The 144,179-nt window shown below is 42.3% G+C and overlaps 6 protein-coding genes and 1 long non-coding RNA gene across 13 annotated transcripts; 4 read left to right on the top strand and 3 right to left on the bottom strand.

The window, feature by feature from the left end:
• Positions 1-6,671: 6,671 nt before the first annotated feature.
• Positions 6,672-30,010, bottom strand: LOC110514006 (NLR family CARD domain-containing protein 3). Of its 3 annotated transcripts, XM_090197442.1 has the most exons (13): positions 29,883-30,010; positions 20,799-20,897; positions 18,943-19,059; positions 18,129-18,536; positions 15,667-15,783; positions 15,341-15,425; positions 14,983-15,211; positions 12,794-14,591; positions 12,363-12,536; positions 11,238-11,411; positions 8,785-8,958; positions 8,560-8,606; positions 6,672-8,119 (listed from the first exon to the last, which is right to left on the bottom strand). In XM_090197442.1, the coding sequence occupies exons 2-13, from the start codon at positions 20,879-20,881 to the stop codon at positions 7,563-7,565; spliced, it is 3,963 nt and encodes a 1,320-aa protein (XP_090053568.1). In that variant the 5' UTR covers positions 20,882-20,897; positions 29,883-30,010; the 3' UTR covers positions 6,672-7,562. The 3 variants fall into 3 exon arrangements, with proteins under 3 accessions (XP_090053568.1, XP_090053569.1, XP_090053570.1); XM_090197443.1 differs by lacking the exon at positions 8,560-8,606 and having other exon boundaries at positions 7,493-8,119; XM_090197444.1 differs by lacking the exons at positions 6,672-8,119; positions 8,560-8,606; positions 8,785-8,958 and adding an exon at positions 9,580-10,183.
• A 22,414-nt stretch (positions 30,011-52,424) lies between these two features.
• On the top strand, positions 52,425-57,509 carry LOC149978995 (ribonuclease inhibitor-like). Its single transcript, XM_090197502.1, has 2 exons — positions 52,425-52,598; positions 57,185-57,509. The coding sequence occupies exons 1-2, from the start codon at positions 52,480-52,482 to the stop codon at positions 57,417-57,419; spliced, it is 354 nt and encodes a 117-aa protein (XP_090053628.1). The 5' UTR covers positions 52,425-52,479; the 3' UTR covers positions 57,420-57,509.
• Positions 53,754-55,372, top strand: LOC149978996 (uncharacterized). The gene is made up of 3 exons (XM_090194541.1): positions 53,754-53,798; positions 54,094-55,111; positions 55,185-55,372. Exons 1-3 carry the CDS (start codon positions 53,754-53,756, stop codon positions 55,370-55,372), a joined length of 1,251 nt encoding a protein of 416 aa, XP_090050667.1.
• A 1,438-nt stretch (positions 57,510-58,947) lies between the features above and the next one.
• Positions 58,948-60,636, top strand: LOC149978994 (stonustoxin subunit beta-like). The gene is made up of 2 exons (XM_090197525.1): positions 58,948-58,994; positions 59,849-60,636. Exons 1-2 carry the CDS (start codon positions 58,973-58,975, stop codon positions 60,400-60,402), a joined length of 576 nt encoding a protein of 191 aa, XP_090053651.1. The 5' UTR covers positions 58,948-58,972; the 3' UTR covers positions 60,403-60,636.
• A 6,829-nt stretch (positions 60,637-67,465) lies between these two features.
• On the bottom strand, positions 67,466-92,958 carry eps8l1a (EPS8 signaling adaptor L1a). The gene is made up of 15 exons (XM_036941901.2): positions 92,754-92,958; positions 88,129-88,234; positions 87,865-87,923; positions 87,269-87,401; positions 86,224-86,312; positions 85,105-85,179; positions 83,693-83,841; positions 82,953-83,097; positions 81,845-81,900; positions 77,984-78,092; positions 77,480-77,620; positions 76,721-76,853; positions 72,830-72,995; positions 72,204-72,336; positions 67,466-67,968 (listed from the first exon to the last, which is right to left on the bottom strand). Exons 2-15 carry the CDS (start codon positions 88,232-88,234, stop codon positions 67,882-67,884), a joined length of 1,581 nt encoding a protein of 526 aa, XP_036797796.2. The 5' UTR covers positions 92,754-92,958; the 3' UTR covers positions 67,466-67,881.
• Positions 92,959-98,802: 5,844 nt separating this feature from the next.
• slc6a16a (solute carrier family 6 member 16a) lies at positions 98,803-142,770 on the top strand. 5 transcript variants are annotated; one of them, XM_090197487.1, is made up of 12 exons: positions 98,803-99,114; positions 111,394-111,634; positions 117,219-117,376; positions 129,973-130,099; positions 130,402-130,577; positions 131,134-131,244; positions 131,640-131,881; positions 132,606-132,786; positions 134,515-134,716; positions 135,444-135,603; positions 139,440-139,602; positions 141,209-142,770. In XM_090197487.1, the coding sequence occupies exons 1-12, from the start codon at positions 99,112-99,114 to the stop codon at positions 141,542-141,544; spliced, it is 2,100 nt and encodes a 699-aa protein (XP_090053613.1). In that variant the 5' UTR covers positions 98,803-99,111; the 3' UTR covers positions 141,545-142,770. The 5 variants fall into 5 exon arrangements, with proteins under 5 accessions (XP_090053613.1, XP_090053615.1, XP_090053614.1 ...); XM_090197489.1 differs by having other exon boundaries at positions 98,867-99,114; positions 117,219-117,772; XM_090197488.1 differs by having other exon boundaries at positions 98,867-99,114; positions 117,219-117,816.
• Positions 126,275-128,798, bottom strand: LOC149978993 (uncharacterized). Its single transcript, XR_016486091.1, has 2 exons — positions 127,165-128,798; positions 126,275-127,095 (listed from the first exon to the last, which is right to left on the bottom strand). It is a non-coding gene; the product is annotated as an uncharacterized LOC149978993 (long non-coding RNA).
• Positions 142,771-144,179: the final 1,409 nt, after the last annotated feature.

Raw genomic sequence — 144,179 nt, 5'->3', positions numbered from 1 at the left:
TTCAATGAGGAGACTCAGTTAGATAGCAAATGTTCAGTTTTTCCAAAAATATTATTTGTGTAGGAGAAATTGCTCCGTTTTGTTCATCACGTTTGGCTAAGAAAAAAACCCGAAAATTCAGTCATTACAACGCCAAACTTTTTTCCAAATTAACTCCATAATATCGACAGAAACATGGCAAACGTTGTTTAGAATCAATCCTCAAGGTGTTTTTCACATATCTATTCGATGATAAATCATTCGTGGCAGTTTGGTTTCTCCTCTGAACCAAATGGAAAAATGCACGCAGCTGGAGATTACGCAATAATTTTGACGGAGGACACCCAGCGGGCACCTGGTAAATGTAGTCTCTTATGGTCAATCTTCCAATGATATGCCTACAAATACGTCACAATGCTGCAGACACCTTGCGGAAACGACAAAGTGTAGGCTCATTCCTGGCGCATTCACAGCCATATAAGGAGACAATGGAACACAGCGCATTCAAAATCTGGGGCACTTCCTGTATGAAATTTCATCTTGGTTTCGCCTGTAGCATTAGTTCTGTGGCACTCACAGACAATATCTTTGCAGTTTTGGAAACGTCAGAGTGTTTTCTTTCCAAGGCTGTCAATTATATGCATAGTCGAGCATCTTTTCGTGACAAAATATCTTGTTTAAAACGGGAACGTTTTTTTATCCAAAAATTAAAGAGCGCCCCCTAATGCATAACTGGTTAATGCAGCAGCAAACATTGGCACAGTCTATTTTGTGTAGCTTCACTCCATAGCCACAGAGCTCACACCCAGTAGCTCCAGGACCAGATTCAGAGAACACCTGACTCGCTGTTGATAGTCTAACCCCTGGAAGGACATGGAATTCACTAGAATTCTACTGTCAATAGTCTAACACCTGGAAGGACCGCAGTGGAAAAGGTGGAAAGCTTCAAGTTCCTCGGCATACACATCACTGACAAACTGAAATGGTCCATCCACACAGACAGTGTGGTGGAGAAGGCGCAACAGCACCTCTTCAACCTCCGGAGGCTGAAGAAATTTAGCTTGGCACCTAAAACCCTCACAAATTTTTACAGATGCACAATTGAGAGCATCCTTCTGGGCTGTATCACCTCCTATTGAGGATATTAATATTACGTCTGTTCTAATGCCTACAGTATTGTTGGACTGTGTTTTAAATTGTAATAATTTCTTCTCTTAACTGCCTGTATAAACGTGAATTTTTTTTCATAATCCATTACACACTGGTGTGACTGAAAATATTATTATTATTGATATCATTATTGGTGTTATTGATGGAATCTGTGAGTTGGGGTGGGCATTCTATGTTTTGTGTTTCTAAGATTTTCTATTTCTAGGTTTTCTAGGTTTTGGCCAGGTATGGTTCTCAATCAGGGAAAGCTGTCTATCGTTGTCTCTGATTGGAAACCATACTTAGGTACCCTTTTTCCCCACCTGTGTTTGTGGGAGTTAACATTGTTTGATGGCACTTAGCCTTAAGCTTCACGGTTTGTTTTGTTTATTGATTGTCAGTCATTTCAAATAAAAGAGAAAATATACTGAATACCAGTTCATTCAACAGCCATGACAGAACTTCCCACCACCATCAGACCAAGCGGCGTGGTAAGGAGGACTCCTGGACATGGGAGGCAATCCTGGATGGTAAGGGACCCTGGAGGCAAGCTGGGGAGTTTTGCCGTCCACGGGAGGAACTGGGGGCAGCTAAGGCGAAGCTTTAAAGGCGACACCTAAGTGGGCCAAGCCAGAGGTGAAGCGGTGTTTACGTCCTGCACCAGAGCCGCCACTGCGGATAGATGCCCACCCAGACCCTCCCCTATATGTGTCAGGTTTTGCAGCCAGAGTCCGCACCTTTGGGAGGGGGGAGGGTACTGTCACGCCCTGACCTTAGATCCTTTTTATGTATCTATTTTGGTTTGGTCAGGGCGTGAGTTGGGGCGGGCATTCTGTTTTGTGTTTCTATGATTTTCAATTTCTAGGTTTAGGTTTTGGCCAGGTATGGTTCTCAATCAAGGACAGCAATATATTGTTGTCTCTGATTGGAATCCATACTTAGGTACCCTTTTCCCACCTGTGTTTGTGGGAAGTTAATATTGTTTGATGGCACTTAAATCAACTAATCAACCCAACACATCCCTGACCTGGCCTCCATATTCAGTGTATGTGGTCCTGTTATGTACATTTGTTTTTGTTACCTCAAGTTTATTTTATTTTATCCCCCCTTTATTTAACCAGGTTGCCTAGTTGAGAACAAGTTCTCATTTACAACTGCAACCTGGCCAAGATAAAGCAAAGCAGTGTGACACAAACAACACAGAGTTACACATGGGATAAACAAACATACAGTCATAAACACAGTAGAAAAAATCTATATGCAGTGTGTGCAAATGTAGTGAGATTAGGGAGGTAAGGCAATAAATAGGCCATAGTGCAGAAATAATTACAATTTAGCAATTAACACTGGAGTGATACATGTGCAGAAGATGAATGTGCAAGTAGAGATACTGGGGTGCAAAGGTCCATAAAAAATAACATGGGGATAAGGTAGTTGGGTGGGCTATTTACAGATGGGCTGTGTACAGATGCAATGATCGGTAAGCTGCTCTGACAGCTGATGCTGAAAAACTGTTTTGAACAAGGTGGGGGGAACGGAAAAGGAGACATGCGGCAGTCACCCAAGTAAGTATCATGTAAGAAAGTAATTTATGATAATGAAATCATTTGGAAACTAGAGTATGTTCTAACTTTAACTTAAATAGTGTTCTGATTTTTACAGAGTCAAATATATCTGAGGATCAAGCCTTTGCCAAGAAGTGCCCTGAGGGTGTTGGTTTAGTGTCCATGGTAAATCTTCACAAAGTCACCACATTTGGGGCGGCAGGGTAGCCTAGTGGTTAGAGCGTTGGACTAGTAACCGGAAGGTTGCGAGTTTAAACCCCCGAGCTGACAAGGTACAAATCTGTCGTTCTGCCCCTGAACAGGCAGTTAACCCACTGTTCCCAGGCCGTCATTGAAAATAAGAATTTGTTCTTAACTGACTTGCCTGGCTAAATAAAGGTTAAAAAAAAAATGTAGGAGCATACACAACACAATCTCTCCCTCTCGTTATCCCTCTCTCTATCTCTTTATCTTTCTCTCTCTCTCACCATTACATAACGACAATGTTGTTTCATTAATGCGTTATCATTGTTTGTTCCATGCTGTCTGTGTTGATGATGTTTCTCTCCCAAAAGACACCTGTCCTCTGTTTAAGGGTAGGTCTACACATGACTTCGAATCATTTTAAGAATTATTGTAATTACAAACAAGTATGCATTACCCATTGGTAATAGTAACAACCCTGACAATACACTGAATATGCTATTGGCCCTTCAGATGCCACAATGTGTCTTGGAGGAGATCTGTCTGGAGGTCATCCTCTCAGAGGAGATCTGTCTGGAGGTCATCCTCTCAGAGGAGATCTGTCTGGAGATCATCCTCTCAGAGGAGATCTGTCTGGAGATCATCCTCTCAGAGGAGATCTGTCTGGTTCATCCTCTCAGAGGAGATCTGTCTGGAGTTCATCCTCTCAGAGGAGATCTGTCTGGAGTTCATCCTCTCAGAGGAGATCTGTCTGGAGTTCATCCTCTCAGAGGAGATCTGTCTGGAGGTCATCCTCTCAGAGGAGATCTGTCTGCAGGTCATCCTCTCAGAGGAGATCTGTCTGCAGGTCATCCTCTCAGAGGAGATCTGTCTGCAGGTCATCCTCTCAGAAGGGGGATGTTGCCTACCTGACTCTCTCCTTGAAATGGAAGGGATTAAGGGATGTTGTGAACAGTGGAGAATTTTGTGGTGCTATTTTATTAAGTATATTTCAATGTTAGACAATTTCAATAATGATAGTAAGAAAATTGAGAACAGAAACAACTTCTGTTTACGAAACCTTTACTTGTGTTTCAGGAAGCAGTGCAACAGTGGCATGAAAATGTTACAACACAGTAGATTGATTCAAGAATAGAATTTTCCATCAACTCTTAGTTGTTTCACCATTTCATGTCTCATGTCATCTTGCGCATTATTCTAATTATAAGCCAGTTTTAATAACGTTACGTTCTCCCTGATTCTCCCTCTGTTCCTCGATACAAGTATGGTGAACATGGAGAGCATGCCACAGACGTTAAGTTTTGATGTTCAATGACTACTTCAAAGACTGTGTGGGGTACACAGCAACGGGGGAAAGTGGAGTTCTGTGGGGGTATTTTTTATTTTTAGGTATTGGGGAAGGAGAGAACTATGACACAGGGGTAGAAAAGAAGGAGAGAGAGGGTTGGCGCCCCCCCCCCCCCCCCCCTTGGGTTGTGCCGTGGCGGAGGTCTTTGTGGGCTATACTCAGCCTTGTCTCAGGATGGTAAGTTGGTGGTTGAAGATATCCCTCTAGTGGTGTGGGGGCTGTGCTTTGGCGAAGTGGGTGGGGTTATATCCTTCCTGTTTGGCCCTGTCCGGGGGTGTCCTCAGAGTGGGCCACAGTGTCTCCTGACCCCTCCTGTCTCAGCCTCCAGTATTTATGCTGCAGTAGTTTATGTGTCGGGGGGCTGGGGTCAGTTTGTTATATCTGGAGTACTTCTCCTGTCCTATTCGGTGTCCTGTGTGAATCTAAGTGTGCGTTCTCTAATTCTCTCGTTCTCTCTTTCTCTCTCTCGGAGGACCTGAGCCCTAGGACCATGCCCCAGGACTACCTGACATGATGACTCCTTGCTGTCCCCAGTCCACCTGGCTGTGCTGCTGCTCCAGTTTCAACTGTTCTGCCTTATTATTATTCGACCATGCTGGTCATTTATGAACATTTGAACATCTTGGCCATGTTCTGTTATAATCCCCACCCGGCACAGCCAGAAGAGGACTGGCCATCCCACATATGCTCTCTCTAATTATCTCTTTCTTTCTCTCTCTCGGAGGACCTGAGCCCTAGGACCATGTCCCAGGAATACCTGACATGATGACTCCTTGCTGTCCCCAGTCCACCTGACTGTGCTGCTGCTCCAGTTTCAACTATTCTGCCTTATTATTATTCGACCATGCTGGTCATTTATGAACATTTGAACATCTTGACCATGTTTTGTTATAATCTCCACCCGGCACAGCCAGAAGAGGACTGGCCACCCCACATAGCCTGGTTCCTCTCTAGGTTTCTTCCTAGGTTTTGGCCTTTCTAGGGAGTTTTTCCTAGCCACCGTGCTTCTACACCTGCATTGCTTGCTGTTTGGGGTTTTAGGCTGGGTTTCTGTACAGCACTTTGAGATATCAGCTGATGTACGAAGGGCTATATAAATAAATTTGATTTGATTTTGATTTGATTTAGAGGGATATACAGTGCCTTGCGAAAGTATTCGGCCCCCTTGAACTTTGCGAACTTTTGCCACATTTCAGGCTTCAAACATAAAGATATAAAACTGTATTTTTTTGTGAAGAATCAACAACAAGTGGGACACAATCATGAAGTGGAACAACATTTATTGGATATTTCAAACTTTTTTAACAAATCAAAAACTGAAAAATTGGGGCGTGCAAAATTATTCAGCCCCCTTAAGTTAATACTTTGTAGCGCCAACTTTTGCTGCGATTACAGCTGTAAGTCGCTTGGGGTATGTCTCTATCAGTTTTGCACATCGAGAGACTGACATTTTTTCCCATTCCTCCTTGCAAAACAACTCGAGCTCAGTGCGGTTGGATGGAGAACATTTGTGAACAGCAGTTTTCAGTTCTTTCCACAGATTCTCGATTGGATTCAGGTCTGGACTTTGACTTGGCCATTCTAACACCTGGATATGTTTATTTTTGAACCATTCCATTGTAGATTTTGCTTTATGTTTTGGATCATTGTCTTGTTGGAAGACAAATCTCCGTCCCAGTCTCAGGTCTTTTGCAGACTCCATCAGGTTTTCTTCCAGAATGGTCCTGTATTTGGCTCCATCCATCTTCCCATCAATTTTAACCATCTTCCCTGTCCCTTCTGAAGAGAAGCAGGCCCAAACCATGATGCTGCCACCACCATGTTTGACAGTGGGGATGGTGTGTTCAGGGTGATGAGCTGTGTTGCTTTTACGCCAAACATAACGTCTTGCATTGTTGCCAAAAAGTTCAATTTTGGTTTCATCTGACCAGAGCACCTTCTTCCACATGTTTGGTGTGTCTCCCAGGTGGCTTGTGGCAAACTTTAAACGACACTTTTTATGGGATATCTTTAAGAAATGGCTTTCTTCTTGCCACTCTTCCATAAAGGCCAGATTTGTGCAATATACGACTGATTGTTGTCCTATGGACAGAGTCTCCCACCTCAGCTGTAGATCTCTGCAGTTCATCCAGAGTGATCATGGGCCTCTTGGCTGCATCTCTGATCAGTCTTCTCCTTGTATGAGCTGAAAGTTTAGAGGGACGGCCAGGTCTTGGTAGATTTGCAGTGGTCTGATACTCCTTCCATTTCAATATTATCGCTTGCACAGTGCTCCTTGGGATGTTTAAAGCTTGGGAAATATTTTTATATCCAAATCCGGCTTTAGACTTCTTCACAACAGTATCTCGGGCCTGCCTGGTGTGTTCCTTGTTCTTCTTGATGCTCTCTGCGCTTTTAACGGACCTCTGAGACTATCACAGTGCAGGTGCATTTATACGGAGACTTGATTAAATCAAATCAAATCAAATTTATTTATATAGCCCTTCGTACATCAGCTGATATCTCAAAGTGCTGTACAGAAACCCAGCCTAAAACCCCAAACAGCAAGCAATGCACGCGTAGAAGCAGGTGTAGATTACACACAGGTGGATTGTATTTATCATCATTAGTCATTTAGGTCAACATTGGATCATTCAGAGATCCTCACTGAACTTCTGGAGAGAGTTTGCTGCACTGAAAGTAAAGGGGCTGAATAATTTTGCACGCCCAATTTTTCAGTTTTTGATTTGTTAAAAAAGTTTGAAATATCCAATAAATGTTGTTCCACTTCATGATTTTGTCCCACTTGTTGTTGATTCTTCACAAAAAAATACAGTTTTATATCTTTATGTTTGAAGCCTGAAATGTGGCAAAAGGTCGCAAAGTTCAAGGGGGCCGAATACTTTCGCAAGGCACTGTATCTGTTACGTATATGTGATGGAGGGGGGGCAAAGTGGGTGCTGTGGAGGAGAGGCAGGGTGGATACTGTAGAGGAGAGGCAGGGTGGACACTGTGGAGGAGTTGCAGGGTGGATACTGTGGAAGAGAGGCAGGGTGGATACTGTAGAGGAGAGGCAGGGTGGATACTGTAGAGGAGAGGCAGGGTGGATACTGTAGAGGAGAGGCAGGGTGGATACTGTGGAGGAGAGGCAGGGTGGATACTGTAGAGGAGAGGCAGGGTGGATACTGTAGAGGAGAGGCAGGGTGGATACTGTAGAGGAGAGGCAGGGTGGATACTGTAGAGGAGAGGCAGGGTGGATACTGTAGAGGAGAGGCAGGGTGGTGTTTACACACTAGAGAGCTATTCTACATGTTTCTCAAGTGTGTCTTACTGAACATGACCAGGATTAGAGTGAAACATCATGTTGTGTTTGACACATCAACCACCTGACACAGGGACACTGAGGAGTCTTCAAACCAAACCCTAAACCCTGGATAGAGGGGCTCAGTGAATGTGGTGTGGAATGTGTGCAGGTGGGTCAATGAGTCAGAGGAGACTCTGTAGAAGGACAGAGTGCCGGCTGGCCAGTCCAGATACACTCCTACTCTGTGGGGGCTGGAGGGGGGGACGTCTATGGTAGTGGGATTATTATTGTGATAGGCTTTGTAACAGTTGTAAGAGCAGAACAGACTCCAGGACTTGTCATTCCATCCAATCAGACAGTCCATACCCCCTCCTCTCCTGCTGATTCCTTTATATGTCACTCCTATAATTGCCACACTCCCACTCCACTCTACCTCCCAGTAACAGCGCCCAGTGAGACCCTCTCTACAGAGCACCTGTCCACAGTCCTCAAATCTCTCTAGGTGATCAGGATACGGCTGCTTCTCTCTCCTCCATGTCACCTTCGTGTTTTCCTCAGACAGAGAGAGGTGTATGTTTACTGTGTTTCGGTCCAGTGTGAGATCACAGGCATCTGATGGATGAAACCAGATATATTATTAGAAATCATCATCATTCACATTAGAATGTTAACTCACTTTTCACTAATTAATTTAATGTAGATGTTTCTAGGTATCAAAAGGAGAAGGTAGGGAAACTTGAGACTTGTTGAAGGATCATATGTGATACTGTATGGTACTATAAAACACACTTATTCCCATTAATTACACACAAACACCTGTATGAACACACACACACACTTCTTATGTCGCACAAATACGCCACACATATACACAGACACACACACTGTCAATGCAACTCATTCTAAACTTTGGTGTCCCCGATTTCTGATTCTGTAGAACTACAGCTTAAATTTAATATGACCAAGGAAGTAATGATGGTGGTCTTTGACTTTGTCTTAACTTGAATTAAGACTTATTCTTAGTTATATTCTTCACAGCAGTCAACACTCACAATTTCTAAGCCCAGGTTTCATTGTGTACTCTCCACCATATTCCACACTGTATAGAGAGAGGTAAGCAGAACAGACATTCATTGAGTGGTAAATGTGAACACACACAGACACACAGAGAGAGTCAGCATAGAACTTTGTCCAAATGGTAGTAAGAATGTTTGTCTAAACTGGCCTGATAACTCAAACATGTCGGATATGAACATTGACATAAACCCTCTACATACTTGAGTTTCTCCAGTCTGCAGTGTGAATCCTCCAGGCCAGCAGAGAGCAGTCTGACTCCTGAGTCTCCTGGGTGATTGTAGCTCAGGTCCAGCTCTCTCAGGTGTGAGGGGTTTGACCTCAGAGCTGAGACCAGAGAAGCACAGCCTTCCTCTGTGATTAGACAGAATGACAGCCTGCAAAGAGTATCATCATTTTAAAAGCACACTGCTATTATTTTTCAACATATTCAGATACATCAGTGTCCTGAAACCTGCCATATGTATTCAGAAATGACAAATTATCAAATTGTTGCTTGTAGCGACACAATGTAAAGTACACATTTTTTACTAGACAGTTTGTTTTGACTGTGTTTTGGGTTATGTTTTGCCCAATAATAACTGAATGGTGGATGAGGACTTGATTAATCTTCTTACTAAGTGAGTAGATAACATGTTTCTAAACACTACTGAAATCACCCCGATGATTCCATGATTAAGAAAAATCATTAATCAATCATGAAAAATTATGAGTGAAAAGTTACAGAGAATACAACAAAACAGTTAATCTCTCAACATTACCAATAACAGAGGATACAACAAAACAGATAACCTCTCAACATTACCAATAACAGAGGATACAACAAAACATTACCAATAACAGAGGGGGCATGATATTTGTTCCTCTGTAACTTGCTCATTCATCACGATTAATTCATTATTCATAATCATGGAAGTTTCCACATGAATGTAGAAGTGTTCGGACACATCTTCAATTCTTACTTACAATACAAGTGAAGTGACTCCAAAATGACAGGACATTATTCACCATTTAGTTTCTATTGAGAAAAACATCATCCAAAACACAACCAAAACAAACTGCATATGCATTCAACAAGTTGGTAGAGTCACAAGCTTGATGTAATCACTGCAGGCAAAGAATATTTGACCAAATGCTTAACTTTTGAATACTTTAAAAACTTGTTGAGGATAGGGGGCAGTATTTTCACTTTGGATGAATTGCGTGCCCATAGTGAACTGCATCCTACTCTGTCCTAGATTGCTAATATATGCATATTATTATTACTATTGGATAGTAAACACTCTGAAGTTTCTAAAACTGTTTGAATTATGTCTGTGAGTACAACAGAACTCATAGGGCAGGCAATCTTCCAAACAAGAAGTGAAATTCTGAATGTGGGTCAACTTTGACGTCATCGTCCCTTCCTTTCCCAACAAAATATGGATCTGGTAGCACTTCCTACGCCTTCCACTAGATGTCCTCATTCAGTAGAAAGTGGAATGGAGCTTTTGCTGTGAAGTTTGACCGAATGGGAGGGGAAATAGTCAGTGTCCCGACAGAATGCCATTTTCCTGTGGCGCATTTCTCTGTGGGTGCCACCGCCGTTCCATTTGGCTGCAGCTGAAAACGTATGATCCGGTTGGAACGTTATTGGATATATATGAAAATAACATCCTGAAGATTGATTCTCTACTTAGTTTGACCAGTTTATTCGACCTGGAATATATATTTTTGAAGTTTTCGTGCGAGTTGTCCTGGACCGGTTTCAGCTTTTTCACGTGAGCTGAAAGTGGTAGCAAATGCAGCTAATTGCACACTAGTATTGGACATTATGGAACAAAACAACGATTTATTGTGGAACTAGGATTCCTTGCACTGCATTCTGATGAAAGATCATCAAAGGTAAGGGAATATTTATGATGTAATTTTATATTTCTGTTGACTCCAAATACTTGTAAGTCTGAGCGCTGTCTCAGCTTATTGCATGGTAGGCTTTTTCCGTAACGTTTAAAAAAAAATCTGACACAGCGGTTGCATGAAGAACCAGTGTATCTTTAATTATATGTAGAACATGTATCTTTAGTCAAAGTTTATGATGAGTATTTCTGTTATCTGGCGTAGCTTTCTATAATTCCTCCGGATATTTTGGAGTATTTTCTGAACATGGCGTCAATGTAAACCGATATTTGTGGATATAAATATGCATATTATCGAACAAAACATAAATGTATTGTGTAACATGTCATATGATGAAGATTTTCAAAAGGTTAGTGATTCATTTTATCTCTAATCCTGCTTTTGTGACTCTATCTTTGTCTGGAAAAAATGGCTGCGTTTTACCTTTGACTTGGTGGTGGTCTAACGTAAATATATGTTGTGTTTTCACTGTAAAACATTTTAAAAATCGGACATGATGGGTAGATGAACAAGATATGTATATTTCATTTGAGGTATTGGACTTGTTAATGTGTGAAAGTTAAATATTTCTAAAGAATATTTTTGAATTCCCTGCGCCACCTTTTCAGCTGAATGGGGGGGTGGAGTTCCCCTCAGGGAATTAAAAACTGTAAGCTTCACTTTCCAAACACATATGGTGTGGACTATGTGTGCCTGGTAAACACAGGTGGATCTGGTGAACAGTTACCACTTGTTGACCAACTACAGGAATACTGACCTCAGAGTCTCCAGTTTACAGTGAGGATTCTCCAGTCCAGCAGAGAGCAGCTTCACTCCTGAATCCTTCAGGTCATTGTTACTCAGATCCATCTCTCTCAGGTGTGAGGGGTTTGACATCAGAGCTGAGACCAGAGAAGCACAGCCTTCCTCTGTGACTCCACAGCCTGACAGCCTGCAAAGAGTCAAATCAATTAAAAATCACACTTCTATTATTTGGTGGTGAAGATGGAGTGGCAGTATATTTTTACAACATTTTAAATGGATGTATCATTATGAAAAATAATAAGTCCTGCTTGTAGAGAGAAATATAAAACACAAATATGTGAGTAGACTGACCAGACCAGTTTACAAAGCAGTATCAGTCAAAATACAGAAAGTGAGGTATCAGATTTAGATTGTACTGAGTATACAGTCCACACCATATCGAGTTTGACAGTGAAACTAACATTTTACATGTAGCTCTATACTAAGAATTTTGGATTGGAGATCAAATGTTTCATATGAGGTGACAGTATGTAATGTCAAATTTTATTTGAGGGTATTTTCATATCTGTTTCACCATTTAGAAATTACAGCACTTTATGTATCTAGCCCCCCCATTTCAAGAAGTCATAAGTATTCTGACCAATTCATTTATAGTGTATTAAAGTAGTCAAAAGTTTAGTATTTGGTCCCAAACTCGTGGGTTGCATTTGCAGTTTGTTGTGGTTGTGTTTTGGGTTGTGTTTTGCCCAATAGTAATGGAATTGTGGATGATGACTGGATTAATCATCTGTCTAAGTGAGTAGATAACATGTTTCTGAACACTACTAAAATAATTTGATGATGCCATGATTAAGAAAATCATGTATGAATCATGAATAATAATGAGTGAGAGCTTTACAGAGACTACAACAAAACATGCTAACCTCTCACCTTTACCCTGAAATAAAAGGTAACACACTGTACTGTCGCCTAATATGAAACATTCTATATCAAATCCAAAATGCTGGAGCATAGCGACAAATTTAAAACAGTAAGCTTCACTTTCCAAACACATATGGTGTGGACTATGTGTGCCTGGTAAACACATGTGGATCTGGTGAACAGTTATCACTTGTTGACCAACTACAGGAATACTGACCTCAGAGTCTCCAGTTTACAATGGGGATTCCCCAGTCCAGCAGAGAGCAGCTTCACTCCTGAATCCTTCAGGTCATTGTTACTCAGATCCAGCTCTCTCAGGTGTGAGGGGTTTGACTTCAGAGCTGAGACCAGAGAAGCACAGCCTTCCTCATTGACCCCACAGCCTGTCAGCCTGACAGAGAGATCATCATGACTTCACAAACACACTGTTCATTTAACACCAGTAGTGTAGAAGGACAACGGTTTATTCTCTCAAACAACACATAGATTAATCTTCCGTCTACCAAAAATGTATGGTCATATTGTTATACATATGTGAACATCAATGCATTAATTCAATATGTTTTCAATGTAGTTTTTCAATATCAGTTCTCTAAAAGGAATATTTCTTCCTGATGATTAGTACTTCAATGTCATGTTTGTACTCACAGAGCAACTCTGGAGGCTTTGATCACTGGCAGCAGCCTCAGAAGACCTTCCTCTGATCTGGAGTATTTCTTCAGGTCAAACACATCCACCTCCTTTTCTGAAGTCAGCAACACAAAGACCAGAGCTGACCACTGTGCAGGTGACAGTTTGGCTTTTGAGACACTTCCTGATCTCAGGTAGCTTTGGATCTCCTCCACTAGAGAATGGTCGTTCAGTTCATTCAGACAGTGGAACAAATTGATGCACCTCTCTGGAGAGGGATTCTCCCTGATCTTCTCCTTGATGTACTTGACTGTTTCTTCATGGCTCTGTGAGATGCCTCTTGTTGTTGTCAGTAGACCTCGTAAGTGCTTATGATTGGACTCCATTGAGAGGCCCAGAAGGAAGCGGAGGAAAAGGTCCAGGTTTCCCGTCTCACTTTGTAAGGCTTTATCCACAGCACTCTTGTAGAAAGTAACTTCAGGCTTGTCTCTTAACAGCGCAGTTAAGTTACTGGAAATTGATTGCGGTTTGGCCATTAGATTCTCATTGTTGTTGATGAATGAGAGGAACACATATAGAGCAGCCAGAAACTCCTGAATGCTCAGATGCACAAAGCAGTACACCTTGTGCTGGTACAGCCCACATTCCTCTTTAAAGAGCTGCGTGCACAATCCTGAGTACACTGAGGCTTCATTGACATCAATGCCAGCCTCTTTCAGGTCTTCTTCATAGAAAATCAGATTGTGATTCAGAAGCTGTTGAAAATCCAGTTTTCCCAGTGATAGAATGCTCTCTTTATTCCAGTGTGGACCTGTCTCTTCTTTCCCAAGATACTTCTCATTCTTCTGTTTGGTATGAAACACCACAAGGTGTGTGTACATGTCAGTCAGAGTCTTGGGCATCTCTTCTCTCTTATGTTTCAGCATGTGTTCAAGGACTATTGCAGAAATCCAACAGAAGACTGGAATGTGGCACATGATGTGGAGGCTCCTTGATGTCTTTATGTGTGAGATGATACTGCTGGCCAGGACCTTATCACTGAATCTCTTCCTGAAGTACTCCTCCTTCTGTGGGTCATTGAACCCTCGTACCTCTGTCACCTGGTCAACACACCCTGAAGGGATCTTATTGGCTGCTGCAGGTCGGGTAGTTATCCAGAGGAGAGCAGAGGGAAGCAGATTTCCCTTGATGAGATTTGTCAGCAGAACATCCACTGAGGTTGACTTTGTGACGTCACAACAGATCTTGTTCTTCTGGAAGTCTAGGGGCAGTTGGCACTCATCCAGACCATCAAAGATGAACAGAACGTTGTACTTGTCGTAGTTGGAGATTCTTGATTCTTTGGTTTCCATTGAAAAGTGATTGAGAAGTTCAATCAAAGTGTGTTTTTCCCCTTTCATCAAATTCAGCTCCCGAAAAGGGAATGAAAATACAAATTGAACATCCTGATTTGCTTTTCCTTCAGCCCAGTCCAGAATGAACTTCTGCACAGAAACTGTTTTTCCAATGCCAGCGACTCCCTTTGTCAGAACAGTTCTGATCAGTTTGTCTTGTCCAGTTAAGGGTTTGAAGATGTCGTTACATTTGATTGCAGTCTCTGGTCTTGCTTGTTTCCTGGTTGTTGTCTCAATCTGTCTCAGCTCATGTTCATTATTGACCTCTCCTGTTCCACCCTCTGTAATGTAGAGTTCTGTGTAGATCTTATTGAGAAGTGTTGGGTTTCCTTGTTTAGCGATCCCCTCAAATATACATTGAAACTTCTTCTTTAGATTAGATTTGAGTTCACGTTGGCAAATCACATCAAGCTCTACTGAATCTAAAAATAACACAGAGGATGTTAATATGACGTCTGTTTTAATGCCTACATTATTATAGGACGGTGTTATAGTGTTGTACATTATAATAGTGTATTCTCTTAACTGTCTGTATGAATGTGTAAATGTTTTCATAATGCATTACACACTGGAGTAATTGATTATATTATGATTGGTATTATTGATGGTATTATTAATAATGTTGTCTCTCTCTCTCCTCTGTCTAAATTAATCAACGCAACACATTCCGCTGCTACTTGATGATGTCACTAAGTGTTGTGTTAAGGCTGTTACAATATTATTGAGTTACACAGCTACTTTAGCTGTACTTTATCTACAGTTTTTAAATGTTTGTTATCAAACAGCATTTAACGTGAGGCAGACAACTCTTACTTTTCTCCAGTGTGTCAGCAAGCTCCTTCTGGTTCATTTTCCTCAGGACGTGCAGTGTGATCTTCAGAGCCCCCTCTCTGGGACTGCTCTCCTGCTTCTCATCTTCAGCATCCACCACTTCCTCATCCTGCATCTGACTCTCAAAGCCTTGTGGGAGTTCTGGACTAAGAATCCTCTTGAACCGCTTCAGCTCGTTCTTCACAAATGTCATAATTTTTTCTTCAAGCAACTGAGATAAATAAAGTCATTAAGTTAAGCAAGAAAATAAATGCTTTCGCATTAACATATTAATGGATGATTTACAGATCAACTTTACTTGACTTAAACAAAAACAAATGTACATAACAGGACCACATACACTGAATATGGAGGTCAGGTCTATATGTTGACTCTGGGAAGACTGACCACTGAGCATCTCTAACTCTGATCTCTCCTGTTGGTAACTGTGGACAAAACAGTTACACACACACACACACACACACGCACACGCACACGCGCACGCACACACACACAGGAAGGGAATATTGTTTTTGTTTAATATTGTTTTATGACTATGAAAATGCGAAAAAGGATTAGAATATGGATTATGAAAACAACCAAAATAAAATGGGAAAATGGGAGAAGAGAATTTACTAGAGACAGTGTTGTTTAACTCACTGACCATGACCCATGAGTTCTTCTTACCTTTGTTCAGTAGAAAAGTCTCCCTCTCTAAACCGTGTAGGTAAATTCATAGACCAGTCACTCTTCATGGACACACAGCTGGGTACAGGGGAGGCTGGTCTCTTGCGCTTGATTGGGCTTCAACACAACAGAGACAAACATTCCTTATCTCATTTACTTGGAACCCAGATTGAGAAAATAAGAAGAGTTTAATTCCATTTTCAGAAATCTTGGTACATTTGCTTTTATTGCTTACAGAAATTATGAAAGATATTGTTGTGTTTTTTCACTAGCTAATTATGACATTCAATGACAGACATGTCTTTGTTTATAATCTGTCACTTGATGGTTTCATTTCAGAGAGACAAATAGTCATGTTTTTATGCTATTAAATGCTATATATCCGCCTCACTTTCAGAGTAATAAGTAGTACTGCTAGGTTTTACACAGTCAAATGTAGAATGAAGAACTGGACAAATCATACACTAGTGACATCAGTATAACTGTTTTATTTCTTATAATTCAATACAGTAATATGACTACAAACACTGACTACAAATACAAAGTTGCAAATGTCTTTGCAATTGATACAAACAAGCAAAATATAAAATTATGCTTGAAATGAAAACCGAGATGACTGCATTAAAATTTAACCAGTTGGCTACAGGCCTATTTAAATTATATTAAAATGCATTTCATGGTCAATCAACTGAGTTATGTATTGGTCACATACACATGGTTAGTAGATGTTATTGCGAGTGTAGTGAAATGCTTGAGCTTCTAGCTCCGACAGTGCAGCAGTATCTAACAGTGCAGTAATATCTAACAATTCCATGTCGACCACGGAGAAGGAGAGCCCACAGTCCATGGTAGCTGGCCGCGTCGGTGGGACTGTGTTATCCTCAAAATGGGCAAAGAAGGTGTTTAGCTTGTCCGGCAGCAAGACGTCGGTGTCCGATACACGGCTGGTTTTCCTTGTGTAGTCCGTGACTGTCTGTAAATCCTGTGACACACGTCTCGTGTCTGAGCCGTTGAATCACAACTACACTTTGTCTCGATATTGACGTTTTCCCTGTTTGATTGCCTCGCGGAGGGAACGACTACTCTGTTTGTATTCTGTCATATTCCCTGTCACCTTGCCATGGTTAAATGCGGTGCTTTCTGCTTTCAGTTTTGCGTGAATGCTGCCATCAATCCACAGTTTCTGGTTAGGATAGGTTTTAATAGTCACAATGGGTACAACATCTCCTATACACTTCTTGATGAAATCAGTAACCATCTCAGTGTACACGTCAGTACTGTTCTCGGAAGCTACCCGGAACATATCCCAGTCCACGTGATCAAAACAATCTTGAAGCGTGGATTCCGATTGGTCAGACCAGCACTGAATAGTCCTTAGCACGGGTGCTTCCTGTTTGAGTTTCTGACTTTAGGAAGGGAGGAGCAAAATGGAGTCGTGGTCAGATTTGCCGAAAGGAGGGCGGGGGAGGGTTCAGTGTTTTTCCAGCCCGAGTGCTATAGTCAATATGCTGATATCATTTAGGCATCCTTTACCTACATTTGCTTTGTTAAAAACCCCAGCTACAATAAATGCAGCCTCGGGATATGTGGTTTTCAGTTTGTATAAAGTACAGTGAAGTTCCTTGAGGGCCGCTGTGACATCGGCTTGAGACGACTGTGACAATAACCGAAGAGAATTCTCTTGGGAAATAATACGTTCGGCATTTGATGGTGAGGAATTCTAGATTGGGTGAACAAAAGGACTTGAGTTCCTGTATGTTGTTATAATTGTAATAACACACACGTTTTTCTGGGCTAACAAAGTAAGAAATATTATATAAAAAACAAAATACTGCAAAGTGTCCTAAGGACTAGAAGCAAGGCAGCCCTCTCTGTGGGCAGCATCGTTTTCTTTCTGTTGGTCTGTAATTTGTCTCAATATATTTCATGATGTGTAGCCTAACATGTGTGCAATGATGTGCCAAATCTGTGATGTAGTGCATTTTCGTTGTGTAAGTGTTAGAATAAGCCGCCTCAATATTTGCAGCTGTAGGTGGTAATATCTCTCTAGACGCTGATCCGTCGTCAGTATATTTAACTAATTATAATGTTAAGGAAAGATTTGAATGTACAAAGCTGATCTGAGAGCAGCGTTCCCTTTCTTTCAATCCTATCAGTATCGACACATGCTCCAAAGAGACACATAGCGACTGTTTACTCTGGATGATGTTTGGGGAAACGTGTGTAACATATTTGGCAGTTGTAGGAAAGATGCATCTTTAAAACACTCGTAACTCTAAATTTCATCACTATCTGGAAACTGGCCCCAGAGAGACTTATAGTACAGTTGCCATATCTTAATTTGATATTCTGTTGTGGCAGAAATATTCCTGCAACGCAGGAAAAAACACAAATGTGAATTAAATTGTGGATATAGCATTTTAGAAAAAAACATAAATTCTTAAACAATATTGTCATCTCACCTCTTAACTTTGATCTCATGTTCCCCAGAGAGATACATTTTAGAGGCAGGGCCCCACTCTCTCTCTCCAGAGAGACTCATTTTAGAGGCAGGGCCTTCCTCCTCTCTCTCTCCAGAGAGACTCATTTTAGAGGCAGGGCCTTCCTCCTCTCTCTCTCCAGAGAGACTCATTTTAGAGGCAGGGCCCTCCTCCTCTCTCTCTCCAGAGAGACTCATTTTAGAGGCAGGGCCCTCCTCCTCTCTCTCTCCAGAGAGACTCATTTTAGAGGCAGGGCCCCACTCTCTCTCTCCAGAGAGACTCATTTTAGAGGCAGGGCCTTCCTCCTCTCTCTCTCCAGAGAGACTCATTTTAGAGGCAGGGCCCTCCTCCTCTCTCTCTCCAGAGAGACTCATTTTAGAGCACTGACCCCTAAACAGAGATACAGCATGTTGGTTGTAGTTAACACAGTGATAACTAATTATTGAATGTCAATTGTTCTCATTTATGAATTATCTATTTGAGAAGTAAAACATTTACCAACAGACATATTGAAACCGTCATGTGATTTAATGCAATCATATGAACATGTAGTAGCTTGATATCTATTCTCCATGGTAACTGTCGTTAAAAATAATAATAATGTGTCACTGTTTGTCACACACACACAGAGGGAATGTTGTGTTTGTTTAATATTGTTTTAGGACTAAGAAAATTGAAAAAAGTGTTTTCCTATAGATTATGATAACATCAAAAATAAATGGGAAAATGGGAGAGGAGAAATGACTAGAGACAGTGTTGTTTAACTCACTGACCATAACCCATGAGTTCTTCTTACCTTTGTTCAGGTGAAAAGTCTCCCTCTCTAAACTCTATAGGTTGACATATAGACCAATCACTCTTCATGGACACACAGCTTGGTACAGGGGAGGCTGGTTTCTTGCGCTTGATTGGGCTTCAACACAACAGAGACAAACAGTACATCTCTCATTTACTCTGAACTCAGATAGGGAAAAATAAGAAGAGTTTCATTCCGAAATGCTATATATCCATTTTCAGAAATGTTGGTAAATTTGCTTTCATTGCTTACAGAAATTATGAAAGATATTGTTGTGTTTTTTCACTAGCTAATTATGACATTCAATGACAGACATGTGTTTGTTAAGAAATCTATCACTTGATGGTTTCATTTCAGGAAGACAAATATTTGCGGGTTTGTTTTCCAAAATGCTATATATCTGCCTCACTCGCAGAGAAATAAGTAGAACAGCTAGGTTTTACAGAGTCAAATGTAACAAATAGCTACATTTATCATAAAGAACTGAACAAATCATACATTAGTGACATCAGCATAAACTTTTTTTTAATATATAATTCAATACAGTGAGATCTGTATGTAAAACATATACTTTTGAATTTAGAAGATGTTTTAATCCATGGCCTGGTATCCCAAAAGCTGGTTAAAGGGTAAGTTCATCATTAGAATCTTTGTAGGGTCATTGTTAAATCTCTGAGCTGTTTCCAAAACCATCATTATTAACGATGCACTTGAAAATGCTCAAAATCTAACGCCTGCCTCAGATCACGAGAAGAACAGCTGATTCGTCAGATGCTTTTTCCCCTCCAGCATCATTTTACACACAGAAGATCTCTGCTAAAAATAGAATCACAATGGTTAATCCATCTCTCGTTGACCGCTGATAATTTCAGAACAAAGTTGACTACAAATACAAAGCTGCAAATGACTTTGCGATTGATACAAACAAGCGACGTATAAAATGATGCTTCAAATGAAAACCGAGAAGATGGGATTAAAATATAAACTTTAGTTTAATCATATTGAAATGTATTTAATGTTCAATCAATGGAGTTATATTTTTCTACTTGTAAACTACGGTCAATAATTTGTTTCAATATATTTCATATTTCAACATTTGCGCAATGATGTGCCAAATCTGTGATTTGGTGCATCTTTATTGGATAAGCATTAGAATAAGCCACCTTAATATTTGCACCCGTAGGTGGTAATATCTTTCTAGGAGCTGATCCGTTGTCAGTATTGTGAACTGATTATAATGTTAAGGAAAGATTTGAATGCAGAAAGCTGATCTGAGAGCAGGGCTCCATTTCTTTCGATCTTCTAAATAACAACATGCTCCAACGACACACTTAACAACTGTTCTCTCTACGTTGTGAGTGGGAAATGTATGTTACATCTTCAGCTGTTGTAGGATAGATGCATCTTAAAACACTGGTAAACCTAAATTCCATCGCTATCGGGAAACTGGGTCCAGGGTGACTTGCAATACAGTTACCATATCAAGCTTTAAAAAGGCTTCTATAGTTTGTAATGTCCACCTAAAAAATGTCCAGCTTGATTTGCTCTAATGAAAAAAGGTACCAACCCCTACAAAACATTTTAATGAATTATAATCCACATAATTTTCCTGCTGTGAGAAACTGGGTCAAATTAAGATATGGAATCTGCATAAGATCTGTAAGTGCATTCATCTTATATACAGGATACAAACTTTCCATTCAATCAAAACAATGGATATATAGCGTTTCAAAAAAAATGTAATATTGAAGGTACCCATAAGCAATCATTTATGATGAAAAAACTAAAGTGAAACAATTGTGGATAGGTATTTTGGAAATAAACTTAATTATTCTATAACAAAATTGTCATCTCACCTCTTAGCTTTGGTGTCATGTTCCCCAGAGAGACTCATTTCAGAGGCAGGGACCCCCTCCTCTCTCTCCCCAGAGAGACTCATTTTAGAGCACTGACCCCTAAACAGAGATCCAGCATGTTGGTTGTGGTTAACACGGTGACAATTAATTATTGAATGTCAATTGTTCTATTTTAGTCATTCTCTCTTTGAAATTAAACATTTATTAACAGACATATTGAAACAGTCAGGTGATTTAATGCAATCACATGTAGTTGTCACATCACTTCTCCATGGTAACTATTAACAATAATAATTATAATAAGTCACTGTTTGTTAAACTTCTTTGGGACTGGGGGGCAGTATTGAGTAGCTTGGATGAATAAGGTGCCCAGAGGTAATAATTAGTAGATTTGGATAGGAAACACTCTGAAGTTTCTAAAACTGTTTGAATGATATCTGTGAGTATAACAGAACTCATATGGCAGGCAAAAACCAGATAGAAAATCCAACCAGGAAGTGGGAAATCTGAGGTTTGTAGCTTTCAAGTCTTAGCCTATCCAATATACAATGTCTTTGGGGTCATATTGCACTTCCTAAGGCTTCCACTAGATGTCAACAGTCTTCAGAACCTTGTTTTGGGCTTCTACTATGAAGGGGGAGCGAATAAGAGCTGTTTTACTAAGAGGTCTGGCAGAATGCCATGAGCTAAGTCAGACAAGCGTCGCCGTGAGAGCGAGCTGCATTACTTTTCATTTCTAAAGACAAAGGAATTGTCCGGTTGAAACATTATTGAAGATTTATGATAAAAACATCCTAAAGATTGATTCCATACATCGTTTGACATGTTTCTACGAACTGTAATATAACTCTTTTGACTTTTCGTCTGAACTAGTTGCTCGCGCATTGTGCATTTGGATTACTGGGCTAAAGGCACAAACAAAAAGGAGGTAATTGGACATAAATTATGGACTTTATCGAACAAAACAAACATTTATTGTGGAACTGCGATTCCTGGGAGTGCATTCCGATGAAGATCATCAAAGGTAAGTTAATATTTATAACACTATTTCTAAGTTTTGTGATACCTCTCCTCGTTTGGAAAATGGCTGTATGTTTTTCTGTGGCTTGGCGCTGACCTAACATAATCTCAAGGCATGCTTTCGCTGTAAAGCCTTTTTGAAATCTGACACAGCGGTTGCATTAAGGAGAAGTTCATCTTTAATGTGTGTTTTAACACTTGTATCTTTTATCAATGTTCATGATGAGTTTTTCTATAATTTGATGTGGCTCTCTGCACTTTCACCGGATGTTTGTTTGAGAAAATGCATTTCTGAACATAACACACCAATTTTAAATTAGGTTTTTGTACATAAAGATTAACTTTATTGAACAAAACACACATTTATTGTCTAACATGGAGTCCTGGGAGTGCCATCCGGTGAAGATCATCAAAGTTCCAGTGAAGGGAAATCGTAACACTACAGCATACAATGACATTGTAGACGATTCTGTGCTTCCAACTTTGTGACAACAGATTGCGGAAGGCCGTTTTCTGTTTCAGCATGAAAATGTCCCGCGCACAAAGTGAGGTCCATACAGAAATGGCTTGTTGAGATCGATGTGGAAGAACTTGACTGGCCTGCACAGAGCCCTGATCTCAACCCCACGAACACCTTAGGGATGAATTGGAACACCGACTGCGACACAGGCCTAATAGCCCAACATCAGTGCCCCACCTCCCTAATGTTCATGACTGAATGGAACAAGTCCCCGCAGCAATGTTCCAATATCTAGTGAAAAGCCTTCCCAAAAGAGTTGAGGCTTTAATAGCAGCAAAGGGGAGACCAACTCCATATTAATGCCCATGATTTTGGAATGAGATGTGATTATTATTTGACCCTGCTGGTCATCTATGAACGTTTGAACATCTTAAAGAACAATCTGGCCTTAATGGCAATGATCTCTTATAAACTCTACCCGGCACAGCCAGAAGAGGACTGGCCACCCCTCAGAGCCTGGTTCCTCTCTAGGTTTCTTACTAGGTTTCTGCCTTTCTAGGGAGTTTTTCCTAGCCACCATGCTTCTACATCTGCATTGCTTGCTGTTTGGGGTTTCAGGCTTGGTTTCTGTTTAGCACTATGTGACATCTGCTGATTTAAAGAGGGCTTTATAAATACATTTGATTTGAGATGTTCGACAATAATGTGTCCATATACTTTTGGTCATGTAGTGTATATAGCCTAATCTATGGCCTAGGCCAGATATTTTTCACAACATTTCCAACGGATACCATCAGGTCAGTCGGCATGATAAGTGATCATTCTGTAACTTAGACCTACTGTGAATATTGAATGTCTGACGACAACCTAATTGTATTATACTTGTAGCCTGCCTACCAAAATCTGCACGTCTTTCTACTTCACTACATTCCTGAAGAAAATAATGTAGTTTTTACTCCATACATTTTCCCTGTCACCCAAAAGTACCCATTACATTTTGACAGGAAAATGGTCCAATTCACACACTTATCAAGAGAACATCACTGGTCATCCCTACTGCCTATGATCTGGCAGACTCCCTAAACACAAATGCTTCATTTGTAAATTATGTCTGAGTATTGGAGTGTGCCCCTGGCTATCCACACATTTAAAAAGGAAAATAAAATGTTTTACTTAATATAAGGAATTTGAAATGATTCATACGTTTACTTTTCTTTTGATACTTAAATATATTTCAAACCAAATACTTTTAGACTTTTCCTCAAGTAGTATTTTACTGGGTGACTTTCACTTTTACCTGAGAAATATTCCACTGCTGCATTCCATTGGTCCTTAAGTGATATTTCCACTCACCCGTAGCACCGGGTAATTCAAAACAAACTGTCCATTTGTGCAGGGTGTCATATAAAAATCTTCCCAGTGTGAAATAGTTCCCAAATCTTCTGATTGTGGCGTCATGCTGTAAAATCTCTCCCACCTGAAATTGTTCCCAGTTCAATAATTGCACGCGCATCTCTTTATGTGGAGGGCTGAGCTCATGCGGATGTTTCTCTTTCACCCTCCCTTGACCTCGAAAAAGTGTTTTGTGGGCACGCAAATTTGTTTCGCACAGCTGCCAATCACTGGTGGCCAGGAGTATTGACTCCGACCAATCAGAAGCTTGTTGAGGCATGGCTCTCAAGAGAAGACAGGCTACACGGTATGTGCACACTGCTCACAAAATGAGGTGGAAACTGATCTGCACTTCCTAACCTCCTGCCAAATGTATGACCATATTAGAGACATATATCTCCCTCAGATTACACAGATCCACAAAGAATTTGAAAACAAACACAATTTTGTTAATCTCCCATATCTACTGGGTAAAATACCACAGTGTGCCATCACTGCAGCAAGATTCATGACCTGTTGCCACAGGGTCGGCAGGGTAGCCTAGTGGTTAGAGCGTTGGACTAGTAACCGGAAGGTTGCAAGTTCAAACCCCCGAGCTGACAAGGTACAAATCTGTCGTTCTGCCCCTGAACAGGCAGTTAACCCACAGGGTCGGCAGGGTAGCCTAGTGGTTAGAGCGTTGGACTAGTAACCGGAAGGTTGCAAGTTAATCTAGGCTGTCATTGAAAATAAGAATTTGTTCTTAACTGACTTGCCTAGTTAAATAAAGGTAAAATAAAACAAGAAAACGGCAACCAGTGAAGAACAAACACCATTGTAAATAAAATCATATTTATGTTTTTTTTTTTTTTTTTGTACCTTCACTATTTGCACATTGTTACAACAATATACATAATATGACATTTGAATTGTGGAACTTTTGTGAGTGTAATGCTTGCTGTTCATTTAATTGTTTATTTCACTTTTGTTTATAATCTACTTCATTTGCTAAGGCAATGTTAACAGATGTTCCCTTTGCCAATAAAGCAATTGAATTGAATCCCAGTCACCATCTTGGCCGTCGGACAAGACAATTAGCCAAACAAGGGAAATTCGCAATGTAAGCCCCTCGCTCCTCGTTTTTGATTATTATGTTATGTGATATTATGTTCACTTCGTGGCCTGAAACGACCCATATTTCACGCTGGGAAGATTTTTACAGGGCACGGAGACCGAGGTAAAGTCAGATTCTGTCACGCCCTGACCATAGAGAGCCCTTGGGGTTCTAGGGGGGACTAGGGGGGTTTCTAGGTGTTATATTTCTATGTTGGTTGGGTGTATGGTTCCCAATTGGAGGCAGCTGATATTCGTTACCTCTAATTGGAGATCATACTTAGTGTGTCCCTTTTCCCACCTGTATTGTGGGATATTGTTTGTTTGTTATGAGTGCCTATGTATGTCATGATTGTTTAAGCTTTGTTGAAGTTTTACCATCATTAAAATGTGGAACTCTACTCACGCTGCGCCTTGGTCAAGTTGTTCGTACGACGGACGTGACAGATTCAGGTTGAATATTCAACAGATATTTGCCTGTAGTTTTCCTTAGGTCCACCAACAGCAGTTAGGGACAGTCAACATAGTGACAAATCAATTTTTTCACATTTCAATAGCTAATTGTTCATGTGACCTACTGGACTCAAAAAAGGTTCAGAATGTCCACTGAGTAGCCATTTTTGTAGCACAACCTTTTGTTTGTCCATTTTCATCTCACACGATTTTACATTAATTGCCTGCTCTGTTCCCGTTACACGCTGACTACACCGCTCGCTTCGTGTGCGCGAGCGTTGCAAAATAAATGTAGAAATTGATTTTATTTGATTATTGCTCCCACACTGCTTGTGTGCGCCAACGAGCATCTGCGTTGCCAAGGGCTAAAATAGTTATATTTGTGACGCAGATCGCGCTCCTCATTGGTTTATGGAAGCAGGTACCCACGTGCCATCTCCTCATTGGTTATACCCACGTGGGTGACTGAAAGACGAACGAGGTCAGTGGCGGTAATGCACCTAATTTATGAAAGTTGCCACTCGCAAAATAAAGTCAAGAGAAGAAAAGGCCTGGAAGGAGGAGAGATGACTAAAAGTGATTCGGTTGACCGTTTTATGTGTGGATTAATTGGCGGGGTAAAGGACCTTGTGCATTTCAGGTAAATAGCAACTCAATGTTTATATCCTTGCCGACTTCCCTTTCATACCTGAAGGGAACATTTTGTCATTTGCTGATTGAGGAAAAAATCCATACTGCAAATGTACGGTCCCTTACTAGACGTCCGCAAATGTTTCTATGGCGGCGGGCCGTGCACCGTGGCCAGATCTTCCGGGAAGTCATCAAATGAAGTCTCTCGGACATTCGGTTTCCGTTTTATAAAATGTTCTAATTTTTTTGTCATTTTTCCGCTGTCCCAGTAAATACCACCAGAGGGCGAATGGAATCATATTGCACAAAACATCACCAATCACAACATGGTCATTTCTCCTAAACGGAAAAGACTTCGAAGACAAAACTTGGTGAGCATAGGTTTGGCATAATGGGCAGTTAGCAAAGACAAAGATGGCATCGAGGCCTCAACACTTTTTGAGTAAGGCCATTTTTTCTGTGATTAAAGGTCAAAAACGAAAATAGAGCGCTAATTTGACCGCTTCACATCAAAGTACATGAACCTACGGTGTCAGGAAAAAAAGAACCAGACATTTATCTATCGTAATTTAAGAGAAATAGTAAAAAATACAATTGGTGATGCTGAAAGAAATGCTTTTTTCCCCAAGAAAGTTACAGATCCAGTTGCAGCATGTTCAGACGAATCCGTTAAGGTGGGTTTCGGAACTCTACGTGATTTCTGTGATTTTCTGAAATAACACTCAATCATTCAACCCTCTGTAAATAAGTCAGTTCTTAAGGTAAAGACTTAAAACTCAAAATTCTATAAAAGCCGATGTCTTTACTTTCAGCTTCCTGTGTTAACCGGAAGTGCCTTAAATTGGGGTCATAGGGGCTGTTTCGAAGGGATAAAAAGGTCAGATCTTTTCAAAACTTCATATGTGTGATTAGACAACCCTCATGAACACAACCACAGGAACTTCAACCACATGAATGTTCATGAGGTCCTCCCGATCTGTGCAAGCCTAACCTTGACTGTGTGGCATTAACCCTTAACAGTGAAAACAGTTTTTTTTCATTTCACAGTTTGCAATGACATCTCTCCCCATAGGAATACATTGCCTTCTCCTCTTAATTCAACCTGAAGCTTATGAACCTGTCTTCGATGACAATTCATCAGGCCACTATGAGGTCTACCTGTGTTGATCCTAAGCTTCTCGGAGAAACCGGATATGTGTTTACTTTTAGCTTCCTGTGCCAACCGGAAGTGCCTTAAAATGGTGTCATAGGGGCTGTTTTGAAGGGTTAAAAAGGTCAGATATTTTCAAAACTTAATATGTGTGATTAGGTAACCCTCATGAACTGTAAATCAGTCATTTCTCCCATCAGATTTCCAAGAAAAGCTCACACACAAACACAGCGAGGACGGAGTGATAGTGTGGGGCTTAAAGACACACAGAGCCTGCAATAGTTACCTTTGTTCGAACTATCAAAGAACCGTCAGGCCTAGAGATCTGAAACTTTATAAACCTGTTCTAGAGCTCAAGTCAATAGTACACAGTGAGTTATGTGGCTCTAGAAGGTTCTCAGACCGAGAAACTGCCTTGCAATAACTTCAACTCTTTTTGACCATCACGAAAATGACAACATTTAGAATAGTCCCAGAGTCGCAAGACTAGGTGCATTGAAACCGCCTCGGCCCATAGATACGGACCCTAACGTTTTTGTCCGATTGCTCATTCAAGTACCCCATTGCAACACTCGGCAAATGTGGATTTTCAGCACCAATTCAGGAAGCTGCTCGGGCTCCAAATGACCTATCAAGCCGAAACTTGGTATTCGGGGTCGCCTCATCTAAGCCTACACATAATGTCAGAACTGGACCCGCAGCTAGAACGTAACTATGTGTTTTAAGTTTGTATTATGGTTTAAACTGAAGGAGCTGTGAATTTTGGGCCTGCTCTGAAATATTTGATAGTTGGGCTTCCAACCGAGTTGGATGGTTGGTTTGGTTTCAGTTTGTATCAGTTTGGTGTCAGAATGATATCTTATTGACTGATGGACGCTGACTTGATGGCTGACTTTTGTCTGTTGGCAATAAGTTTAAACAGTGATAAACCAACACCAAATTGACATGCAAAAGTCAACACCAACAAGCGATGGAGAGGAACCAGAACCATTGCCCGGCCATCCCGAGTTCAATGTGCCAGTCAATTGGGTATTTATGCAGCATATTAGAGCATGTCAAATTTGTAATGGTAAATGCCCATTGTAAGACATTGCAAATGGACAGCCGTGCACCTGTTGAACGAAACAAGTTACCAGGAGCAAATATTTGAAATTGTTTTTAATGCCTTTAGGGGGGTGCAAGGGGTCCATGGCCGGGTAGGGAGCACCCCCCACCCATGCCCATCCAACAGGGGGCGCCAGGGGTCAATTTGGACATTTTTCAAAAAATATTTTAAACTCACTTCTCTCACATCAAACATGACAAATAAACCTTCCAGGTTGATTCAGGGCTTAACATAGCGATATATATCATTTGGTCAGTATAAACGACATTTGGACATTTCTCATGCCATTTGGCCATGGTTCACTGACTTTTGACTTCCTATGATCGCATATTGCAAACGGACAAAACATAGGCCTCATAGACAACTCAATAAAATAAGACAAAAGTACGTTCATACAGTTGTTATATATGTATAACTTACTAAATAAAATGTAAAAAATCGAAAAACAGTCCAGATAGAACTTTTTTAGAAGGTGATGAATTTTGGGGAATTATATCACATTTTCAAAATTGGACCCTTGGGCCTTGACTTGGTGACCATTTGCCATATGAAAATCTACAGTGGAGCGCACTCGCCATCTTTGGGGTATGACAATTTGCATTTGCCATGTTCCAATTGCAATATGGTTTGAATGAATTGCGTCCATTTGAGTGGTATTTGTGATCATGTATATGCCAGAGATTGTTCACCTTGGAGACCTGCTGCAGATATGAGTACGGCCCGACGCGAGATTTACACTCTCTCTCCCGGATTTTCAAGGGCCAGCGAGAGCTCACCGGACGCCACCGGAACCGCAACGCTTTCCAGGGCTTGGGCCCTTCTCTTGGGGTGAACCCATTCCAGGGTGCCCTGCCCTTCACAAAGAAAAGAGAACTCTCCCCAGGGCTCCCGCCAGTTTCTCTGGGATCGGTCGCGTTACCGGAGTGTACGCTTCGCGGCGCCCACAAATGTTTGAAAGTTTGAAAAAATGAATGTAAAAACGTGTGAGATGAAAATGCACAAACTAAAGGGTGTGCAATGTGTAGGCCCACTGATTGAACATTCTGAACCTTGTTTGAAGTCAGTAGGTCACATGACCAAGGAGAGATTGAAATTCAAATGTAAAAAAAGTTTGTACTTTGTTTATGCTCCCTAACTGAATCAGCTAGGAATACAAAATGCTGCTCACATTTCCACATGTTTATTAGCTTTGGAAAGCAATTGAATGTCCAAATCATGAAAATAAGACCTGTGCAATGTTGTACGCAATTTTTCCAACATCATGACACTTATTTGGAGTCTGTGGCTCAAGTGGCTTGAAAGCTATTGAGGTTTGAAAGCGTGAATTGATTGTCCAACTTGAAACTGTCTTTACCTCGGTGGCTCAGAGGCGAGACTTCAGGGAATGCCTCACGGTTTAACTCCTTTATATAACAACAATAATTGTAAGCATGCCTACAAACCAAAAAGGTTTTAATTTGAGAATTTTCATTTGTATGCCTCAAATATTAAACTGTTTTAAATATTTGATGACAAGTTGAATCAGGTGTGTAAATACTGAGCAAGAACAAAAGGCTTCAGAAACCCTAAGATAAACATAAAACCCTATAATTGAAAAGCTCCTCCACCATCTTTACCAGACGTTTGACTGATAACATGTAGGTCTACTGATTAGTTTACACTTGAAAACTGCTGTCTGTCAGCAACTAAGCTCAAGTAGCAGTTCTACTCACTAGCAATATCTAATTCCATGTATTAATTTATCTTACTCTGTCCGTTAGATTATTGTTCAGAAATACTTACTTTATTTTGTACTTCTCTGCATAGGCTTTCGCCTCAAAATGGATCCTGTACAAAATAATAACTTTACTTTCTGTTTCAATCAGCAATCCCCCCACCCTTTAAACAGTGTTGTCTTCATATCTTCCACTAGATGACACTAAACACATGCTGTAACTAGACTTTACAACAGTATGTGTTCTGTTTCTTGGTCCTGGTGACTTCTGGTCCCCTATTAATACAGAGGAGGAGTGCTGATATAGGATCCGGTCACCCCTCTCCATGTAATCTGATGCATTATGATCTAAAATACTAAACTGATCCTAGATCAGCACTCATTAAAAAAAATTATACTGTCACATGTGACTCCTCAAGATGAGGCTCATGATTTACAACTTATATTCTTTAAGAATCAATTAATATCATTAATTGAATTGCTTTGCCATGAACAGTTCTGTGAGGTCTATATAGACATTTCTGAGGATGGTAGCTGACTCTATAGCCACTCCTATCACATCAGCTATCATGGTCATGGTCCAAGCTATCAACTATCATGGTCCAAACACACCAAGACAGTCATGAAGAGAGCACGACAAAGCCTATTCCCCCTCAGGAGACTGAAAAGATTTGGCATGGGTCCTCAGATCCTCAAAAAGATCTACAGCTGCACCATTGAGAGCATGGTTGCATCACCGCCTGGTATAGCAACTGCTCGGTCTCAGACCGCAAGGGGCTACAGAGGGTAATGCGTATGGTACAGTACATCACTGGGACCAAGCTTCCTGCCATCCAGGACCTTTATACCAGGCGATGTCAGAGGAAGGCACTAAAAATTGCCAAAGACTCCAGTCACGCTAATCACAGACTGTTCTCTTTGCTACCGCACGGCAAGCGGTACCGGAGCGCCAAGTCTAGTTCCAAATGGTTTCTGAACAGCTTCTATCCCCAAGTCATAAGCTGAACAGCTAATCAAAACACTGCTGCAACTCTGTGTTTATTGTCTATTATCTATGCATAGTCACTTTACCCCTACCTACATGTACTTTATACCTCAACTGCCCCCGCACATTGACTCGGCACTGGCACCCCCTGTATATAGCCTCCTTATTGTTATTTTATTGTTACTCTTTTACTTGTTACTTTACTGTATTTAGTAAAACAAAATTCTTCTTAACTCTTATTTTTCTTTAAACTGCATTGTTGGTTAAGGGCTTTTAAGTAAGCATTTCACGATAAGGTGTTGTATTGTAACCTGTGTTGTGTTGTAACCTGTGTTGTGTTGTAACCTGTGTTGTATTGTAACCTGTGTTGTATTGTAACCTGTGTTGTGTTGTAACCTGTGTTGTATTGTAACCTGTGTTGTATTGTAACCTGTGTTGTATTGTAACCTGTGTTGTGTTGTAACCTGTGTTGTATTATAACCAGTGTTGTGTTGTAACCTGTGTTGTGTTGTAACCTGTGTTGTGTTGTAACCTGTGTTGTGTTGTAACCTGTGTTGTATTGTAACCTGTGTTGTGTTGTAACCTGTGTTGTGTTGTAACCTGTGTTGTGTTGTAACCTGTGTTGTATTGTAACCTGTGTTGTGTTGTAACCTGTGTTGTGTTGTAACCTGTGTTGTATTGTAACCTGTGTTGTGTTGTAACCTGTGTTGTATTCTAACCTGTGTTGTATTGTAACCTGTGTTGTGTTGTAACCTGTGTTGTGTTGTAATCTGTGTTGTGTTGTAATCTGTGTTGTGTTGTAACCTGTGTTGTGTTGTAACCTGTGTTGTATTGTAACCTGTGTTGTGTTGTAACCTGTGTTGTGTTGTAACCTGTGTTGTATTGTAACCTGTGTTGTGTTGTAACCTGTGTTGTGTTGTAACCTGTGTTGTGTTGTAACCTGTGTTGTGTTGTAACCTGTGTTGTATTGTAACCTGTGTTGTGTTGTAACCTGTGTTGTAACCTGTTGTGTTGTAACCTGTGTTGTGTTGTAACCTGTGTTTCACCTGTGTTGTGTTGTAACCTGTGTTGTGTTGTAACCTGTGTTGTGTTGTAACCTGTGTTGTATTGTAACCTGTGTTGTGTTGTAACCTGTGTTGTAACCTGTTGTGTTGTAACCTGTGTTGTGTTGTAACCTGTGTTGTATTGTAACCTGTGTTGTGTTGTCACCTGTGTTGTGTTGTAACCTGTGTTGTATTGTAACCTGTGTTGTATTGTAACCTGTGTTGTGTTGTAACCTGTGTTGTAACCTGTTGTGTTGTAACCTGTGTTGTGTTGTAACCTGTGTTTCACCTGTGTTGTGTTGTAACCTGTGTTGTGTTGTAACCTGTGTTGTGTTGTAACCTGTGTTGTATTTTAACCTGTGTTGTGTTGTAACCTGTTGTGTTGTAACCTGTGTTGTGTTGTAACCTGTGTTGTATTGTAACCTGTGTTGTGTTGTCACCTGTGTTGTGTTGTAACCTGTGTTGTGTTGTAACCTGTGTTGTGTTGTCACCTGTGTTGTGTTGTAACCTGTGTTGTAACCTGTTGTGTTGTAACCTGTGTTGTGTTGTAACCTGTGTTGTATTGTAACCTGTGTTGTGTTGTAACCTGTGTTGTAACCTGTTGTGTTGTAACCTGTGTTGTGTTGTAACCTGTGTTGTATTGTAACCTGTGTTGTGTTGTAACCTGTGTTGTAACCTGTTGTGTTGTAACCTGTGTTGTGTTGTAACCTGTGTTGTATTGTAACCTGTGTTGTATTGTAACCTGTGTTGTATTGTAACCTGTGTTGTGTTGTAACCTGTGTTGTATTGTAACCTGTGTTGTGTTGTAACCTGTGTTGTGTTGTAACCTGTGTTGTGTTGTAACCTGTGTTGTATTGTAACCTGTGTTGTGTTGTAACCTGTGTTGTATTGTAACCTGTGTTGTGTTGTAACCTGTGTTGTGTTGTAACCTGTGTTGTATTGTAACCTGTGTTGTGTTGTAACCTGTGTTGTGTTGTAACCTGTGTTGTATTGTAACCTGTGTTGTATTGTAACCTGTGTTGTGTTGTAACCTGTGTTGTATTGTAACCTGTGTTGTGTTGTAACCTGTGTTGTGTTGTCACCTGTGTTGTGTTGTAACCTGTTGTATTCGGCTCATGTGACACATACAATTTTATTTTATTTGATCAGACCAACAAATATTTCTACCATCATCCACATAAGAGTCACAGCAAAATATTTTGTATGATCACTATTTTGGCCTAGCTTTTAGAACGTTCTAGCTTTTGGATATAGCCACAATATTGTCATCACTGCATCCGATGGGTCCAGATTGTAACGGTTTTCTTTCTCCTCTTCCTCTGAAGAGGAGGTGTAGCAGGGATCGGACCAAAATGCAGCGTGGTTATTTTGATTCATCTTTAATAAAAGATAAACACGAACAATACAAAACAAGAACGGTGAAAACCTAAACAGCCTTATCTGGTGCAAACAAACACAGAGACAGGAACAATCACCCACCAAACACTCAAAGAATATGGCTGCCTAAATATGGTTCCCAATCAGAGACAACGATAAACACCTGCCTCTGATTGAGAACCACTCCAGGCAGCCATAGATTATTCTAGACAACCCCACTATACCACAATCCCAATACCTACAAAAACCCCAAGACAAAACACACCACATAATTAACCCATGTCACACCCTGGCCTGACCAAAATAATAAATAAAATACTAAGACCAGGGCGTGACACGGATACAGCTTTAGAACAAAGTTTGACGGTATTAGTAAAAATGTGATCGATGCATGTGGATGATCTTGTTCCTGTAATGTTTATAAATATCTTGGTAAATTGATTAATAACCTGAACCATATTACAGGCACTAGTTACAGTGAGAAGCTTTCTCTTGAGTGGACAGCTTGATGAAAACCAGTCAATATGCAGGCCCCCAAGAAAGTAGACGTCTCTGTTGACAACACATACACTATCAAACATTTCACACATATTATTTAGATACTGATTGTTAGCACTTGGTGGCCTACAGCAACACCCCAAAAGAAAAGTCTTTAGATGTGCCAAGTGAACCTGCAACCACAACACTTCAATAACACTTGACATAAGATCTTCTCTAAGCATTACAGGGATATGGCTCTGAATATCTACAGCACACCTCCCCTATAAGCATTTCTGTCTTCTTCTTCTTTCTTCTTTCTGTCTCTTCTCTCAAATGAATTATCTAAGTGATTCTCAGAAGTGGCTAATATATGAACGTTATCTGATGTTAGCAAGTTATTGATTTCATTAACCTTATTTCTAAGGCTCATATATTAATATGGGCTATTTTCAGCCCTTTCCTGGGTAGCTTATCAAAGATAGACATAATAAGGATAAGAGCAAACGTACATTCAGCAGTCCATTAACCTCTCTCTCGCTCTGTGTGTGTGTGTGTGTGTGTGTGTGTGTGTGTGTGTGTGTGTGTGTGTGTGTGTGTGTGTGTGTGTGTGTGTGTGTGTAAGTGTGTGTGTGTGTGTGTGTGTGTGTGTGTGTGCTGCTGCAGGGTTGAAGCTACGAACCCATGGGCTTGGCTCAAACATCCCTTCCAGGCTACTGAGAGGAAGCGTGGAAAATGAACCTGTCATAGCGGATGTAAGCAATGTCCCCACATGCTAAGTTCTTTCTTCTTCTGGCACACATCTTCAGGATAGTCCTCGTTGAGGAAGATATACATTCTTCTGAAGTTCTTGACTCTTTCCAGAACAGCTACATTGCCCTTGAACGTCAAGATCTTGACCACTATCGACCCTGTCACATGGTTTCAAACACAGAACTGATGTCTCAATTAAATGTGTATTTTATTTTATTTAACCTTCATTTAACTGACTTGCCTAGTTAAGAACAAATTCTTATCAATGACCTACAGAATACTTACTTTCCACCATAATTTGCAAATATATTCATTAAAAATCCTACAATGTGATTTTCTGGATTTTTTTAAATATATTTTTTTCTCATTTTGTCTGTCATAGTTGAAGTGTACCTATGATGAAAATTACAGGCCTCTCTCATCTTTTTAAGTGGGAGAACTTGCACAATTGGTGGCTGACTAAATACTTTTTTGCCCCACTCTATATATATATACAGTGCCTTGCGAAAGTATTCGGCCCCCTTGAACTTTGCGACCTTTTGCCACATTTCAGGCTTCAAACATAAAGATATAAAACTGTATTTTTTTGTGAAGAATCAACAACAAGTGGGACACAATCATGAAGTGGAACGACATTTATTGGATATTTCAAACTTTTTTAACAAATCAAAAACTGAAAAATTGGGCGTGCAAAATTATTCAGCCCCTTTACTTTCAGTGCAGCAAACTCTCTCCAGAAGTTCAGTGAGGATCTCTGAATGATCCAATGTTGACCTAAATGACTAATGATGATAAATACAATCCACCTGTGTGTAATCAAGTCTCCGTATAAATGCACCTGCACTGTGATAGTCTCAGAGGTCCGTTAAAAGCGCAGAGAGCATCACGAAGAACAAGGAACACACCAGGCAGGTCCGAGATACTGTTGTGAAGAAGTTTAAAGCCGGATTTGGATACAAAAATATTTCCCAAGCTTTAAACATCCCAAGGAGCACTGTGCAAGCGATAATATTAAAATGGAAGGAGTATCAGACCACTGCAAATCTACCAAGACCTGGCCGTCCCTCTAAACTTTCAGCTCATACAAGGAGAAGACTGATCAGAGATGCAGCCAAGAGGCCCATGATCACTCTGGATGAACTGCAGAGATCTACAGCTGAGGTGGGAGACTCTGTCCATAGGACAACAATCAGTCGTATATTGCACAAATCTGGCCTTTATGGAAGAGTGGCAAGAAGAAAGCCATTTCTTAAAGATATCCATAAAAAGTGTTGTTTAAAGTTTGCCACAAGCCACCTGGGAGACACACCAAACATGTGGAAGAAGGTGCTCTGGTCAGATGAAACCAAAATTGAACTTTTTGGCAACAATGCAAGAAGTTATGTTTGGCGTAAAAGCAACACAGCTGAACACACCATCCCCACTGTCAAACATGGTGGTGGCAGCATCATGGTTTGGGCCTGCTTTTCTTCAGCAGGGACAGGGAAGATGGTTAAAATTGATGGGAAGATGGATGGAGCCAAATACAGGACCATTCTGGAAGAAAACCTGATGGAGTCTGCAAAAGACCTGAGACTGGGACGGAGATTTGTCTTCCAACAAGACAATGATCCAAAACGTAAAGCAAAATCTACAATGGAATGGTTCAAAAATAAACATATCCAGGTGTTAGAATGGCCAAGTCAAAGTCCAGACCTGAATCCAATCGAGAATCTGTGGAAAGAACTGAAAACTGCTGTTCACAAATGCTCTCCATCCAACCTCACTGAGCTCGAGCTGTTTTGCAAGGAGGAAAGGGAAAAAATGTCAGTCTCTCGATGTGCAAAACTGATAGAGACATACCCCAAGCGACTTACAGCTGTAATCGCAGCAAAAGGTGGCGCTACAAAGTATTAACTTAAGGGGGCTGAATAATTTTGCACGCCCAATTTTTCAGTTTTTGATTTGTTAAAAAAGTTTGAAATATCCAATAAATGTCGTTCCACTTCATGATTGTGTCCCACTTGTTGTTGATTCTTCACAAAAAAATACAGTTTTATATCTTTATGTTTGAAGCCTGAAATGTGGCAAAAGGTCGCAAAGTTAGGTAGTGTGGGCCTGTGGCACAATTCGTACCAACAGGGTGGGCTTTCCGAAGACAAAGGTGAACGACATGCCTAAGCGGGCTGAGCGGGGGACCATGCGATGGATCCGTGAAGATGGCCTGCTGTTTGTAAAGTGGATGGATACCAGAGAGGTGGTGATGTGCACAACAATCCACAAGTCCTTCAGTGGGGATCATGTCGTCAGACGTGTGAAGGACAGTGCCGGGGCATGGACCACCAAAAATGTCCCAATTCCAACTGCAGTAAAGGACTACAACAAGAGCATGGGAGGTGTGGACCCATCAGATGCGCTGATAGGCTATTACAATGTTCTCCATAAGACAATGAAATGGTACAAGACCTTCTTCTATCATTTCATCGACATTGCTGTGGTGAATGCATTCATCCTACACAAGGAAATGGCTAAGAGCTGTGGAAAACCCTTCCTTTCACAGAAAGCCTTCAGAGTGCTGCTCATCAAGGAGCTTGCTGGCTACAGCATCACTGCACCATGTTCTACCTACTCTACCTCTGTCCCTTCTGCTCCTGCCACAAGTGTTCATCTGCCCAAATGTATTTGTGCAGGCATGGATGTGCCTAAGGGCCAAAAGGGCACAGCATGGAGGCATCGCTGTGTTGTTTGCAAAATGAAGTCCCCCATCACCTGCACCACATGCTTGGTGACCCTCTGCTTTACAGCAGAAAGAGACTGCTATGGCACCTGGCATCAGCAGCACAATATTGTGTAGAGCTTTGGCAAAGTGGGTGGGGTTATATCATTCCTGTTTGGCCCTGTCCGGGGGTCTCATCGGATGGCCACAGTGTCTCCTGACCCCTCCTGTCTCAGCCTCCAGTATTTATGCTGCTGTAGTTTATGTGTCGGGGGGCTAGGGTCAGTTTGTTATATCTGGAGTACTTCTCCTGTCTTATCTACTGACTCCCTGTTGTATCTACTCTCTACTGACTCCCTTATGTATCTACTCTCTACTGACTCCCTGTTGTATCTACTATCTACTGACTCCCTGTTGTATCTACTATCTACTGACTCCCTGTTGTACCTACTGACTCCCTGTTGGATCTACTGACTCCCTGTTGTATCTACTCTCTACTGACTACCTGTTGTATCTACTCTCTACTGATTCCCTGTTGTATCTACTATCTACTGACTCCCTGTTGTACCTACTGACTCCCTGTTGTACCTACTGACTCCCTGTTGTATCTACTAACTCCCTGTTGTATCTACTGACTCCCTGTTATATCTACTGACTCCCTGTTGTATCTACTGACTCCCTGTTATATCTACTGACTCCCTGTTGTATCTACTCTCTACTGACTCCCTGTTATATCTACTGACTCCCTGTTGTATCTACTGACTCCCTGTTATATCTACTGACTCCCTGTTGTATCTACTTTCTCCCTGTTGTATCTACTGACTCCCTGTTGTATCTACTGACTCCCTGTTATATCTACTGACTACCTGTTGTATCTACTTTCTCCCTGTTGTATCTACTGACTCCCTGTTGGATCTACTGACTCCCTGTTGTATCTACTCTCTACTGACTCCCTTATGTATCTACTCTCTACTGACTCCCTGTTGTACCTACTGACTCCCTGTTGGATCTACTGACTCCCTGTTGTACCTACTGACTCCCTGTTGGATCTACTGACTCCCTGTTATATCTACTGACTCCCTGTTGTATCTACTCTCTACTGACTACCTGTTGTATCTACTCTCTACTGATTCCCTGTTGTATCTACTATCTACTGACTCCCTGTTGTACCTACTGACTCCCTGTTGTATCTACTGACTCCCTGTTGTATCTACTGACTCCCTGTTGTATCTACTGACTCCCTGTTATATCTACTGACTCCCTGTTGTATCTACTGACTCCCTGTTATATCTACTGACTCCCTGTTGTATCTACTCTCTACTGACTCCCTGTTGTATCTGCTGACTCCCTGTTATATCTACTGACTCCCTGTTGTATCTACTGACTCCCTGTTATATCTACTGACTCCCTGTTGCATCTACTGACTCCCTGTTATATCTACTGACTCCCTGTTGTATCTACTGACTCCCTGTTGTATCTACTCTCTACTGACTCCCTGTTATATCTACTGACTCCCTGTTGTATCTACTGACTCCCTGTTATATCTACTGACTCCCTGTTATATCTACTGACTCCCTGTTGTATCTACTGACTCCCTGTTATATCTACTGACTCCCTGTTGTATCTACTCTCTCCCTGTTGTATCTACTTTCTCCCTGTTGTATCAACTCTCTGCTGACTTCCTGTTGTATCTACTCTCTGCTGACTTCCTGTTGTATCTACTCTCTCCCTGTTGTATCTACTCTCTGCTGACTTCCTGTTGTATCTACTCTCTACTGACTCCCTGTTGTATATACTTTCTCCCTGTTGTATCTACTGACTCCCTGTTATATCTACTGACTCCCTGTTATATCTACTGACTCCCTGTTGTATCTACTGACTCCCTGTTATATCTACTGACTCCCTGTTATATCTACTGACTCCCTGTTATATCTACTGACTCCCTGTTGTATCTACTGACTCCCTGTTATATCTACTGACTCCCTGTTGTATCTACTCTCTCCCTGTTGTATCTACTTTCTCCCTGTTGTATCAACTCTCTGCTGACTTCCTGTTGTATCTACTCTCTGCTGACTTCCTGTTGTATCTACTGACTCCCTGTTGTATCTACTCTCTACTGACTCTCTATTGTATCTACTCTCTCCTGAATCCCTGTTGTATCTACTCTCTACTGACTCTCTATTGTATCTACTCTCTCCTGAATCCCTGTTGTATCTACTCTCTACTGAATCCCTGTTGTATCTACTGAATCCCTGTTGTATCTACTGACTCCCTGTTGTATCTACTGACTCCCTGTTGAATCTACTGACCCCCTGTTGTATCTACTGACTCCCTGTTGTGTATTTACTCTCTACTGACTCCCTGTTGTATTTACTCTCTACTGAATCACTTTTGTATCGACTCTCTACTGAATCCCTGTTGTATCTACTATCTACTGAATCCCTGTTATATCTACTGACTCCCTGTTGTATCTACTGACTCCCTGTTGTATCTACTGACTCCCTGTTGTATATACTTTCTCCCTGTTATATCTACCATCTACTGACTCTACTTACACCTTCTCTCTACTCACTCCCTCTCTCTACTCACTCCCTCTCTCTACTCACTCCCTCTTTCTACTCACTCCCTCTTTCTACTCACTCCCTCTTTCTACTCACTCCCTCTCTCTACTCACTCCCTCTCTCTACTCACTCCGTCTCTCTACTCACTCCCTCTCTCTACTCACTCCCTCTCTTCCTTTCTCCTGTCCCATTTTCTCTAACTCTATCTACTCCAGTGTTTAATTGGTATACTGTAATTACTTCTCCACTATGGCCTATTTATTGCCTTTACCTCCGTTATCTTACCTCATTTGCACACACTGTATATATTTTTTTTCTACTGTATCCTTGACTGTAAGTTTGTACATTCCATGTGTAACTCTGTGTTGTTGTTTGTGTTGCACTGCTTTGCTTTATCTTGGCCAGGCCGCAGTTGTAAATGAGAACTTGTTCTCAACTAGCCTACCTGGTTAAATAAAGGTTAAATAAAAAATTATCTGTCATTGTGAGACTGACATTAGCGTCTTTCTGAAGGAAGAGATATCCTTGGTTTTAACATTGGTTAGTTGTAGGTGAGATAAAGACAGATCCTATCTCACAGATCCTAAACTATCCAGTCAGCTTTTCTGTTGCCTCAAACTAGTGACTACACTCTTAGAATAAAAGGAGCTATCTAGAACCTAAAAGGGTTCTTTGGCTCTTCCCGATAGGATAACCCTTTGAAGAAACATTTTTGGTTCCAGGTAGAACCCTTTTGGTTTAAGATAGAACTCTTTTGGGTTCCATGTTGAACCCTTTGCAGGGTTGTTCTACATGGAGTGTTCTACATGGAACCCAAAAAGGGTTTCACCTGCAACCAAAAATGGCTCCCCTATGGGGACAGCCGAAGAATCATTTTGGAAACCTTTTTCTAAGAGTTTAGTGACATCCTCGACTTTAATCAGAAGAGAGACGTTTCCAAGAAACGTGTGTGTGTGCAGGTGTGTGTGTGTGTGTGTGTGTGTGTGTGTGTGTGTGTGTGTGTGTGTGTGTGTGTGTGTGTGTGGGGGTTGTTATGGCTTTCATTGTGGCTATACAGTAGGTCCTCAAACAACAGGATGTGGAACGTCTCTTACCAGAACAAAATCGTTTCCCTGAAACGTGTGGGTGTCAACATGCATTTACGCAGGTGTTAATGTTGCTGTGGAGGCGAAGTATGTGCCAAAACACAAAGAACTTTAAGGAAACATTTCTAACAAAACATTTTAATTGCATATCTGAAGAAGTTCAAGCTATTGTTAATCACTCCCAGGCACTTTCCCCACTGCACTAAAAACTGTGATGGTGAAACGCCTTCTGAAGAAAAGTCATCTAGATACTGTACTTCAGCTCTTAGCAATTTTCGTCCAATCTCCATTCCATTCGTTAACAAAATTCTGGACCACTTGGTTTTCAACAGCTAAATAATTTTTTAAGTGCTAACTCTATTTTTGAAAAATTCCAGTCTGGTTTTCATACCCACCACTGCACAGAGACAGCCTTAGTTAAATTGGTAAATGATCTTAGCCTCTACGGGAACGGTGTCCACCCCCAAGGGACTGTTGCACATACACTGCTTCCATCTAGTGACCAAAATCTAATTGCGCCTATAAACTACATCGTGACGTTTCTCTTGCATTTCAAAGATGATGATTAAAAAAATGCATGTTTTTTTCTTCGTATTATCTTTTACCAGATCTAATGTGTTATATTCTCCTACATTCCTTTCACTTTTCCACAAACTTCAAAGTGTTTCCTATCAAATGGTATCCACTAATATGCACATCCTTGCTTCAGGTCCTGAGCTACAGGCAGTTAGGTATGTCAGGTTAGGTGGAAATGTAAAAATAGCGTCTGATTCTTAAGAGGTTTAATGCGCAGTGCCAAGCAGAGATGAATTGGGTCCCCTTCCAATCTCAGGGCTGATACTAACCCCAAGGCCACTGAGCTGATGCGTTCATTATGCTTTATAAAAACAACCGCTGCAGATTGTCAGCTATTGTAACTCAAAACTGAGGTTTTAGGTTTTGTCCATCAATGATTTCACTTTGAAAAGTGTTGTTTGAGGGCAATTGCTTACCAAAACTGTCTAGCTCACTTTTACTATCTGCAAAAACATGCCTTCTGAGTTGTGAAGGGGTGGCCAGCCACATGATTAGTTTTAAAAGTCTCCCATGACAACAACAACTTTTCCATTGACTATATCCAGTAGTAGTTTCTTATTGTTTTAGTTATGATCTCACAACATTGTTATGCTACCACAATAAAGGCATAAGCCATTATCAAGGGGTATATATCATTTGAAAATGCAAACAAAATTGCTTGAACTTGTCAACTAATAGCACCATTTTGAAAAACACTAAAAAGGTTATGTTGGTGAAGTTGAAAGGTTTTTGTTTACTGTAAGATATTACTTCCCAAAGTCAAACACCCTCAGAAGTCTACTGCGGTAGAGTGAGTACAATCTTGCTCTATGCTGCTAATGGTGAGAATGGGCAATTTCCTGAATAACCATGAATGTGAACTTTGGCCTTCTATGGTGAACATGCACACTCAGTCTCAGTTGAAATTGTCAAAAATCATAATTGAAAAGGTCTTATTATCACACAGTACAATGTGTGGTTCTGAATCACCACTGAAAGAGTCGCGTATCACACAGTACAATGTGTGGTTCTGAATCCCCATTCAAATGTAACGTGTACCACACCCGTGGCGTGTGGAGTACCACATTCACCAAATTAATGGTGAGACTGGTAAGATGATTTGCACTGTTTAATGGGGTGATTGTAGTCTAATTGGGTGACGTGATCGAGTGTTGATAGTGTGGACTGAGGTATAGGGGCGGAGCTTATGATTGACAGACTGCTCCTTCTCCCTTTGTGACCGTGCTCTCCTCAAATGTCTCTTTATGTCATCATTGGTATGGCGCAATACAATCATTGACATTTAGACATTTGAGGTGTGTTTATGTTATTTGTAACTTGACAGAGCACTTTACTTGCACCAAGGTTTCGTTATACAATGTGTGAATTATATTGTTGATATATATTTTTGTTGTAATATGCATTATTCTGTCATTATAATTATGGATGTTTTTTTTTACCTCAATCCACAAAATCTTCACTCAATCTGGTTGACTTTTATCAAGGCGACCAATGAAGGAACAGTATCAAAGATGGTGGATAAATGAAGATGTCTTACTCAGGCCGTTTACCATTGAAGGGGGTCTCCCATAGACACCAATATGATAGCAGCTGGGTCTGGTCTGCTTAGTTCATTGACTGTGTAATAGATACAGTGGGGTCCCAAATTATTGACACACTTGATAAAGATGAACAATAACGGCTGTATAAAATAAATAATTCAAATACTGAGCTATATTGTAGGCAAAAAAAAAAGGGAAATTATTTTAGACTAATACAATTGCTCAGAGAAATACATTTTATTTAAGAAGTAATGTGTTTTTTTCTTCATAAATGTAGGGGTCAAAATTATTCACACCCTTAAAGATTCGTATAAATAAAGTAGTCTGAAGTTTAGTATTCCTAGCACTCAATTATTACATCAAGCTTGTGACTACAAACTTGTTGGATGCATTTGCAGTTCGTTTTGGATGTTTTAGATATTTTTAAATGGTAAATAATGTATTGTGTCATTTTGGAGTCACTTTTATTGTAAATAAGAATAGAATATGTTTCTGAACATGTCTACAGGTTCCAGACCCATCTTGTCCTGCTAACAGGGTATGATTACGGATAATCCTGAATGAATTGTGAATGATGATGAATGAGAAAGTTCATACCCCCAAGACATGCTAACCTCTCACCATTACAATAACAGGGGAGGTTAGCATTTTATATCATACCCCCAAGACATGCTAACCTCTCACCATTACAATAACAGGGGAGGTTAGCATTTTATATCATACCCCCAAGACATGCTAACCTCTCACCATTACAATAACAGGGGAAGTTAGCATTTTATATCATATCCCCAAGACATGCTAACCTCTCACCATTACAATAACAGGTGAGGTTGCTATTTTATATCATGCCATCTTGACTTCATCACTCATCCTTATTCACAATTCATTTAGGATTATCTGCACACACATACACACTACCAGTAGGCCCGATAAGCCCTACAAATCATGTGACATAGCCGACCCTCCCTTAAGGAGAGGAGGGTACATGTTCACTTTCTTCAACTTGATGAGATAGTATAGGCCCACTGTATTTAGGGGCCAGTGAGACAGGGGACTTGCATCCAATGCATGTCCACCATTACATTGGCACCCACATGGGACCGGCCGTCACAACGCCAGTGTTTATTTTTATTTTTTTATTTTACCTTTATTTAACGAGGCAAGTCAGTTAAGAACAAATGACGGCCTAGGAACAGTGGGTTAACTACCTGTTCAGGGGCAGAACGACAGATTTGTACCTTGTCAGTACGGGGGTTTGAACTTGCAACCTTCCGGTTACTAGTCCAACACTCTAACCACTGATGAAGAACAGGGAAGAATCTGTCCATGACGAGGATATATCAGCATATAGCACAGTATCTAGCATAGCCCAGCCCCATATTGGCCTGTTAACAGGGTCTATAGGTTCCAGCCACATCTTGGCCTGTTAACAGGGTCTATAGGTTCCAGCCCCATCTTGGCCTGCTAACAGGCTTTATAGGTTCCAGACCCATCTTGTTCTGCTAACAGGCTCTATAGGTTCCAGACCCATCTTGTCCTGCTAACAGGCTCTATAGGTTCCAGACCCTTCTTGTCCTGCTAACAGGCTCTATAGGTTCCAGACCCATCTTGTCCTGCTAACAGGCTCTATAGGTTCCAACCCATCTTGTCCTGCTAACAGGCTCTATAGGTTCCAGACCCATCTTGTCCTGCTAACAGGCTCTATAGGTTCCAGACCCACCTTGTCCTGCTAACAGGCTCTATAGGTTCCAGACCCACCTTGTCCTGCTAACAGGCTCTATAGGTTCCAGACCCATCTTGTCCTGCTAACAGGCTGTATAGGTTCCAGACCCATCTTGTCCTGCTAACAGGCTCTATAGGTTCCAGACCCATCTTGTCCTGCTAACAGGCTCTATAGGTTCCAGACCCTTCCTTCAGTCTTATGAATGTCTAATAAAGCTGAATCTTATTTTTCTAAAACCTGTGTTTTTGTGGTGGTGTTTTGACCTCAAACATCGGACCATACCGGCTTACTACTATCTGTTTTTTGTGCATGGGCTGCGTCTCAATCCACCACATTCGCCTATGCGGCCTTCCATATCCGCGATGGAAGGTGGCCGAGCTCCAGTGGTGTTTGTCAGACAATGAGACATCCCAAAAACTGGTCTTAAAGACCGAATAGTGGATATTATAAGGTGTAACATCTGCTCCTGCCACACCCTCTACTGCTCATCCTGTGTCTCCTTGACCTGCCGCTACTCCCCCAGTACTCTCTCCCTCTCTCTCTCTCTGTGTGAGTGGGCAAAGACAGGTGTGCTGGAGTCAGAGCAGATCCCCACTAGCTGCAACATGTTCCATAATCAAGACGTCTACAAATACTCAGCACCGCTACTTCCACACTGCCATATCGTAATCTCTTCTCAGTCAGTCTACGTTTCCAGCCGTTTGTTACTATTCAGATCCTTTCATCCTGTTTTCCTCTCCGCTAGAGTTCTGCCCGCTCTGACTCTGACTCTGGTCCCTGTCTCCAGTCCGACGTCTCTTCAACCTGCTACTCTGTCCTGGATTCCCCACTCTACTACTCCCTTGGTTTCCCCTCTGGACCTGGTTACCCTGTCTCAACCCCTCTCGCTCCAGCCTTAGCCTCCTCACCTGGTTTCCAGCAACCTGCCAGAGCTTCCCCTGACTTGCACTCCATCTCCCCCATGTGTGTCAGTAAATACCTTGGTTACTTCATCCCAGTCTCCTTGTCTGAGTCTGCTCTTGGGTTCCCTCTTCCACTCCGCATAACAGAAGCTGAATGAACTATTTAGTTGCCAGACTAGGCTTAGCTGATAGCCAGGTGTAGCAGTGGTATGGATTCACTCAATGATGCTAAAAAGAAAGCTCTGCTGTTGGGACAGCTTTATGTAGGCCTTAACAGTTTGTGGGCACTGTTTGTCACCGTTATTGTGCAATGAATGTATTGTTTAATGTTGTGTTGTGTAGTGGCTTTGCTGCCATGCATCAAGATTTACATGCTAAAATCACCACCGCTGTCGAGACCCTTTGAAAATTCTTGAACAGTCCACGTTAACTTTTCGTGTTCTGAATGGAAAAATCTGCCAACCCTATAGTGGAATAGTTGATCTATTTACCTAGTTGGCTTGCGTGTTCCATGCAAGATAAATATACCTCTCAAGGCGCATTCAAGTTACGAGTGTCATAGGGAGGGAAACCTGCATTCTGACAATGCATAACACATTTTTCAGTTTGCGGGGAAAACAGCAGTTTTAATGGCCTATGTTAAAATCAGTACCAGCTTTCCATCCCTACTTTAACTCCTAAATATGCACAAACTGAACCAAAACCCCGTTTTTTTTCAAAGTCATGGCTATAAACGTTACCACTCCACAATAACCCATGAATGCATGGGGGAGAGTGGGGCTAAATGTAACCTGGGTCTATTGTAGGGTAACGCGGGGTTGAAAACGTGACTTGTGTCATTGGCAAACTTAATGATGGTGTTGGAGTCATGCCTGGCTGTGCAGTCATGAGTGAACAGGGAGTACAGGAGGGGACTGAGCACTCACGTGGCGGATGTGTTGTTACCTACCCTTACCACCTGGGGGCGGCTCATCAGGAAGTCCAGGATCCAGTTGCAGAGGGAGGTGTTTAGTCCCAGGGTGTAGCTCCCTTCAGTAACCACGAGCACAACCGTTCCTTGATTTCAACTGGCGGCTTTCTTCTGTAGTTTTAGTCAGAATTATCACCTTCCGTGAGAACTACAAAGTAAATGAAAAATACAGTTAAGCACACTCTTACAACCTTATCTTACGAGTGACTTATTAGCTTGGTATAACTCTGAAGTGCTTAACTGTATTTTTCATTTACTTTATAGTTCTCACGGAAGGTGATAATTCTGACTAAAACTACAGAATAAAGCCGCCAGTTAAAATCAAGGAACGGTTGTGCTTGTGGTTACTAAAGGGAGCTACAGTGAGAACTCGTTGGCTGCTTATTACAGAAGGGAGGAAATCAAACTTCACACTTATTATTCCTGGCGTGAATTCACACTTCATCCTAACATACACTCTTCAACCTTTATGAACTATACCCAATGACATTAAAACTTAGCTAACGCAGCGCAGGATTGCCTTCCCTCCAAAAGTGTGTTGCTACAATAAGGATCCCCGTTACAACAGTATTAGCTACGTAGTTCCGCTTGTATTATCATTTCCCCCGCACAGCGGACACGTAAACAATTCAAACAAACGACAACGACATAACCTGTAAGTCTAACTGTCAGTTACACAGGGTCCTTATCTTAGTGATGAGCTTTGAGGGCAATGTGGTTTGAACGCTGAGCTATAGTCAATGAACAGCATTCTCATATAGGTGTTCCTTTTACCCAGGTGGGAAAGGGCAGTGTGGAGTGCAATACAGATTGCATTATCTGTGGATCTGTTGGGGCGGTATGCAAATTGGAGTGGGTCTAGGATTTCTGGGATAATGGTGTTGATGTGAGTCATGACCAGCCTTTCAAAGCACTTCATGGCTACAGACGTGCCTTAACCTTGGTCTGAACACCTCCAAAACAAAGGTCATGTGGTTTGGTAAGAAGAATGCCCCTCTCCCCACAGGTGTGATTACTAACTCTGAGGGTTTAGATCTTGAGGTAGTCACCTCATACAAGTACTTGGGAGTATGGCTAGACGGTACACTGTCCTTCTCTCAGCACATATCAATGCTGCAGTCTAAAGTTAAATCTACATTTGGTTTCCTCTATTGTAATCGCTCCTCTTTCACCCCAGCTGCCAAACTAACCCTGATTCAGATGACCATCCTACCCATGGTAGATTACGGAAATGTAGTTTATAGCTCAGCAGGTAAGGGTGCTCTCGAGTGGCTAGATGTTCTTTACCATTCGGCCATCAGATTTGCCACCAATGCGCCACATAACACACATCGCTGCACTCTATACTCCTCTGTAAACTGGTCATCTCTGTATACCCGTCTCAAGACCCACTGGTTGATGCTTATTTATAAAACCCTGTTAGGCCTCACTCCCCCCTATCTGAGATATCTAATACAACACCTGTTCTGCCAGTCACATTCTGTTAAAGGTTCCCAAAGCACACACGTCCCTGGGTCGCTCGTCTTTTCAGTTCGCTGCAGCTAGCGAGTGGAACGAGCTGCAACAAACACTCAAACTAGACAGTTTTATCTCAATCTCTTCATTCAAAGACTCAATCATGGACACTCTTACTGACAGTTGTGGCTGCTTTGCGTGATGTATTGTTGTCTCTACCTTCTTTCCCTTTGTGCTGTTGTCTGTGCCCAATAATGTTTGTACCATGTGCTTCTGCCATGTTGTGTTGCTACCGTGTTGATGTCATGTTGTGCTGCTATCATGTTCTGTTGTTATGTGTTGCTGCTGTGCTACGTTGTTATCTCAGGTCTCTCTTTATGTAGTGTTGTGTTGTCTCTCTTGTCGTAATGTGTGTTTGTCCTTTATTTGTATTTAATGTATTTGTATGATTAATCCCAGCCCCCATCCTCGCTGGAGGCCTTTTACCTTTTGGTAGGCCGTCATTATAATAATAATTTATTCTTAACTGACTTGCCTAGTTAAACAAAAATAAATAAATGTTTAGTTCCAATGCAACTTTTTGTAAAAAAAAAAAGCTGGATTTGATTGCACGAACATTTCCTCAACAGTTGAAAAGTATCACAGTAACATGGAGATCAGATGGACAATAAAACATAGAGACAGAAGTTTTAAACACAGACTCAGGGTCAGATTCATTAACATCTAAGAGCGTTGAAGCTGGAGAATCAACTTCTCCGCTGTTTTTGTCCCGTAGCAACCAGGTTGTAGCAGCGTGAAGCAAACCTTTGCACATGCACAGATATTCTGAGTGAAAGCAACGTCTGGCATCTGCTGTGCTGAGTCTACCTTTAGAATAGACAAATGTTTAATACATATATTGGCTCTTTGTTTTAGGGGTCAATACTCTCAAATGATTCTCTGAGAAGAGAGAAGAGAGGGGCACTGCCTCTAAAATGAGTCTCTCTGGGGAACATGACACCAAAACTAAGAGGTGAGATGAGAATATTGTTTAATAATTTATAAAGAGTTTATTTCCAAAAGAGTTTATTTCCAAAACGTTATATCCACCATTTTTTCACATTTGTGTTTTTTCATCATGCATGGATGCTTACGGAAACCTTCAGTATGACTTCGCTCAGGTTTTGTATTAATATATTTCAGATGTGAATGAAAATGTTTTTTTGTTTTTTAAAAACTATACAGTGCATTCAGAAAGTGTTCAGACCCCTTCACTTTTTCAACATTTTGTTACGTTACAGCCTTATTCTAAAATGTATTACATTTTTTTTTCTAATGCACTGTATATCATTTGTTGAGCTTGAATGGAATGTGTGTATCCTGATTATTGGATTGTGATATGTGGTTGTCTCACCCAGCTATCTTAAGATGAACGCACTTACATATACCATATCTTAATTTGACTCAGTTTATCAAAGCAGGAAAATAATCCTGCAGCAACAGGACATATTAAGTATTATGTTGATTGTAATTAATGGACATTTTTGTAGGGGTTGATCCATTTTTCATTAAAGCTAATCAAGTCTGACAGGAAAATTCCTGCAGTACAGGATTATCAAATTAAGATATAGCAACTGTACTGTAAGAGTCTCTGGGGCCGGTTTCCTGATAGCGATGAAACTTAGACTTATGAGTGTTTTAAGATGCATCTTTCCTACAACGGCCGAAGATGAAACATGCGTTTCCCAAAATGATCCCTTACGTTTTTGAAGCATGTGTCGATGCTGATAGGATCGAAAGAAAGGGAGCGCTGTTCAGCTTTCTCCATTCAGATCTTACCTTAACATTATAATTACTTCACAATAATGACGACGGATCAGCTTCTGGAGAGATATTACCACCTACAGCTGCAAATATTGAGGGGGCTTATTCTAATGTGTACCCAATAAAAGTACAATAAATCGCATATTTGGCACATCATTGCACACATTTTAGTCTTCCAAATCATTGCCTGAGGTAGAGTACCTCATGATAAGCAGTAGACCACACTATCTACCAAGAGAGTTCTCATCTATATTATTCATAGCCATCTATTTACCACCACAAACCGATGCTGGCACTAAGACAGCACTCAACGAGCTGTATCAGGCCATAAGCAAACAAGAAAATGCTCATGCAGAAGCAGGGCTACTATTGGCTGGGGACTTTAATGCAGGCAAAGTGAAATCTGTTTAACCTCATTTCTACCAGCATGTCACATGTGTAACCAGAGGGGGAAAAAACTCTAGACCACCTTTACTACACACACAGAGACACATGCAAAGGTCTCCCTCACCCTCCATTTGGCAAATCTGACCATAATTATATCCTCCTGATTCCTGCTTACAAGCAAAAACTAAAGCAGTAATACGGACATGACAGAGGTACGAGTGTTCAATGGCCCTCAGAAGGAGGAGTACTTTAGGAAGAGATTCAGTGACGAGGACTTGGCCAGCAGAATCATCTCACACATAAAGACATCAAGGAGCCTTCACATCATGTGCCACATTCCAGTCTTCTGTTGGATTTCTGCAATAGTCCTTGAACACATGCTGAAACATAAGAGAGAATAGATGCCCAAGACTCTGACTGACATGTACACACACCTTGCGGTGTTTCATACCAAACAGAAGAATGAAAAGTATCTTGGGAAAGAAGAGACAGGTCCACACTGAAATAAAGAGAGCATTTTTTCATTGGGAAAACTGGCTTTTCAACAGCTTGTGAATGGCAATCTGATTTTCTATGAAGAAGACCTGAAAGAGGCTGGCATTGATGTCAATGAAGCATCAGTGTACTCAGGATTGTGCACACAGCTCTTTAAAGAGGAATGTGGGCTGTACCAGGACAAGGTGTACTGCTTCGTGCATCTGAGCATTCAGGAGTTTCTGGCTGCTGTATATGTGCTCCTCTCATTCATCAACAACAATGAGAATCTAATGGCCAAATTGCAATCAAAGTATAGGAACTTTACTGCACTGTTCAGAGACAAGCCTGAAGTTACATTCTACAAGAGTGCTGTGGATAAAGCCTTACAAAGTGAGACGGGAAACCTGGACCTATTCCTCCGCTTCCTTCTGGGCCTCTCACTGGAGTCCAATCAGAAGCACTTAGGAGGTCTACTGACAAAGACAAGAAGCAGCTCACAGAGCCATGAAGAAACAGTCAAGTACATCAAGGACAAGATCAGAGAGAATCCCTCTCCAGAGAGGTGCATCAATCTGTTCCACTGTCTGAATGAACTGAATGACCATTCTCTAGTGGAGGAGATCCAAAGCTACCTGAGATCAGGAAGTGTCTCAAAATCCAAACTGTCACCTGCACAGTGGTCAGCTCTGGTCTTTGTGTTGCTGACTTCAGAAAAGGAGGTGGATGTGTTTGATCTGAAGAAATACTCCAGATCAGAGGACGGTCTGCTGAGGCTGCTGCCAGTGGTCAAAGCCTCCAGAGTTGCTCTGTGAGTACAAACATGACATTGAAGTACTAATCATCAGGAAGAAATATTCCTTTTAGAGAACTGATATTGAAAAACTATATTGAAAAACATATTGAGTTAATGCATTGATGTTCACATATGTATAACAATATGACCATACATTTGTGGTAGACGGAAGATGAATCTATGTGTTGTTTGAGAGAATAAACCGTTGTCCTTATACACTACTGGTGTTAAATTAACAGTGTTTTTGTGAAATCATGATTATCTCTCTGTCAGGCTGTCAGGCTGTGGGGTCAGTGAGGAAGGCTGTGCTTCTCTGGTCTCAGCTCTGAAGTCAAACCCCTCATACCTGAGAGAGCTGGATCTGAGTAACAATGACCTGAAAGATTCAGGAGTGAAGCTCCTCTCTGCTGGACTTGGGAATCCCCACTGTATAAACTGGAGACTCTGAGGTCAGTATTCCTGTAGATGGTCAACAAGTGAAAACTGTTCACCAGATCCACGTGTTTACCAGGCACACATAATCTACACCATATGTGTTTGGAAAGTGAAGCTTACTGTTTTAAATTTGTCGCTATGCTCCAGCATTTTGGATTTGATATAGAATGTTTCATATTAGGCGACAGTACAGTGTGTTACCTTTTATTTCAGGGTAAAGGTGAAAGGTTAGCATGTTTTGCTGTAGTCTCTGTAAAGCTCTCACTCATTATTATTCATGATTCATACATGATTTTCTTAATCATGGCATCATCAAATTATTTTAGTAGTGTTTAGAAACATGTTATCTACTCACTTAGACAGATGATTAATCCAGTGATCATCCACAATTCCATTACTATTGGGCAAAACATAACCCAAAACCCAACCACAACAAACTGCAAATGCCACCCGCGAGTTTGGGACAAAATACTAAACTTTTGTAAAAAAACTGTTGTAAAAAATATACTGCCACTCCATCTTCACCACCAAATAATAGCAGTGTGATTTTTAATTGATTTTAATCTTTGCAGGCTGTCAGGCTGTGGAGTCACAGAGGAAGGCTGTGCTTCTCTGGTCTCAGCTCTGATGTCAAACCCCTCACACCTGAGAGAGATGGATCTGAGTAACAATGACCTGAAGGATTCAGGAGTGAAGCTGCTCTCTGCTGGACTGGAGAATCCTCACTGTAAACTGGAGACTCTGAGGTCAGTATTCCTGTAGTTGGTCAACAAGTGATAACTGTTCACCAGATCCACATGTGTTTACCAGGCACACATAGTCCACACCATATGTGTTTGGACAGTGAAGCTTACCATTTTAAATTTGGTGCTATGCTCCAGCATTTTGGATTTGAGATTTGTTTCATTTTAGGCGACAGTACAGAATGTCACCTTATCTTTGAGTGTAATGGTGAGAGGTTAGCATGTTTTATTGTAGCCTCTGTTATTGGTAATGATGAGAGGTTAGCATGTTTTGTTTTAGCCTCTGTTATTGGTAATGATGAGAGGTTAGCATGTTTTGTTGTAGTCTCTGTTATTGGTAATGGTGAGAGGTTAGCATGTATTGTTTTAGCCTCTGTTATTGGTAATGGTGAGAGGTTAGCATGTTTTGTTTTAGCCTCTGTTATTGGTAATGATGAGAGGTTAGCATGTTTTGTTTTAGCCTCTGTTATTGGTAATGGTGAGAGGTTAGCATGTTTTGTTTTAGCCTCTGTTATTGGTAATGATGAGCGGTAAGCATGTTTTGATGTATCCTCTGTACCTTTCTCTCATTATTATTTATGATTCATTCATGATTTTTCTTAATCATGGCATCACTAGGATTAATTTAATAGTGTTTAGAAACATGTTATCTACTCACTTAGAAAGAAAATTACTCCAGTTATCATCCACCATTCAGTTACTATTGGACAAAACATAACCCAAAACACAACCAAATCAAGCTTGATGTAGTCATTGTGTGCAAGGAATATGGGACAAAGCACTAAACTTTTGACTACTTTAATACTGTCACACCCTGACCTTAGAACTTTTTATATCTCTATTTTGGTTTGGTGAGGGTGTGATTTGGGTGGGCATTCAATGTTCATTTTTCTATGTTTTGTATTTCTGTGTTTTGGCCTGGTATGGTTCTCAATCAGGGACAGCTGTCTATCGTTGTCTCTGATTGGGAACCGTACTTAGGCAGACTTTTCCCACCTGTGTTTTGTGGGTAGTTATTTTCTGTTTTGTGTTTCTGCACCTGACAGAACTGTTCATTGTCGTTTTGCTCTTTGTTATTTTTGTTCTAGTGTTCAGTTTTAATAAAAATCATGAACACCCACCACGCTGCGTTTTGGTCCGATCCTTCTTCATGCAACGATGACCGTGACAGACCTACCCACCACCAAAGGACCAAGCAGCATGGTAAGGAGGAGCAGCGTGGCCATGAGTATGAGACAACCTGGGAGGAGGTAGAGAGATGGGCGGTCGACCCAGGGAGAGTGCCAGAGCCCGCCTGGGAGTTTATGGAGCAGTGCGAAGAGGGATAGCGGAGGATGGAGTCGGCGAGACGAACACGGCTGGCAAGGAAGCCCGAGGGGCAGCCCCCCCCCCAAAAAAAATTTGAGCCAACTCCCCATGCTTACAGTGGCGGGCGTAGTACTGGTCAGGCACCGTGTTATGCGGTGGAGCTCACGGTGTCTCCAGTACGCGTTCTTAGCCCAGTGCGCTATACATACCAGCTCCCCGCATCTGCCGGGCTAGGGTGAGCATCCAGCCAGGACGGATTGTACCAGCCCTGCTCTCCAGACCTCCAGTATGTCTCTACGGCCCAGGATATCCTGCGCCGGCTCTGCGCACTGTATCTCCAGTGCGTCTGCACAGCCCAGTGCGTCCTGTGCCTGTGCCCCGCACGTGCCGGGCCAAAGTCACCATCCAGCCAGGGCTGGTTGTGCAGGCTCTTAGCTTGAGATCTCCTGTGCGCCTCAACGGCCCAGTGTATCCGGTGCCTCGGCCAAGGGCAAGGCCTCCTGTATGTCTCTCCAGCCGGGTGAGTCCTGTGCCTGCACCTAGAACTAACTCTCCCGTATGTTTCCCCAGCCTGGTGAGCCCTGTGGCAGCTCAACGTACCAGACTGCCCATACGTCTCCTACCTCCAAAGATGTTCCATGGCATGAAGCCTCCAGTGATGATCCATGGCACGAAGCCTCCAGTGATGATCCACGGCACGAAGCCTCCAGTGATGATCCACGGCAAGAAGCCTCCAGTGATGATCCACGGCAAGAAGCCTCCAGTGATGATCCACGGCACGAAGCCTCCAGTGATGATCCACGGCACGAAGCCTCCAATGATGATCCACGGCACGAAGCCTCCAATGATGATCCACGGCACAAAGCCTCCAATGATGATCCACGGCAAGAAGCCTCCAATGATGATCCACGGCAAGAAGCCTCCAATGATGATCCACGGCAAGAAGCCTCCAATGATGATCCACGGCAAGAAGCCTCCAATGATGATCCACGGCAAGAAGCCTCCAATGATGATCCACGGCAAGAAGCCTCCAATGATGATCCACGGCAAGAAGCCTCCAATGATGATCCACGGCAAGAAGCCTCCAATGATGATCCACGGCAAGAAGCCTCCAATGATGATCCACGGCAAGAAGCCTCCAATGATGATCCACGGCAAGAAGCCTCCAATGATGATCCACGGCAAGAAGCCTCCAATGATGATCCACGGCAAGAAGCCTCCAATGATGATCCACGGCAAGAAGCCTCCAATGATGATCCACGGCAAGAAGCCTCCAATGAGGGCCTCCAGCAGCGACGTCCTCCATTCCGGATCCTCCAGCGACAACGGTTGCCAGTCCGGTGTCGGCAGCGAGGGTCCCCACACCTGAGGCGCCACCTAAGCGGGGTGAGCCGGAAGTGGAGCGGGGTCTACGTCCCGCACCAGAGCCACCACCGAGGATAGATGCCCACCCAGACCCTCCCCTATAGGTTCAGGTTTTGCGGTCGGACTCCGCACCTTTTAGAGGGGGGGATAGTGTCACACCCTGACCTTAGAGCGTTTTATGTCTCTATTTTGGTTTAGTCAGGGTGTGATTTGGGTGGGCATTCTATGTTCATTTTTCTATGTTTTGTATTTCTGTGTTTTTACCGGGTATGGTTCTCAATCAGGGACAGCTGTCTATCGTTGTCTCTGATTGGGAACCGTACTTAGGCAGACTTTTCCCACCTGTGTTTTGTGGGTAGTTATTTTCTGTTTTGTGTTTCTGCACCTGACAGAACTGTTCATTGTCGTTTTGCTCTTTGTTATTTTTGTTCTAGTGTTCAGTTTTAATAAAAATCATGAACACCCACCACGCTGCGCTTTGGTCCGATCCTTCTTCATCAGACGACCGTGACAAATACACTATACGTGAATTGGTTTCTGAACTTAAGACTTCTTCAAATGGGGCGAGAAGATACATAAAGTTCTTTCATTTCTAAATGGTGAAAGAGATATGTATGAAAATCCCTTGAATAAAAGGTGACATTATACTGTCACCTCATAGGAAACATTTGATCTAAAATGCTGGAGACATGTTTAGAATGTTAGCTTCAATGTCAAAATAGGAATGATGTGGGCTGTAAATTGTATTCATTATAAGTATCTAGTTGTCCCATTTGAAGAAGTTGTAATTATTTAGACACATTCACTTATATTGTATAATTAAAATAGTCAAAAGTTAGTCAAAAAAATTGTCAAAAGTTTAGTATATATTCCTTGCCTGCAGTGTTAACCTCAAGCTTGTGACTCTACAAACTTGTTGAAGGCATTTGCAGTTTGTTTTGGATGATGTTTTTCCCCAATAGAAACTGAATGGTGAATAACGTCCTGTGTCATTTTGGAGTCACTTCACTTGTATTGTAAGAATAGAAAATGTTTCTGAACACTTCTACATTCATGTGGATGCTACCATGATTATGAATAATCATTAATTAATTGTAAATGATGAATGAAAACGTTACAGAGACATATTGTAATTACTTCGCCACCATGGCCTATTTATTTCCTTAACTTTCCTCATTTGCACTCACTGTATATAGACTTTTTGTTTTCTTTTGTTCTACTGTATTATTGACTGCATGTTTGTTTTATTCCATGTGTAACTCTGTGTTGTTGTATGTGTCGATATTGCTACGCTTTATCTTGGCCAGGTCGCAGTTGTAAATGAGAACTTGTTCTCAACTAGCCTACCTGGTTAAATAAATAAAACACATGCCCCCTCTGTTATTTGTAATGGTGAGATGTTAGCTGTTTTATTGTAGCCTCTGTAACTTTCTCGCTCATTTTTCATGATTGATTCCCTATTTTTCTTAATTATATCATCAGGATTATTTTAGTAGTGTTTAGAAACATGTTATCTACTCACTTAGGCAGAAGATTAATCCAGTCATCATCCACTATTCAGTTACTATTGGGCAAAACATAACCCAAAACAAACTGCTAATGCAGCCAACGAGTGTGGGACCAAATAATATACTTTTGATTACTTTAATACAGTGAATTGGTCAGAATACGTATGACTTATTCAAATGGGGGGAGTAGATACATAATGTGCTTTCATTCCGTCAAATAAAAGGTGACATGTGTACTTCGTATTTTTCTCTCTACAGGCAATACTTTGATAATTTGTCATTTGTAATATTATATACATTTATGAATAGATATGGCAGGTTTTAGGACACTGATATATCTGAATATGTTGAAGATTTTGTCCACCAAAGAATAGCAGTGTGAATTTAAAATTATTTTACTCTTTGCAGGCTGTCAGGCTGTCTAGTCACAGAGGAAGGCTGTGCTTCTCTGGTCTCAGCTTTGAAGTCAAACCTATCACACCTGAGAGAGCTGGACCTGAGCTACAATCACCCAGGAGACTCAGGAGTCATACTGCTCTCTGCTGGACTGGAGGATCCACACTGCAGACTGAAGAAACTCAAGTATGTAGAGTGTTTATGTCAATGTTCATATCAGACATGTTTAAGTTATCAGGCTAGTTAAAACCTGTTAGGTTAGGGGGCAGCATATGTCACTTTTTGATTAATTGTGTGCCCAAACTGAACTGCCTCCTACTCTGTCCTAGATGCTAATATATGCATAATATTAGTAGTATTGGTTTGAAAACACTCTGAAGTTTCTAAAACTGTTTGAATGTCTGTGAGTATAACAGAACTCATATGCCAAGCAAAAACCTGAGAAGAAATCCAAACAGGAAGTGAGAAGTCGAATTTCAAAGCAGAGACTATTTAAATCCCTGATAGTTATGGATGTGGATGCACTTCCCAGGGCTTCCACTAGATGTCACCGTCTTTAGATCCTAGTTTTAAGATTATACTATAAAGGAGGGGCTCATTAGACCCCTTTTAGTGAGGGGTCTGTCAGAGCGCCTCAGTCTCATGAAGCGCACTCCAGAGAGAGTATCCACTCGTTCCAGGGCTTTTATTCAGACAATGAAATTCTCCGGTTGGAACCTTATTGATGATATTTGTTAAAAACATCCTCAAGATTGATTGCAGACATGTTTGACTTGTTCATACGACCTGTAAAGGAACTTTTTGAGTTTTTGTCATGGAGGAAATGGTCGCGCCTCCATGAAGATGGATTACTGGGCTGAACACGCTAAATGAAGGGCTTTATGGAACTTTATGGAACAAATCAGTCATTTATTGTCGAACTGGGATTCCTTGGAGTGCCTTCTGATGAAGATCATCAAAGGTAAGTGAATATTTATAGTGGTTTTTCTAACTAATGGTGACTCCAAGATGGCGGAATTTTCAAATTGTTTATAAACAGGTGCCGAGCTCCGTTCTCAGATTATGCTTTTTCCGTAAATTGAAAAAAAATCTGGCACAGCGGTTGCATAGAGGATCAGTCTATCTTTAATTATGTGAATAACACTTGGATCTTTTATCAATGTTTATTATGAGTATTTCTGGGAAAATCACCGGATGTTTTGGAATCAAAATATTACTGCACGTAACGCACCAATGTAAACTGAGATTTATATAAATATGCACATTATCGAACATGATGATGTCCTATGAGTGTCATCTGATGAAGATCATCAAAGGTTAGGGATTCATTTCATCTATATTTCTGCATTTTGTGCTTCCTTTCTTTGGCTGGAAAATGGCAGTGTGTGTTTTTGTGACTTGACTATGACCTAACATAATCATATGTGGTGCTTTCGTTGTAAATAATTTTTGAAATCGGACAACATGGGTAGATTAACAAGATGTGTATCTTTCATGCTGTATTGGACTTGTTAATGTGTGAAAGTTACATATTTACAAAAAATATTTTTGAATTTCACGCATGCTTTTTCAGCTGAATTTTGAGGTGCGGTTCCGCTAGCGCTTGTCCTAGACAGGTTTTAAGCCAAACATTCTTACCCCCACTCGGACAAAGTTATATGCTGTGTGTGTGTGTGTGTGTGTGTGTGTGTGTGTGTGTGTGTGTGTGTGTGTGTGCGTGTGTGTGTTAACATGTATCACTCAATGAGTGTCTGTTCTTCTGCTTACCTCCACAGTGTGGAACATGGTGGAGAGTACACAATGAAACCAGGGCTTAGAAAATGTGAGTGTTGACTGCTGTGAAGTATATGACTAAGAATAAGTCTTAATTCAAGTTCAGTCAAAGACCACCATCATTACTTACTTGGTCATATTAAATATAAGCTGTAGTTCTACAGAAGCAGAAATCAGAGACACCAAAGTGTTGGGAAGAGTTACTTTGACAATGTGCTTGTCTGTGGATGTGTGTGGCGTATTTGTGCTACATAAGAAGTGTGTGTGTGTGTGTGTGTGTGTCTGTGTGTGTGTGTTCATACAGGTGTGTGTGAGTGTGTGTAATTAATGGGAATAAATGTGTTTTATATTACCATACAGTATAACACATAACTGTCATGTATTGTCATGTTGTGTCTTTCTGTCCTTTCCTTTCACCCTGTCTCCCTCTGCTGGTCGTATTAGGTTACCTTTTCTCCCCCGCTTTCCCCCAGCTGTTCCTTGTCTCCTCCTAACTACCCATTCACCCCGTTTCCCACCTGTTCCCTTTTTCCCTCTGATTAGGTCCCTATATCTCTCTCTGTTTCTGCTCCTGTCTTTGTCGGATTCTTGTTTGTTGTGTTTCATGCCTGAACCAGACTATCGTCATGTTTGCTGTAACCTTGTCCTGTCCTGTCGGAATCTGCCGGTCTGTCTGAACCTACCTATGTTTGGTTATTAAAGAAGCTCTGTTAAGTTAATTCGCTTTTGGGTCCTCATTCACTCACCGTGACACATAACCATTCAACAAGTCTCAAGTTACATGAACTTCTTCTTTTGAAACCTAGAAACATCTACATTAAATTAATTGGTGAAAAGTGAGTTAACAATCTCACGTGAATGATGATGATGATTTCTAATATTGTGTCTGGTTTCACCCATCAGATGCCTGTGATCTCACACTGGACCCAAACACAGTACACAAACACCTCTCTCTGTCTGAGGAAAACAGAAAGGTGACATGGAGGATAGAGAAGCAGCTGTATCCTGATCACCCAGAGAGATTTGACTACTGGAGCCAGGTGCTGTGTAGAGAGGGTCTGACTGGGCGCTGTTACTGGGAGGTAGAGTGGAGTGGGAGAGAGGCTAATATAGGAGTGACATATAAAGGAATCAACAGGAGAGGAAGGGTTAAGGACTGTGGGCTTGGATCCAATGACAAGTCCTGGAGTCTGGACTGCTCTGACAACAGTTACTCTGCCTGTCACAATAATAATCCCACTACCATAGACGTCCCATCCTCCAGCTCCCACAGAGTAGCAGTGTATCTGGACTGGCCAGCCGGCACTCTGTCCTTCTACAGAGTCTCCTCTGACACACTGACCCACCTGCACACATTCCACACCACATTTACTGAGCCCCTCTATCCAGGGTTTAATGTTTGGTATGACTCTTCAGTGTCCCTGTGTCAGGTGGTCCCTGTGTCAAACACAACATGATGTTTCACTCTGGTCATGTGTTTTATGTTTGAAATTTAAATATGACATTTAAATACATGGAGTAACACACACACACACCAGTTTGGTCCGGTTTATTCCTGTAAATAATAACCATGGTAACTCTGTGTCTGTCTCTTTCTGTGATCCTGAACCCTGTGAGAACGGTTCAGATGCACCACACACACTGGACACACATACACAAATACACACTGGACACACACACATGCTGGACACACACACACAAATACACACTGAACACACACACACACACACACACAAATACACACACTTGACACAGACAAACTGGACACACTTACCACTCACACACAAACTGGACACACTCACCACTCACACACACTCACACTGGACACACACTTGACACATACACAGGACACACACAAAAACACACTGGACACACATAAAAACACACTGGACATACACAAAACACACACACACTGGACACACAGGGAGGAGGTCAGGGCTCTGGGAGTGTGGTGCCAGGAAAATAACCTCTCACTTAATGCCAACAAAACTAAGGAGATGGACAGAGGCCCCCCCTTTCCACATCGATGATTTAATTTTGGATTGGAGATGTTTGATATGAGTCGACAAGGAGAGTTTACAGTCTAGCCAGACACCTAGGTGTTTGTATTTGTCCACGTATTCTAGGCCAGAACCGTCCAGAGTAGTGATGCTAGTCGGGCGGGCAGGTGCGGGCAGTGAACGGTTGAAAAGCATGCATTTGGTTTTGCTAGCACTTAAGAGCAGTTGGAGGCCACGGAAGGAGTGTTGTATGGCATTGAAGCTTGTTTGGGGATTAGTTAACACAGGGTCCAAAGAAGGGTCAGATGTATACAGAATGGTGTCGTCTGCGTAGAGGTGGCTCAGGGAATCGCCCGCGGCAAGAGCGACATCGTTGATATATACAGAGAAAAGAGTCAGCCCGAGAATTGAACCCTGTGGTACCCCCATAGAGACTTCCATATGTCCGGACAACAGACCCTCTAGATTTTACACACTGAACTCTGCCTGCGAAGTAGTTGGTGAACCAGGCAAGGCAGTCATTTGAGAAACCAAGGCTATTGAGTCTGCTGATAAGAATACGGTGATTGACAGAGTCAAAAGCCTTGGCCAGGTCAATGAAGATGGCTGCACAGTACTGTCTTTTATCGATGGCGGTTATGATATTATTTAGTACCTTGAGCGTGGCTGAGGTGAACCCGTGACCAGCTCGGAAACCGGATTGCACAGCGGAGAAGGTACGGTGGGATTCGAAATGGTCAGTGATCTGTTTATTAACTTGGCTTTCAAAGACTTTAGAAAGGCAGGGCAGGATGGATATAGGTCTGTAACAGTTTGGGTCTAGAGTGTCACCCCCTTTGAAGAGGAGGATGATTGCGGCAGCTTTCCAATCTTTAGGGATCTCCGCCGAAAAGAAAGAGAGGTTGAACAGACTGGTAATAGGGGTTGCAACAATGACGGCGGATCATTTTAGAAAGAGAGGGTTCAGATTGTCTAGCTCAGCTGATTTGTACGGGTCCAGGTTTTACAGCTCTTTCAGAACATCTGCGATCTAGATTTGGGTGAAGGAGAAGCTGGGGAGGCTCGGGCAAGTAGCTGCGAGGGGTGCGGAGCTGTTGGCCGGGGTTGGGGTAGACAGGAAGAAAGCATGGCCAGCTGTAGATAAATGCTTATTGAAATGTTTGATTATCATCGCCTAGCCTCAGTGCAGTGGGCAGCTGGGAGGGGGTGCTCTTGTTCTCCATGGACTTTACAGTGTCCCAAAACTTTTTGGAGTTAGAGCTGCAGGATTCAAATTTCTGTTTGAAAAAGCTAGCCTTTGCTTTCCTGACTGACTGTGTGTATCGGTTCCTGACTTCCCTGAACAGTTGCATATCACGGGGACTATTCGATGCTATTGCAGTCCGCCACAGGATGTTTTTGTGCTGGTCAAGGGCAGTCAGGTCTGGAGTGAACTAAGGGCGATATCTGTTCTTAGTTGTACATTTTTTGAAAGGGGCATGCTTATTTAAGATGGTGAGGAAATTACTTTTAAAGAACGTCCAGGCATCCTCGACTGACGGGATGAGGTCAATATCCTTCCAGGATACCTGGGCCAGGTCGATTAGAAAGGCCTGTGTTTTAGGGAGCGTTTAACAGTGATGAGGGGTGGTCGTTTGACCGCGGAACCATAGCGGATGCAGGCAATGAGGCAGTGATCACTGAGATCCTGATTGAAAACATCAGAGGTGTATTTGTAGTGCAAGTTGGTCAGGATAATATCTATGAGGTTGCCCATGTTTATGGATTAGGGCTGTGCCTGGTGGTTTCCTTGATAATTTGTGTGAGATTGAGGGCATCTAGCTTAGGTTGTAGTACTGCTGGGTTGTTAAGTATATCCCATTTTAGGTCACCTAACAGAACGAACTTTGAAGATAGATCGGGGGCAATCAATTCACATATGGTTTCCAGAGCACAGCTGGGAGCTGAAGGGGGGGTGGAGGGGGGAGGCTATACCAAATCAAATCAAATCAAATGTATTTGTCACATACACATGGTTAGCAGATGTTAATGCGAGTGTAGCGAAATGCTTGTACTTCTAGTTCCGACAATGCAGTAATAACCAACGTGTAAATGAACCTAACAATTTCAAAAGTACTACCTTCTACACACAAGTATAAAGGGATAAAGAATATGTACATAAAGATATATGAATGAGTGATGGTACAGAACGGCATAGGCAAGATGCAGTAGATGGTATTGAGTACAGTATATACATATGAGATGAGTAATGTAGGGTATGTAAACAAAGTGGCATGGTTTAAAGTGGCTAGTGATACATGTATTGCATAAAGATGCAGTAGATGATATAGAGTACAGAATATACATATACATATGAGATGAGTAACGTAGGGTATGTAAACATTATATTAAGTAGCATTGTTTAAAGTGGCTAGTGATATATTTTACATACATTTTCATCAATTCCCATTATTAAAGTGGCTGGAGTTGAGTCAGTGTGTTGGCAGCAGCCACTCAATGTTAGTGGTGGCTGTTTAACAGTCTGATGGCCTTGAGATAGAAGCTGTTTTAAGGTCTCTCGGTCTCTGCTTTGATGCACCTGTACTGACCTCGCCTTCTGGATGATAGCGGGGTGAACAGGCAGTGGCTCGGGTGGTTGTTGTCCTTGATGATCTTTATGGCCTTCCTGTGACATCGGGTGGTGTAGGTGTCCTGGAGGGCAGGTAGTTTGCCCCCGGTGATATGCGTTGTGCAGACCTCACTACCCTCTGGAGAGCCTTACGGTTGTGGGCGGAGCAGTTGCCGTACCAGGCGGTGATACAGCCCGACAGGATGCTCTCGATTGTGCATCTGTAGAAGTTTGTGAGTGCTTTTGGTGACCAGGCGGCAACAGTGAGAGACTTATTTCTGGAGAGATTCATTTTTAAAATTAGAAACTCAAACTGTTTGGGCATAGTCCTGGAAAGTATGACAGAACTTTGCAAGCTATCTCTGCAGTAGATTTCAACTCCTCCCCCTTTGGCAGTTCTATCTTGACGGAAAGTGTTGTAGTTTGGTATGGAAATCTCAGAATATTTGGTGGCCTTCCTAAACCAGGATTCAGACACAGCAAGGACATCAGGGTTGGCAGAGTGTGCTAAAGCAGTGAGTAAAACAAACTTAGGGAGGAGGCTTCTGATGTTAACATGCATGAAACCAAGGCTTTTTTGATTACAGAATTCAACAAATGAGTGCCTGGGGACATGCAGGGCCAGGGATAGCCTCCACATCACCCGAGGAACAGAGGAGGAGTAGGATGAGGGTATGGCTAAAGGATAGCAAAACTGGTCATCTAGTGCGTTGGGGACAGAGAATAAAAGGAGCAGATTTCTGGGCGTGGTAGAATAGATTCAGGGCATAATGTGCAGACAGTGGAATGGTGGGGTGTGGGTACAGTGGAGGTAAGCCCAGGCACTGAGTGATGATAAGAGAGGTTGCATCTCTGGACACGTTGGTTATGCTGGGTGAGGTCACCGCATGTGTGAAAGGTGGGACAAAGGAGGTATCTAAGGCATGTACAGTGGGGCTAGGGGCTCCGCAGTAAACTAAAACAATGATAATTATCCTAAACAACAGATGACGGTCAACAAGCCCGAAAGGATGAATTTCGACTATACCAGCCAGAATATAGCATGAGCTTTAAAGTATGGCAACGTGGTATGAACTTTGAACTCTTATTCACTAAAGGAGTGATACCTCCTAGCCGTCGCGTTAGCACAGCAACTGTAGACGAGGGTTAAGTGTGGATCGACAGAGAATCTGTTCTACCACTCGACGACGGTACTATCAAGTATCCATTCTACCACCAGACACTCTTCAAAGGATAGCAAGGCCTTCCATCTACGACCAACCGACCAAAGCGCAGCTCAGAGTAAATATTTTTTGCATTCTCCTTTTTCAAATGGTAATTTAGAATGTATAAGATACTGTATTTACGATAGCATAGCTTCTCCCTTTGTTCCTCAGTCTTCCTGCTCTTTCACTCAAACCCTCCTCCCCATTTCTTTGTGTAACCAGCCGCTATATCGGCTCCGTTCACCAGGTCCATCAATGCATGATTCATTCTGTGTACATGTAATTCTGTGTGATTATTTCGGTACTTAGTAAATAAATAATTAAACCAATTTTTGTATTGCTGATTCAACTTGTTAGCCAGGGTTCGTAAAGATAACCAAGAATGTACAACTTTCAGATGAGACTAAATAATGTGAGGATTAAATATCGACTGCTGCTGAGGTAAAAGATTACCAGGTCTTAAAGAGTTTATTCGGAAGATAACAGCTATATAAAAAAAATTTCGTGGTGCCCCGATTTTCTAGTTAATTATTGACCTGATTAGCTTAATCAGGTAACATTAATTACAGAGAAATGATTTTATAGAATCGCGTGTCATATCATTTGATCCGGCATAGCCAAAGACACGACACCACTATGTTGGTTTGACTCTGTGTGAGGAGGAAGAAGGTCCTGGTGGAAGTTACTATATAACCTAGGACTAATCCTGTCTAACTCTAATGAACACCACCATGTTGTTATGACTGTGTGAGGAGGAAGGATGTCCTGAGGGTAGTTACTATATAACCTAGGACTCATCCTGTCTAACTCTAATGAACACCACTATGTTGTTATGACTCTGTGTGAGGAGGAAGGATGTCCTGATGGAAGTTACTATATGAGGGAAAGGGGGCTACCTAGTCAGTTGTAAAACTGAACACGTTGAACCGAAGCATGCCTACCACATGTATCCCATCCACTGAATTGGAGAGGTGCGGGGGGCTGCCTTATTCGACATCAATGTCATCGGTACCCTGGAAGCAGTTGTTGAGGGGGTTAACTGCCTTACTCAAGGGCAGAATGTCATATTTTTCCACCTTGCCAGCTCGGGATTTGAACCAGCGATATTTCGGTTACTGGCCCAATGCACTTAACAGCGAAGGCTACCTGCTGCCGAATAGGGTTGCAGAATTCTGGTAACTTTACCCAAATTCCCAGGTTTTCCAGAAATCCTACTTGGAGGATTCCCGGGTGTCCTACTTATTCCCTCCTAATTTGGAGAAATATGCAACATTAACATATAACCTAGAAGTCATCCTGTCTAACCGTAACCAGGTCAAACAGCAGCAGGGGAAATGTGCAACATTAAACATATAACCTTGAAGTCATCCTGTCTAACCCTAACAAGGTCAAACAGCAGCAGGGGAAATGTGCAACATTAACATATAACCTTGAAGTCATCCTGTTTAACCCTAACAAGGTCAAACAGAAACAGGGGAAATGTGCAACATTAACATATAACCTATACGTGTCACACACTGATCTGTTCCACCTGTCTTTGTGCTTGTCTCCACCCCCTCAGGTGTCACCCACCTTCTCCATTATCCTCAGTGTATTTATACCTGTTTTCTCTGTTTGTCTGTTGCCAGTTCATTTTGTTTGTCAAATTTACCAGCATTTTCACCTTGCTCCTGTCTGGTTCTAGTTCCTGTTTTCTAGTTTTCCCGTTTTTTTTTACCTTTCTGCCTGCCCTGACCCTATTCTGTACCTCGTCACACCACACTGGATTATTAACATCTGCCTGCCCTGACCCTGTCCCTGTCCCTGTCCCTGTCCCTGTCCCTGACCCTGACCCTGTTCTGTACCTCGTCACACCACACTGGATTACTAACCTCTGCCTGCCCTGACCCTGACCCTGCTCTGTACCCCGTCACACCACACTGGATTACTGATCCCTGCCCTGACCCTGTTCTGTACCTCGTCACACCACACTGGATTACTAACATCTGCCTGCCCTGACCCTGTTCTGTACCTCGTCACACCACACTGGATTATAAACATCTGCCTGCCCTGACCCTGACCCTGTTCTGTACCTCGTCACACCACACTGGATTACTAACATCTGCCTGCCCTGACCCTGACCCTGCTCTGTACCCCGTCACACCACACTGGATTACTGATCCCTGCCCTGACCCTGTTCTGTACCTCGTCACACCACACTGGATTACTAACATCTGCCTGCCCTGACCCTGACCCTGTTCTGCACCTCGTCACACCACACTGGATTATTAACCTCTGCCTGCCCTGACCCCGAGACTGCCTGCTGTTCTGTACCTTAGGGACTCTGATCTGGATTACTGACCCCTGCCTGCCCTCTGTTATAGTAAAAAGCGTGTGTTACTTCTCCACTGCCTTCTTCAGGGTCTTCTCCTAAAATGTGATAGACTACAGGGTAAAGGCATCAGCAGGCTTCAGTTCGGCTGAACTCGGCTAGCAGAACTGAACAAAAAAATTGGCAACAGTACTGTTTGTCCCTTTTGAGACGCAGTAACCAGTATACACTTCCTCAAAATAGTCAGAATTATTCTGAGATACTGTAACTCAAGAAATCTGTCATTCATTCTGAATTTTTTTCATAGATCTTAGTCGTGCAATTTTACATCTAACTAAGATTTTTGGTGCAGTATTTCTCAATGAAAACTCTTGCGTGAAAGTGAGTCATCGCTCGTTGAATGACAACAAAGACTTTATTGAAATTCCTACTGTTGACTATTCACCGAAAAACGTGTGTAGACTTCGACTCGAAACTTCAGCTTGCATCCAAAATTTTTTTTGTGCATGAAAAGCCCCCAAAAAACTCACCAAAGTCCAAAACAAACAACGATGTCACAAAATGTCATCATAATATATGCACAAACTCTTCCAAACTGTTTCGGCTGGGAAGCAGGACACCTTAAGAAGTAATTTTATAGTTTGGGTGAACTACCCTTTGAAAGTGAAATTTCTGTATCAGAGTATCCATATAGACAATGTTAGTGAGTGTGTGTGTCCTCTTAATGAGTGACAGTGATGTTATTGTGTTGGCGTCCATCAACCAGTGATATCTGTGTTTCAGTGATATACATGTGTATAGCTTGCTCTTGGTCACAGCCTCCTGCTCTCCAGCTGGAAGTCCGCTTTCTGTTTCTGTTTCTCCATCATTGTCTCCAGCTCTGTAGATTTGCGGACATCCTAATAGAAATGGAGAGAGAGAGTCCGAGAAAGAATAGAAGAAATACAGTCGGTTAAGAGGCTATTAGAGATACTTTGCAAACGTTAGGGAGCTAGTAGTTACTTTGCCAACGTTAGGGAGGTAGTAGTTACTTTGCTAACTTTAGGGAGCTAGTAGTTACTTTGCAAGTAGAGTTACTTTGCCTACATTAAGGAACTAGTAGTTACTTTGCAAGTAGAGTTACTTTGCCTACATTAAGGAACTAGTAGTTACTTTGCTAACATTAAGGAACTAGTAGTTACTTTGCAAATGTTAGGGAGCTAGTAGTTACTTTGCCAACGTTAGGGAGCTAGTAGTTATTCAAACCCTAGTCCAGTGACTGTCAAGCTAACACCCTAACCATTACACCAAGAGGTCTGAACCTCTTTTTTTAATCTTCTTTTTATTTCACCTTTTATTTAACCAGGTAGGCTAGTTGAGAACAAGTTCTCATTTACAAGTGCGACCTGTCCAAGATAAAGCAAAGCAGTGCGACAGAAATAACAACACAGGGTTACACATGGAATAAACAAGCGTACAGTCAATAACACAATAGAAAAAAATAAAGCCTATATACAGTGTGTGCAAATGGCATGAGGAGGTAAGGCAATAAATAGGCCATAGTAGCAAAGTAATTACAATTAGCAGATTAACACTGGAGTGATAGATGAGCAGATGATGATGATCAGATGATGGTGTGTAAGTAGGGATACTGGTGTGCAAAAGAGCAGCAAAGTAAAAACAATATGGGGACGAGGTAGATTGGGTGGGCTATTTACAGATGGACTATGTACAGCTGCAGCGATCGGTTAGCTGCTCAGATAGCTGATGTTTAAAGTTAGTGAGGGAAATGTAAGTTTCCAGCTTCAGGGATCTTTGCAATTCATAAATTAATTTACACACGAACTCTGTCTGCGAAATAGTTGGTGAACCAGGCGAGGCAGTCATTTGAGAAACCAAGGCTATTGAGTCTGCCGATAAGAATACAGTGATTGACAGAGACGAAAGCCTTGGCCAGGTTGATGAAGACGGCTGCACAGTACTGTCTTTTATCGATGGCGGTAATGATATCGTTTAGTACCTTGAGCGTAGCTGAGATGCACCCGTGACCAGCTCAGAAACCGGATTGCACAGCGGAGGTGGGATTCGAAATGGTCAGTGATCTGTTTATTAACTTGGCTTTCAAAGACTTTAGAAAGGAAGGGCAGGATGGATATAGGTCTGTAACAGTTTGGGTCTAGAGTGTCACCCCCTTTGAAGAGGAGGATGACCGCGGCAGTTTTCCAATCTTTAGGGATCTTGGACGAAACGAAAGAGAGGTTGAACAGACTGGTAATAGGGGTTGCAACAATGGCGGCGGATAATTTTAGAAAGAGAGAGTCCAGATTGTCTAGACCAGCTGATTTGTACGGGTCCATCTTTAGCTGCTCTTTCAGAACATCTGTGATCTGGATTTGGGTGAAGGAGAAGCTGGGGAGGTTTGGGCAAGAAGCTGCGAAGGGGGCGGAGTTGTTGGCCGGGGTTGGGGTAGCCAGGAGGAAAGCATGGCCAGCCGTAGAGAAATGCTTATTGAAATTTTCGATTATCATGGATTTATCGGTGGTGACCGTGTTACCTAGCCTCAGTACAGTGGGCAGCTGGGAGGAGGTGTTCTTGTTCTCCATGGACTTTACAGTGTCCCAAAACTTTTTGGAGTTAGATCTACAGGATGCAAATTTCGGTTTGAAAAAGCTGGCCTTTGCTTTCCTGACTGACTGTATTGGTTCCTGACTTCCCTGAACAGTTGCATATCACGGGGACTATTCAATGCTATTGCAGTGCGCCACAGGATGTTTTTCGTGCTGGTCAAGGGCAGTCAGGTCTGGAGTGAACCAAGGGCTACATCTGTTCTTAGTTGTACATTTTTTGAAAGGGACATGCTTATTTAAGATGGTGAGGAAATTACTTTTAAGAACGACCAGGCATCCTCGACTGACGGGATGAGGTCAATATCCTTCCAGGATACCTGGGCGAGGTCGATTAGAAAGGCCTGCTCGCAGAAGTGTTTTAGGGAGCGTTTGACAGTGATGAGGGGTGGTCGTTTGACCGCGGACCCATAGTGGATGCAGGCAATGAGGCAGTGATTGCTGAGATCCAGATTTCTGGGAGTGGTAGAATAGATTCAGGGCATAATGTGCAGACAGGGGTATGGTGAGGTGTGGGTACAGTGGAGGTAAGCCCAGGCACTGAGTGATGATGAGAGGTTGCATCTCTGGACACGCTGGTTATACTGGGTGAGGTCACCGCATGTGTGGGAGGTGGGACAAAGGAGGTATCTAAGGCATGTACAATGGGGCTAGGGGCTCCGCAGTAAACTAAAACAATGATAATTATGCTAAACAACAGTATACAAGGCATATTGACATTTGAGAGAGACATAAAGCGAGGTATAAAGTAATCACAGGTGTTGATTGGGAGAGCTAGCCAAGTCAACAACGGGTAAGACAACAACAGCTAATCAGCTAAGACAACAACAACAGGTAAAATGGCGATCAATGGGCAGAGAGGATCAGTTAACTACACACAGGACCTGAGTTCGGAGCCAGGGCCGACAGCTAAACAAAGGTAAACAAAGTGGAGTACCGTGACAAATGAACAGTCCAGCAGGCATCTGCTATGTAGCCACGTGATCATACGGTCCAGTGTACAGCAATAGATGGAACAGGGAAGCCGCGGGGTAGTCGTTGCTACGCTAGCATGCGGGAGACACAGCGTTTAAAGTTAGCAGTCCGGGGTAAGTAGAAGCGTCTGCTCTGTCGTCTGGCAATGCCGGTTGAAGGCACAGCTGATGGAATTACGTCTGCGGACCAGTTGTGGTGGTACGGCGGGGCGCCGTGTCGACGAAAGGGCCGGGCCAGATGGCGAAAGAGGTATTGTAGTTGTGGTAATTTAGTTTGCTAGCTGGGAGATGCGCCTGGCTCAGGGCTAGCTTCGGGGCTAGGTCACTCAGTGGCAGCTAGCTAGCTGTGATGATCAATGGTCCAGGGTTTACGGCAGGAATCCGGCGTTGTAGTGGAGAAAAACAGTCCGAGGCTGGCAGGTATTATCCAGGTTAAAAAAACGTCTGGTGCCTGAGCAGAGGGTAAAGGCCGCTAGCAGTGGCAAACAATGACTAAATAGCTAGTAACTTAGCTAATTAGTTGGCTACCTACTGCTAAAAGTTTTGGCTATTGGGTCTAAAAAAAATTGGGGATCCGTGTCACATTGAGTGAGACGAGTTACCGGAAGGTATATTTAATATATTTAATATATAATATATTTATATTTATATAATATATATTTAAAAATGGAAAGAGATTGAAATAGAAATTGGAATATATACAAAAAAGACGAAAACTACAAAAAGTAAACGAGAGGACAACAAACCATATCTGCACTGCTACGCCATCTTGGATTTGTGTCACTTGAGGAAGTCTCTAGGTGTTGGATTAAGGTTCTACAATTTATTGGTTAGATTCCAAAATGGAAAATGACTCACTTCATTCCCTTCATTCAATAAAACAGGAAGTATAGTCCTTTTAACATAACTTGACATTTCAAACAACCTTGTCCATCCAACAATATATTGTATGAGATTCATGTGTTACACATCTAACATCAGTCCATCATTATAAGTATTAATTAATCTACACCCAGAAACTCCCAGAGACTCCCAGGCACGCTGAATAGGAAAGAGGCGAGAGCGAGAGAAGGAGGGAGGGAAGAGGAGAGAGAGCAGGAGAGAAAAAGAGAGAAAAAATCATGGGAACCAAGGATCTATATTTAATGTGAGAGTTGTGTCAACCAGAAGAGAAGGATGGGAACCAAGGATCCATCTATAATGTGAGAGTTGTGTCAACCAGAAGAGAAGGATGGGAACCAAGGATCTATAATGTGAGAGTTGTGTTAACCAGAAGAGAAGGATGGGAAGCAAAGATCTATAATGTGAGAGTTGTGTTAACCAGAAGAGAAGGAAACAGAGGGAAAGGAGAAATAAGAGGATAACTGAGGAAGTGATGTGTTTTGATACAACACTATAATAGTTGTGATGAGAATGGGATTGCCAGTCAATGGAGTTGCCAGTCAATGGGGTTCTCAGTCAATGGGGTTGCCAGTCAATGGGGTTGCCAGTCAATAGGGTTGTCAGTCAATGGGGTTGCCAGTCAATGGTGTTGCGAGTTAATAGGGTTGCTTGTACCTCCAGTAAAGCCTTCTGCACCATCATCTGGCTGTACACTCTGGCACCCTCCTCTGGTGAAAACATACGCAGGTCCTCTTTACTCAGGGCAAACAGCTCAGCACCAGTGAGTCTCCCCAGCAGTGTTACTGTCCTGAATGGAGAGAGAGATAAGGAACAGTAAGGTGGTTAGACGTGTTACTGTCCTGAATGGAGAGTGATACGGGACAGTAAGGTGGTTAGAAGTGTTACTGTACTGAATGGAGAGAGAGATAAGGGACAGTAAGGTGGTCAGAAGCATTACTGTCCTGAATGGAGAGAGAGACAGTAAGGTGGTCAGAAGTGTTACTGTCCTGAATGGCGAGAGATAAGGGACAGTAAGGTGGTCAGAAGTGTTACTGTCCTGAATGGAGAGAGATAAGGGACAGTAAGGTGGTCAGAAGTGTTACTGTCCTGAATGGAGAGAGAGACATGGGACAGTAAGGGGGTCAGAAGTGTTACTGTCCTGCATGGAGAGAAAGATAGGGCAGAGTAAGGTAAGGTGGTCTTTATTATGGCCATGCTAGAAAGAATAGACGTGTGACAGAAGTATAGTGTATATCAAGTATACTGTAGTAGACTGAACTAGCTCCACTACACCCACTCACGGCTCAGTGAAGCCCTTCCCTCTCAGCCAGCCCTCTACCTCCGCAGGAGGGGAGTGGTAGTCCAGAGGGGCCGAGGTGTCTGTGGTGCGGGGGATCACTAGGGGACGGATGGAGCCCGCCCTGCCGTTGGCCAGCCGCTGGAGGAGCTCATCGTTCACCATAAAGCCTGTGTACAGGGGTCACACACACATTTAATGTCAGTTAAGAATGTGTACATACTGTATACGCACACTGTTACAAGCATGTTCTCACTTATAAACATGTATTCTATCACACACACACAACTACACACACACATGCACGCGCACATGCACACGCACGCACGCACAAACACACACACACACACACACATTGACTACACATTGACTACACAGCTTTAGGGTTAGATATTACATTGACTACATTGACTTGGACTACACAGCTTTAGGGTTAGATATTACATTGACTACATTGACTTGGACTACACAGCTTTAGGGTTAGATATTACATTGACTTGGACTTCACAGCTTTAGGGTTAGACATTACATTGACTACATTGACTTGGACTACACAGCTTTAGGGTTAGACATTACATTGACTACATTGACTTGGACTACACAGCTTTAGGGTTAGACATTACATTGACTACATTGACTTGGACTACACAGCTTTAGGGTTAGACATTACATTGACTACATTGACTTGGACTACACAGCTTTAGGGTTAGACATTACATTGACTACATTGACTTGGACTACACAGCTTTAGGGTTAGACATTACATTGACTACATTGACTTGGACTACACAGCTTTAGGGCTAGACATTACATTGACTACACAGCTTTAGGGTTAGACATTACATTGACTACATTGACTTGGACTACACAGCTTTAGGGTTAGACATTACATTGACTACATTGACTTGGACTACACAGCTTTAGGGTTAGACATTACATTGACTACACAGCTTTAGGGTTAGACATTACATTGACTATATTGTAGTCATTTAACCCATTTTACCAGAGGGATCTAGAGTGGGTGGATATTATCAGGAGGCTTAGCAACATGATACAGAACATGCAGGTATAACACAACCACTAAACCTTTAGAAGTAGCCAGCCGGTCTGCAGTGCTATGAACAGAAAACACAGTGTCTGATAAGAGTAGTGCTATTCTGAATCCCAAATGGCACCCTATTCCCTATATAGTGTACTATTTCTGGTATTGAATTGTATAAAAAAAAGAGTAGTGCACTATGTAGGGAATAGGATTGTTAAAACAGCCACACATTCAGATTTAGTTATTCTCTATACACCCCTAGTTTGTCCCTTTATTTAGAATGCCTGACAGCTCATCAGTCAATCACCCCTAACTTTCTACCCAATCAGAGACATTCTCTTCCACCTGTTAGTTGTAAGTCCCGCCTCCAGCCAGTGAGTTGCAGTGATGGAAAGTTTGGCTCTTTTTACTGACTCGGATCTTTCAGACTCGTTCAGTCAAAAGAACAAATGTTTTGACTCATTAGGTTCATTTGAGTCAGTAATGCCCAGAGCGTGCAGGACCCCCTACCGGCGAACAATGAACTGAAAACTCAAAAAACGTATGATTCTATAAGCCTCTCATTCACATGTTGTTCACCATAAGGGGCTTATTGGAGCTGTGTGACTGAGACATGTCAAAGGTTTAAAACATCTATGTTTACTGATTACTAAACATACAAATAAAAACATTCTTGATATATTTGAAACGAGGTCTACTTGTGGCCGCAACCGGACTAGATTGAGAACGACTCATGGACTAGATAGTGAATGACTCTTGGACTAGATTGAGAACGACTCTTGGACTAGATTGAGAACGACTCTTGGACTAGATTGAGAACGACTCTTGGACTAGATTGAGAACGACTATTGGACTAGATTGAGAACGACTCATGGCGGAATGCATTGCTTGACTGCCTTGAGGGTGAAAAGCACAATGTGGTTCGTGAAATGCAGCCCATAAACGATTCATTCTCCAGTTCGGGTTTGTTGAGCAGAGGCTGTGTATATTTTGGTTTTACTAAGGTAGGTCCATCAGAGCTAACACGGCTGTCATAGAATGTTGTCGTGTCATGTAAATGAAGAGCTAACACGGCTGTCATATAATGTTGTCGTGTCATGTAAATGAAGAGCTAACACGGCTGTCATATAATGTTGTCGTGTCATGTAAATGAAGAGCTAACACGGCTGTCATATAATGTTGTCGTGTCATGTAAATGAAGAGCTAACATGGCTGTCATAGAATGTTGTCGTGTCATGTAAATGAAGAGCTAACATGGCTGTCATATAATGTTGTCGTGTCATGTAAATGAAGAGCTAACATGGCTGTCATAGAATGTTGTAGTGTCATGTAAATGAAGAGCTAACATGGCTGTCATAGAATGTTGTAGTGTCATGTAAATGAAGAGTTAACACGGCTGTCATAGAATGTTGTAGTGTCATGTAAATGAAGAGTTAACACGGCTGTCATAGAATGTTGTAGTGTCCTGTAAATGAAGAGCTAACACGGCTGTCATAGAATGTTGTAGTGTCATGTAAATGAAGAGTTAACATGGCTGTCATAGAATGTTGTAGTGTCATGTAAATGAAGAGTTAACATGGCTGTCATAGAATGTTGTAGTGTCATGTAAATGAAGAGTTAACATGGCTGTCATAGAATGTTGTCATGTCATGTAAATGAAGAGTTAACATGGCTGTCATAGAATGTTGTAGTGTCATGTAAATGAAGAGTTAACATGGCTGTCATAGAATGTTGTAGTGTCATGTAAATGAAGAGTTAACATGGCTGTCATAGAATGTTGTAGTGTCATGTAAATGAAGAGTTAACACGGCTGTCATAGAATGTTGTCATGTCATGTAAATGAAGAGTTAACATGGCTGTCATAGAATGTTGTAGTGTCATGTAAATGAAGAGTTAACATGGCTGTCATAGAATGTTGTAGTGTCATGTAAATGAAGAGTTAACACGGCTGTTATAGAATGTTGTCGTGTCATGTAAATGAAGAGTTAACATGGCTGTCATAGAATGTTGTAGTGTCATGTAAATGAAGAGTTAACATGGCTGTCATAGAATGTTGTAGTGTCATGTAAATGAAGAGTTAACATGGCTGTCATAGAATGTTGTAGTGTCATGTAAATGAAGAGTTAACACGGCTGTCATAGAATGTTCTAGTGTCATGTAAATGAAGAGTTAACATGGCTGTCATAGAATGTTGTAGTGTCATGTAAATGAAGAGTTAACATGGCTGTCATAGAATGTTGTAGTGTCATGTAAATGAAGAGTTAACATGGCTGTCATAGAATGTTGTCGTGTCATGTAAATGAAGAGTTAACATGGCTGTCATAGAATGTTTTAGAGTCATGTAAATGAAGAGTTAACATGGCTGTCATAGAATGTTGTAGTGTCATGTAAATGAAGAGCTAACATGGCTGTCATAGAATGTTGTAGTGTCATGTAAATGAAGAGTTAACATGGCTGTCATAGAATGTTGTAGTGTCATGTAAATGAAGAGTTAACACGGCTGTCATAGAATGTTGTAGTGTCATGTAAATGAAGAGTTAACATGGCTGTCATAGAATGTTGTAGTGTCATGTAAATGAAGAGTTAACACGGCTGTCATAGAATGTTGTAGTGTCATGTAAATGAAGAGTTAACACGGCTGTCATAGAATGTTGTAGTGTCATGTAAATGAAGAGTTAACATGGCTGTCATAGAATGTTTTAGAGTCATGTAAATGCATCATAATGCAGAAACCTCATTGGCTAAACTATTTAAATACATGGAGGAAAATGTGTCAACGGTCAGAGGGAGGAATGTGTACCTGGAGGTGGGTGGTGACACTGACCACTATAGACCACCAAACCACAGGCTTACCTTTGTCTCTGTCGCCCCCTGTCATGGTGGAGGGGGACATGCTGTGAGGACGGCGGGGCACGGCGGGGAGGTTGGCCCCTTCTCTGCTGGAGGGGGTGTAGGAGAAGTGCCTTGCAGGGGCGAAGGGCACCTTCTGTCAAACAGAAACACAAACACACAGGGTAACTCAGATGAGTCGGTGAGTATGTGTCTATTAAGCCCAGTTCAGATACAACAGCCGAGATGAGACGGTTTTATGCCATTTTAGAACGAAATTAGCTTGATCTGTTGTAGTTTTAGAACGTCTCATGTTGTCTGCGGTAGTTTCCAAGATTCAACACCTCAAATCTTAGCTAAAGATGAAATGGATCCGTTTAGCCAATCAGAAAACAGTGTGCTGACATTCTGTGTTTAGCCAAGCAGCTAGCTAACCAAGCAGACCACTAGCTAGTTAACCAAGCAGACCACTAGCTAGTTAACCAAGCAGACCACTAGCTAGTTAACCAAGCAGACCAATAGCTAGCTTGCTGATATTTATCTGACAAGTCACAAAGTGTGTATTTCATAATACTTGTTTGCTACAACAAGTGGGGACTTTGTATCAAAGTTGTATCACATCATTGTAAAGAGGCACCGTTAGTGTGGAAATGGTGTCAACCGTGTGCGTGTGTGTGTGTGTGTGTGTGTGTGTGTGTGTGTGTGTGTGTGTGTGTGTGTGTGTGTGTGTGTGTGTGCTTCCGTGCGTGCTTGCGTGCGTCCGTGCGTCCGTGCGTCCATTACCTTGGACTGTCTGAGTGCCACTGGGCTATCCCTATGGTTGTTGTTGAGGGCAGACAGAGGCTCCAGAATGTTGAAGGGAACAAACCCAATCTGGTCAAAGTTATTGCGGCACTTCCACCAACGATTTGACGACTCAATCACCTAAAAGAGAGAGGATTCGAATTAGGATTTTTATTCATAATATGGAATTGTGATTCACTTGTTGTTATAAATAATGTATTCGCTCTATGTGTTCATGGCCGTGTGAGATATACTGAATCAAGACAATAAAGCTCACAGAATGGAATTAATTTGTGAGAACTGTTTAAGTAAGGAGGATAATTCAATACATGTGAACTTCTGTAAATTATAGTTGAGTGACACAAGGAGACCTTATAGGCTCTGGTCAAAGGAAGCGCACTATATAGGGAGTAGGGTCTTGTTTGAGACTCAGACAGTATTTAACATGCAGTTCACACATTATTATAGTGTTGTCATGTAGTACAAACATTCTAGAATAAAAACCTCCAGAGTTTCTCCCTGCAGAACGGAGAGTTCACTGCTGTTCCTGGCAACAAAGCCGTAGCTGCAGCTGAACATTCTCTCGCCCTCAGGTGGGAGTTCACTGCCATCTCTGGAGGAGAAACAGACAGTCCTAGGGTCAATCTCAGTTGTAACAGACAGTCCTAGGGTCAATCTCAGTTCTATCAGACAGTCCTGGGGTCAATCTCAGTTGTCAGACAGTCCTAGGGTCAATCTCAGTTGTAACAGACAGTCCTGGGGTTAATCTCAGTTGTCAGACAGTCCTGTGGTCAATCTCAGTTGTCAGACAGTCCTGGGGTCAATCTCAGTTGTCAGACAGTCCTAGGGTCAATCTCAGTTGTCAGACAGCCCTGTGGTCAATCTCAGTTGTAACAGACAGTCCTAGGGTCAATCTCAGTTGTCAGACAGTCCTGGGGTCAATCTCAGTTGTCAGACAGTCCTGGGGTCAATCTCAGTTGTCAGACAGTCCTGGGGTCAATCTCAGTTGTCAGACAGTCCTGGGGTCAATCTCAGTTGTCAGACAGTCCTGAGGTCAATCTCAGTTGTCAGACAGTCCTGGGGTCAATCTCAGTTGTCAGACAGTCCTGAGGTCAATCTCAGTTGTCAGACAGTCCTGGGGTCAATCTCAGTTGTCAGACAGTCCTGGGGTCAATCTCAGTTGTAACAGACATTCCTTGGGTCAATCTCAGTTGTATCAGACAGTCCTTGGGTCAATCTCAGTTGTCAGACAGTCCTGGGGTCAATCTCAGTTGTAACAGACAGTCCTAGGGTCAATCTCAGTTGTAACAGACAGTCCTAGGGTCAATCTCAGTTGTCAGACAGTCCTAGGGTCAATCTCAGTTGTATCAGACAGTCCTAGGGTCAATCTCAGTTCTATCAAACAGTCCCTGGGTCAATCTCAGTTGTATCAGACAGTCCTAGGGTCAATCTCAGTTGTATCAGACAGTCCTAGGGTCAATCTCAGTTGTATCAGACAGTCCTAGGGTCAATCTCAGTTGTATCAGACAGTCCTAGGGTCAATCTCAGTTGTATCAGACAGTCCTAGGGTCAATCTCAGTTGTATCAGACAGTCCTAGGGTCGATCTCAATTGTATTTCCTTGATTCCTCAAGTCCAATCTCCTCGCCAACTTCTCAGCCATATTGGATTAGAAGGTTGACAGTCCCTCCCCTCTGATCTAATTGAGAATTGAGGAAAGATGAATTTGCCACCCTTCTGCCAAAGCATGCACTTGCCCACTCCCTATCATGGTGAGTTTCCAACGTTGGTAAATCCATAATGGGGAATGTGCACATGAAGAGACGGGTGTAGATGAATGAAACTCCCATTGAACTGTGTGATCAGTTTGTGTTACCTGTCATCTAACTGTGTGATCAGTTTGTGTTACCTGTCATCTAACTGTGTGATCAGTTTGTGTTACCTGTCATCTAACTGTGTGATCAGTTTGTGTTACCTGTCATCTAACTGTGTGATCAGTTTGTGTTACCTGTCATCTAACTGTGTGATCAGTTTGTGTTACCTGTCATCTAACTGTGTGATCAGTTTGTGTTACCTGTCATCTAACTGTGTGATCAGTTTGTGTTACCTGTCATCTAACTGTGTGATCAGTTTGTGTTACCTGTCATCTAACTGTGTGATCAGTTTGTGTTACCTGTCATCTAACTGTGTGATCAGTTTGTGTTACCTGTCATCTAACTGTGTGATCAGTTTGTGTTACCTGTCATCTATCTGTGTGATCAGTTTGTGTTACCTGTCATTTAACTGTGTGATCCGTTTGTGTTACCTGTCATCTAACTGTGTGATCAGTTTGTGTTACCTGTCATCTAACTGTGTGATCAGTTTGTGTTACCTGTCATCTAACTGTGTGATCAGTTTGTGTTACCTGTCATCTAACTGTGTGATCTGTTTGTGTTACCTGTCATCTAACTGTGTGATCAGTTTGTGTTACCTGTCATCTATCTGTGTGATCAGTTTGTGTTACCTGTCATCTAACTGTGTGATCAGTTTGTGTTACCTGTCATCTATCTGTGTGATCAGTTTGTGTTACCTGTCATCTATCTGTGTGATCAGTTTGTGTTACCTGTCATCTAACTGTGTGATCAGTTTGTGTTACCTGTCATCTATCTGTGTGATCAGTTTGTGTTACCTGTCATCTATCTGTGTGATCAGTTTGTGTTACCTGTCATCTATCTGTGTGATCAGTTTGTGTTACCTGTCATCTATCTGTGTGATCAGTTTGTGTTACCTGTCATCTATCTGTGTGATCAGTTTGTGTTACCTGTCATCTATCTGTGTGATCAGTTTGTGTTACCTGTCATCTAACTGTGTGATCAGTTTGTGTTACCTGTCATCTAACTGTGTGATCAGTTTGTGTTACCTGTCATCTAACTGTATGATCAGTTTGTGTTACCTGTCATCTATCTGTGTGATCAGTTTGTGTTACCTGTCATCTATCTGTGTGATCAGTTTGTGTTACCTGTCATCTATCTGTGTGATCAGTTTGTGTTACCTGTCATCTATCTGTGTGATCAGTTTGTGTTACCTGTCATCTAACTGTGTGATCAGTTTGTGTTACCTGTCATCTATCTGTGTGATCAGTTTGTGTTACCTGTCATCTAACTGTGTGATCAGTTTGTGTTACCTGTCATCTAACTGTGTGATCAGTTTGTGTTACCTGTCATCTATCTGTGTGATCAGTTTGTGTTACCTGTCATCTATCTGTGTGATCAGTTTGTGTTACCTGTCATCTATCTGTGTGATCAGTTTGTGTTACCTGTCATCTATCTGTGTGATCAGTTTGTGTTACCTGTCATCTATCTGTGTGATCAGTTTGTGTTACCTGTCATCTAACTGTGTGATCAGTTTGTGTTACCTGTCATCTATCTGTGTGATCAGTTTGTGTTACCTGTCATCTAACTGTGTGATCAGTTTGTGTTACCTGTCATCTAACTGTGTGATCAGTTTGTGTTACCTGTCATCTATCTGTGTGATCAGTTTGTGTTACCTGTCATCTATCTGTGTGATCAGTTTGTGTTACCTGTCATCTAACTGTGTGATCAGTTTGTGTTACCTGTCATCTATCTGTGTGATCAGTTTGTGTTACCTGTCATCTAACTGTGTGATCAGTTTGTGTTACCTGTCATCTAACTGTGTGATCAGTTTGTGTTACCTGTCATCTATCTGTGTGATCAGTTTGTGTTACCTGTCATCTAACTGTGTGATCAGTTTGTGTTACCTGTCATCTAACTGTGTGATCCGTTTGTGTTACCTGTCATCTAACTGTGTGATCAGTTTGTGTTACCTGTCATCTAACTGTGTGATCAGTTTGTGTTACCTGTCATCTATCTGTGTGATCAGTTTGTGTTACCTGTCATCTAACTGTGTGATCAGTTTGTGTTACCTGTCATCTATCTGTGTGATCAGTTTGTGTTACCTGTCATCTCTCACACACAGATGTTGTTTCTTTATAATATTGATGGTGTTTTGAAAAACAGTAGGACTGTTCATTACAGCGTGGAATAAAGAGTTAATAACATGGGAGTAAAGGAAACTAGTTTTAATGACTTACTGTTTTACTATATTAATGATGTAATTAATATATAATTAATATATAATGTTATATATTATATATGAAATATGTAAATAGTAGAAAAGTAATAACTTTAAAAAAAAACACCCCTCTGTTTTATGGACACAGGAAGTTATTGGATCCAAGCACTCTATCATAAAACTTGGTGAAAGGTGAAAGGTGCCACAATCGGTGGTGAAACTGTGTTTCTCGTGAACTGTGTTTATCAGTAAACAAAAAGCTTTACAGCAGTTATTGGGGAAGTCAGAAACGTACGATTCGTCAGTGTGCTGGACTGAGCTGGGTCCTTCCTCAGCCTGGTCAGGAGGGTCCTAAATTAGGGAAGGAATGATTACATAATTAATTACATCTAATCAATTACAATCTAAGATACCTCTACACTGTACAGTTCCACTAGACAATGCTACAGTAAGTATACCTCTACACTGTACAGTTACCCTAGAAAATGCTACAGTAAGTACACCTCTACACTGTACAGTTCCACTAGACAATGCTACAGTAAGTACACCTCTACACTGTACAGTTCCACTAGACAATGCTACAGTAAGTACACCTCTACACTGTACAGTTCCACTAGACAATGCTACAGTAAGTATACCTCTACACTGTACAGTTCCACTAGACAATGCTACAGTAAGTACACCTCTACACTGTACAGTTCCACTAGACAATGCTACAGTAAGTACACCTCTACACTGTACAGTTCCACTAGACAATGCTACAGTAAGTATACCTCTACACTGTACAGTTCCACTAGACAATGCTACAGTAAGTATACCTCTACACTGTACAGTTCCACTAGACAATGCTACAGTAAGTACACCTCTACACTGTACAGTTCCACTAGACAATGCTACAGTAAGTATACCTCTACACTGTACAGTTCCACTAGACAATGCTAGAGTAAGTATACCTCTACACTGTACAGTTCCACTAGACAATGCTACAGTAAGTATACCTCTACACTGTACAGTTCCACTAGACAATGCTACAGTAAGTACACCTCTACACTGTACAGTTCCACTAGACAATGCTACAGTAAGTATACCTCTACACTGTACAGTTCCACTAGACAATGCTACAGTAAGTATACCTCTACACTGTACAGTTCCACTAGACAATGCTACAGTAAGTATACCTCTACACTGTACAGTTCCACTAGACAATGCTACAGTAAGTACACCTCTACACTGTACAGTTCCACTAGACAATGCTACAGTAAGTATACCTCTACACTGTACAGTTCCACTAGACAATGCTACAGTAAGTATACCTCTACACTGTACAGTTCCACTAGACAATGCTACAGTAAGTATACCTCTGCACTGTACAGTTCCACTAGCCAATGCTACAGTAAGTATACCTCTACACTGTATTGAAGAGCGTCCTGTTTGTGCTGTGACTTGATTGGGTCCTCCCAAAGTTGACCTTCTGGGTCAAAGGCCTCAGGCTGCCATCCATCCAGAAAGACAGGTGAGTATGGAGGGACAGACTCAACAAGCTGGGAGCTGGGAGAGAAAGAGGCCAAGGGTCAGGACTTGTCTTGAGCCTTGTCTATGGATGACAATGTGCATATGAACTACACACAATCATACAGATGCCTTATCTTAATTTGATAATCCTGTTGTTGCAGGAATTTTCCTGCTCAGCAGGAAATCTTTACTTGTAGTGTATTCCAGGGTTAAAAAGGCTTCTAAAGTTTGTATTTTCCATTTTAAATGTCTTACTTTCACCCTGCAAAAAATGTCTAACTATAATCTACACAACAACACACATTTCCTGTTGCTGCAGGATTATTTTCCTGCTTTGTGAATCATGCTCAAATTAAGATACTGCATCTGTACAGCAATAAGCACAGACATCATAGCAGTACACACACACACACACACACACACACACACACACACACACACACACACACACACACACACACACACACACACACACACCAGTTTCACCTATAGTTCAGTTGGTAGAGCATGGTGCTTGTAACACCAGTATAGTGGGTTTGATTCCCGGGACCACCCATATGTATGATGCATAAATGACTGTAAGTCGGTTTAGATAAATGCATCTGCTAAATAGCATATATGATTATATTACCAATGTAAGGTCCAGTTAGGCCCTAGGGAGATCCAAAGCTCCTTCTCTTCATCGGTCAGGTGTTTCTGCAGAAGAGACACAGCACCACTGGTCAAGGCTGGACTGACCACAGTCGCCCCCATCTCTGGCCCGTCAGTAGTCTTCACCATCTGAAACCAGAGAGCGAGAGAGAGACATGGATCGATATCAGACTTAACACTGATGTCCACCTGTGACACAGAGACAGATAGACAGACAGACAGATAATCATACAGTATCACCACAGATAGAACAATGAACCAGATATTTCAACAGGTGAATGTGAAGCATCCGATTGGCGTTTCCACTCACTACCAAATATGGTCATGAGAGGAAGCTCATTGATTTTGGCCGACATTCTGCTAATTTTCTCATTGCTGAAACATTTGATCTCTATAAAGTTTTCTGTTCCCAAAACTATAATTTGTTACGAACAGAGTGGACTAAGTTTTGTAGACTTTACCGTTTGCCAAAGTTTCTAAAATGTGCGTTGTTTAGAAGGAGTGCAAGGGTGGATGGAGTTATTGCACATGCACACTTCACAGATAGCATTGCTGGTTAGGTATCCTGTGGCTGTGCTGATAAGGAGTGAACATCTAGCCTGGTCCCAGGTATGTTGGTACAGCATTGTCAGCAACCAATGGAGTTGGCCACTACAGAACACACAGATCTGGGATCAGGCCAGTAAATACCTACCAAGACCAGTGGACAGATCTGGGACCAGGCTAGTAAATACCTGCCAGGCCTTGTGGACAGGTCTGTGATCAGGCTAGTAAATACATACCAGGCCCAGTGGACAGGTCTGGGACCTGTGCACAGGTCTGGGATCAGTCTAGTAAATACCTACCAGGCCCAGTGGACAGGTCTGGGATCAGTCTAGTAAATACCTACCAGGCCCAGTGGACAGGTCTGGGATCAGTCTAGTAAATACATACCAGGCCCAGTGGACAGATCTGGGATCAGGCTAGTAAATACATACCAGGCCCAGTGGACAGATCTGGGATCAGGCTAGTAAATACATACCAGGCCCAGTGGACAGATCTGGGATCAGGCTAGTAAATACATACCAGGCCCAGTGGACAGATCTGGGATCAGGCTAGTAAATACATACCAGGCCCAGTGGACAGGTCTGGGACCTGTGGACAGGTCTGGGATCAGTCTAGTAAATACCTACCAGGCCCAGTGGACAGGTCTGGGATCAGGCTAGTAAATACATACCAGGCCCAGTGGACAGATCTGGGACCAGTCTAGTAAATACCTACCAGGCCCAGTGGACAGGTCTGGGATCAGTCTAGTAAATACCTACTAGGCCCAGTGGACAGGTCTGGGACCAGTCTAGTAAATACATACCAGGCCCAGTGAACAGATCTGGGACCAGTCTAGTAAATACATACCAGGCCCAGGGGAATAAAGACGTGATGCACCAGCTCCCCAGAAGACGGCTCTGTGATGGACGACTTCAGGCGGTCCTGAAAGCAAAATAATGGAATCATAATAATCATAATATTTATCCTAAGCAACTTAACAGTCTCGCTGCATATATTTGATGTACGGCTGGTCCTGGGAATGGAAGCCTGCCGATGCTAATGCTCTACTAACTGAGCTACAGATAGTAAAACAGAGGACTGAGATTCTTTTTCTAAAGGGAAAACAGATATCTGTATTTTTATTACATGATAGGACAGATGTAGGAACATATTGGGAGATAGACAGAGGGCAGACAGATGTAGGAACATATTGGGAGATAGGCAGAAGGTAGACAGATGTAGGAACATATTGGGAGATAGACAGAGGGCAGACAGATGTAGGAACATATTGGGAGATAGACAGAGGGCAGACAGATGTAGGAACATATTGGGAGATAGGCAGAAGGTAGACAGATGTAGGAACATATTGGGAGATAGACAGAGGGCAGACAGAGGAAGGAACATATTGGGAGATAGACAGAGGGCAGACAGATGTAGGAACATATTGGGAGATAGGCAGAAGGTAGACAGATGTAGGAACATATTGGGAGATAGACAGAGGGCAGACAGATGTAGGAACATATTGGGAGATAGGCAGAAGGTAGACAGATGTAGGAACATATTGGGAGATAGACAGAGGGCAGACAGATGTAGGAACATATTGGGAGATAGGCAGAAGGTAGACAGATGTAGGAACATATTGGGAGATAGACAGAGGGCAGACAGAGGAAGGAACATATTGGGAGATAGACAGAGGGCAGACAGATGTAGGAACATATTGGGAGATAGGCAGAAGGTAGACAGATGTAGGAACATATTGGGAGATAGGCAGAGGGCAGAAAATATGTAAGGATGCTGGAACCCCGTCTCCAAGGGGACATGTGTTGTCCAGAGTCGAGAAGGTTAGCACTACACCAGACCCCGGAGTATACTGAGGTGAGAAAATTAGAAAGAAATTAGCCTTTCATATGAAAGATTGATTTTGTGTGACAGAAAGGGACAATGGACAGAAACAAATGCCTCTGTTAGTCCACTACATGGGCTCACCAGCAGACAGAAGGAGTACTTGATTTTCTGAAAAATGTCAACAAACTCCTCCTCAGGTGGAGGGCAGGCTTTCAGGGTCAGCAAATCATCTGCACACAAAACACAAAACAATCAACTACTATGATGGGGATTCATCAATGAAATAACATGTAACAATAGTACCCAGAAACCATGTACAACTTTATTAATTTCACTAGACCCTTCCTCCTGCTAGACCCTTCCTCCTGCTAGACCCTTCCTCCTGCTAGACCTTTCCTCCTGCTAGACCCTTCCTCCTCCTAGACTCTTCCTCCTACTAGACCCTTCCTCCTGTTCATCGCTTCTTGAGGTGCCTCTGTACAGTTCCACTAGACAATGCTACATTAAGAATACCTCTACACTGTACAGTTCCACTAGACAATGCTACAGTAAGTATACCTCTACACTGTACAGTTCCACTAGCCAATTCTACAGTAAGTATACCTCTACACTGTACAGTTCCACTAGACAATGCTACAGTAAGTATACCTCTACACTGTGTTGAAGAGCATCCTGTTTGTGCTGTGACTTGATTGGGTCCTGAGATTGCTACATGAGTTTTCTTACTTTTAAATTAATGATATGTGCCCATTGATTATTGAAGAATATAACTTATAAATGAGCCATACCCCATCAGAACCCGAAATATATTTTTTACCTCCAATGTTTGTAAACAATGCAATTGTAAACAAACACTGTATAGCCAAAAAACATGGCTAAAACTATTATTTTGGTCTCATTTTTGGTATCATCTATTTTTGAGAGGTGAGAGTGGTTACATTCCTCCAGCCCCATCCGACAGCTGTTTACCACCTTTAATATCTCTCTCTCTCTCTCTCTCTCTCTCTCTCTCTCTCTCTCTCTCTCTCTCTCTCTCTCTCTCTCTCTCTCTCTCTCTCTCTCTCTCTCTCTCTCTCTCTCTCTCTCTCTCTCTCTCCTCTCTCTCCCACTCCTGCCCTCTCTCTCCTCTCTCTCTCTCTCTCTCTCTCTCTCTCTCTCTCTCCCTCTCTCTCTCTCTCTCTCTCACCATCCTGCTTCTCTTTCTTCTTGCTTTTTCTGCTCTTCCTCTTCGTCTGGTTGAGGATGCTCTGAGCCTCAGCAGCCTGCTGCAGGCGTCCCATGAAGCGCTCCACGTCATCAAAACAGTGGTTTAGGATCTCCTGAAGGAAGAACACATCCCAGCTTAACCAGACACATCAATGCATTGGTCTGGTGAGAGCAGCCATGCACACACACACAAAGAATCACAGACACACACACACACACCTGCACATGCACACACACACAAAGACACACACACACACACAGATACACACACGCACAAACACAAAGACACACGCACACACACGCACGCACACAAGCGCGCGCACATACACACACGCACATGCACACGCACACAAAGACACACACACAAAGACACACAAGCACATGCACACACGCACACAGACACACACACACACATGCACACAAACACACACACACAAAGACACACAAGCACGCAAACACACACGCACACATGCACACACACACAAAGACACACAAACACACACACAAAGACACTCACACACATGCACACACACATTTGCATACATACTGTATGAACACACAAATACAGATACATACCACCTCTCTCTCTGCATGTCCTCGAGATGTGTATTTTGGCTCACTACTGGCCCCATTCACTGACGAGAGATATAACATAGATGTCAGTTTAAACAACACACACACACATGCACGCACACATACACATAGGGTGCACACACATACACACACACACACACACACACATGCACGCACACATACACATACAGTGCACACACATACACACACACACACACACACATGCACGCACACATACACATACAGTGCACACACATACACACACACCTTTGAACACCTTTGTGTAGCCATGGGAAGGAAGTTGACCATCATGGGGCATGACTCTAACACCTGATGGCTTCCTAGAACGTACTGGGGGTGGTGTCCCAGACATCTGAGAGAGAGAGAGAGAGGAGAGGAGAGGAGAGGAGAGGAGAGGAGAGGAGAGGAGAGGAGAGGAGAGGAGAGGAGAGGAGAGGAGAGGAGAGGAGAGTGTGTGTGTGTGTTTAAAAATATATATTTCACCTTTATTTAACCAGGTAGGCAAGTTGAGAACAAGTTCTCATTTACAATTGCGACCTGGCCAAGATAAAGCAAAGCAGTTCGACACATACAACGACACAGAGTTACACATGGAGTAAAACAAACATACAGTAGAAAAATAAGTCTATATGCAATGTGAGATAAGGGAGGTAAAGGGAAAAAAAGTAAAGAAAAAAAGTAAATACAATATAGCAAGTGGAAGAATGTGCAAAGTAGAGATAGAAATAATGGGGTGCAAATGAGCAAAATAAATAAATACAGTAGGGGGAGAGGTAGTTGTTTGGGCTAAATTATAGATGGGCTATGTACAGGTGCAGTAATCTGTGAGCTGCTCTGACAGCTAGTGCTTAAAGCTAGTGAGGGAGATAAGTGTTTCCAGTTTCAGAGATTTTGTAGTTCGTTCCAGTCATTGGCAGCAGATAACTGGAAGAAGAGGCAGCCAAAGGAAGAATTGGTTTTGGGGGTGACCAGAGAGATATACTGAACCTGCTGGAGCGCGTGCTACAGGTGGGTGCTGCTATGGTGACCAGCGAGCTGAGATAAGGGGGGACTTTACCTAGCAGGGTCTTGTAGATGACCTGGAGCCAGGGGGTTTGGCGACGAGTATGAAGCGAAGGCCAGCCAACGAGAGCTTACAGGTCGCACTGGTGGGTAGTATATGGGGCTTTGGTGACAAAACGGATGGCACTGTGATAGATTGCATCCAATTTATTGAGTAGGGTCCTGGAGGCTATTTTGTAAATGACATCGCCGAAGTCGGGGATCGGTAGGATGGTCAGTTTTATGTTTGACAGCATGAGTGAAGGATGCTTTCTTTGCGAAATAGGAAGCCAATTCTAGATTTAACTTTGGATTGGAGATGTTTGATGTGAGTCTGGAAGGAGAGTTTACAGTCTAACCAGACACCTAGGTATTTGTAGTTGTCCACATATTCTAAGGCAGAACCTTCCAGAGTAGTGATGTTGGACGGGTGGGCAGGTGCAGGCAGCGATCGGTTGAAGAGCATGCATTTAGTTTTACTTGTATTTAAGAGCAATTGGAGGCCACGGAAGGAGAGTTGTATGGCATTGAAGCTCGTCTGGAGGGTTGTTAACACAGTGTCCAGAGAAGGGCCATAAGTATACAGAATGGGGTCGTCTGCGTAGAGGTGGATCAGAGACTCACCAGCAGCAAGAGCGACATCATTGATGTATACAGAGAAGAGAGTCGGTCCAAGAATTAAACCCTGTGGCACCCCCATGGAGACTGCCAGAGGCCCGGACAACAGGCCCTCCGATTTTACACACTGAACTCTATCAGAGAAGTAGTTGGTGAACCAGGCGAGGCTATCATTTGAGAAACCAAGGCTATCGAGTCTGCCGATGAGGATGTGGTGATTGACAGAGTCGAAAGCCTTGGGCAGGTCAATGAATACGTGTAATGGTGATGCCATCAATAAGTATTTTTGTTATAGTCCTTAAGACGTCAGCATGCTTCAGTTCGTCTGGCGGCTAGTCCGAGTGTGCTTGCATACTTCCCCAAAATACTTTCGCTTGAAAAACGAGAAAAAAAGCGTCAATAGTACTGTTTGTCCATTTTGAGACCCTGTAGCCAGAATTCACTTCCTCAAAATAGTAATCTGTTAATTTTGACGTTCTTGCCGAGGAGATCTTAGTCGCGCAATTTTACATATCAATAAATTAGTCTAGCGACCAGCTATCTAATTTAAATTTGATCTACTCCCTATGGCAAAATATGCAGAATTGCAGGAATTTAACTAAAAACATATAATATATTGATGTTGGCAGACCTAAGAGCAACTGAGGTCCCTCATGATGAATTCATTTTTTTTGTGGCCCGACCTCCATCAGTTACCCATCCCTGATCTACACTGATCCACTTCCTTCAGATCTGTAATGGCTCAATAGGTAGGGACTAGCACTTAGATTAGGACAGAGATTCAATCAAGGCGTAGGGACTAGCACTTAGATAAGGACAGAGATTCAATCAGGAGGTAGGGACTAGGATTTAGATTAGGACAGAGATTCAATCAGGAGATAGGGACTAGGATTTAGATTAGGACAGAGATTAAATCAAGAGGTAGGGACTAGGATTTAGATTAGGACAGAGATTAAATCAAGAGGTAGGGAATAGGATTTAGATTAGGACAGAGATTAAATCAGGAGGTAGGGACTAGGATTTAGATTAGGACAGAGATTAAATCAGGAGGTAGGGACTAGGATTTAGATTAGGACAGAGATTAAATCAGGAGGTAGGGACTAGGATTTAGATTAGGACAGAGATTAAATCAGGAGGTAGGGACTAGGATTTAGATTAGGACAGAGATTAAATCAGGAGGTAGGGACTAGGATTTAGATTAGAACAGAGATTCAATCCGAGGCAGGTTGTAGCGCATTTGACATTAACCTTTGGTGACTAGAACTTGCAACCCCCCAAAAATTCCTAACTTTATGCAAACGTCAGCACTTCAACCGTGCAATAACCAAATGGGGGAGGGAAGCTCTCACTAGCAAGCTTTGACATAGACTACCACCATGTGTTCAGAAGGCAGTACAACCATAGACTACCACCATGTGATTCAGAAGGCAGTACAACCATAGACTATCCCCATGTGATTCAGAAGGCAGTACAACAACGATAGACTATCACCATGTGATTCATTAGGTACTGTACAACCACGGGGGGATTTCATTTTAACTGCCCAGTCAGATCTCACCAACAGGGGGCAGCAGTGTAACTGCCCAGTCAGATCTCACCAACAGGGGGCAGCAATGTAGCTGCCCAGTCAGATCTCACCAACAGGGGACAGCAATGTAACTGCCCAGTCAGATCTCACCAACAGGGGACAGCAATGTAACTGCCCAGTCAGATCTCACCAACAGGGGGCAGCAGTGTAACTGCCCAGTCAGATCTCACCAACAGGGGACAGCAGTGTAACTGACCCGTCATATCTCACCAACAGGGGACAGCAGTGTAACTGCCCAGTCAGATCTCACCAACAGGGGGCAGCAGTATAACTGCCCAGTCAGATCTCACCAACAGGGGGCAGCAGTGTAACTGCCCCGTCAGAATACAAAAGGTAGAAAAGTTAAGAAGAGAAATACAGTCGGTTGTCTTATGACAACACAATGCTTAACAGAGACATACATAACGCATTGGACATTACAAATATATTGCAGAAAGTCAGGTCAAAAGTGCATCAGCACGAAAGTAAAACAAAAACTGCCTTTTGGATGAAGTACCTTGGTCAAGGGCACAACGGCAGTAGATGGCACATGAGATTGTAGCAGTTCTCATCTCACTTATCTCCTGTAAACTCTTCCACATACACCCTTAACAACATAAATAACTGACTTTTGAAATACCGTGAGGTATTTTACTAGGCAAGTCAGTTAAGAACAAATTCTTATTTTACAATTACGGCCTACCCCGGCCAAACCCTCCCCTAACCCGGACAACGCTGGAACAATTGTGCGCCGCCCTATGGGACTTCCGATCACGGCCGGTTGTGATACACCCCGGGATCGAACCAGGGTCTGTAGTGACGCCTCTAGCAGTTTCATTAACTGAAAACAGTGGAAGATGGAGATCCCTCTACTACCTGTACTGTAAAAATAAAAATACAACAACAAAAAACAGGAAGAGGCCTGAGGTGTGCGTCACATTGTCACATTCCCTCAGCTGACAGTGAGAATGCTGTTTAGCATTCCAATGTGTGTGTGTGTGTCTGTGTGTGGGTCACTGACAGATTCAGTGCAATGACATCATAGACCAAATCCATAATCACAGTTATTTTCCTGATATTGACTTCTTCTATTGAAATCCATAAGGCTGATTTAAAAAATGTATTTTAAAGAAAACCGTGTGTCAAAATATGTTTCTATAATTCTGATCAGACAGTCTGCCTCTAAAGGGTACTGTCAAGATACCCTGCCCCTTTTAACAATGTATTGACTTTAACTCACATGTCAAACTCATTCCACGGAGGGCAGAGTATTTTTTGCTCCTCCCTTGTAATTGGTTGATGAATTAAGGTTACTAATTAGTAAGGAACTCCCCTCACCTGGTTGTCTAGGTTTTAATTGAAAGGAAAAAAAACAAAAACCAGCAGACACTAGGCCCTCCATGGAATGAGTTTGACACCCCTGGTTTAACTGGTCCTTACTCTGCTCATCTCTCTCTCTGTCTCTCTTTCTCTCTCTCTCCCCTTGTCTATATTCACAACAACTACACACGACTGACAGTCCTGTCTAACCTCACACCAAACTGTTCATGATGGTCTTCACACCTTTCTCACACACACACACACACACACACACACACACACACACACACACACAGGGTATAATCCATATAGAAATTGTCAGTACCTTTTGGTGTGTGTCTGCGTGTATTCCTCCAGCCCAGTCCAACAGCCTTGTCTGTCTACTGTCACATCCTGCTCTGTTTACACCAGTCTGTCTGTCCCTCCTTCTGGAGATATGCAAGAACGAGAAAAACAAGTCTAGCCTTCCTCTCTCCACAAATCTCACTTGGTTTCTCTCTCTCTCTCTCTTTCTCTCTCTCTCTCTCTCTCTCTCTCTCTCTCTCTCTCTCTCTCTCACACACACACACACAGACACAGACACACTCACACACACTTTCTCTGTGACACAGTTCTCTTAGTTGTTGCCTGTGCTAAGGGCTGATCTGATCTGAATCTGAAATATAAATAAGCCCTGCCATGCAATCTCCAATGACAAACACGTCTGTTTAAATATGTTTTCCTGTTCTTAGTAGCGTTGTTATCAATGAATGTCTAAGTGTCACCAAACACCTACATTTTCAAAACATGAAATTGCCTTGCAGTACAATTCTTCAAATGGTAGAAGTTGTGTGTACGTATGGACATGGCCCGAGGTGTCTGTGGAGATACTTTCCTGTCTAGTTCAAAAATTGAATAAATATCCACCTTTGCAGGAAAAGGAAAACTGGAGCACGAAGGTTTGGAGTCTTTTCTTGTGCGTATGCACCTTTGATACATGATAATAAGATGAGATGTATTTCATTGTTCGTTATCTTACAGAGAACATAAACATCTTTATGTTCACAACTCAGACACACACATCCTGAAGGTCTGGAAGCAATGGGTCGATGGAGGTCCCAGGGCTGTGATCACACACATCCTGAAGGTCTGGAAGCTATGGGTCGACGGAGGTCCCAGGGCTGTGATCACACACATCCTGAAGGTCTGGAAGCTATGGGTCGATGGAGGTCCCAGGGCTGTGATCACACACATCCTGAAGGTCTGGAAGCAATGGGTCGATGGAGGTCCCAGGGCTGTGATCACACACATCCTGAAGGTCTGGAAGCAATGGGTCGATGGAGGTCCCAGGGCTGTGATCATTTGAGCCTGCTGCCAGCGGTGCAGGTCACCTTCATATCCTGGGACCTGCAGGTTGACTCTCCAATACCTCACCAGGTTTATCTGATTGATCCTCTACACCACCCTTTGAAGCTGGTCCTTTTTAAAACATTTCCAATCCCTCCTCTGTAAGATCACTGAGGTCAGATATGCCTCCTGTGTGTTCGTAGGTCTGACAGGACCTGGAGAAATCTCAAGTCAACCTCTGACTCCACATTACAAAACATGACCCACATAATGCTGCGTATAAACAACACTGTCTGTGTTTCATAGGTCTTGTGTCTGTGTGCTGACATGGTTTAGTGGCTTTGTGGCTTTCCTCCATTCATAACTGACTTGTACCTTCCAGTGAGATACTATATGATCCATGTGGTGTGGCTGTGTTTGGTTCACAGTCTGCTTTTCTTCTCATCTCTCTCCACCCCCCACCCTCTCTTGCACTCTCTCTCTCTCTCTCTCTCTCTCCCTCTCTCTGCCTCTCCCTCCCAAACTCTCTCTCTCTCTCTCTCTCTCTCTCTCTCTCCCTCTCCCTCTCTCTCTTTCTCTCTCTCTCCCTCTCTCTACCTCCAAAACTCTCCCTCTCCCTCTCCCTCCCACTCTCTCTCTCCCTCTCTCTCTCCCTCTCCCTCCCAAACTCTCTCTCTCTATATCTCTCTCTCCCTCCCTCTCTATCATTCTGTCATGGTGTCTGTGTTCTGGTGGAGCTGGTTTGTCCAGGGTCATAAAGTCACATAGCTTCAGTCTCTCTCCATTGACCTGTCTGCCACAATGCCTCACACTCTCTCTCTAACCGGTTATGGATGACACACACACGTCACACCCACATCCCCACCCACACACACCCACATCCACACCCACACACACACACACAGAGACGTCACACGATGCATAGTACCAGAAGAATGGTGTTACTTCAGTGGTGTAGGCATTCGTGTTACGTCTCCATGAATTAGTCACAACAAGTACAGTAATTATATACAGTAGTGATAATATATGATACAGCAGCCAAGGTCCTCAAGTTGTACTGCATAGAGCCATGACTACATGGAACTGATCCAGCAGCCAAGGTCCTCAGGTTGTACTGCATAGAGCCATGACTACATGGAACTGATACAGCAGTCAAGGTCCTCAGGTTGTACTGCATAGAGTCATGACTACATGGAACTGATACAGCAGCCAAGGTCCTCAGGTTGTACTGCATAGAGTCATGACTACATGGAACTGATACAGCAGTCAAGGTCCTCAGGTTGTACTGCATAAAGCCATGACTACATAGAACTGATACAAGCAGCCAAGGTCCTCAGGTTGTACTGCATAGAGTCATGACTACATGGAACTGATACAGCAGCCAAGGTCCTCAGGTTGTACTGCATAGAGCCATGACTACATAGAACTGATACAGCAGCCAATGTCCTCAGGTTGTACTGCATAGAGCCATGACTACATGGAACTGATACAGCAGCCAAGGTCCTCAGGTTGTACTGCATAAAGCCATGACTACATGGAACTGATACAGCAGTCAAGGTCCTCAGGTTGTACTGCATAGAGTCATGACTACATGGAACTGATCCAGCAGTCAAGGTCCTCAGGTTGTACTGCATAGAGCCATGACTACATGGAACTGATATAGCAGTCAAGGTCCTCAGGTTGTACTGCATAGAGCCATGACTACATGGAACTGATACAGCAGCCAAGGTCCTCAGGTTGTACTGCATAGAGTCATGACTACATAGAACTGATATAGCAGTCAAGGTCCTCAGGTTGTACTGCATAGAGCCATGACTACATGGAACTGATACAGCAGTCAAGGTCCTCAGGTTGTACTGCATAGAGCCATGACTACATGGAACTGATACAGCAGCCAAGGTCCTCAGGTTGTACTGCATAGAGCCATGACTACATGGAACTGATACAAGCAGCCAAGGTCCTCAGGTTGTACTGCATAGAGCCATGACTACATGGAACTGATACAGCAGCCAAGGTCCTCAGGTTGTACTGCATAGAGTCATGACTACATGGAACTGATACAAGCAGCCAAGGTCCTCAGGTTGTACTGCATAAAGCCATGACTACATAGAACTGATACAAGCAGCCAAGGTCCTCAGGTTGTACTGCATAAAGCCATGACTACATAGAACTGATACAAGCAGCCAAGGTCCTCAGGTTGTACTGCATAGAGCCATGACTACATGGAACTGATACAAGCAGTAGAATCAGATTTAAAACACAGATACAAATACACCTTATGGAACAGCGGGGACTGTGAAGAGACACACACAAAGGTACAGACACACACTTACACAGACACATGACAAGACACACTCTACACTCACGTACTGTACACATTCATTTTGTATTGTAGATATGTGATAGTAGAGAAATGGCCTGAGGGAACACGCTTAATGTGTTGTGAAAATTGTTATGAAATGTAATGCCATGTAATATTTTACATTTGATAAAACTGCCTTAATGTTGCTGGACCCGAGTAGCTGCTGCTTTGACAGGAACTAATATGGAGATGGTTTTGGTAAGGGAGCCTAGTGGTAACCAGACCATATGGTTTTGGTAAGGGAGCCTAGTGGTAACTAGACCATATGGTTTTGGTAAGGGAGCCTAGTGGTAACTAGACCATATGGTTTTGGTATTGGAGTCTAGTGGTAACCAGACCATATGGTTTTGATATTGGAGTCTAGTGGTAAATAGACCATATGGTTTTGGTATTGGAGTCTAGTGGTACATAAGGATGACAACAGTGGAACTGGAGCTTAGACAGTCATGGTGCTACCAACTCACAGCCTTACCTTGGCATGAACTAATTAACTTATTATCTGGGTAGAGAGGAGGATGGATGGTGATGTTATTATGTGGGTAGAGAGGAGGATGGATGGTGATGTTATTATGTGGGTAGAGAGGAGGATGGATGGTGATGTTATTATGTGGGTAGAGAGGAGGATGGATGGTGATGTTACTATGTGGGTAGAGAGGAGGATGGATGGTGATGTTATTATGTGGGTAGAGAGGAGGATGGATGGGGATGTTATTATGTGGTTAGAGGTGGATGGATGGCGATGTTATTGTGTGGGTAGAGAGGAGGATGGATGGTGATGTTATTATGTGGGTAGAGAGGAGGATGGATGGTGATGTTATTGTGTGGATAGAGAGGTGGATGGATGGTGATGTTATTATGTGGGTAGGGAGGAGGATGGATGGTGATGTTATTATGTGGGTAGAGAGGAGGATGGATGGTGATGTTATTATGTGGGTAGAGAGGAGGATGGATGGTGATGTTATTATGTGGGTAGGGAGGAGGATGGATGGTGATGTTATTGTGTGGGTAGAGAGGAGGATGGATGGTGATGTTATTATGTGGGTAGAGAGGAGGATGGATGGTGATGTTATTATGTGGGTAGAGAGGTGGATGGATGGTGATGTTATTATGTGGGTAGAGAGGAGGATGGATGGTGATGTTATTGTGTGGGTAGAGAGGAGGATGGATGGTGATGTTATTATGTGGGTATGGAGGAGGATGGATGGGGATGTTATTATGTGGGTAGAGAGGAGGATGGATGGTGATGTTATTGTGTGGGTAGAGAGGAGGATGGATGGTGATGTTATTATGTGGGTAGAGAGGAGGATGGATGGTGATGTTATTATGTGGGTAGGGAGGAGGATGGATGGTGATGTTATTATGTGGGTAGAGAGGAGGATGGATGGTGATGTTATTGTGTGGGTAGAGAGGAGGATGGATGGTGATGTTATTATGTGGGTAAAAGAGGATGATGGATGGCGATGTTATTGTGTGGGTAGAGAGGAGGATGGATGGTGATGGTATTGTGTGGGTAGAGAGGAGGATGGATGGTGATGTTATTGTGTGGGTAGAGAGGAGGATGGATGGTGATGTTATTGTGTGCTGTAAGATTTAATTCTATATAGAAGTAGCAGTCATTTTTAATTGTCCAAGACAAATTCTCCCTTGGGACAATAAAATACACTGAGTGTACAAAACATTATGAACACCTGCTCTTTCCATGACATAAACTGACCAGGTGAATTCAGGTGAAAGCTGTGATCCCTTATTGACGTCACTTGTTAAATCCACTTCAATCAGTGTAGATGAAGAGGAGGAGACACGTTAAAGAAGGATGTTTAAGCCTTGAAACAATTGAGATGTGTATTGTGTACGTGTTCCATTCAGGGAGTGGACAAAATATTTAAGTGCCTTTGAACAGGGTACGGTAGTAGCTGCCAGGTGCATCGGTTTGTGTCAAGAACTGCAATGCTGCCGGGTTTTTCGCACGGGGGAGGGGGGGGGGTATATCATATCCTATCTCATCCTCCCCCTTTGGGCAGGTGTAAAGCTCTCTGTAGCTTAACTAATAAAAAAAGGTTTTAAAAAGTCAAAACACACTCCGGACACCCATTTGTGTGTGTGTGTGTGCGCGCATGTGCGTGTGTGTGTGTTTTCAGGATGAGCTCATGAAATACCATGTGTTAACCTAGAGCTCCCCACTGTGGATAAAGTTATTACATATGAACTGACCAGTCGAATTCCACTATTGGAATGTCATTCAACATTCAATAGTGCTACTTGTGAAGAGTTAATTTAACACTGAGAGTAAGTCAAAAACTAAGTATATAAAGTAGGCAGGGTCTTAAATACCTAAAGACACAGTAACAATTTCAGATTAACGCTGTCACGTCGACGCTGCCTAATGAATAAGATATGTTCTAATGAATGAAAAATAGAGTGATTATCGTTTAAAGCTGAATTGATTGTTTATAGTCATGCACTAGGCTTACAACGGTTGTCTCTCCTACAGTTCCTAAAAAAGGACACTTGACATGAAAATTACTTTACAACCAAATGCAATTTGTTGCGAATTTGTGGCATGTAATTCAAACACTTCGGGTCAACATGCAGCTAACTAAAGAAACCAATCTCAAGCGAACCACTGATATCGGCCCTGTGTGTATTTTGTAATATTATAGGGGGCTGTGAAGGGAGGGACTGTGAAGGGAGACCAGAGCCAATCAAAAGACGAAGGGAGTTGGTCTTCTTGATATCTTGGCAAGATCGACAGATCATGCTTCTTACACTGCTACAACGTGGCGCCTGTGAAGTTTTGTATAGGATTCCGAATAGCAATGATCAAGTTGAGCGCTCCAGAGAACCCTTCGTTATTATTTGCGTCAACCCAGACGTAATTTAGAGACAAGACAAGGTTCTCGTTCTGCTGGGGTAACGGACCAAGACTGTCAGTGAGAAGTTGTCCGACGTCAGAGACTACTCCCCCAAGTGCACAGCGCGACGTAGAGGGCACACCATGGTATGTTCAATATTACCACTGAGAACGTTATTGAATCCCTTGTTAGGTTGATGCACTCATGCGCTGTTAGCATGTGAAACAAGGTTTTAAAAGCCTATTTTCTTTTACACAGAACCCCCCTCTTCCTTGCGTTCTAACCTTAATGGCATCATGCCTACATAGCGACCTTTGTCTAACCTTTTACATCTTTTAAAATGTTCAGTAAATAGCCTAATTGTTTTTCGTTTACTGCCGATTGCGTGTGGGTTATTTTCTCACTTGAGAAATGTGTACTATTACTTATGGAATAGCCCGATTGGCAGCAATTCAGTTAGTTTCTTTTCACTTCGGGGTAGTAATATTTGTGTAATATTCATGTAATTATAATTAATTTATTCTGTCCTATTTCTATGTTAATGCCCTGACCTCATTTCAAATAATATGGATGAAGGATTGTTTAAATGTACATTTTTACATTGTTGTCAGTTTGTCTCAACCTATAAACTGTTTTCTGTGTAGCGAAAGTGTAGGACTGTAGGACCTCATCAGAGAAATAAGTAGGCTAGCAACCTTTTTATAACCCGACAAAGATCAGAGTTTACGCCAAACAATGCTGTTCCCAAGGTGACTTGAAGAGCCAGTACCCAAACTCATTTTGGAAAGTACTTTGTTAAGGCTGGAAAGAAACACTTCGTTTTTCGTTTGGGTTGGAAGTAAAAAAGAGACATTTCCATGTTCTGAAAAGAAAATGGACTGGGAAATATTCTTAGACAACAGAAAATCGTACACACATCTTGGTCTGTGTCCGTCTTTGTCTGTGTGTCTGTTCCAAGTGTCTTGCCAAATCTAAACATGTACAGGGTTTCTGTTGAGGTTGGAAATATGTTACTTACTACAACATAATACATAGTATTTCAACCAGTGTAGGGTTTTCACAGTGCCATTGTCTGTCGATCACTGACATTCACTCTGTGGATGGATCTTGCTGCGATGCACTTGGCATATTGAACTAGAAGGTAAACAACCACATGCTAGTAAAGTTCCGTTCTCATTATAACACATTATACAGTTACAATAGATCCACAGGATGACGATGCACTGGTGAGTTTAGTTAGCGTACCATCTCCATTACAATGTACCTGTGGTGTTAGTTTGTCCCATAGGGCTCTGGTCAAAGGTATTGTCAAACAAAACGTTATGTAATATTATTTCATTCAGATTTCTCTCACTTACAAATAAATACATTCATGTAACTGCAACTGAGTTATTGACCGGAGGCATGGGAGTTATTATGACCCAGTCTGAGAATCACTGTTTACACACAGTTAGTTTTTTTACAAATCAAGTGTTGGGTGTGTATTTATTTAACATAACACTTTGGGTGTGTGTGGCTCTCTGGGACGCCATGTTCTCTCTTTACTGATAGTGTTTCACTGACCAGTAGCCTAGTTAAATAAAGGTTAAATAATATAGATATTTTTTTAAATAGCCCAAAATGACCATGTTCTCTCTTCACAGACACAGTGTTTCACCGACCAGTAGCTCAAAACAACTCTGGACACTGAACCACTATGGGGGGCAGAGGGTTAGGGGTGAAGAGGTAGAATTAGAGGTGAGCTATATTTAGAGAGAGGCAGAGAGAGAGGCAGAGAGAGAGAGAGAGAGAGAGAAAAGAAAGACAGAGAACTAGAGGAGTCAAAAGGGGTGATGTGTTGAAAGAGGGAATGACAAAGCTGTTTGGAGTTGAGTACTAAAGTCTAACCTGTTTAGGACTACTCCTGCAATACCTCCTTGGGAGGCTAAATTGAAATTAGCAACATCAACATGAGAGTCTCAACAACAAAATGGACCCTCAAAAAACAGCAGCAACAACAACGATGACAACAACAACTAAAAATACTCTAAATCAGTATACAACCTATAGTCTTGTCTACCTGTCCTCTCTTACTAAGCACTGACTGATGATAGCTGATGTAGATGAATGTACCCAGCTGAATGTACCTAGATGAATGTACCCAGCTGAATGTACCTAGATGAATGTACCTAGAGTAATGTACCCAGCTGAAGGTACCCATCTGAATGTACCTAGATGAATGTACCCAGCTGAATGTACCCAGCTGAATGTACCCAGCTGAATGTACCTAGATGAATGTACCCAGCTGAATGTACCCAGCTGAATGTACCTAGATTAATGTACCCAGCTGAAGGTACCCATCTGAATGTACCTAGATTAATGTAGCCAGCTGATGGAACCAAGCTGAATGTACCTAGATGAATGTACCGAGATTAATGTACCCATCTGAATGTACCTAGATTAATGTAGCCAGCTGAACGTACCCAGCTGAATGTACATAGATTAATGCACCTATATTCATGTACTCAGCTGAATGTACCTAGATGAATGTAGCTAGATGAATGCACCCAGATGAATGCACTAACTGTAAGAGTGTCTGCTAAATTACCAAAATGTAAATGTAGCCTAATAGTCAATCTACCAGTTTAACCAGAGTGTATTGGCTATTGTAAACCAATCAGCTCAGAGCAGATCTAGTAAGGTGCTCCAAATAGCTTCCCTATTCCCATAGTAGAATGACTCTGTGGTAACTCCTGCCAGTAGTAGTGTGGATCCATTACAATACCCCTCCTCCTGCTGTAAACCAATGTAACCCTCAAGTCACACGTGTCAGAATAGATTTACCCAATGGAAACCACATGTTTGACTCTGTCCCATTAATTCCATTCCAGCCATTACAATGAAGTGTGTGTGTGTGTGTGTGTGTGTGTGTGTGTGTGTGTGTGTGTGTGTGTGTGTGTGTGTGTGTGCGTGTGCGTGTGAGAGACACTACCTGTTCTATCTGGCTGCAGCTAGGTTCTTCTCCACTCTTACAGCTGATACTAGCCGTGCCCCTGTGCCAAGGAGGTCACTATAGTAAATAACCTTGCACAAGCCTTGGCCTCTGCGAGTCAGAACACCTCATAGGAGCCTGTTTCTGTAGCATGAGGCAGCTTGATGTTCAAGTACATCCCCTGGACAGGAGACTAGTGGTGTAAATGTGGTTCCCCGGTGTGGAGAATCCAGGGTGGGTTCAGTTGGCAGTTGGTTTTATCACCAGAACACAGAGCAGTGGTAGAGAGATCATGGTTGATATATCTGCTGCTCATGGTAACAGAGGGAGACCACAGCTTCTATTTGATACTCTAACAGCTTCTGTTTGATACTCTAACAGCTTCTATTTGATACTCTAACACACATATGTCAGAGTCAAGGCCCGCGGGCCACATCCGGCCCGCAAGAAGGTTTTTTACGGCCCCTGGGATGATCTTGATTTATTATTAGAACCGGCCCGCAGCAAGCCGGCAGCCCGCAGATCTTTTACACGCACCAATACTACATTTCCCACAATGCAAAGGTGACGCACCGAGCAGTAGGCTGCTTCATTTCAATATTTATTGGCACAGCAGTCGTCAGCATCACAGTAAAATTAACTTTCAGATACCCATCAAAAATGGCAAAACGGAAGGTGGATACTGAGAACCGGGGGTTTCAAACAAGGTGGGAGTCGGAGTATATGTTCACGAAGGTAGCTGGAAAACCTGTGTGTCTTCTGTGTGGAGAAAGTGTGGCGGTACTGAAAGAGTATAATCTGAGACGACATTATGAAACGAAACACGCGGACAAAAACAAGAATATGGACATGGAACAAAGGCTACAAAAGGCAGAGGAATTAAAACGAGGCCTCAAATCTCGACAGGCTCTGTTCAAAAAAGCCAAATCACAAGGCCAGGCTGCTGTCAAGGCCAGTTTTATTTTGGCAGAAGAGATCGCTAAATCAGCCCGGCCATTTACGGAGGGGGATTTCATCAAAAACTGCATGATTAAAGTTTGTGACGAAGTTTGCCCAGAAAAAAGGCAACTCTTTTTAAATGTGAGTCTGAGCAGAAACACCATTGCCGAGAGAGTAGACCAGTTGTCCATCAATCTAAAAGAGCAGCTTGTGAAAAAGGGAAAAGATTTTATTGCATATTCCTTGGCTGTGGATGAGAGCACCGACATTTCTGACATTGCCCAGTTGTCAATTTTCATCCGCGGAGTGGACTCCAACCTAAGCGTGACAGAGGAGTTTTTGGCTTTACGTCCTATGCATGGCACAACTACGGGGCATGATTTGTATGAAGAGGTGTCAAGATGTGTAAATGAGATGGAGCTGCCTTGGGAAAAACTCGTGGGTTTGACAACCGACGGAGCACCTGCGATGTGTGGACACAGGAGCGGACTGGTGGCGAAGATACGGGAAAAGATGCAAGAGGAAAACGCGACAGGTGAGCTGACAGCTTATCATTGTATCATACACCAGGAAGCGTTGTGCGGTAAAGCCTTGAAAATGGAGCATGTAATGAGCATCATCACGCGCACAGTTAACTTTATCAGAGCCAAAGGTTTGAATCACCGCCAGTTCAAGGCATTTCTGACGGAGTTAGAAACGGAGCATGGTGATTTGCCTTATCACACAGAGGTGCGATGGCTAAGCCAGGGAAAGGTGCTTCAAAGATGTTTCGAGCTTCGTGAGGAGATTTGTCTGTTCTTGGACAGCAAAGGGAAAGACACAACACAACTCCGAGACGAAATGTTTCTGTGTGAAATGGCTTTTCTGTGTGACATTACGAGTCATCTGAATGCAATAAACTTGCAGCTGCAGGGTCGGGATCGTGTCATCTCTGATATGTACAGTACAGTGAAGGCATTTAAAACCAAACTGACTCTGTGGGAGACGCAGATGCGGAAAGAAAATTTGAGCCACTTTCCCAGCTGCCAGACCATGAAAGAGAAGCTCTCTACCAGTGCGTTCCCGAGCACACAGTTGGCTGATAAAATAGGTATGCTTGCCGCTGACTTTCGACGCCGATTTGCTGACTTTGAAGCACAAAAAAGCAGGTTGGAACTGCTCGGTAACCCATTTGCTGTTGACGTGGAAAGCTCACCACCAAACCTCCAAATGGAGTTGATTGACCTCCAATGCAATGATGCACTGAGGGCAAAATATGCGGCAGTGGGTGCTGCGGAGTTCGCCCGTTTCCTCCCCGGCACAATGCCCCAGCTGCGCATCCAGGCTGCTCAAACGTTGTCTATGTTTGGCAGCACATACCTGTGTGAACAACTGTTTTCTTTGATGAACCTGAACAAAACATCACACAGAAGTCGACTTACTGCTGAACACCTCCACTCAATTCTGAGGATTTCTTCAGCTCAGAGCCTTACCCCGAACATTGATGAACTTGTGGAAAAGATGGGACACCACCAAGTATCACCCTCAACCTCAAACAAGTGAACATTACTGTGCAATCACATATTTAGAGTTTTTACTCAGTTCAAGTTTAAAAGTTAAAATTTAATATTTGTTTTCACTGCATGTTACTTCTCCTTAAACAAAGTGTTGTTTTTGATTAATAGATTTTTGCACTTTATTTTTTTGTATTTCAATCCAATTATATTTTAAAAATATTTCAGTTGAGTGGATGATAGAAAATTGCTATTATTGTTTTTTCTTTGAAGTAAATTTAGCCCACTTTTGCTAAAATAGAAAATATAGTCTACTGATGGTGCCTTGAATACCGGTTTCTTTCATTTAATGTTCATGTTATGGGGATATTTATATAAAGGAAATTTGTCTTTTGTGTCTGTTGAAAATTAAAGATTACTGACAGAGCCATAAGAAAATATTGCTTTATTTATCTGATCATATTGTAATATATTTGTTAGGTTTTCAGTAGGTTCAATTAGGTTCACTAGACTATATGCGTCATTTAAAAATTTTTCAATGAACATTCGAACAGTCCGGCCCTCGTCTTGTAGCTGATTTTTTTATTTGGCCCTCCGTCCATTTGACTTTGACACCCCTGCTCTAACAGCTTCTGTTTGATACTCTAACAGCTTCCATTTGATACTCTAACAGCTTCTGTTTGATACTCTAACAGCTTCTATTTGATACTCTAACAGCTTCTGTTTGATACTCTAACAGCTTCTATTTGATACTCTAACAGCTTCTGTTTGAAACTCTAACAGCTTCTGTTTGATACTCTAACAGCTTCTATTTGATACTCTAACAGCTTCTGTTTGATACTCTAACAGCTTCTATTTGATACTCTAACAGCTTCTGTTTGATACTCTAACAGCTTCTATTTGATACTCTAACAGCTTCTGTTTGATACTCTAACAGCTTCTATTTGATACTCTAACAGCTTCTATTTGATACTCTAACAGCTTCTGTTTGATACTCTAACAGCTTCTATTTGATATTGTAACAGCTTCTATTTGATACTCTAACAGCTTCTATTTGATACTCTAACAGCTTCTATTTGATACTCTAACAGCTTCTATTTGATACTCTAACAGCTTCTGTTTGATACTGTAATAGCTTCTATTTGATATTGTAACAGCTTCTATTTGATACTCTAACAGCTTCTATTTGATACTCTAACAGCTTCTATTTGATACTCTAACAGCTTCTATTTGATACTCTAACAGCTTCTATTTGATACTGTAATAGCTTCTATTTGATATTGTAACAGCTTCTATTTGATACTCTAACAGCTTCTATTTGATACTCTAACAGCTTATATTTGATACTCTAACAGCTTCTATTTGATACTCTAACAGCTTCTATTTGATACTGTAATAGCTTCTATTTAATACTGTAACATAAAATGGATGGACTGAATCCCGTCGAGTCCCCAGCTGTGAAAAACAAGTACCAGACAAATAACAGAGTCTGTGGGGAAACAACCTTTGTTTATAGTCTATTGACACCCACTCACTATCAGAACCTGTACATTAAGCCCCATGTTTATAGACTATTGACACCCACTCACTATCAGAACCTGTACATTAAGCCCCATGTTTACAGTCTATTGACACCCACTCACTATCAGAACCTGTACATTAAGCCCCATGTTTATAGTCTATTGACACCCACTCACTATCAGAACCTGTACATTAAGCCCCATGTTTATAGACTATTGACACCCACTCACTATCAGAACCTGTACATTAAGCCCCATGTTTATAGACTATTGACACCCCCTCACTATCAGAACCTGTACATTAAGCCCCATGTTTATAGTCTATTGACACCCACTCACTATCAGAACCTGTACATTAAGCCCCATGTTTACAGTCTATTGACACCCACTCACTATCAGAACCTGTACATTAAGCCCCATGTTTATAGTCTATTGACACCCACTCACTATCAGAACCTGTACATTAAGCCCCATGTTTATAGACTATTGACACCCACTCACTATCAGAACCTGTACATTAAGCCCCATGTTTATAGTCTATTGACACCCACTCACTATCAGAACCTGTACATTAAGCCCCATGTTTACAGTCTATTGACACCCACTCACTATCAGAACCTGTACATTAAGCCCCATGTTTATAGTCTATTGACACCCACTCACTATCAGAACCTGTACATTAAGCCCCATGTTTATAGACTATTGACACCCACTCACTATCAGAACCTGTACATTAAGCCCCATGTTTACAGTCTATTGACACCCACTCACTATCAGAACCTGTACATTAAGCCCCATGTTTATAGACTATTGACACCCACTCACTATCAGAACCTGTACATTAAGCCCCATGTTTACAGTCTATTGACACCCACTCACTATCAGAACCTGTACATTAAGCCCCATGTTTATAGTCTATTGACACCCACTCACTATCAGAACCTGTACATTAAGCCCCATGTTTATAGACTATTGACACCCACTCACTATCAGAACCTGTACATTAAGCCCCATGTTTATAGACTACTGACACCCACTCACTATCAGAACCTGTTCATTAGCCCCATGTTTATAGTCTATTGACACCCACTCACTATCAGAACCTGTACATTAAGCCCCATGTTTATAGTCTATTGACACCCACTCACTATCAGAACCTGTACATTAAGCCCCATGTTTATAGTCTATTGACACCCACTCACTATCAGAACCTGTACATTAAGCCCCATGTTTACAGTCTATTGACACCCCCTCACTATCAGAACCTGTACATTAAGCCCCATGTTTATAGTCTATTGACACCCACTCACTATCAGAACCTGTACATTAAGCCCCATGTTTATAGTCTATTGACACCCACTCACTATCAGAACCTGTACATTAAGCCCCATGTTTATAGACTATTGACACCCACTCACTATCAGAACCTGTACATTAAGCCCCATGTTTATAGACTATTGACACCCACTCACTATCAGAACCTGTACATTAAGCCCCATGTTTATAGACTATTGACACCCACTCACTATCAGAACCTGTACATTAAGCCCCATGTTTACAGTCTATTGACACCCACTCACTATCAGAACCTATACATTAAGCCCCATGTTTATAGTCTATTGACACCCACTCACTATCAGAACCTGTACATTAAGCCCCATGTTTATAGTCTATTGACACCCACTCACTATCAGAACCTGTACATTAAGCCCCATGTTTATAGTCTATTGACACCCACTCACTATCAGAACCTGTACATTAATCCCCATGTTTACAGTCTATTGACACCCCCTCACTATCAGAACCTGTACATTAAGCCCCATGTTTATAGTCTATTGACACCCACTCACTATCAGAACCTGTACATTAAGCCCCATGTTTATAGACTATTGACACCCACTCACTATCAGAACCTGTACATTAAGCCCCATGTTTATAGACTATTGACACCCACTCACTATCAGAACCTGTACATTAAGCCCCATGTTTATAGTCTATTGACACCCACTCACTATCAGAACCTGTACATTAAGCCCCATGTTTATAGACTATTGACACCCACTCACTATCAGAACCTGTACATTAAGCCCCATGTTTATAGTCTATTGACACCCACTCACTATCAGAACCTGTACATTAAGCCCCATGTTTATAGTCTATTGACACCCACTCACTATCAGAACCTGTACATAAAGCCCCATGTTTATAGTCTATTGACACCCACTCACTATCAGAACCTGTACATTAAGCCCCATGTTTATAGACTATTGACACCCACTCACTATCAGAACATGTACATTAAGCCCCATGTTTATAGTCTATTGACACCCACTCACTATCAGAACCTGTACATTAAGCCCCATGTTTATAGTCTATTGACACCCACTCACTATCAGAACCTGTACATTAAGCCCCATGTTTATAGTCTATTGACACCCACTCACTATCAGAACCTGTACATTAAGCCCCATGTTTATAGACTATTGACACCCACTCACTATCAGAACCTGTACATTAAGCCCAATGTTTATAGTCTATTGACACCCACTCACTATCAGAACCTGTACATTAAGCCCCATGTTTATAGACTATTGACACCCACTCACTATCAGAACATGTACATTAAGCCCCATGTTTATAGACTATTGACACCCACTCACTATCAGAACCTGTACATTAAGCCCCATGTTTATAGTCTATTGACACCCACTCACTATCAGAACCTGTACATTAAGCTCCATGTTTATAGACTATTGACACCCACTCACTATCAGAACCTATAAATTAAGCCCCATGTTTATAGTCTATTGACACCCACTCACTATCAGAACCTGTACATTAAGCCCCATGTTTATAGTCTATTGACACCCACTCACTATCAGAACCTGTACATTAAGCCCCATGTTTATAGTCTATTGACACCCACTCACTATCAGAACCTGTACATTAAGCCCCATGTTTATAGTCTATTGACACCCACTCACTATCAGAACCTGTACATTAAGCCCCATGTTTATAGTCTATTGACACCCACTCACTATCAGAACCTGTACATTAAGCCCCATGTTTATAGACTATTGACACCCACTCACTATCAGAACCTGTACATTAAGCCCCATGTTTATAGTCTATTGACACCCACTCACTATCAGAACCTGTACATTAAGCCCCATGTTTATAGTCTATTGACACCCACTCACTATCAGAACATGTACATTAAGCCCCATGTTTATAGTCTATTGACACCCACTCACTATCAGAACCTGTACATTAAGCCCCATGTTTATAGTCTATTGACACCCACTCACTATCAGAACCTGTACATTAAGCCCCATGTTTATAGTCTATTGACACCCACTCACTATCAGAACCTGTACATTAAGCCCCATGTTTATAGTCTATTGACACCCCCTCACTATCAGAACCTGTACATTAAGCCCCATGTTCATAGTCTATTGACACCCACTCACTATCAGAACCTGTACATTAAGCCCCATGTTTATAGACTATTGACACCCACTCACTATCAGAACCTGTACATTAAGCCCCATGTTTATAGACTATTGACACCCACTCACTATCAGAACCTGTACATTAAGCCCCATGTTTATCGACTATTGACACCCACTCACTATCAGAACCTGTACATTAAGCCCCATGTTTATAGTATATTGACACCCACTCACTATCAGAACCTGTACATTAAGCCCCATGTTTATAGACTATTGACACCCACTCACTATCAGAACCTGTACATTAAGCCCCATGTTTATAGACTATTGACACCCACTCACTATCAGAACCTGTACATTAAGCCCCATGTTTATAGACTATTGACACCCACTCACTATCAGAACCTGTACATTAAGCCCCATGTTTACAGTCTATTGACACCCACTCACTATCAGAACCTGTACATTAAGCCCCATGTTTATAGTCTATTGACACCCACTCACTATCAGAACCTGTACATTAAGCCCCATGTTTACAGTCTATTGACACCCACTCACTATCAGAACCTGTACATTAAGCCCCATGTTTATAGTCTATTGACACCCACTCACTATCAGAACCTGTACATTAAGCCCCATGTTTATAGTCTATTGACACCCACTCACTATCAGAACCTGTACATTAAGCCCCATGTTTATAGTATATTGACACCCACTCACTATCAGAACCTGTACATTAAGCCCCATGTTTATAGTCTATTGACACCCACTCACTATCAGAACATGTACATTAAGCCCCATGTTTATAGTCTATTGACACCCACTCACTATCAGAACCTGAACATTAAGCCCCATGTTTATAGTCTATTGACACCCACTCACTATCAGAACCTGTACATTAAGCCCCATGTTTACAGTCTATTGACACCCACTCACTATCAGAACCTGTACATTAAGCCCCATGTTTATAGTCTATTGACACCCACTCACTATCAGAACCTGTACATTAAGCCCCATGTTTATAGTCTATTGACACCCACTCACTATCAGAACCTGTACATTAAGCCCCATGTTTATAGTCTATTGACACCCACTCACTATCAGAACATGTACATTAAGCCCCATGTTTATAGTCTATTGACACCCACTCACTATCAGAACCTGTACATTAAGCCCCATGTTTATAGTCTATTGACACCCACTCACTATCAGAACCTGTACATTAAGCCCCATGTTTATAGTATATTGACACCCACTCACTATCAGAACATGTACATTAAGCCCCATGTTTATAGTCTATTGACACCCACTCACTATCAGAACCTGTACATTAAGCCCCATGTTTATAGTCTATTGACACCCACTCACTATCAGAACCTGTACATTAAGCCCCATGTTTATAGTCTATTGACACCCACTCACTATCAGAACATGTACATTAAGCCCCATGTTTATAGTCTATTGACACCCACTCACTATCAGAACCTGTACATTAAGCCCCATGTTTATAGTCTATTGACACCCACTCACTATCAGAACCTGTACATTAAGCCCCATGTTTATAGTATATTGACACCCACTCACTATCAGAACATGTACATTAAGCCCCATGTTTATAGTCTATTGACACCCACTCACTATCAGAACCTGTACATTAAGCCCCATGTTTATAGTCTATTGACACCCACTCACTATCAGAACCTGTACATTAAGCCCCATGTTTATTGTCTATTGACTGTTTATTGTATATAATATGAGACATATCTAGCAGTCCTGTGAAGAGCCCCCCTTGCCTTTCCTGCTCTAACACCTGCACTACCACTGACTTTGCTCATAGATTCTTTACTGAGGGAAGATCTACTTAATACAACTGTGATATGTGGTTGTCCCAAACAGCTAACATAAGATATAATGTTAGTCGCTCTGGATAAGTGTCTGCTCAATGACTCAAATGTAAAATGTAAAAAGAAACCATGTGGCACACACACAAACACACACACTCACACACCTATCTCTATTGGGACACCTGTTCTTCGTTTCCTTTGTCTAGATGGAGAAGCCTCCATTGCCTAGCGATGAGGAGGGCACTAGGATGGGAGAGAGTCGGTCGGAGGCGGAGCTCCTGGACTTGGGAGTGCAGGGGACCTCCGGGGGCGTGGCGTCGTCTGGGGATGCAGACGACCGCCCGGCGTGGGACAGCAAGCTGCAGTATGTACTGGCTCAGGTGGGCTTCAGCGTGGGCTTGGGGAACGTATGGAGGTTCCCCTACCTCTGCCATCAGAACGGAGGAGGTGAGTCTCACCCTGTGGGCCCTATAGGACAGGGGCAGAGAGGGAGAGAGAGAGTGAGAGAGAGAGAGGGAGAGAATGGTATATTTCAAATTCCATAAGGCAACTTTACATGCACTCTTAGAAAAAAAGGGTTCCAAAAGGGTTCTTTGGCTGTCTCCATAGGAGAACCCTTTTAGGTTCCATGTAGAAGCCTCTGTGGAAAGGGTTCTACATGAAACCTAAAAGGTTCTACATGAAACCTAAAAGTTCTACCTTGAACCAAAAAGGGTTCTTTAAAGGGTTCTTATATGTGGACAGCCGAAGAACCCTTTTTAGCAGCTATTCCTGAATTATTTGACATATTTGACATAAATACACAAATAAAGGGGGAAAGGGGGGGATTCCTAGTCAGTTGTACAACTGAATGCATTCAACTGAAATGTGACATCCACGTCTTTGTTGCCCAGGGAACAGTTGGTTAACTTAGTTTGAATTTTGTAAAGTTAGTGTGGGAGAGGTGGGGAAATTATTGTTATCGATCAATAATGACAAACCTCCTGGCATTGACAACTTAGATGGAAAGCTACTGAGGATGGTAGCTGACTCTATAGCCACTCCTACTGAGGATGGTAGCTGACTCTATAGCCACTCCTACTGAGGATGGTAGCTGACTCTATAGCCACTCCTACTGAGGATGGTAGCTGACTCTATATCTACTCCTACTGAGGATGGTAGCTGACTCTATAGCCACTCCTACTGAGGATGGTAGCTGACTCTATATCCACTCCTATCTGTCATATCTTTAATCTGAGTCTAGAGGAAAGTCTTTCCCTGGAGGGAAGCCAAAGTCATTCCGCTACCCAAGAGTGGTAAAGCAGCCTTTACTGGTTCTAACAGCAGACCTATAAGCTTGCTGCCAGATCTTAGCAAACTGTTGGAAAAAATTGTGTTTGATGAAATACAATGCTATTTCTCTGTAAACAAATTAACAACAGACTTTCAGCATGCTTATAGAGAAGGGCAATCAACATGTACTGCACTGACACAAATGAATGATGATTGGTTGAAAGAAATTGATAATAAGAATATTGTGGGAGCTGTAGATTTCAGTGCAGCCTTTGATATTATTGACCATAACCTGTTGTTGAAAAAACGTATGTGTTATGGCTTTTCAACCCCTGCCATATCGTGGATTCAGAGCTATCTATCTAATAGAATTCATTGGGTTTTCTTTAATGGAAGCTTCTCTAATGTCAAACAAGTAAAGTGTGGTATACCGCAGGGCAGCTCTCTAGGCCCTCTACTCTTTTCTATGTTTTACCAATGACCTGCCATTGACATTAAACAAAGCATGTGTGTCCATGTATGCTGATGATTCAACCATATACGCATCAGCAACCACAGCTAATGAATTCACTGAAATCCTTAATAAAGAGTTTCTGTCTGTTTGTTCTGGTCCTGAACATCTCTAAAACTAAGAGCATTGTATTTGGTACAAATCATTCCTTAAGTGCTAGACCTCAGCTGATTCTGGTAATGAATGGTGTGGCTGTTGAACAAGTTGAGGAGACTAAATTACTTGGCGTTACCTTAGATTGTAAACTGTCATGGTCAAGACATATAGATTCAATGGTTGTAAAGATGGGGAGAGGTCTAGTCGTAATAAAGAGATGCTCTGCTTTTTTGACACCACACTCCAAAAAGCAAGTTCTGCAGGTTCTAGTTTGGTCTAATCTTGATTATTGTCCAGTCATTTGGTCCAGTGCTGCAAGGAAAAACCTAGTTAAGCTGCAGCTGGCCCAGAACAGAGCGGCACATTTTGCTCTTAATTGTAATTAGAGGGTTATAAATGCTATGCATGCCACAAAAGGCTAAGAGTTGAGGAGAGACTGACTGCATCACTTCTTCTTTTTATAACAAACATTGTTTGCATAGTCAACATCCCAAATTGTTTGCATAGTCATCTTACACACAGCTCTGACACACACACTTATCCCACCAGACATGCCACAAAAGGGGTCTTTTCACAGTCCCCATATTCAAGAAAGCCTACAGTATTATATAGAGCCCTTACTGCATGGAACTTCCATCTTATATTGATTAAATAAACATCAAACCTGGTTTAAAAAACCAGATAAAACAAAACCTCACGGCACTCTCCTGTTTGACCTAGATAGTGTGTGTGTATGCATTGATATGTAGGCTACGTGTGCCTTTTAAAAAATGTATGTAGTTCTGTCCTTGAGCTGTTCTTATCTATTAATGTTCTGTATTATGTCATTCTGTATTATGTTTCATGTTTTGTGTGGACCTCAGGAAGAGGAGCTGCTGCTTTTGCAACAGCTAATGGGGATCCTAATGAAATACAAAAAGAACTGACACGCTCAGGGGCAGAACAACAGATTTTTACCTTGTCAGCTCGGGGATTTGATCCAGCAACCTTTCGGTTACTAGCCCAATGCTCTAACCACTAGAAACACAATACACAATAAATTAATCAAGAAACGTTTTATCACTAATTATTATTACAACCAGCACTTTCAGTCCTTATTATGTGGGACTAGGACCATCACTTTCAGACTTTATGCTGTGGGACTAGGACCATCACTTTCAGACTTTATGCTGTGGGACTAGGACCATCACTTTCAGACTTTATGCTGTGGGACTAGAACCACTCACTTTCAGACTTGATGCTGTGGGACTAGAACCATCACTATCAGACTCTGTGCTGTGGGACTAGAACCATCACTTTCAGACTTCATGCTGTGGGACTATAACCATCACTTTCAGACTTAATGCTGTGGGACTAGAACCATCACTTTCAGACTTCATGCTGTGGGACTAGAACCATCACTTTCAGACTTTATGCTGGGGGACTAGAACCATCACTTTCAGACTTTATGCTGGGGGACTAGAACCATCACTTTCAGACTTCATGCTGCGGGACTAGAACCATCACTTTCAGACTTTATGCTGTGGGACTAGAACCATCACTTTCAGACTTCATGCTGTGGGACTAGAACCATCACTTTCAGACTTTATGCTGTGGGACTAGAACCATCACTTTCAGACTTTATGCTGCGGGACTAGAACCATCACTTTCAGACTTTCTGCTGCGGGACTAGAACCATCACTTTCAGACTTTATGCTGCGGGACTAGAACCATCACTTTCAGACTTTATGCTGCGGGACTAGAACCATCATTTTCAGACTTTATGCTGCGGGACTAGAACCATCACTTTCAGACTTCATGCTGCGGGACTAGAACCATCACTTTCAGACTTCATGCTGCGGGACTAGTACCATCACTTTCAGACTTTATGCTGTGGGACTAGAACCATCACTTTCAGACTTCATGCTGTGGGACTAGAACCATCACTTTCAGACTTCATGCTGTGGGACTAGAACCATCACTTTCAGACTTTATGCTGTGGGACTAGAACCATCACTTTCAGACTTTATGCTGTGGGACTAGAACCATCACTATCAGACTTGATGCTGTGGGACTAGAACCATCACATTCAGACTTCATGCTGTGGGACTAGAACCATCACTTTCAGACTTCATGCTGTGGGACTAGAACCATCACTTTCAGACTTTATGCTGTGGGACTAGAACCATCACTTTCAGACTTTATGCTGTGGGACTAGAACCATCACTATCAGACTTGATGCTGTGGGACTAGAACCATCACTTTCAGACTTCATGCTGTGGGACTAGAACCATCACTTTCAGACTTCATGCTGCGGGACTAGAACCATCACTTTCAGACTTTATGCTGTGGGACTAGAACCATCACTTTCAGACTTTATGCTGTGGGACTAGAACCATCACTATCAGACTTGATGCTGTGGGACTAGAACCATCACTTTCAGACTTCATGCTGTGGGACTAGAACCATCACTTTCAGACTTCATGCTGTGGGACTAGAACCATCACTTTCAGACTTCATGCTGTGGGACTAGAACCATCACTATCAGACTTCATGCTGTGGGACTAGAACCATCACTTTCAGACTTCATGCTGTGGGACTAGAACCATCACTTTCAGACTTCATGCTGTGGGACTAGAACCATCACTTTCAGATACTTTTTGAAGAAGTAGGTTTCTTTCTCTCTAACTCGTCCCCCCCCTCCCTCTCTCTCTCTCCCTCTCTCTCTTACTCTCTACTTTATTCCAATGTTTTATCTCTCCCTCCCCTGTCTCCTTCACTCGTGTTTTTCCATCTGTTCTCTGTCTAACCCCATTCACTCTCTCTCTCTCTCTCTCTTTTTTCCTCTCTACTTTATTCCATTGTTGCATCTCTCCCTCCCCTGACTCCTTCACGCTTGTTTTTCCATCTGTTATCTCTCTAACCCCATTCAGTCTCTTTCTCTTGAGTGGCGCAACGGGCTAGAGGCGTCACTACAGACCATGGTTCGATCCTGGGCTGTATCACAAACTGCAGTGATTGGGAGTCCCGTAGGGCAAGGCACAATGGTACCAGCGTTGTTGGGGTTAGGGGAGGGTCTAGTTAAATAAAGGTTAAATAAAAAAAAATCTATATATTTTCAATATCTCTCTCTCGTTAACCCCATTCATTCTCTATCTAGCTCCATCTCCATTCAACTCTTACAGAATCTCTCCATCTGAGGCATAACTTTGTATCTTAAAGGGTCAATCTGCGATTGCTACATACATTTTGGGACTTATCAATTCATGATACAGTGGGGAGAACAAGTATTTTATACACTGCCGATTTTGTAGGTTTTCCTACTTACAAAGCATGTAGAGGTCTGTAATATTTATCATAGGTACACTGAGAGACAGAATCTAAAACAAAAATCCAGAAAATCACATTGTATGATTTTTAAGTAATGAATTTGCACGAGAATTTTCAATCCCAATGATAATAACTAACAATTATTAAAGCTTTGACTAATTCCCGAGGTTTGTAAGACCTTGGGTTTAATAATAATTTAATAATAATTAGGCCAAGACTCAGCTTATGCAAAAGGTTCATTGTAGTTTATTCATGAGAGCTCTAAAAATCATATAATGCGCATAGCCTTTTATATAACTCCTACAAGCACCTACAAGTCTACAAGCGCATCTGTTCCTCCCTGGGTGGAGGAACTTTATCTCCTGTCTTTGGTCTCACAGTACCAAAACATGTCTGTTGTCAAGTTCCTCTTTATCACACACAAACACAATGTTCCCACTGACTCACAATATTCTAGAATTATGTCTAAACACAGCTTCTGTAACTATTAGGGTGAAATACTTTAGTCATTACTCTTAATGTCATTCAGATTCTCTTATTATTACTCTAAACATATACATTCCCTTATCAATAACTTAAAAATGCCTCATGACCTTAGTTCAACTGTCTAATTCCAAAACTCAAGAAATAAGCTTGTTTTGTTCCTTTGTTTGTAAACAATGCAATTGTAAACTATATATGTTTTAATCTTATGGATTGTCAGTCCTTGCATCATAGCTCTGTCTTTGAATCTGAGAGTGGTTACATTTCTCCAACCCCATCCCTCAGCTGTTTACCGAAACAGTGAACTGCAGATTTCCCCTTTAACTCTCTGCCTCCTCTCCCTCTCTCTTCTCCTGGCAGGCGCATTCATGGTTCTCTATGTCATGCTGTTGGTGGTGGTGGGGGTTCCCCTGTTCTTCATGGAGCTGGCTGCGGGCCAATGTATCCGTCAGGGCAGCATCGGTGTGTGGAAGCACATCTCCCCCAAGCTGGCCGGTATCGGCTACTCCAGCTGCATGGTGAGAACAACAGGTTGGCTGGTATCGGCTACTCCAGCTGCATGGTGAGAACAACAGGTTGGCCGGTATCGGCTACTCCAGCTGCATGGTGAGAACAACAGGTTGGCCGGTATCGGCTACTCCAGCTGCATGGTGAGAACAACAGGTTGGCCGGTATCGGCTACTCCAGCTGCATGGTGAGAACAACAGGTTGGCCGGTATCGGCTACTCCAGCTGCATGGTGAGAACAACAGGTTGGCCGGTATCGGCTACTCCAGCTGCATGGTGAGCACAACAGGTTGGCCGGTATCGGCTACTCCAGCTGCATGGTGAGAACAACAGGTTGGCTGGTATCGGCTACTCCAGCTGCATGGTGAGAACAACAGGTTGGCCGGTATCGGCTACTCCAGCTGCATGGTGAGCACAACAGGTTGGCTGGTATCGGCTACTCCAGCTGCATGGTGAGCACAACAGGGGTTGGTCCCAAATGGCACCCTATTTCATACTGTATGTACAGATGCCGTACCTTAATTTGAACCTGCTTCTCAACAGAGTGATTAAATTAAGATAGCAGATCTGTAGGGCACTACTTTTGACCAGAGAGGCAGAGCCCCAATAGGTCCTGGTCAAAAGTAGTGCTGCACATTAAAGGTAAATAGAGTGCCATTTGGGATGCACATTTTGTCAACTAACTAACAATACACATTCCCACCACACACAGGGACTAGTTTCTCAACTAACTAACAATACACATTCCCACCACACACAGGGACTAGTTTCTCAACTAACTAACAATACACATTCCCACCACACACAGGGACTAGTTTCTCAACTAACTAACAATACACATTCCCACCACACACAGGGACTAGTTTCTCAACTAACTAACAATACACATTCCCACCACACACAGGGACTAGTTTCTCAACTAACTAACAATACACATTCCCACCACACACAGGGACTAGTTTCTCAACTAACTAACAATACACATTCCCACCACACACAGGGACTAGTTTCTCAACTAACTAACAATACACATTCCCACCACACACAGGGACTAGTTTCTCAACTAACTAACAATACACATTCCCACCACACACAGGGACTAGTTTCTCAACTAACTAACAATACACATTCCCACCACACACAGGGACTAGTTTCTCAACTAACTAACAATACACATTCCCACCACACACAGAGACTGCTTTCATCTGATTACCATTCTGGTGTTTGGTTGGGACTGCTTTCATCTAGTTACCATTCTGGTGTTTGGTTGGGACTGCTTTCATCTGGTTACCATTCTGGTGTTTGGTTGGTTACCATTCTGGTGTTTGGTTGGGACTGCTTTCATCTGGTTACCATTCTGGTGTTTGGTTGGTTACCATTCTGGTGTTTGGTTGGTTACCATTCTGGTGTTTGGTTGGTTACCATTTTGGTGTTTGGTTGGTTACCATTTTGGTGTTTGGTTGCGGTACAAGAAAATGTTATTTATTTCTTCTGCTTGTCATGAGAAACATTTGGACGATGGCTGAAGGAACATTTTGACTTCGTCATTATTCAACATACAAGGAACCTCGTAGAAAGAGGAGGAAGGCAAGCGCTACTAAGGTACACAATAGTACATTTTGGTAGATAGAAGGTGCTCTTTGGTAAAAGGGGTGAATTGGTCATCAAAAAGAAATGAGGACCAAGGCACTCTTCATATAATTGATGAAAAATGCCTTTATTGGTATGGCATGTTCAATAGAAACAAGGTTTTAAAAATCTGACGCGTTTTGGCTGCATGGCCTTCGTCAGGGAGTACAAAGAAATAATACAATGTCCTCTTTGAACAGATTTTCCAATTAGCCCTAATTGGAAGAGGGAGTGGTTACACAATTGATTGGACACACCTAGTAAGCAATACTATACACATTCAAAAGTGAAATACTGTAGCTATGTTATCATAAAAATACAACTCCAAGCTAGAAGCATCAGAACACTTAGAAAGGTAGTTCTAACCTTCAATATGACTGGGAGAAGTGTCAAGAATTAGATAGCCATATATTCCATGGTACACTAGAACGCAGCAAAACATGAACTACAACCGTCTAAACATAGCTGAGGGCAATTGAGCAAAATACAAGGAACCTCCTTCCATGCCCCTTGATTTGTCACCATGTTGCTAGACTGTTCCTAGAATGTTTTCAAAAGGAACGTTCTCAGGAATTAGAAACACTGGAACATAGGCTGTTCCCTGGCCTGACAGAAATGTTTTGGGAGCCCAGCATTGTCACCAGGGTGACGGTTAAGGCCTAATGTTGAGGCTATAGATCTGTGGTGAAGGCAAAAAAATAGACCAGGACCCGACACAATAAACCTGTTGACTAGATTTCCAGGTAGATTAAAAACAGCTCCATGCATGCAGAATGCATATTTGAATATGCATAAATATCCATAATATCAGTCAACAGTGTGATTATGGCTCCTAGTGTTGTTAACAGGTCCTGCACCAATGACTGTGGACGTGTTTGGAACCTGACCTTAGGCCCTGAGACAAAGAAGAACAGCAGAACAGCTTGCAGAAGTAGACTGGTGTAGTCTAGCAGTCAGAATCAGTCAACTTGGTTTAACCGTGCAGGAGGTCATAGAAACAGCATAGTTATAGTGAGAGATCACTCCATAATTAACTTTTTAGTCACCTCATGTCTGGTAAACAGAGATGCAAAACAAACTGACTTGTACACCTGTGTGGCTCGAGAAGCCTAGAGGTTTGTGTCTGTGTGTGTGTGTGTCTGTCTGTCTGTCTGTCTGTCTGTCTGGGGTTAGGGGAACGATCTCTTTCTAATGTGTGAGAAGTAGTTGCACACTCCTCTCTCCCCTGTGTTAGTATGACTTATGCACTGACACCCTATTGGTTAACACTGACAGCCTAGGGCCTCCTGAGTGGGGCAGTGCTCTCTCCCGCTGTGCCACTAGAGATTCTGGGTTCGAGTCCAGGCTCTGTCACAGCCGGCCGCGACCGGGATACCCATGGGGTGGCGCACAATTGGCCCAGCGTCACCCTATTGCTTAACACTGACACCCTATGCATACTCATTCTGTCAGTGCTGATGTCAGGGAGCTGCTATAACAATATTTAAAGGGATAGTGTGATACGTTAGGAATGACTTACCCAGAGTCAGAGAACTTTGTGATTTGATGTCCCTGCATACAGTTTGAAGGAAGTTTAATTTAGTTTTGCGAGCCATTGTTAACTAGCGTTAGCGCTGCTAACTGCTACTACTTGCAGTTTTATTATATGCATAGTCACTTCACCCTTCACACTTCACCTACATATACAAATTACCTCGACTAACCTGTACCCCTGCACACTGACTCGGTACCGGTACCCCCTGTATATAGCCTCATTATTGTTATTTTATTGTGTTACTTTTATTATTTTTTACATTAGTTTATTTGGTAAATATTTTCTTAACTCGTCTTGAACTGCGCTGTTGGTTAAGGGCTTGTAAGTAAGCATTTCACTGTACTTGTTGTATTTGACACATGTGACAAATAAAGTTTGATTTGATTTGCAATGACTGGAAGTCTACAGGTGCAGCTAGCATGTTAAATACTGCATTAACCCTGTCTTCCTTCCTCAGGTGCAGCTAGCATGTTAAATACTGCATTAACCCTGTCTTCCTTCCTCAGGTGCAGCTAGCATGTTAAATACTGCATTACCCCCTGTATTCCTTCCTCAGGTGCAGCTAGCATGTTAAATACTGCATTACCCCCTGTCTTCCTTCCTCAGGTGCAGCTAGCATGTTAAATACTGCATTAACCCTGTCTTCTGTTAATAATGGGATATGTAGGAGGGTGAGCCGGTCAAGGATCGATTCAGACAAGGTGGTCTATTGTATGACAAGTGACAGTTTAATTATGAGTAAAGATATCTGGTACAACGTATACGGGCCATTTCATTCGGTTCTTAAGGAACCAGCAGAAAAAGAAGCGCAGATAACAGAGTGCACATGTCTCATATACAGAACAGAAAGTAGGTTGATTCTAGAAGATCGGGTCTTCGGGTTGGTTCAGGCTGAGGTGTAGTCTTCTTGGATTGGCCCTGTTGGGCCGTCCGTCATCCCTCTGAGTCTTGTTCTTTGTCACACAATGTTCAGCTAAAAAGGAGATTAGGTGTGTGCGCTGTCCTCAGTCACACAATGTTCGGCTAGAAAGGAGATTAGGTGTGTGCGCTGGTTTCTGCAAGTCAAGGCTGTCTCTTCCTCCCAATGTGTGGGTGTATGTCTTATCTGTGTGTCCTCGGCAGTTAGTGTGTGTAATGTGTGTGTGCTGTGTGTGTGGGTGTGGGAGCTATCCTGTATGGGACCTAACATGTTTTACTGTGAAAATACGTTGTCTCAGTTATAGCAATGTAATAGCAGTAGGCTGGTCACCTGCATAAGAAATAGCACTTCCTTACAAATCCCTCTCTTCACGTCTCCCCAGAGACGTGACACAACCTAACTAGATCCAGACACAAAAAGAAAACTTTTCCCAGAAGGAAAAGTTTTGTGATTCCCTCTCTTCACATCTCCTAAGAGATGTGACATAAACTAGGCTAACAATTACAAAGTTTAAAATACCTTCATGTTCTCCATTCGATCCCACTATGTACTAGATTGGCTACCAGCCACCTAGGAACTTGCAACCCTCATGTCAAAAGAGAACAACAGCTCATTGAAAAACAGAACAAAAGAAAATGATGTGAAATTTAAGCCCCCCTTTTTGACACCCACTAGGGTGTCACTCATTATCCCTTATTTCAGCAGTCATAGCATTTCATGAAAAGAAAAAAACAAAACCTAGTAGGCACTCTCAACCTCATCCTCAAATTCGGGCAGGTCATTAGCAAGCAGAGGAAACATCTGGGAAAGGGGGGAAGGGTCAATAGCTCTAGAGATAACCCTAGTGGTGAGGGAACGGATACATGGAATGCAACAGCATCCACAGAGAACCAAAATGGCCGCGAACACCGAAATGGAGACCAAAATGGAGGAGACCAGGGTTTTATATTTACCAAAGGCACTCATCCAGGAGTCCCACATTGAGGTATCAATCCCAGAATGAGATTTCATTTTACCATTAAGAGTCCTCAAACCTTCTAGGGCTACGGTCAAGCTACCATCGGAGGCTGTGTTATTAGGGATGAAAATACAACACTGTTCACCAAACATAGTGCAAGCTCCACCTTTCTCTGCCGGTAGCATATCCACTGCAATGCGATTCTGGAATGTATTCTATCCACATTTTTATTAACAGTGCACCACCAACAAATGGAGGACTCAAACCCAGCTGCCACCTGATCCACCAACTTGTACTCGTCAGGAACTCCCCTTGGGACTCCAATGGCGTCTATGTACGTCGGATCACCACTAGATGGGGTGGTGGCACGCCTGGAACGTCCCCTGGATATTCAGGGTTCACCCTCTGGACCCTAAGGATGAGGTCTCCAGCCTCTGTAGGGTAGATAGAAACAGGCAAAAGGAGAGTAACAAGTGCACAGCTTCCAGTAGTATTGGAGGGTAATTTATCAAACAGGACAGTGTTGCCACACCACCACCTCACATCTGCTCTGGATATTGGACTGAAACTCCCAACAATGTTGATTGTATCCAGACACCAATTCCCAGGAACCTGTCCCACATTAGTACCGCCTCCCGTCATTTTGACACAGGTGAAATGTGCCCTGGCAACCTTGTTGGAAAACAATGGTTTCCTAGCAGTAGATTTAGTCATGGGATAGACAGCATCCCAGGCAGAGCAATTACAACTGGGGTTATCCGTAGTCATTAATGGGATTAAACATGTTAGAGTCACATCTGTAACAGACTTCTTAAAACACGGTATGATGCAAGCAGCACAACACATCAATAATACAAATACAAGAATTAGGGTCAGAAATCCAGTAACCACCATACCAGTGTACTTACCAAACCAGGCTCCCAACCAAAAGAACAGTCCAGACTCCTCCACCCCCGCCATGGTCCTCATCTCAGCAGATAATGCACCAAGCCCATTAAAGGCCTTAGCTATACCACCATCTGGAGTGGTGTTATTAGGAATATACGTGCAACATTGTTCACCGAACATCTTGCAGACTGTCTGGCAACCCTAGATGTGGCCTCAAGCTGTTCAGACAGACCAGTGAGTGCATCTCGGGGGTAATTCACAAAACGCTGTTGATTATAGTAGATATAACTGATCCATGCAGTCTGTCTAGCATCCACTATGGCTGGACCTATAATAGGTAGTAAGTGCCAGAGTCCATCATTCCTACCCAAGGCCTGAAACTCATGAGGAACCCCCACTGGCACTCCCAACAGGTTAGTGTGTATGTCAACTACATCCTCTGTCCATGGAGCACTACATCTATGTCTCCCATGGGATGGAATGTTTTCAGGTCCCCTGGATACAGAACCCAACAGCTGTTCAGAAGTAACATCAACAATGGTCAGTGGAATTATCAAACTGGTCAGAGCACACGTACCTTGCCAGTCTCCTCTAAGAATGGGTCTCAGTACTCTTTTGGGTCCACATATTCACCACACATCAGCCAGACCACTAGTTTGGTTTAGGCCTGTAACTGGCCAAGTGGCATAAATGGTTATGTTACTGCTGCAATCAGCTTCAGGCAATCTCCCATAGTCCATGCCACTACCTGTACCCGTGATGCAACTGTAATTGCCCCCATATGCCCTAACACCCCAAGGGGCCCAGTGAGGAGGTACTGTAGGAAACACAAGGCTCAAAGAGGAACAGAGGGTTGAATTGGGCTGAACCTGGTAAAAACCTCTCAGAATACACAACCACCCCTCTCCTTCTCCTATAGCAAATGGGTGTGTAGCCAGAACAAGTCTAGCATGACTACAAATAGTGCAGTCCTTTCTTCTCAGGGTTTTAGCTGTGTACCTCATATAAGACAGCCACAAATTGTCCCTACCATCAAACCCAGTCTCAGTGCCTAATTGATCAATAGCTGTGTAGTCTCTAACATTAATTACCTGAATGGGATTTTTTAACACAGTGGTGGTAGGTGGCAGGTTCGGTCCAGGGGTGGTAGAGGAGTGTGTCTGGCCCTGGTTCGTCTGGGACCTCTGGTTTTGGCAGCTCCCTAATAGAAAACACACCCATCGTGTCTGTCCCGGTCCTTTGTAGTCCGAGGGTGTAAGTGCCTGCATCAGAGAGCTTAATAGTTTTGATGGTTAGTAGGATTTCATCACCTTTACAAAGTTCAACAGTGCTACCAGGTTTTCCCCATATGATGGAAAACCTATCCACCTTTGTGGGATCCCCTATGCTATAATAATACCCTCTTCTCCAATCCTAGAATTGTCCCAAGTTGGTTATCATGTAATCCCCATATGGACACCCTCCCCCATTACACAGGTACACTGACACTCCTGTAAAGCCCCACCCTCTCCCAGAGAACACATCACTAGCAAGAGCCAGACACATCTTCACTTCTATGAACAAAAACAGGGGTGACAGGACAGGGAGGGTTACTTCATTCGAGAGATGGCCCCCGGAATCCTGTTAATTCCAGTTCTCCTCTCGAACACTGTTTATTGTTCGACAGTGTCATGTGTCCTACCCTCCCCCGTGCGATATGAATCCGGGTAGCTCTTTCAGCTAGCTGTCACCAGGAGTCCTTGTATGGTCCCCCCAACAAGCCTCTGGGACTGGATTGAGTGACTTCACCTGTAGTTCACCTGTAATGCATAAAATTCTGGACATACAGGCTTGGTTAACAAACAGTTTCTCATATGTTTTATCTGATTATATATTTAGTTTCTTATCCAATAGGCCCCATCCTATCCTAGACCACAATTTACCCATCCCCCTTTTGATACCTGGCTCTGCCCAGGTAACAACCTTACCTACTCTAAATAATGACTTAGGTAAGATTAGTATATTATCCTTCTGTTCTGACATTATCATGTAGGAGCGCCCCTTTCATTTTCCACATGTCCAATTCTCCCTTTTGTCTCCACTCAGTAACTGTTATCTACACATTCTGTTATCTTTGCTCGTCCTGGCTCCCTTTTAAAACTTCTCCTCTCTGCTCTCCAACCTTCAAGGTCTCTGCAGTGCAGGGGAGGGCTCTTCTGTCTGCCTTTTCCCCTTATCTGTCTGTAGCTCGTTTTCTCATGTTTCCAAATTTGAACTAAATGTCTCACTGTTTGGCTTTATCTAAACTCATGGACTTTTTTTTTTTAGAAAAACATGTCTATGGTGGCACTTTCTAAAGTCCTTATATAGGTTAATTAAACCCCACTATAATTAATTTACCTTAAAAAATAAAATAAAAAACAAACCGTATTACCCATGACCACAAATTAAATATTCAAAATGGCACCCCCTATACACAGGTGTTAAAACCAAACACAAATATCTCAATTTCTTCCCTGCCCTGTTTGCTCAAAATATGTCCCAAATACTTAACATGAGTCTACCATAAATAAAACTTATCCTAGCTAAATTTTCACACCACGTTCATCAGAGAAAATATAATGACACTATAATGTAAATTTCACTGCCTTTTTGTATTAAATTACCTTAATATCAGTATTACAAATTACCCTAGATTCTCCATCCAAATTGCTTTCCAATGAGGCTGATCAGACCCCAAAGGAAAGTTACAATGGAGGTCATAAGTCATACCACCTTCCCTGTGTTTGATTACCAATTTCAAACCAGTTGTAACTTTAGTTAACGTCAACCTGCTCCGCCACAGGAGTGCCATCTGATGCACTGTCCAGCTAGACCAGTCAGGACCAGTCTCTGCCACTAAATTCTTCCACGTCCATTTATTATACCCCCCTTCTGTCATGTACCACACTGATCTAGACCAACTGATTGCATGAGTACCATAACCGCCACCTGGGCTTCCAATAACACCCCAGGTAAGTATAACAGTGGTAGTAGCGTTAGGCGGGATACACAGAGTAGCTGACCTAATCAATTCTGCAGTACACTCAAAGTCATTATTCTGAACTTGACGTTTAGACAGAACATGCGTATCCGAGAATATTGAAGCATTGGTGATGTTTAGCTGGGTAGTCTGTTCCTGGTCAGTGATTATACGCTGGGCTGCCCATATCATTACTCCCAATGTCAAAACAACATTGACTATAATTAGGACAAACAATGGGCCAGAACAACCCAGTCTTTCCCATGGTCTCCTAGCCCTTCTAGCCCATGGTGCTACTCTAGTGTCCCTATCATCTGAGGATGGGAGTCTCCTCCACATGATCAGACGGGAGGGATGTCAGAATTTGAATTCGAATTGGATGTGAGTAAATCACTTCTTACTTCAGCCAGAGTTCTGGCAGGGGTTGGGGCTGGTGTACAATGTGTCAGGTGGTGCCAAGGTGCGCCTAATTTACCTTTGACCTGGACTGAGTGTGAAGTAACCTCCTTCACTTCGTACGGTCCAGTCCACCTGGGATCAGCCCACTTTCTCTTGTGGACCTTGATCCTTACCCAGTCCCCAACTTTTACCCTTGGTTGTTCCGGGACGTCAGTCAGCTCCCTCTCTGCGACACGGTGTATCTGTTTGGAGAGAGCTGCAGACAATTCCGTCAATTTCTTCACATAGTCAGACATCCCTATTTGGTGCACATCAAGAGGGGGCATATGACCTCCCTCTCTTGGTGGCCCTGGCATTACTCTACCTGTCATTATTTCATGGGGTGAAAGATGTGTCCCTGCACCTGGTGAGGACCTCATGGCCATCAGTGCCAGGGGCAGGGCTTCCACCCAGGTCAATTTGGTCCCTGCACACACTTTAGCTATCTTAGCTTTCAGATTTTGATTACAGCGTTCCACAAGGCCCTGCGATTGCGGCCTATACACAGAGCCAAACTTGTGTGTAATGCCAAACCTCTCCTCCACCTGTCTTAGGTGCTGATTTGACGTGTTTTTTTTTAGAAATATTTTGTACACTCTTTGGATATACTTAGCCCGTCACTGGCTCGTGCCAGTGATGTATTCTTAGGAGACACTATTACTCGTACTCTGTCTTAACTCAGAGCCTCTCCGTCATATATCCAGAATTTTAAACAATAATGTTTTAATGATTAAACACGAGCCCCTAATTCAGGAAATGATTATCAACATAAACTATGTTTTAACAATTTGGATAATAGAGATTTTTTTTTTTTTTTTTTTTAGGAAATACTTTTCTCACAATAATTTTAAATATTGGTAATAATATCAGGGACTTGTGAAACGCCGTTTACATTTAGTCTATAGTCAACACACAAATATTATTACATGGACATAGTTTTAAACACAATTGTTCAATTAGAACATCTTATTCTATGACATCACACATTAGTACATTTATCACATTCATTCTGGCCACAACACAAAGCGGACTTTTCAGTCCAACATATCTTAATCATACATTAATCTATTGTAGACACCTCACCGGACACTACCAGCTATTGGATTTTAACCTCACCGGACACTACCGGCTATTGGTTCTATCTAAAACACTAATTGGATTTATCTTTTGCAGATGAATGATCGAATCATACTCAGATGTTAATGATAAAACTGATCACGCCCTTTTTCAGACGCCCGAACGAATATCACTTATACATAGAATATAATCCTGGTCACATCAATACTCAATAATAGACCACCTTACCAGACACAGCTGGACCGGTCACTAGCCGGACTATCGGTGAAAATCTATCCTAGACTATATTATTTATTCCTTACTGGTGTCTGCCACCAGACCGTTCACAGCCGGACTATCAGAATATTCTATTAATATTAGGTCTACTACTAAATATCCCTTACCGGTGTCTGCCACCGGACCGTTCTCATGCCGGACTATCAGAATATTCTAACTACTACTCATCCCTTACCGGTGTCTGCCACCGGACCGTTCTCATGCCGGACTATCGGGATATTCTAATTACCACATATGTTTACTTCACTGTCAATTTCAAGTCCATTATTTATGTAAAATTTACACAAAAATTCTTACCCACACTCGGTACTACTGATCGTAATTTGGTATGACTATTCGACAATATGCAAAGTTTGATAAAACAGGTTTTGCTTACCTTATTTTGTGGTCGACCAGAGATCAGTTTCCCGAGTTGAGCAGAATTGTTGTCCACCCCCGAATGGTTTTCACCTGTCCTCCGGGAACCGTCCTTTCACCAACTCGCCCCCTCACACCCACATCAACCACTCTGGACTGGGTCGTTAGTAAACCATCCTTCTGCTACCAAGTTTCTGTTAATAATGGGATATGTAGGAGGGTGAGCCGGTCAAGGATCGATTCAGACAAGGTGGTCTATTGTATGACAAGTGACAGTTTAATTATGAGTAAAGATATCTGGTACAACGTATACGGGCCATTTCATTCGGTTCTTAAGGAACCAGCAGAAAAAGAAGCGCAGATAACAGAGTGCACATGTCTCATATACAGAACAGAAAGTAGGTTGATTCTAGAAGATCGGGTCTTCGGGTTGGTTCAGGCTGAGGTGTAGTCTTCTTGGATTGGCCCTGTTGGGCCGTCCGTCATCCCTCTGAGTCTTGTTCTTTGTCACACAATGTTCAGCTAAAAAGGAGATTAGGTGTGTGCGCTGTCCTCAGTCACACAATGTTCGGCTAGAAAGGAGATTAGGTGTGTGCGCTGGTTTCTGCAAGTCAAGGCTGTCTCTTCCTCCCAATGTGTGGGTGTATGTCTTATCTGTGTGTCCTCGGCAGTTAGTGTGTGTAATGTGTGTGTGCTGTGTGTGTGGGTGTGGGAGCTATCCTGTATGGGACCTAACATGTTTTACTGTGAAAATACGTTGTCTCAGTTATAGCAATGTAATAGCAGTAGGCTGGTCACCTGCATAAGAAATAGCACTTCCTTACACTTCCTTCCTCAGGTGCAGCTAGCATGTTAAATACTGCATTACCCCCTGTCTTCCTTCCTCAGGTGCAGCTAGCATGTTAAATACTGCATGACCCTCTGTCTTCCTTCCTCAGGTGCAGCTAGCATGTTAAATACTGTATTAACCCTGTCTTCCTTCCTCAGGTGCAGCTAGCATGTTAAATACTGCATGACCCTCTGTCTTCCTTCCTCAGGTGCAGCTAGCATGTTAAATACTGCATTAGCCCTGTCTTCCTTCCTCAGGTGCAGCTAGCATGTTAAATACTGCATGACCCTCTGTCTTCCTTCCTCAGGTGCAGCTAGCATGTTAAATACTGTATTAACCCTGTCTTCCTTCCTCAGGTGCAGCTAGCATGTTAAATACTGTATTAACCCTGTCTTCCTTCCTCAGGTGCAGCTAGCATGTTAAATACTGCATGACCCTCTGTCTTCCTTCCTCAGGTGCAGCTAGCATGTTAAATACTGCATTAGCCCTGTCTTCCTTTCTCAGGTGCAGCTAGCATGTTAAATACTGCATGACCCTCTGTCTTCCTTCCTCAGGTGCAGCTAGCATGTTAAATACTGCATTAACCCTGTCTTCCTTCCTCAGGTGCAGCTAGCATGTTAAATACTGCATGACCCTCTGTCTTCCTTCCTCAGGTGCAGCTAGCATGTTAAATACTGTATTAACCCTGTCTTCCTTCCTCAGGTGTGTTTCTTTGTGGCTCTCTACTACAATGTCATCATCGCATGGAGTCTCTTCTACATGGGCAACTCCTTCCAGTATCCTCTACCCTGGGAGCAGTGTCCCATCAACATGACCACCAATAACACTGGTATTCACTAGCTGTGTGTGTGCATGTAGTATAGTATTTTGTCCCCACAAGGTTAGTTGTACACGTGTGTGTGTGTGTGTGTGTGTGTGTGTGTGTGTGTGTGTGTGTGGTTCATATCATGCTTCTCCTTATTTGTGTTTAGATGTGTAATGGACACGTTGTATTCTACAAAAGCAGGGTTTGTGTATGTAAACTATAAATCTCTCTCCCTCTCTCTCACTCACTCTCTCTCACTCCCCCTCTCTATCTCTCACTTCCTCTCCCTCCTTCTCTCTCTGTCTCTCGCTCTCTCTGTCTGTCAGTAAAGGAATGCTTAGGTAGCTCCCCAACCTCATACTTCTGGTTCCGGAAGGCTCTAGACATCACAGACTCCATCGATGAGTCTGGTGAGTTTAACCCCATCATGACGGGCTGTCTGCTGGCTGCCTGGGCCATCGTCTGTCTAGCCATGATCAAAGGCATCAAGTCCTCTGCCAAGGTAAGGATGCTCTCAGTTCATCTTTTTCACAACATATAGCATGTTACAAACAGTATAACGGGTCACCCACCACCTGCCTTGACCCTCAGTAGTGTCGCCCCCGGCAACCACTAACCATGATTATGGTAGGCTAGTAGTTAACACGCTAGCTGTGAAGGAAAGTGACTGAATTCTGTTTTTGGCATATGTTACTTTTAAATTGTTTAATGTTAATGTTAATGTCCTCCTTCGTTGACCTTGTCTTGTTAAATGTTTTTTTTTCATGTATAGTTTTTAAAAGAGAATGTAGAATGTATTTTGATAAATATTGATTTAATCCAATATCTTATGGTACTTAGTCTGTGTCCATGAACCCAGCCCTATATCTACCTATAGGTAAAGTTAAAGATACATTCTGAAATTGGAAAAACAACAAAGCGGCAACCCCACCACCTGTCCTGGTATACAGCTGAGGAGTGGGGCTGGAGAAATACAACCTCTCCCAGATCCATAGACATATTTTACAATCTCCATTAAAATAAGTGATGGTTCCTAATTGTAATTCTCTTCTCCTTAGGTGATGTATTTCTCCTCAGTCTTCCCCTATGCTGTGCTGTTCATCTTCCTCGTCAGAGGCTTGATGCTGGATGGAGCCAAGGAGGGAATCGCCTACATGTTCTACCCTAAAGTAAGTACAATAATAACAATAATAATAATATATTTCATTGATTTTGCGCTTTTAATTACAAGTAGAATCTCAAAGATGTACAAAGATGCTTAAAAACAAGAATAATAATTTTAAAAAAAAGAATTTCTATTCACTTCCTGAATTGACAGAATATAAATAGAATAGAATTTAGTCTTATGCTCTCTCTCTCTCTCTCTCTCTCTTTCTCTTTCTCTCTCTTTTGTCTCTTTCTCTCTCTCTTTCTCTCTCTCTCTCTCTTTTGTCTCTCTCTCTCTTTTGTCTCTCTCTCTCTTTTGTCTCGCTCTCTCTTTTGTCTCTCTCTCTCGTCTCTCTCTCTCTCTCTCTCTCTCTTTTCTCTCTCTCTCTCTCTGTCTCTCTCTGTCTCTCTGTCTCAGATAGAAATTTGGGCTGAGGTGCAGGTGTGGCGGCAGGCAGCCACACAGGTGTTCTTTGCCCTGGGCCTGGGCTACGGCTCTGTGATTGCCTACTCTTCCTACAACCCCATCCACAACAACTGTCACCGTGACGCGCTCATGGTCTCTTGCATCAACTTCATGACCTCAGTGCTCGCATCACTGGTGGTGTTCGTAGTGCTGGGCTTCAGGGCCAAGAACATTGTCCTGAACTGCATCACCCAGTAAGTATGGAGTCAAGGGGGGGATTGTGAGTGAGTGAGTGAGTGAGTGAGTGAGTGAGTGAGTGAGTGAGTGAGAAATGTCATTTTGTTACTTCGGATGAACTATCCCTTTATAAAGCATGTCAATATTATGGAAACATATCCAAGACATGTCTATATGTACACTCTTAGAAAGAAAGGTGCTATCTAGAACCTTAAAGGGTTCTTCAACTGTCCACATAGGAGAACCATTTGAAGAACTATTTTTGGTTGCAGGTAGAACCCTTCTGGTTCCAGTTTCTACATGGAACCAAAAAGGGTTCTCCCTGGGACCAAAAAAAGGGTTCTACCTGGAACCAAAATGGTTCTCCTATGGGTCCATCTGACTAACCTTTTCGGAACCTTTTTTTCTAAGAGTGTAAGCATACCTTCAAATAAAGTATTAGCGATGTACCTGAAGGGAATTGCGATATTGAGAGCTTGGAATTATCATGTTCTATCTGCAATTTTGCCCAAATTGAGTTCTGGACATTTTCTTGTTCTGTTCAATGTTCTCTACCTATATAGTACTCTAAATACCCCCCAATTCATGTTGTTAAGTGAATAAGGATATGAGATAGAAATTGCTCACACCATTCAAAACAATAAGGTTTGGTAACTTTAAAGCCAATTATCTCAGAATCAACTTTTTACAGAAGGAACCTTATAATTCTAAGCTCCGACTACATCACCTCCCACCCTTCAGAAATCTGGGCCTGTTAAACGACATGGCCACACATGGAAGCAACCATCACTGGTGGCCGTGGTTCAACATATCTGATCCTGCCTCCGTCACCATACCTGACTACAGAGAGTGGTACCATCACTACGGCTCTCAGGTGGGGACAAACATCACCGACTGTGACCTGGATGAGGAGATGAGCAAGGTGAGGGTTAGATTAGGTTTTAGGGGGCTTGTGGTTCAAATCCTATTTTCAGAAATAATGGAGAAAGGAGTCGTAGGCAGAAAGTTATTTATAAGGAGCTGTCTTTACCTGGCTCTAACTGTTTCCCTACCTTGTATTCCCTCTCTTTCTTCACCCCTTACAACCTCCTGTTAACACCTTGCCCCCCCTCACTCATTCTCTCCCTCCCTCACTCATTCTCTCCCTCCCTCCCGTGTTCTCTCCTTCCCTCGTTCCCCCGTTCTCTCCCTCCCATGTTCTCTCCCTCCCTCGTTCTCTGCCTCCCTCCCGTGTTCTCTCCCTCCCTCGTTCTCTGCCTCCCTCCCGTGTTCTCTCCCTCCCTCGTTCTCTCCTTCGTTCCCTCCCTCGTTCCCACTGTTCTCTCCCTCCCTCCCATGTTCTCTCCCCCCTCCCTTCTGCCCTCCCTCGTTCTCTCCCTCCCTCCCGTGTTCTCTCCCTCCCTCGTTCTCTCCTTCGTTCCCTACCTCGTTCCCCCCGTTCTCTCCCTCCCTCCCATGTTCTCTCCCCCCTCCCTTCCTCCCTCCCTCGTTCTCTCCCTTTCTCTATTACATTTTTAACCCCCCTTTCTAACCCCTCTCTAACCCATTTCTAACCCATATCTAACCCCTCTCTAACCCATATCCTACCCCATATCTAACCCCTCTCTAACCCATATCCTACCCCTCTCTAACCCATCGCTAACTCATATCTAACCCCTCTCTAACCCATGTCTAACAAATTCTCTAACCCATATCTAACCCCTCTCTAACCCATATCCTACCCCTCTCTAACCCATCGCTAACTCATATCTAACCCCTCTCTAACCCATGTCTAACAAATTCTCTAACCCATATCCTACCCCTCTCTAACCCATCGCTAACTCATATCTAACCCCTCTCTAAACCATGTCTAACAAATTCTCTAAGCCTTATCTAACCCCTCTCTAACCCATATCTAACCACTCTCTAACCCATATCTAACCACTCTCTAACCCCTATGTCACTCAAACCCTCTTAATTTCAATACATTGTTGAGAAAGGCAGGTTGCAAATATCAACAAACTCCACATAGAATACAAGTTACAAATATCAACAAACTCCACATAGAATACAAGTTACAAATATCATCATATTCCACATAGAATACAAGTTACAAATATCAACATACTCCACATAGAATACAAGTTACAAATATCAACATACTCCACATAGAATACAAGTTACAAATATCATCATATTCCACATAGAATACAAGTTACAAATATCAACATACTCCACATAGAATACAAGTTACAAATATCAACATACTCCACATAGAATACAAGTTACAAATATCATCATATTCCACATAGAATACAAGTTACAAATATCAACATACTCCACATAGAATACAAGTTACAAATATCATCATATTCCACATAGAATACAAGTTACAAATATCAACATACTCCACATAGAATACAAGTTACAAATATCATCATATTCCACATAGAATACAAGTTACAAATATCAACATACTCCACATAGAATACAAGTTACAAATATCATCATATTCCACATAGAATACAAGTTACAAATATCAACATATTCCACGTAGAATACAAGTTACAAATATCAACATATTCCACATAGAATACAAGTTACAAATATCATCATACTCCACATAAATGAAAGTGTTTGTCCCTCTTGTCCCTCTCTCTCTAACCCCCAGGGTGTGGAAGGGACGGGCCTGGCGTTCATTGCCTTCACAGAGGCCATGGCCCAGTTCCCTGCCAGCCCCTTCTGGTCCACGCTCTTCTTCCTCATGCTGCTCAACCTGGGCATGAGCACCATGTTCGGCACCATGCAGGGGATCCTCACCCCCCTCATGGACAACTTCAGCCTGCTGGGACGCCACCGGACCATGCTCACAGGTAATACAGACATGTTCACACACACCAATGACCCAATACACAAATGCACCCACGTACACACACGTGCGCACACACACTCAACTAAATGTTTCAAAGACAGACAAAGAGCACAACTACAAACTAAAACACCAAAAAATATAACAAGTTTTAGTTTGTAGTTGTGCTCTTTGTCTGTCTTTGAAACATTTAGTCTGTGTGTCACTAAATATCTGTGTTCTTTGTCATTATGGTTCAGTGTGTCACTAAATAGCTGTGTTCTTTGTCATTATGTTTCAGTGTGTCACTAAATATCTGTGTTCTTTGTCATTATGGTTCAGTGTGTCACTAAATAGCTGTGTTCTTTGTCATTATGGTTCAGTGTGTCACTAAATCGCTGTGTTCTTTGTCATTATGGTTCAGTGTGTCACTAAATAGCTGTGTTCTTTGTCATTATGGTTCAGTGTGTCACTAAATATCTGTGTTCTTTGTCATTATGATTCAGTGTGTCACTAAATAGCTGTGTTCTTTGTCATTATTGTTCAGTGTGTCACTAAATAGCTGTGTTCTTTGTCATTATGATTCAGTGTGTCACTAAATAGCTGTGTTCTTTGTCATTATGATTCAGTGTGTCACTAAATAGCTGTGTTCTTTGTCATTATGATTCAGTGTGTCACTAAATAGCTGTGTTCTTTGTCATTATGATTCAGTGTGTCACTAAATAGCTGTGTTCTTTGTCATTATGGTTCAGTGTGCAGCTGTGCCCTGGGCTTTGTGATCGGACTTTTGTTTACCCAGCGCTCAGGGAACTACTTTGTGACAATGTTCGATGACTACTCTGCCACCCTACCCCTGATCATCGTGGTGGTCTTTGAGACATTCGCTGTGGCCTGGGTGTACGGAGCTGACCGGTAAGATGTCCAAACAGGTTTACCAATACCAATGTAATAGTATAATACCAGTGTAATAGTATAATACCAGTGTAATAGTATAATACCAATGTAATAGTATAATACCAGTGTAATAGTATAATACCAGTGTAATAGTATAATACCAGTGTAATAGTATAATACCAATGTAATAGTATAATACCAGTGTAATAGTATAATACCAATATAATAGTATAATACCAGTGTAATAGTATAATACCAGTGTAATAGTATAATACCAGTGTAATAGTATAATACCAGTGTAATAGTATAATACCAGTGTAATAGTATAATACCAATGTAATAGTATAATACCAGTATAATACCAGTGTAATAGTATAATACCAGTGTAATAGTATAATACCAGTGTAATAGTATAATACCAATGTAATAGTATAATACCAGTATAATACCAGTGTAATAGTATAATACCAGTGTAATAGTATAATACCAATATAATAGTATAATACCAGTGTAATAGTATAATACCAGTGTAATAGTATAATACCAATGTAATAGTATAATACCAGTGTAATAGTATAATACCAGTGTAATAGTATAATACCAATGTAATAGTATAATACCAGTGTAATAGTATAATACCAGTGTAATAGTATAATACCAGTGTAATAGTATAATACCAGTGTAATAGTATAATACCAGTGTAATAGTATAATACCAGTGTAATAGTATAATACCAATGTAATAGTATAATACCAGTGTAATAGTATAATACCAGTGTAATAGTATAATACCAGTGTAATAGTATAATACCAGTGTAATAGTATAATACCAGTGTAATAGTATAATACCAGTATAATACCAATGTAATAGTATAATACCAGTGTAATAGTATAATACCAATGTAATAGTATAATACCAGTGTAATAGTATAATACCAGTGTAATAGTATAATACCAGTGTAATAGTATAATACCAGTGTAATAGTATAATACCAGTGATGTACAGTATAATACCAATGTAATAGTATAATACCAATGTAATAGTATAATACCAGTGATGTACAGTATAATACCAGTGTAATAGTATAATACCAGTGTAATAGTATAATACCAGTGTAATAGTATAATACCAGTGTAATAGTATAATACCAGTGATGTACAGTATAATACCAGTGTAATAGTATAATACCAGTGTAATAGTATAATACCAGTGTAATAGTATAATACCAATGTAATAGTATAATACCAGTGATGTACAGTATAATACCAGTGTAATAGTATAATACCAGTGATGTACAGTATAATACCAGTGTAATAGTATAATACCAGTGTAATAGTATAATACCAGTGTAATAGTATAATACCAGTGTAATAGTATAATACCAGTGATGTACAGTATAATACCAGTGTAATAGTATAATACCAGTGTAATAGTATAATACCAGTGTAATAGTATAATACCAATGTAATAGTATAATACCAGTATAATACCAGTGTAATAGTATAATACCAGTGTAATAGTATAATACCAGTGTAATAGTATAATACCAGTGTAATAGTATAATACCAGTATAATACCAGTGTAATAGTATAATACCAATGTAATAGTATAATACCAGTATAATACCAGTGTAATAGTATAATACCAATGTAATAGTATAGTACCAGTGTAATAGTATAATACCAGTGTAATAGTATAATACCAATGTAATAGTATAATACCAGTGTAATAGTATAATACCAGTGTAATAGTATAATACCAGTGTAATAGTATAATACCAGTGATGTACAGTATAATACCAGTGTAATAGTATAATACCAGTGATGTACAGTATAATACCAGTGTAATAGTATAATACCAGTGATGTACAGTATAATACCAGTGTAATAGTATAATACCAGTGTAAATGTATAATACCAGTGTAATAGTATAATACCAGTGATGTACAGTATAATACCAGTGTAATAGTATAATACCAGTGATGTACAGTACTCCTTTCTTACGGTACGATCCTGCCTACTTTCTGGATCATGTCCAATACGTCACATTGTGATGTCCCTCCGTAATACGGTACGATCCTGTGTCCCTCCGTAATACGGTACGATCCTGTGTCCCTCCGTAATACGGTACGATCCTGTGTCCCTCCGTAATACGGTACGATCCTGTGTCCCTCCGTAATACGGTACGATCCTGTGTCCCTCCGTAATACGGTACGATCCTGTGTCCCTCCGTAATACGGTACGATCCTGTGTCCCTCCGTAATACGGTACGATCCTGTCTACTTTCTGGATCATGTCCAATACGGTTTTTGAATTGGGCTTCAAGAATATAAAATCAAATTCATCAGGTTGAGAACACCTTTATTTAACCAGGTAGGCTAGTTGAGAACACCTTTATTTAACCAGGTAGGCTAGTTGAGAACACCTTTATTTAACCAGGTAGACTAGTTGAGAACACCTTTATTTAACCAGGTGGGCTAGTTGAGAACACCTTTATTTAACCAGGTAGGCAGGTTGAGAACACCTTTATTTAACCAGGTAGGCAAGTTGAGAACAAGTTCTCATTTACAACTGCGACCTGGCCAAGATAAAGCAAAGCAGTTCGACACATACAACAACACAGAGTTACACATGGAGTAAAACAAACATACAGTCAATAATACAGTATAAACAAGTCTATATACGATGTGAGCAAATGAGGTGAGATAAGGGAGGTAAAGGCAAAAAAGGCCTTGGTGGCAAAGTAAATACAATATAGCAAGTAAAACACTGGAATGGTAGATTTGCAGTGGAAGAATGTGCAAAGTAGAAATAATGGGGTGCAAAGGAGCAAAATAAATAAATAAAATAAATAAATACAGTAGGGAAAGAGGTAGTTGTTTGGGCTAAATTATAGGTGGGCTATGTACAGGTGCAGTAATCTGTCATATGGGGGAGCACGTTCGATCTAATGAGTGAACATATAGTTAATCTTAAAAATTCTTACGAGAGTTTGTTAACAACATGTATTTCGTTTTGCCCATATTAAGCACAAGTTTTAAATCAGCAAGGTATTCCAGAATAGCTATAAAATCTTACTGTAGTTTTAACACAGACAGATTAACGGTTGGGGCATTAGCATACATAATTAAAAAGAAGAAACATTTTTTTACCTTTATTTAACTAGGCAAGTCAGTTAAGAACAAATTCTTATCATCCGCATATAGATGAAGTTGAATTTTTTTTTACAGATTGACCAATGGTGTTTATATAAATAGTGAAGAGAATATGTCCCAAAATAACCCCTGGGGTACACCTTTATGTACTTCAAGACATTCAGACTTAACCCCATCAATTTTGATGGCCTGAGTTCTGTCACTAAGATAATCATGAAACCATGAACGGGCATCAGAGTTCAGCCTTAATCAAGGACAACTTACATAGTGATCAGATTTAGCCTTTCTGATTTGTCTTAGACAATGATTCCTCAGTTGCTTAAAAACTTACCAGTCCAGGCCTAATCATGTGTCCCTGGCCTTGACCCAAACATCAACTGTTTTATGAATGACTTCTGCATCCTCTGGAGTGTTCCAGGCATTCGATTGACTTTTAACCCTTCATTTTCTGAAGGGAACATGATTATCTGCAATAGTATTGAAGACATCTGCAAAATGTCTCAAAGCTAAATCAGGTTCAGAGATATCTGAAGTACAACCAAGCCTCTGATAGGCTGAGTGGAATTGTTGCCATATTGTGGACAGCTATCTAATCCTCTAACATCTCCACAAGAGTCTAGCGGGCTAGAGGCTATATGGGGTTGGTTTGAGATTCAGCATCTGTGATGAGGACACCTCTATCATCTCCTCTCCTTCCTAGCTTCTTGGATGACATTGAGATCATGCTGAAATGGCGCCCCCCGGTGCTGTATAAGTACCTGTGGAAGTACGTGTGTCTGTTTGCTATGGTGGGCCTGCTGGCGGCAAGTCTACTGCGAATGGTCTTCAAACGACCGACCTACACAGCCTGGAACCACACCACGGTGAGATACCCCTACAATGGCCCTGGTCCCTGTTCCTGGCTGGCTAGATGGAGGGCTTCCTTTCCTTCCTTCCTTTTGACCTTCCTAACTTCCTCCCTAACTTCCTTGAAGTACATTTTTCTCTCAATTGCTTGATTACACTCATGTTCTTTTTTCACTCTCTTCTTATCCCTCCCTCCCTCTTTCTTTATTTATTTTCTCTCTTTCTTTTCTCTCTCTTTCGCTCTCATCCCCCTATACAAGGTGCTATCTAGAACCTAAAAGGGTTATTTGACTGTCCCATTGGAGAACCCTTTTGAGGGCCGCACACTGTAGGAGCTCAGATGCAATAATTGAATAACCTAAAAACCAACGTTTGGACAGACAAGCTGTGTTCATCAGGGTGTGATGACAAACACTGCAGGGTGACTAGTTTATATAGTGTCAAAGGACACACACAGGTGTCTGTAATCATAGCTGGGTGTGGCCTGATATCATTGGTTAATTCTCAGATATAAAAATAACATACCAAAAACATGAATGGATAGCATACGATCATAGAAGCAATCTGGCTACATAAGCCTACAAACATTTACAACAGCAAAATCACAATAATCACAAGAATGGCTTCAGATCACAGTCTACGTTGAGACCGAAGGGAACAAGGGTCTTTAAATTAAAGCCTTTTTTTTTTAACAATAAATTGTCGAGACCACCCCCTCTCCTAGGGTTCGATGCCGATATAACGTAAGGACGGAATCGAGTGGTTTGCTTCCAAAAAGTTGGCCGCAACTGGGTAAGTCAAGTTTTTGTACCTAATGGTGCTACGATGCTCTGAGATACATACTTTTAATTTGCGTTTTGTTTTACCCACATCATTTTTACCACAAGGACAAGTTATAAGACAAATAACTGCCTTAGTGGAGCACGTAATAACACCTTTGATTGGGATCTGTTTCCCTGTTTGGGGGTGTTTGAAGGATCAACATTTATAAGTGCCATTACATTGAGCACAGACGTTACACTTGTAGATTCCATCCAGTAGGGGCGCAAATAGATGTTCTGCAGGGATATCTTGGTGTGGGTAAATCAGAGTTTACCAATTGGTCTCTGAGATTTCTGCCCAGTGAGAATACGATCAAGGGAAGGTCCGAAAACACATTACCGATACTATCATCGGATCTTAGAATGTGCCAATGTTTGTGAACGATTCCGTTAATTTGTTCAGAGCACTTTGAATAGCGGGTAGTTAGAACGCAAGAATGTTTCTTTTTGCGAGACTCTCCTTGAAAAAGATCATGTCACCCTGCAGTGTGTATTATTATACCCTGATGAAGACAGCTTGTCTGTCGAAATGTTGGTTATTTGGTTATTCATTATTATAAATTGTTCAAGTGTTCTACTCCGCTGGCCAGCACCTCGCCAAAATAGGTGTGCGTTTCTTTTGCCTCTAGAAGACCCCTTTTGAGTTCCATGTAGAACCCTTAACACAGAGGGTTCTACATGGAACCTTAAAGAGTTCTACCTGGAACCAAAAAGGGTTCTACCTGGAACCAGAAAGGGTTCTCCTATGGGGACTGCCGAAGAACCCTTTTGGAACCCTTAGAATGTATGTCTTCCTCTCCAGGCATCGGAGACAACTCTGGAGTACCCAGGCTGGGCCCTGGCCATGTTGGCCATGCTGATCCTGGCTGCCACCCTGCCTGTCCCTGTTGGCTACTTCCACTCCTGGCTGAAGAACCGTGGCATGGGCCCCGAGGGGGAGCTCGCGGGCCAGGAGATAGACAGAGAGAGGTACACCAAGTGCAACTCCAGCAACGCCCTGGACTCCAACTCCCAGCATACCCCTTCGGTGGAGGATGATGGCCGACCCAGGGCTAGCTTCCTACCACTGGGCCTCGACCACTACAGACTCCTCCCACAACAGGAAGACGTGGAGGAGGAGGAAGAGGATACGATGTGAGAGAGGGTTTGAGAATCGAGGGACGAAGAGAGGAGAGTGGCCGCGGGAAAGAGAGCCCCACTTTAGAGAGAGAGAGAGAGAGAGCGTCTCTTGACTGAAATAGTGGAAAGGACTCCACTTATATTCCCAGACTTTTAATTGATAGTGAATCTTAATAATGTATTACAATGTATATGACCGTTCATCCATATTACCAAAGAAACCTAACATTAGCACAATGTATCCTTAGTGCCTGTATCCTTAGTGCCAACGCACACCTATCAGTGACCTATCATAAGTGACCTATCATAAGTGACCTATCATAAGTGACCTATCATAAGTGACCTATCATAAGTCACGTATCATAATTGACCTATCATAAGTCACCTATCATAAGTAACATCATAATTTAACTATCATAAGGGACCTATTATAAGTGACCTGGGGTGGCAGGTAGCCAAGTGGTTAGAGTGTTGGGCCGGGAACTGAAAGGTTGCTGGATCGAATCCCTGAGCTGACAAGGTAAAAATCTGTTGTTTTGCCCCTGAACAAGGCAGTTAACCCACCTTTCCCTGGTAGGCTGTCATTGTAAATAAGAATTTGTTCTTAACTGACTTGCCTAGTTAAATTGACTATTTACAAAACCTATCATAAGTGACTTATTATAGGTGACCTATCATTATACTGATAAGTACTGTAAGAAGTGCCTTATTATAGGTGACCTATCATTATACTGATAAGTACTGTAAGAAGTGCCTTATTATAGGTGACCTATCATTATACTGATAAGTACTGTAAGAAGTGGCTTATTATAGGTGACCTATCATTATACCGATAAGTACTGTAAGAAGTGCCTTATTATAGGTGACTTATTATAGGTGACCTATCATTATACTGATAAGTACTGTTCGAAGTGCCTTATTATAGGTGACCTATCATTATACTGATAAGTACTGTAGGAAGTGCCTTATGGTTCAAGTGCTGTATTAACACACCCAGGATCCTGTTCCTTGAACTGTGATGACAGTTTCAACTAGCTGCTCACAGGTCAATTATAAGTATGACTTGTATTCTTGGGTTTCTTGTAGTTTGACTTGATTCTGCTCCAAAGACACTTCTGAAGGTGAGGAGTATTGAGGGAAGCGAAGGACTTTAAAGTCCAGCTTGTATATTGCGTAGTAATACTCTTGTAAGACAAGTAGAGGCTCTGATCCAGAGAGCCACAAAATATATATTTGATATATTCTGATATGCAGTTTTTTTTTTATTAGGGTGCTAAACTTAGTTCAAGAAAGTAAGGAGCTGAATTTGGGGCAAAGATTGGGGAAGTTGTGCAGTGGTACTCGGTATGACCAGTAACCGCCCATAAACAACGATCCTGCAAAAGTAACTTCTAAAAGATGTTTAGAAAAGAACATGCCTTGTGTCTGGGGTTTTACTGGCCTGTAGTATGTGATGGTAGTGAGGAACAGCACAATCCACATAGCTGTGTGTTAGTAGTGTTAATAGTAGTGAACGGACTGAAAGGGAACTTAACATTCACATCATCTCCTGATGCCTATTGTTGCCTCTGACCCAACGTGTCTGTCTGTCTGTCTGTCTGTCAGAGGCCCCATCAGGGGGCTAGAGAGGGCCCACCAGGGGGCTGGTCACCAGGCAGAACCAGGTGAGATAGAGAGGCCCCATCAGGGGTCAGGTCACCAGGCAGAACCAGTGAGCTAGGGAGGCCCCACCAGGGGGCTGGTCACCAGGCAGAACCAGTGAGCTAGAGAGGCCCCATCAGGGGTCAGGTCACCAGGCAGAACCAGTGAGCTAGGGAGGCTCCATCAGGGGGCAGGTCACCAGGCAGAACCAGTGAGCTAGAGAGGCCCCATCAGGGGCAGGTCTCCAGGCAGAACCAGTGAGCTAGGAAGGCTCCATCAGGGGGCAGGTCACCAGGCAGAACCAGTGAGCTAGTGAGGCCCCATCAGGGGGCAGGTCACCAGGCAGAACGAGCTAGAGAGGCCCCATCAGGGGGCAGGTCACCAGGCAGAACGAGCTAGAGAGGCCCCATCAGGGGGCAGGTCACCGGGCAGAACCAGTGAGCTAGAGAGGCCCCATCAGGGGGCAGGTCACCAGGCAGAACCAGTGAGCTAGAGAGACCCCATCAGGGGGCAGGTCACCAGGCAGAACCAGTGAGCTAGAGAGGCCCCATCAGGGGCAGGTCACCAGGCAGAACCAGTGAGCTAGAGAGACCCCATCAGGGGCAGGTCACCAGGCAGAACCAGTGAGCTAGAGAGGCCCCATCAGGGGGCAGGTCACCGGGCAGAACCAGTGAGCTAGAGAGACCCCATCAGGGGCAGGTCACCAGGCAGAACCAGTGAGCTAGAGAGGCCCCATCAGGGGGCAGGTCACCGGGCAGAACCAGTGAGCTAGAGAGGCCCCATCAGGGGGCAGGTCACCAGGCAGAACCAGTGAGCTAGAGAGACCCCATCAGGGGGCAGGTCACCAGGCAGAACCAGTGAGCTAGAGAGGCCCCATCAGGGGGCAGGTCACCAGGCAGAACCAGTGAGCTAGAGAGACCCCATCAGGGGGCAGGTCACCGGGCAGAACCAGTAAGCCAGAGAGGCCCCATCAGGGGCAGGTCACCAGGCAGAACCAGTGAGCTAGAGAGACC

This window comes from Oncorhynchus mykiss, chromosome 13 (assembly GCF_057628025.1).
Source record: "Oncorhynchus mykiss isolate SJ-2025 chromosome 13, ASM5762802v1, whole genome shotgun sequence".
Taxonomy (NCBI): Eukaryota; Metazoa; Chordata; class Actinopteri; order Salmoniformes; family Salmonidae; genus Oncorhynchus; species Oncorhynchus mykiss.
Note: the sequence above shows the minus strand (reverse complement) of the source record. Positions and strands in the feature narration are given on the sequence as shown.

What these genes read in the sequence shown, in the direction of transcription:
- LOC110514006 (XM_090197442.1), bottom strand. Translation starts at nt 20,881, where the DNA reads ATGAGTCTCTCTGGGGAGAGAGAGGAGGGGGTCCCTGCCTCTGAAATG. An exon ending in GACTTTTCACCTGAACAAAG is followed by an intron (nt 18,537 to 18,942) that starts GTAAGAAGAACT and finishes ATCTCTGTTTAG; the next exon opens with GGGTCAGTGCTCTAAAATGA. An exon ending in GACTTTTCTACTGAACAAAG is followed by an intron (nt 15,426 to 15,666) that starts GTAAGAAGAACT and finishes TTTTGTCCACAG; the next exon opens with TTACCAACAGGAGAGATCAG.
- LOC149978995 (XM_090197502.1), top strand. Translation starts at nt 52,480, where the DNA reads ATGTCAAACCCCTCACACCTGAGAGAGATGGATCTGAGTAACAATGAC. An exon ending in TGTAAACTGGAGACTCTGAG is followed by an intron (nt 52,599 to 57,184) that starts GTCAGTATTCCT and finishes TACTCTTTGCAG; the next exon opens with GCTGTCAGGCTGTCTAGTCA.
- LOC149978994 (XM_090197525.1), top strand. Translation starts at nt 58,973, where the DNA reads ATGAAACCAGGGCTTAGAAAAT. An exon ending in GAAACCAGGGCTTAGAAAAT is followed by an intron (nt 58,995 to 59,848) that starts GTGAGTGTTGAC and finishes TTCACCCATCAG; the next exon opens with ATGCCTGTGATCTCACACTG.
- LOC149978996 (XM_090194541.1), top strand. Translation starts at nt 53,754, where the DNA reads ATGACCGTGACAGACCTACCCACCACCAAAGGACCAAGCAGCATG. An exon ending in CCAAAGGACCAAGCAGCATG is followed by an intron (nt 53,799 to 54,093) that starts GTAAGGAGGAGC and finishes ACGCGTTCTTAG; the next exon opens with CCCAGTGCGCTATACATACC. An exon ending in GCCTCCAATGATGATCCACG is followed by an intron (nt 55,112 to 55,184) that starts GCAAGAAGCCTC and finishes GCCTCCAATGAG; the next exon opens with GGCCTCCAGCAGCGACGTCC.
- slc6a16a (XM_090197487.1), top strand. An exon ending in CCTACATGTTCTACCCTAAA is followed by an intron (nt 131,245 to 131,639) that starts GTAAGTACAATA and finishes TCTCTGTCTCAG; the next exon opens with ATAGAAATTTGGGCTGAGGT. An exon ending in CCACCGGACCATGCTCACAG is followed by an intron (nt 134,717 to 135,443) that starts GTAATACAGACA and finishes ATTATGGTTCAG; the next exon opens with TGTGCAGCTGTGCCCTGGGC.
- eps8l1a (XM_036941901.2), bottom strand. Translation starts at nt 88,234, where the DNA reads ATGTCTGGGACACCACCCCCAGTACGTTCTAGGAAGCCATCAGGTGTT. An exon ending in CTACACAAAGGTGTTCAAAG is followed by an intron (nt 87,924 to 88,128) that starts GTGTGTGTGTAT and finishes ATCTCTCGTCAG; the next exon opens with TGAATGGGGCCAGTAGTGAG. An exon ending in AGTACTCCTTCTGTCTGCTG is followed by an intron (nt 85,180 to 86,223) that starts GTGAGCCCATGT and finishes TTTTGCTTTCAG; the next exon opens with GACCGCCTGAAGTCGTCCAT.